The sequence below is a fragment of the Trachurus trachurus genome, assembly GCF_905171665.1.
Source record: "Trachurus trachurus genome assembly, chromosome: 6".
Taxonomy (NCBI): Eukaryota; Metazoa; Chordata; class Actinopteri; order Carangiformes; family Carangidae; genus Trachurus; species Trachurus trachurus.
In genome coordinates this window covers 28,621,983-28,745,571 of record NC_139897.1, presented here as the reverse complement: position 1 = coordinate 28,745,571, position 123,589 = coordinate 28,621,983, and the positions used below count along the sequence as shown (strand labels likewise).

General features: G+C 41.2%; 4 protein-coding genes across 8 annotated transcripts; 2 read left to right on the top strand and 2 right to left on the bottom strand.

Annotated features, from left to right (window-relative positions):
- The first annotated feature begins 25,301 nt into the window (after positions 1-25,301).
- On the top strand, positions 25,302-28,117 carry LOC310987592 (endonuclease domain-containing 1 protein-like). The gene is made up of 6 exons (XM_083973918.1): positions 25,302-25,480; positions 26,177-26,282; positions 26,366-26,457; positions 26,539-26,656; positions 26,768-26,930; positions 27,344-28,117. The coding sequence occupies exons 2-6, from the start codon at positions 26,187-26,189 to the stop codon at positions 27,847-27,849; spliced, it is 975 nt and encodes a 324-aa protein (XP_083830044.1). The 5' UTR covers positions 25,302-25,480; positions 26,177-26,186; the 3' UTR covers positions 27,850-28,117.
- A 4,208-nt stretch (positions 28,118-32,325) lies between these two features.
- On the bottom strand, positions 32,326-48,645 carry syt8 (synaptotagmin VIII). 3 transcript variants are annotated; one of them, XM_083973907.1, is made up of 10 exons: positions 48,589-48,645; positions 46,300-46,482; positions 36,840-36,995; positions 36,172-36,344; positions 35,972-36,067; positions 34,653-34,820; positions 34,261-34,428; positions 33,948-34,065; positions 33,140-33,273; positions 32,326-32,904 (listed from the first exon to the last, which is right to left on the bottom strand). In XM_083973907.1, the coding sequence occupies exons 3-10, from the start codon at positions 36,973-36,975 to the stop codon at positions 32,668-32,670; spliced, it is 1,230 nt and encodes a 409-aa protein (XP_083830033.1). In that variant the 5' UTR covers positions 36,976-36,995; positions 46,300-46,482; positions 48,589-48,645; the 3' UTR covers positions 32,326-32,667. The 3 variants fall into 3 exon arrangements, with proteins under 3 accessions (XP_083830033.1, XP_083830031.1, XP_083830032.1); XM_083973905.1 differs by having other exon boundaries at positions 46,300-46,550; positions 48,589-48,613; XM_083973906.1 differs by having other exon boundaries at positions 46,300-46,553; positions 48,589-48,612.
- A 1,359-nt stretch (positions 48,646-50,004) lies between these two features.
- dld (deltaD) lies at positions 50,005-61,435 on the bottom strand. The gene is made up of 14 exons (XM_083973896.1): positions 61,313-61,435; positions 59,665-59,740; positions 57,707-57,786; positions 57,510-57,578; positions 57,181-57,250; positions 56,193-56,293; positions 55,938-56,081; positions 54,043-54,144; positions 53,758-53,948; positions 53,474-53,644; positions 52,711-52,900; positions 51,645-51,782; positions 51,453-51,542; positions 50,005-50,397 (listed from the first exon to the last, which is right to left on the bottom strand). The coding sequence occupies exons 1-14, from the start codon at positions 61,349-61,351 to the stop codon at positions 50,332-50,334; spliced, it is 1,527 nt and encodes a 508-aa protein (XP_083830022.1). The 5' UTR covers positions 61,352-61,435; the 3' UTR covers positions 50,005-50,331.
- A 2,854-nt stretch (positions 61,436-64,289) lies between these two features.
- On the top strand, positions 64,290-82,531 carry tes (testis derived transcript (3 LIM domains)). Of its 3 annotated transcripts, none has more exons than XM_083973187.1 (8): positions 64,290-64,511; positions 70,413-70,498; positions 72,741-73,039; positions 73,088-73,629; positions 75,245-75,802; positions 78,948-79,163; positions 80,003-80,161; positions 81,607-82,531. In XM_083973187.1, the coding sequence occupies exons 1-8, from the start codon at positions 64,485-64,487 to the stop codon at positions 81,796-81,798; spliced, it is 2,079 nt and encodes a 692-aa protein (XP_083829313.1). In that variant the 5' UTR covers positions 64,290-64,484; the 3' UTR covers positions 81,799-82,531. The 3 variants fall into 3 exon arrangements, with proteins under 3 accessions (XP_083829313.1, XP_083829314.1, XP_083829315.1); XM_083973188.1 differs by having other exon boundaries at positions 72,741-73,447; positions 73,505-73,629; XM_083973189.1 differs by having other exon boundaries at positions 64,300-64,511; positions 72,741-73,629.
- The last annotated feature ends 41,058 nt before the right edge of the window (positions 82,532-123,589 follow it).

Here is a 123,589-nt window from a genome sequence, read left to right as displayed (position 1 = left end):
CTTCAAGTCACAACTACGACTTGGTAGCGTTCCAGGTAACCCGTAGCTCGTGTTTTTACCATCCTGTTGTCTGTGAAAGTTCCCTATAACGGCCACTCGTAACTTCCGACCCGTGAACTCGTACCAGATCGAACTGGTATGACTTCACAGGAAGGAAAAACACAAAGTACGAGTTTCTTTGAACGCACCATGAGTTAGCAGCCCCCGCCCTTGTCAGGCATCAATTGGTCCTCGTGCTACGTCACCACATTCACGCGCATCCCTTGGCTGCACACACAGCCCTTCATGCCGTTCTCTCTCCTCATTGGATAACACTTGTATCCCACAAGGAAAATTTTCTCCTCGGGTTACAGCAGAGCAGAGTGACGGAGAGACTCGTGTTTAGGCTGAAATACTTCATGTAAGTGATTGCTGACGGAAAATAGGACTATTTAGGACTTATATTAACAAAAACATTCCACTGATATCTGCTTTAACCAACAAAAAAAAGTCTGACTCAGTTGTTGTGACTCACCTCATTAATGCATAAACATGTGACATTAGAGCGAATTATGAAACAGCAGCAGGAGATAACAGTGCTAGGTCCACTTCTCTTCAGTCTGCACATGCAACTCCCAGAGCCAGACTGACATCACCCAAATACAGGCGCTTCCTGTCACCCTCTGACCTGGAAAGAGAAGAAAGACCTTGTTTAGTCCTTTAGTCATTAACTCTATTACTACACACACCTGCAACAGTTAAGCTGGTTCTGCCAGTTTTATCTTCACCCTGATGCGATAACCAAATGTATATTCTGTGAACCTAACGGCCTTCATCAGGGTCATCAAGACACTCATTGAACACATCACTAGTGTAAGTAGATAAAAAAAATAAACCACACAGCCAATCATATTCATCCACATACATGCCAGTGAGCTGAACACCTGTGGAGATGGGTTTGACAATGTGGTCATGTGGTTTTGGACCAATAGAAAGTGAGAGGAGATATGGATGATGCCGTATATGGTGGTGAGCTGAGGAGCTGCATCAGGAGGTGGATTCAGAAGTAACCGTTTAAATTATCATACATGGAGATTAATGATAAAGCAGAAAGGAATACATCAAACACAGCAGGGAAAGGGGGAATACAAACACTCTGTCCAGAGAAATAGGGAACAATAGCAAGATAGTGAAACACATTTGTTAATAGAGGAGGGAGGGAGACTATAAAAAGTCATAAATAGAAAAATCTTCATTCATGCCATGAGGAAAAAAACTTTTAAAATAAAAAACCCAGAATTCTTCCCTTTGTTTCTTTATAGAATTAAGATTCCCTCTTCTATGATTAGGTTTAATGGCTCGTAGAAGGAAAGAAGGTAGGATGTTTCATATCTCTAAAGTGTCTCACAATAGGGTTGGTAATATCAACCCTTTTGTGAGACACTTGGTAGCACTCCTGAGATGCGCTCTTTTAAGGAACGCAAAGTTTCTCCTACAAACAGTTTTCCACATGGACATTTGTTTACATGCACAACATTTCTGGTTTTGCGATTGCCTTAGAGTGAATTATTTTGCCTTTAGTGGGACGATTGAAATGTTTCATATTTTTAGTGTATTGGCAATTAATGCAGGTACCACACTTACTGTAAAGTTGGTTATTTGAGTATTTCTGATCAGTTTGTTTGTACAGTGACTTTTTTGACCCTGATGAAGGCCATGAACTGAAACGTGTCGGTCAAATAAAGACGTGCTTTTTACTTTCACCTTCTCTATTCTCAGAGCTGCAGAGTAGACGGTTCATAGAATATAAATGTTTATTGCACCAGGTTGAAGATAAAACTGGCACTGCTAACTGTCACAGGTGTGTGTAGTAATAAAGTAAAGGAAGGACTGAACCAGGTCTCTACTGGGGACAACTGACCACAAACTGCAGATCCACAGTCCAGCTCCAGTCTCTTTGTCACAGTCTCTCTCTTCTTGGTTCACGTTTGTCAGTGAGGTCAGCTGTGCCATGTATTCCTTATTGTTTTTATCATTAATCTCCATGTATGATAATTTAAACGGTTACTTCTGAATCCACCTCCTGATGCAGCTCCTCAGCTCATCATCCATATCTCCCCTCACTTTCTTTTCAGTTTCTATTGGTCCAAAACCACATGACCACATTGTCAAACCCATCTCCACAGGTGTTCAACTCACTGGCATCTATGTGGATGAATATGATTGGCTACGTGTTTTTTTTACCTACTTATATAAGTGACGTTTTTATTCTCCATATACCTCGTGAACTGGTGAGGTTGTGCCAGATCCCCCACTCTGCTGCAATAGAGAAGGTGAGGACAGGTGAGACAGATAAGAGAAAGTGGTGTGTGTATGTGTGTGCTTGTTCATACTTATACTCAATTGATGCATTTATTGTGTTGGACTGTTGCTGAGCATGAAGCTGCTGACCACCACCACCATGTGTTTTTCATCTGTATTATCAACTGCAGCCTCTGACCCTATAAGTGCATGTTGGTAACACTTTGTCACTTCCTCTTCCTCCATACAGCGGTAGATTGTCTCTTCACCGTGTTGAGAATCCTATTTTCTTCTTCTTTTACTGTTTTATTGGTGCAGACCAACGATCGTGATTCACAGTTTTCATCCAGGATGCAGAGCTTCACTGTGTTCTTCCTTCTTCCACTCATCTTCACCGTGCACGCAGAACGTGTGGACAAGTTTAATAAGGTTTGTGTTTTGTTTGTCAACGTTTAAAAACACATGATAAGTGGTAAACTGCAAATGTTCATATTGTCTGTTTCTTCTTTAAGAACAAATGTGGTCAGTTCTTCTACAAAGGATCGGAGCCACAGATGCAGGCCTCCAACAACTACGTCCGCATCTGCCAGACATTTGATGACAAGTAAGTCACAACTCTTTTAACTCAGTCAAATCTGAATTACAGTTAGATTTGAAAATGTCTCAGTTAATCTTTGCACTAACAGGCCCCGCTTTGCCACGCTGTACGACACTGCCAACCGTATTCCTGTCTACTCTGCTTATATCTTTGAGAAGAATGATGGCACATGTGAACGGGATGATAGTAACTGGCGTATTGAGCCTCAGGTACGTCACACATGCACAAACATGTTTGAAATGTGAAATAATGAAAACCAACCAATCATTTTCAGTAAATGAGATTACTGATTAAAATTGTCCCAATGACACTGAAACTTAATCTGAGATTTGTCTGATGTGAATTTTTCACTTTGTAGCTGGTAAATCAGAACTGGGACGAGAACATGATGAAGGAGGGAGAGTTGAAGAAGAAGTATCCTGACCAGAATGTCGTTATGGGAGATAAACAGGCGATAAATTCAGACTACACCGGAAATAAGGGTTATCATTGTGGTCACCTTAATCCCAACCAACACCATATAGGTAAGGAAGGCTGGAGCTCGATGTTACTGTTTGTTGCAAATTTGTGTATTTAACACTTATTAGGAATTGAAGGTCTTGTGTTTTCTTTTTTGTCTGTGTTTATTTATTTTATTTTTTTCATACAACCTCACCACTAGATGGGAGAAATTCCTACGCAATGTCCTTTTAAGTACCACAAACCATCTCAGTGTAGTTTTCCTCTCCTCTCTGAACCTCTCTTCTGATTGGCTGGCTGTTTTCATAGTGATTTAATAAAAATAGAGCAGATTTCAGAATAAAACACTCAGAGAAGCCAAATAATATGAACATCACCATTTACAAGGAAGAAAACCTTTGTAGATGTTTTAAGAGGAAGCAGAGGCAGACAGAGAGTTCTTTAGACCTCAGGGCTACCCACAATGCATTCTGATAAATAACAATGAAAATATCCACAACAAACAGAATGAGCCAATGAGCGCTTGGCACTCGTAGACTCTCAGGACTCATCACATCCATGAAAACTTCTTGTTTAATTTACTGTATCTCTCTGTTACTGTTTTACAGGTGATGGCTGCAGAGCCACCTTCACCCGGACCAACACGGTTCCACAGAACGACAAACTGAATGGTAAATCGTGGAAAGATTATGAGACAAGTCTCCGCAAGGACATTTTAAAAGACTGCAAGACAGCCTATGTTCTGGTCGGTGCGATTCCCTCTAAAGATAATTGGGTTGTTAAGGAGAACAAAAACCGTGTCAACATCCCTGACTACTTGTGGCACGCCTACTGCTGCGTGGAAAACAACGGTAACCTCAGGAGCGGTGCTGCAGCTGTGAAGAATGAAAATACTGACGTGGTGAAGTGCTCCCTTGACAGCCTTGAAGGATTCTTTGACAAACTCAAGTTACAAAACATTGAGCTTTTTGACAACTGCATACCACAAAAAATCAGTCGTTTAGGAGATTGTGCAAGTGTTGTCCCGTAACATAAACAGTCACCTGTAACTCACCTGCACCTGGCTGAGCTGTCAGTGTAGCTCTGCTGTTCCTCTCTCTCTCTGGTGTTTGTTTGGCTTCACTTTAAAAGAGTTCAAAATGTGAAGATCTAACCTCCATCTGAGCACTGATCACTTGAGCCAGAGCGCAGTGGATGTGGCACTGTACAGCTGTAGCAGCAGTGTATGTGTGTGTGTTTTATAACAGCAAAAAAAAAAAAAAAAAACATCATCAGAATCGCCACGAGCTTTTAGACACTCAATCCTTTACTCCTATCAGTTATTAAACAAAGACAACTATGGACCAGTTTTTATTTCATTTTAAATAGGCTATTTGTTTTATTTTTATGCTCAAAATACAGACAATCATGACATGAACACTGTGTTGCGGGGGTAGCCTATACTTTATGACCCAGCAGGAAATGAAAAAATAATTATTTTTATCGTTTTTTTTTTTATTCATAGCACTCTGTGTTCAGACATCCTCTTTTAAGGAGCGTGAGATTTCTCCTACATACAGTTTTCCACATGGCCATGTGTTTACATACATAAGGTAAGGCAAGGCAAGGTAATTTTATTTGTATAGCCCATTTTTAGAAACATTTTGTCTCAAAGGGCTTTACATGGCATCATAACAACATCCTCTGTCCTTAGTTCCTCACATGCACTGAGGAAAAACTCCATAGAAAACCCTTTAAACAGGGAAAAATTTGGAGAAACCTCAGGGTGAGCAACAGAGGAGGGATCCCTCACCCAGGATGGACAGACGTGCAAACAGATGTTGTATACAGACAAGAAAACAATTACAACATGAAAAATGAAAAATGGGGACAGGCTGGGCCATATACTGTACATGAGAGGCAGGGAGAGCAGACCAGCTTACAGTTCTTCCCAATTGTTAAAACACTCAGGAAATGAAAAAATAATAATTTTTTTTATCAAATATCTTCTTGTTCACTCTCTTGATGCCAAATTCATGACAAAAAACTTTCATCATAATTTTAGCCCGAGGCTCAAACTCAAACATGATCTCAGTCCACAAATGTTTTCACTGTTTTCATCAGGATGGACCTACCCACAATCCCCTGGGTGATGCCTGACCTACATTCAACCCTATTGGTTCTGTAGATGTCAACCAATATCCGTGAGGTTCCTCCTTTACATTCGCTTCTTGCTCCACATTATTGGAGTAAAGGATTTCAGGTCAACTGAAAAGTGAATCAACTGTAATCACTGTTTTCAATTGTATATTGTTTCTATCATATTAATCATTCTTGTTCTCATTACAAACATCTGCTCATCTGCCAATATTGTTAAATCTAGTGTGTTCTTTTAAGAAATGTATTTTTCTGTTGTTTATCACTGTATTGATTTCTGTATTTCTGAAGCTTTGCCAATGAGCATTCTTAATCTCAGTGTGTTTTCCAAGGATTTAAATCAATAAAAGATGATGATGATGATGATGATGATGATGATGATGATGATGGTTACAGAGTATTTTTCCATACATGATGGTCCAGTTCATATTCTCAGTGATGATCATGATGATGATCACCTGTAGTAGAAAGGAGAAACCCCTTGAATTGGTTTACTTTAATTGATTTGGACTTAATTTGCATGTAACATTGTTTTGGTTCAGTTATTGTTTTATGAGTGCATGTTGTATTTTTAGTTAATATTACTTTCCACTGGGTTTCTCAGGGTGTTTATGTTAGTTGGAGGTGGCACAGTCGACCACACTGATAAACATGAAGCAAGAAGAGAGAGACTGTGACAAAGAGACTGGAGGCAAGGCAAGGCATCTTTATTTATATAGCACATTTCATACCAAGGCAACTCAATGTGCTTTACATAAAGACAAAACATTAAAAAAAGAAGCATAAAACAGAATAAAAACAAACAAAACAATAAAAACAGAGTTAAAAGCAAGAGCAAATAAAAGTAAAATAAAATAGATAAAGTTTTAAGTTCTTAAAAGAGCTCAGCTATAAGCACGTGAAAAGCTGGACCACACTCCTCCTCCACCACCAGCTCCAAGTATTCACTGTTGCTGTTTTATCCTACACCAGCCCATCTTGTCATAACAAACAGACTGTGGATCTGCAGTGTGAACTCCCCAGTAGAGACCTGGTTCAGTCCTTCCTTTACTTTATTACTACACACACCTGTGACAGTTTGTTGGACCAGTTTTATTTCCACAGTGATGCGATAAACAAATTCATATTCTGTGAAGCTTCTACTATTACCCTGCCCGCTTTGCCTCATGGCCTTCATCGGGGTCATCAAGACACTCATTGTACAACCACCATCATATTCATCCACATAGATGCCAGTGAGCTGAACACCTGTGGAGATGGGTTTGACAATCTGGTCATGTGGTTTTGGACCAATAGAAACTGAAAAGAAGTGAGGGGAGATATGGATGATGAGCTGAGGAGCTGCATCAGGAGGTGGATTCAAAAGTAACCGTTTAAATTATCATGATAAAATCAGCAAGGAATGCATCAAACACAGCAGGGAAAGGGGGAATACAAACACTCTGTCCAGAGAACAATAGCAAGATAGGGAAACACATTTGTTAATAGAGGAGGGAGGGAGACTATAAAAAGTCATAAATAGAAAATTCTTCATTTATGCCATGAGGAAATAAACTTTTTAAATCAAAAACCCAGAATGCTTCCCCTTGTTTCTTTATAGAATTAAGATTCCCTCTTCTATGATTAGGTTTAATGGCTCGTATAGAAGGAAAGAAGGTAGGATGTTTCATATCTCTAAAGTGTCTCACAATAGGGTTGGTAATATCAACCCTTTTGTGAGACACTTGGTAGCACTCCTGAGATGCGCTCTTTTAAAGGGATAGTTCAACATTTTGGCAAATTGGCCCATTGCCATAATCCCTATAGTCATAGCAGTAGGTTCGTTACCTTTATTTGTCGGTGTAAGCTATTTTTAGAACGGAGGAGCGGAGCGGCAGGCTGCTCAGAGCTACACTAAAACAACTCCGTCTCGTAACGTTCCATTATTATCTCATAGCGTGGTGATTGTGCAGCTCACAACTTGTCCACGAAAGCGTTTTGGAGTTTTGGGATTTTGTATTTGATGAGTTTGATGAGGGAAACCAAGAAATTCCATTAGCCTCCATAGTGTAGCTCTGAGCAGCCTGCCGCTCCGCTCCTCCGTTCTAAAAATAGCTTACACCGACAAATAAAGGTAACAAACCTACTGCTATGACTATAGCGATTATGGCAATGGGCCAATTTGCCAAAATGTTGAACTATCCCTTTAAGGAACGCAAAGTTTCTCCTACAAACAGTTTTCCACATGGACATTTGTTTACATGCACAACATTTCTGGTTTTACGATTGCCTTAAAGTGAATTATTTTGCCTTTAGTGGGACGATTGAAATGTTTCATATTTTTAGTGTATTGGCAATTAATGCAGGTACCACACTTACTGTAAAGTTGGTTATTTTTGTTTGTATAGTGACTTTTTTGACCCTGATTAAGTCCATGAACTGAAACGTGTCGGTCAAATAAAGTTGTGCTTTTTACTCTCACCTTCTCTATTCCCAGAGCTGCAGAGTAGACGGTTCATAGAATATAAATGTTTATTGCACCAGGTTGAAGATAAAACTGGCATAACTAACTGTCACAGGTGTGTGTGGTAATAAAGTAAAGGAAGGACTGAACCAGGTCTCTACTGGGGACACTGACCACAAACTGCAGATCCACAGTCCAGCTCCAGTCTCTTTGTCACAGTCTCTCTCTTCTTGGTTCACGTTTGTCAGTGAGGTCAGCTGTACCATGTATTCCTTATTGTTTTTATCATTAATCTCCATGTATGATAATTTAAACGGTTACTTTTGAATCCACCTCCTGATGCAGCTCCTCAGCTCATCATCCATATCTCCCCTCACTTTCTTTTCAGTTTCTATTGGTCCAAAACCACATGACCACATTGTCAAACCCATCTCCACAGGTGTTCAGCTCACTGGCATCTATGTGGATGAATATGATTGGCTACGTGTTTTTTTTTACCTACTTATATAAGTGATGTTTGTATTCTCCATGTACCTTGTTAACTAGTGAGGTTGTGCCAGATTCATCCACTCTGCTGCAATAGAGAAGGTGAGGACAGGTGAGACAGATGAGAGAAAGTGGTGTGTGCGTGTGTGTGCTCGTTCATACTTATACTCAACTGATGCATTTATTGTGGTGGACTGTTGCTGAGCATGACGCTGCTGACCACCACCACCATGCGTTTTTTATCTGTATTATCAACTGCAGCATGACCATATAATGTGAATGTTGGTTAACACTTGTCACTTCCTCTTTAAGATTAAGATTAACTTTATTTTTTTTAACAGGAAATTTGTTTTGGGCACGGGTGCTGACACAGCTGCCTCCTAAAACCACATCATACATCATACATATTAACATTAACATTCACATTTAAAAAAGTCCAGTTTTTCTGAGTAATTTTTTTTGGGGTCTGTTTTTCAAGGTCATTTTTTCTGTTTTTCTGAGTATTTTTTTCCCCCTGTTTTTCTAACTAATCTTTTTTCCTGTTTTTCTGGCTATTTTTTCCCCCTGTTGTTTTTTTTGTATTTTTTTCTGTTTTTCATCTATTCCTAATTTATATACAGTCTATGGTCTACTCCTTCCCTGCTACATTGAGCAATAGGCTTACAATAGAAGGATAAAATCTAAAACATAACCAGAGTATCATACCCTGTGTGTAAGTAATCACATGCCTTAATTGGCTTTATGCACAGCTCCACTACTTCCTGATCTTAAGCCTGCTCCTTTATTTCCTGTCTTACATTATTGGACAAACTGATTAATCCAGGTGTGTCTGACCATTGTGAGGTCGCACCTCTCTTGGGTCGAAGATGATTTCTTTGGTTTTAACAGTGTTGAGAATGAGGTGGTGGGGCAAAGCAGGAGCAAAGAAAAATACATTTAGCTTGTTAACAAGCAAGTGAGGCTGAAGTGTGTTAAAAGCTGAGCTAAAGTGATCAATTTTCTGAGGGAGGGACCAATTTTAATTCCAAGATATGTTATCTCCTTAGGTGACCAGTGGAAAGGAAATCCACTAGGTGGGGCAGAGCCTGCCAGGGCTCCCATGGGCATGGCTTCAGTTTTAGTTAAATTCACTTTAAAGCCTGATACATGTCCAAACTGTTGCAGACACTCAAGTAGACTCGGAATTGTAGTGCCAATGTCGACCAGATGCATAATTTCATCGTCTGCATACAGAGAAATTTTATGTGTTTTACCATTGATCAAAAAGCCTTTGATTTCTGGTGTAGTCCAATGAAACTATCAGGTCCTGCATTTCTTCGTCACTGGCCATCTGCATTATATTTAAAAGCCTTCTTATGTTATTAGAGGAGGACCTCCCCTTAATGAAACCTGTTTGGTCAGGTCTAACCAAAGTCTTTTTGCATCCATGTTTAGTGATAGGGGCTTGTTGGATTGTATTGCTGTTTTGTATGTGGGCATAAGGTGGACAGTGGAGTGATCCGAGTATGACAGAGGGGGGAGGGACCTGGCTCTGTATGCATTTTTGATGATTTTCTTCTTCTATTGTTTTATTGGTGCAGACCAACGATCGTGATTCACAGTTTTCATCCAGGATGCAGAGCTTCACTGTGTTCTTCCTTCCTCTTCTCATCTTCACCGTGCACGCAGAAGTTGTTCAACATTTTGAGGTATTATTATTATTATTAATCTTTATTGCAGACACAACAAGCGGTCCATATCAACAACAACAGACATGTTAAAAACAGATTTAAGAAGGAGAGAGAGAAAAGAGACATACACAAAGACAGAGAATCAATTCTCCACATAATTCATAAGCAGGCTATCCCACCAGTGTTTTCTAAGCCTGGAGGAATACCTATAGCAGCTCCTATCAGGGCTTGTCAAAGCCCCAATAATGCTGTTCCCCGAGTCATCCAGGCGGCACATAAAACGATACATTAAATTTCTTAGAAGTGCTTCACAATTGGGTACATTTAAATTAACAAAGAGTTGGCTCGCACTGTGCCACCTGGGCACCTGAAGTATGTGTTTTGTTTGTCAACATTTAAAAATATATGATAAGTGGTAAAACAGTAAGTGTTCATATTGTCTGTTTCTTCTTTAAGAACACGTGTGATCAGTTCTTCTACGAAAGATCTGTGCCAGAGCTGGATGGCTCCAGTGACTATGTCCACATCTGCCAGAGACTTGGAGACGAGTAAGACACAACTCTTTAAACTCAGTCAAATATGAGTTAATGTTGAATTTGATAATGTCTCAGTTGATTTTTGCACAAACAGGTACCACTTTGCCACGCTGTACGACCGTGCCAACCATATTCCTGTCTACTCTGCTTATACATATGATCAGAATGATGGTACATGTGACCATGGCAATTTGTGGTATATTGAGCCTCAGGTACGTCACACATGCACAAATACACAGTTTGAAATGTGAAATAAAGAACAACCAGTCATTTTCAGTAAATTCAGTAGATTATTGATTAAATTTGACCCAATAACACAAACTGAACCAGAGATTTGTCTGATGTGAATCTTCCACCTTGTAGCTGGTAGATGAGCATTGGGAAGATAACAACATGATGACGAAAGAAGATTTGAATGAGCATCGTACCCTCCCAATGGGCAAAGACCAGGCAACATATTTAGACTACAGTGGTTTTAGAGATTACAGCCGTGGTCACCTTAATCCCAATCAACACCATACAGGTAAGGAAGGCTGGAGCTGGCTGTTACCATTAATCTGCATTGTGCACATGATTGCAAATTTGTGCATTTAACCCTTATTATGAATTGAAGGTCTCGTGTTTTATTCTAGAGTATTGATTCATAACAAGATATTGTGGTTTAAAGGTTCATGAGGCAAGATTTGTGAAGAAATGCACATGCGTTTTAAGTTTTTTACTGCTAATGAGCAATGAAGCGTTCAAAACCAAAATGAGCCCACTCGCGTATCTCTCTGTTGCCTTGAACAGGCTGTGTGCTGCATAATGCGCTGCAATTCTGGGTCCGAATTTCCCGCGCTGTCCGCGGATGTGACGTCAAATGACGCTGCGTGCGCGTCCTCGACAGCTTCGGCTTTCCACCGCTTGCAACCAGCGGTCGGCGGATGTCTTGCAGCCTGAACAGTTATGTGAGCAGCGAGTAGAGAAATAACGTCACTTTCTTAAATTTTAATATTTTTTCATGCGAGAAAGTGACAGTTTAGATTCCCAATCTGTTGTCAGTTTATCCAAATAACGTCTGTAAGTAGATTTGCTCCGACATTTTTCGGAGGAGAGCAGAGCCTCTGTGACGAGCGGCAGCAGCGGCTCGTCACAGAGGCTGCAGCCGGGGAGCTGAGCTCATCGGCCGGGCAAACTTTGTCCTCCTCCCAGGGAAGAAAACGAGCCGAGTAACTTACCCACAGGTTTTTAGGTTTTTAGGTTTTCTGCCGGCTGGTTGAATTGTTTTTAGGAGATAAATGCTGGTCTCATTGATGAAATCTAACAATTGTGGCAGTCGCATTAGTTCATTTGAATGAAAAGTGAAGCTTCAGGTGTGTGTGTGAGCAGCGCAGCCTTGGGGCTCTGTACGTACAAAAATCACAATATTTAGGCTACTTCAATAAATAAATAAATAAATAGTTTTACAATGAGCCGATTGATTCATCCGTGGTCAGTTTACCCAAACAACGCCTGTAAGGAAATTCTCCGACGTGTTCGGAGGAGCAGAGCCACTAGAGCAGCCGAGCGGCAGCAGCGGCTCACAGAGGCGGCGGCGGCGGCCGGTGTGCTGACCTGATGCCTGGCCGGTCAACCTCCCGGTGTCGCGGTAAATTGAGCACTGTACAATGAGCGCGGCATGGCGCATTTACTGTTTATTAACAGCCAAGCGCGACGTGTGTGTGTGTCGTGAGAGAGACAGCAGGTAGAGGGGCTGACTGGCAGAGATGAGAGATAGTGAAAAATGTTCTTTTTTTCTGTGAGAGACTGCTGCGGCGGACCCAAACGAAACTGTGGCGGCTGATTAATGGAAAACACTGGTATAGTAACGTTATGCCGTTTCCAATTCAGCCACAGTGTCACTGTCACAGCATCAGCTGCACTGCTGTGTCGAGTTGATGCGCGCTCCCGCACCAGCTTGGCTGATGGCTGCAGTAACCCTGACGGCCGCTACGGCCGTTGTATCGCTAATGAGTTTTATTCCTTGATCTTGCCTCAAGCTCCTTTAAAGAATCAAAAAACATCTCAGTGTAGTTTTCAGTCTCCTCTCTGAGCCTCTCTTCTGATTGGCTGACTGTTTTCTGAGTGATCCAATAAAAAATAGAGCGGATTTCAGAATAAAACACTCAGAGAAACCAAATGATATGAACATCACCATTTACACTGTATGCGGCTTTAAATGCACCTGGATGTGAACAGTGTTGATCTAGAGTGCTAAAAGAAATCTTTGGAGATGTTTTAAAAGGAAGGAGAGGCAGACAGATAATTTTTTAGACCTCAGGACTACCCACAATGCATTTTGATGAAAAACAATAATCAGGTTTTCATCCACCTATTCTTATTTATTCAAAATTTGCGAAAAACTGCCCTGTCCAAAAAAAAAAGCCCCAAAAAATATACTTTAAAAAAGAAACCCAAAAAACAATAACAAATGGAAATGGGCAGAAATGTGCATTTTCACAAAATTTGCTCAAAAATGTTGATACATTTAGATGGAAACCTGACTAATGAAAAAAAAACACAAAAAACAGGAAGAGCACTGGGTTCTCATAGACTCTTCAGGACTCACCACATCCACAAAATGTCTTGTCTAATTTACTTGTTACTGTTTTACAGGTCTTCGCTGCAAAGCCACCTACACTCTGACCAACGCAGTTCCACAGAACATTAAACTGAAGGATGGTTCGTGGGCCAAATATCAGACAAAACTCAAGACCATTTTCAAAAGTGCAGACAAGCCTATGTTCTGGCCGGTGCAATTCCCTCTAATACTGGTTGGCCTAAAAAGGATAATCAAATCCATGTCAACATTCCTGAATATTTGTGGCACGCCTATTGCTGTGTGGACGAAGAGGGTCGGGTCACGAACGGTGCTGCAGCTGTGAGGAATGAAGATACAACAGTCATAGAGTGTTCCGTTGACAGCCTCGAGGAATTCTTTGAAAAAGTGGGATCAAAAATAAGTACAACATTTTCAGATAACTGTGATGTACCACCAACCAGAAGTGGTAAAGGAGATTGCAAAAGTATTGTCCCCAAAAGGACATAAACAAATATTTTCCCAGCTTCAATCCTGTATCGTCGTCATCAAAAATCTTAATATCTTTAGTATTTTTACATCAAAATCATGTGTTTCCTCTTCCTGTAAAATTATGTTCCCACACAGAGCCTGTGTTAGCATAACTTTAGCTTGAGGCTCAAAGTCAAATCTCAGTCCACAAATGTTTTCACTATTTTCATCAGGATGTGCCACCTACCCACAATCCCCTGGGTGTGACCTGACCTACATCTACAACCCTATTGATTCTGTAGATGTCAGTCAATATCCACATTATTGGAAAAAAGGATTTCAGGTTACTCTCATTACAAACATCTGCTTATCTGCCAATATTGTTAAATCTATTGTGTTCTTTCAAGAAATGTATTTTCTGTTGTTTATCCCTGTATTGATTTCTGTATTTCTGAACCTTTTGAGCATTCTGAATTTCACCGTGTCTTCCAATAAAAGATGATGATGATGATGATGATGATGACGATGATGATTACAGAGTATTTTTTCCATGTACATGATGGTCCAGTTTGGCAGATATTATTCATATTATCAGTGATGATCATGATGATGATCAACTGAGTCTGGGTCGTGTAACCATGCTTCAATCTCTCATGTCTTAATGAAAAATGTTTTATTTCCATGTGCAAAACAAGAGATGTGAAAAGGAATGTGTGAAAAGGAAAATACCCAGGAAATGTAATGAAAGAAGGAAGGTAGGATGTTTCATATGTAATGTTTTGCCACCACACATATCTCTGAAGTGTCTCACAATAGGGTTGGTAATATCAACCCTTTTCATAGCACTCTGTGTTCAGACATCCTCTTTTAAGGAGCATGCGTTTTCTCCTACATACAGTTTTCCACATGGCCATGTGTTTACATACATAAGGTAAGGCAAGGCAAGGTCATTTTATTTGTATAGCTCATTTTTACAAACATTTTGTCTCAAAGGGCTTTACATGGCATCATAACAACATCCTCTGCCCTTAGACCCTCACATCGACTGAGGAAAAACTCCATAGAAAACCCTTTAAACAGGGACAAATTTGGAGAAACCTCAGGGTGAGAAACAGAGGAGGGATCCCTCACCCAGGATGGGCATACGTGCAAACAGATGTTGTATACAGACAAGAAAACAGTTTACAACATGGAATATATGAAAAATGGGGACAGGCTGGGTCATATATGGCAGGGAGAGCAGACCAGCTTACAGTTTTTCCCAATTGTTAAAACACATTTTTTGAAACTGTAGGAGAGTGACAGGGTCCAGGGTTCATGTCCCTGTTCGGGCGGCAATATGTGGGAGTTCGACCAACCATGACCCGTACTGGTACTGAAACAACAAGTAGGAAAACATCTGGGAGTGGGAGTGAAGTTACGTACACCACACCCCCACACACACACAGTGGGGAAAGTAAGTATTTGATCCCCTACTGATTTTGTAAGTTTGGGCCTCACAAAGAAATGGATGGTCTATCATTTTTATTGTAGGTTTAATTTACAGACTGAGATAAAATATCAACAGAAAATCAAGGAAAAAAACACATCATATACATGTTATAAATCAATTTGCATTTGATGGAGCGAAATAAGTATTTGATCCATAAGCAAAACACGACTTTGTGCTTGCCAACAAGAGTTCTTCCACCAAGTACTGAGGTCAGATGTTTCTTGTAGTTGATTACCAGGTTTGTTCACATATCCGAAGTGATTTTGGTTCACTCTTCTTTACAGATCCTCTTCCAATCCTGAAGGTTTCGGGGTTGTTGCTTAACAATTCAAAGTTTCAGCTCCCTCCCACATTTTTTCTATAGGATTAAGGTCTGGAGAGAATGACTCAGTCACTCCATGTCCTTATTTTGTTTCTTCTTGAGCCACTCCTTTGTTACTTTGGCTGCACGGTTTAGGTTATTGTCATTCACGACCCATCTTCAGGGTTCTGACGGAGGGAAGGAGGTTCTTGTCAGGGATTTTACGGTACATGCCCCCATCCAACGGTCCCTCAATGTGGTGAAGTCTTCCTGTACCCTTGGAAGAGAAACGTCCCTAAAGTATAATATTTCCACCTCCATGTTTGACAGTGAGACAGTGTTCTTTGGGTCCTAGTCAACATTTCTCTTCCTCCAAACATGGTGAGTCAAGTTGATGCCAAAGAGCTCACCAGTTAGTTGGACCAGTCCCAGCCTGTCAAATAAGTACATGAACTGATGAAGCCTCTTGGATGAGAGGTGAATCCAAATGTTATGATTCGGTATAAAATATAAAAATATAATTATCAATCTTTCATTTCAAGAAATCACTCAGATGAATAAATCTAAACGTGTCCATCAGAAGGGCCAGGGTGGAGTTGACCTGCTGGGCCGTCAGCAGGTTGTGCCTCGGGCCGCGGGTTGGACAACATGTCGGTCCAGTGCCTCCGCTGGTTCCCTGAGGCCCAGGAAGATCTTCACCCCTCCTCCAACTCCCTCCAACCGCTTTTATTCTACTCCCCTCATCATCAATACAATACAGAGTTGAAGGAGAAACCCCTAGAATTTGTTTCCTTTAAGATTTGGACTTAATTTGCATGTAATATTGTTTTGGTTCAGTTGTCGTTTTATGAGTGCATGTCGTGTCTTTAGTGAATATTAATTTCCAATTTAAGATTTTGCTCCTGAAATGCCTTGTAGCAGAGCCAGTGTCTCCCCAGTAGAGACCTGGTTCAGTCCTTCCTTTACTTTGTTACTACACACACCTGTGACAGTTTGTTGGACCAGTTTTATTTCCACAGTGATGCGATAAACAAATTCATATTCTGTGAAGCTTCTACTATTACCCTGCCCGCTTTGCCTCATGGCCTTCATCAGGGTCATCAAGACACTCATTGTACAACCACCATCATATTCATCCACATACAGTTCATGCCAGTGAGCTGAACACCTGTGGAGATGGGTTTCACAATGTGGTCATGTGGTTTTGGACCAATAGAAACTGAAAAGAAGTGAGGGGAGATGTGGATGATGCCGTACATGGTGTTGAGCTGAGGAGCTGCATCAGGAGGTGGATTCAAAAGAAACCGTTTAAATTATCATACACGGAGAAACCAGAAAGGAATACATCAAACACATAAGTAAAATCTACATAAATGAGGACTACACAGATGCTGTGAGGAGGAAGAGGAAAGAACTGATGCCAGATCTGAGAGCTGCGAGAGAGAGGGGCGACATTGCCTACCTACGGCACGACAAACTGATCATTCGTCCTCGCAGCAGTACTCCAAAATAGCCAAGAGCAACAAGCCTAGCAGGTATGGGTAACCCCACACACTTTTAATGATAACAAACACAAACCAAACACATTCTGGAAATAATAATGTTACACAAAGGATTACTGAATATGAGGATCTAGAGCTAAACCCTTTTCAATATACTGAGCATCATCCACAGGACATAGAAAATGACATTGATCCAGAAAACAACTTTTTCCCTAACATCAAGAACAACTGCTACTATTACACTGAAGAACAGTTCAACAACACTATAAAATCTGGAAACAAAATATCAATAATCCACTTTAACAGCAGGAGCCTGTATGCCAATTTTGAGAACATAAAATATTTCCTAAGCCAGATCACACAGCCTTTTAGCATCATTGCTGTATCAGAAACTTGGATGAACAGTGAACGGGCTATTGACTTTGAACTGGATGGATATGAATTGGTCTATGTAAACAGAAAAAACAAGAATGGTGGTGGTGTTGCTTTGTTTGTGGACAGGAAATTCAATTTCAAGGTTGATGAAAAGTTGTCAGTAGTAGTAGATAATCTTCTTGAATGTGTTACTATAGAAATTGTAATGGAGAGAAAGAAAAATATCATTGTGAGTTGTATATACAGAACACCAGGTTCAAACATAGACTTGTTCAGGGACTGGATGGAGGAAAATTTCTCAAGAATAAGTCAGAAAGTCATGTTTATCTGTGGTGACTTTAACATTGACTTACTAAACCAAAATAAACACAAAATGACAGAAGAATTTATCAACACTTTATACAGCTTAAGTCTATATCCTAAAATCACCAGACCCAGCCGCATTACTTCCCATAGTGCCTCACTTATTGATAATATCTTCACTAATCAAATAGATAATGACACAGTGAGCGGACTGTTAGTTTGTGATATCAGTGACCATTTGCCTGTTTTTACAACTTACAACAACAGCCACATGAATAACCAACAGGATATCAAACTACAATATAGAAGGGTTAGGACAGAAGAGTCTATGGTTAAATTAAGAAATGATTTGCTAGCTCAAGACTGGGAACGAATATATAAAGAAAATGACTGCAACAAAGCATATGATGAATTCTTAAAAATTGTTTGTGTATTCTATGATAAAAATTGTCCAATCAAACAATATAGAAAAAAACAAAATCATAAAGATAATCAGTGGATCACAAAGGGACTTCAAAACGCTTGTAAAAAGAAAAATACATTATATCGAGAATTTCTAAAACATCGAACAGCAGAAGCTGAAAACAAATATAAAAAATATAAAAATAAATTAACTAGCATTATGAGAATACGTAAAAAGGAATATTATAATGAAATATTAGAAAATAACAAAAACAATATTAAAGGTATTTGGAATATTTTGAACAGTATAATAAGAAATGGCTCTAGACAGACTAATTACCCCGAATATTTTATTGATAATGATTTAAATGTTGATAATATTGAGGAGGTGGTTAATAAGTTCAATAATTTCTTTGTAAGTGTTGGACCGAAATTGGCAGAAAAAATCCCCGATCCACCAATGACAGGAAGTACCAATGAGGAGGTCATAGAAAGGAATCCTTCTTCTATGTTTCTCAGAGCAATAGAAGAAAAAGAAATTATAGAAACTGTTAATAAATGTAAAAACAAGATGTCATCTGACTGTCATGACATAGACATGAAAACAGTAAAAAAGGTTATTGCTGGGATTTCTAAACCACTCACTCATATCTTCAATTTATCATTCCAAACCGGGCAATTTCCTCATAAAATGAAACTAGCAAAAGTAACACCGCTGTACAAAACTGGGGATCGTCACCACTTCACAAATTACAGGCCTGTTTCTCTTCTTCCTCAATTCTCAAAAATACTAGAAAAACTTTTTAATAACCGATTGGACAGTTTTATAGAAAAACACAACTTACTCAGTAACAGTCAATATGGTTTCAGATCAAACCATTCAACATCACTTGCTCTAACATAGGGTTTCTCAACGGGGGCGGTACCGCCCCCTGGGGGGCGTTCTGAACTTTGTGGGGGGCGCTGGGAGCTTGAGAGCTGAGAGGGGGGCGCTCAGGCAAAAATGGGGGGCGCCACAACTTGGTTCCTACAAAGTTCATTTGAGCTCTACTTTTTCAACTTTAATGGTTTCCCAACTTTTTAAGTGCAAATAACCGACATAAATAACCTACTTTTCAACTGATTTAACCCGCAAATATAACACTCATTATGCGGAAAATTCCCGCACACGTTTCAAACCAACCATAGTGCGCACTACAGGAGCGCTGCGTCAGACGGTCTGATTTAAATGACACACACGTCTTTGTAGTTTATCCATAGGCTACTGAATGAAGTTAGATGGATTTTTTATACTAAGTACAGCCAAACATTAGTGTAGGCTACAGGCTGAAGAAAGAGGAATAGCAGAGCTGACTGCTCGTCCCTGCGAGGAGCAGGTGACCCGAGCCGTCTTTTTTTTTTTTTTTTTTAGCGGCGCCGTCTTTACAGGTGAAGCACACGCACATGTCCGTCCGACTTTACCCGACAGGGTTTTCCTGCCGATCTAGGTGATTTTTGGCCGCCACCTTAAGTTACAGGGTGCATGTTGGGTCTTTAGATATAGCGTCTTGCACAAACACCCCGTTTGAAGAGAGAAGCCCGTAAATTACCAGCGGCGTAATGTCAATAGAAACCGAGGGGGCAGGTGCCCCCTCAGATTTGTGGGATGTTTTTTTTTTTTTTTTTAAGTTACTTTACCTTACTTATTATTTTACCATCTAGCTATGATCAGTGGTCATATTGAGTGAAATGTATTACAAATAATGTCATAGTCCATCTCAAAAATACATCATTGCCTTTTTCCAAAAATTACAACTCCCCTCCTTTCTGATGGATGTGGTCTCTTCCACCCTGACTCACACGTGCACCTTGCCTGCATCAGTCTGTGCTTGGGGTAAAAAAAAAAAAAAAAAGTCTGTGCTAGGGGAGGGGAGCTACCTTCAATGGAAATGTGAGAGCAGTGTAACATTAAACTAGGGATTTCAAATGTTTAATCAAAGAGGAACTATGCAAGTCAGCTGCTTTTCCGCTGTTTTGCTAGCAGTCCCTGGCCATGTGCATTTGTTTACAATGAAGCCGAAAAATCAATACATGGAGTGGTGAAATAAGTTTTTTGAAATACATCCACCTTATTCTTCCACATTGTTAGCCAAGATAATGTTTCTGAAATTCAGTTTACCAACTTTTTGGTCCCCAGTTAGTGCCCAAAATAAGTGATTTGAGGGCATCCTCAAAAAAAATTTGCACGCACAATAGGACATTCTAGCACCAAATCAACAATCTTTTTTTTTTTTTTTAACCGCAACATACGGTTCACATCATAATATTGTTTGTATTTTGAGCATTAAAACTTCCATAGTCCATAGTTTTCTTTGTTTGAGAGACTTTTGGTTAAGTAACCATGGAGAGCTCCTTCATCATTACCATCATTATGGGCAGTTTTTGTTCTAGAGACCTGTAAAAAATTAAATAATTTAGGTCAAATGCTGGAAATTTGAAGTCCGCTTTTTGAAAATGTTCAAATCCCTTGTGAAAACACACCTTCGTCATGAGGACAAACTGTTTTGGTGCTTGAAATATGTTTACCAGAGTCTTAGCTTCACGAAAGCAGTGAAATATGAATAAAGTAACAGATAAGTGTAGAAAACAAGTTTAAAAAGAAATTTTGTAACATCGTTTTTTTTTTTTTGGGGGGGGGGGGGGGGGGGCGGTCAGAGGATCATGGTATGGTCAGGGGGGGCGTTGGTTCAAAAAAGGTTGAGAACCACTGCTCTAACAGAACTTATAGAAACTATAACAGATTCCATAGATAAAAAGCAATATGCAGCAGGAGTATTCATTGATCTAAAAAAAAGCATTTGATACAATTAACCACAATAGATTGATTTATAAATTGGAGCAATATGGGATCAGGGGGGTTGCCTTGAATTGGGTGGGAAGTTATTTGAGAAACAGGCAGCAATATGTGAAGATGGGAGACTGTTCGTCAGAATGTCTGGATATTGCATGTGGTGTCCCCCAGGGGTCAGTGTTGGGACCCAAACTCTTTGTCCTATATATTAATGACATCTGTAATGTGTCTAGTCTAGTTAAATGTATTTTATTTGCAGATGACACAAACATTTTTTGTTCTGGTGAAAATTTGCAGCAACTTTTGGATGTCATCACTTCAGAGTTAAGTAAAATTAAAAAATGGTTTGACAAGAATAAATTATCACTAAATCTGAACAAAACAAAAATCATGTTATTTGGAAACTGTAAAATACACAATCAAATACAGGTACAAATAGATGGTGTAAATATTGAAAGAGTAAATGAAAATAAATTCCTGGGAGTGATAATAGATGACAAAATTTGCTGGAAACCTCACATAAAACATATCAAATCTAAACTGTCTCGCAGTATTTCAGTTTTGGTAAAAGCAAAGCATGTCCTAGATCATAAATCACTCTATATTCTGTACAACTCACTGATTCTTCCTTATTTAGAGTACTGTACAGAGACATGGGGAAACACATACAAAACTGCACTTCAGCCACTTTTCATACTACAAAAAAGAGCAATGAGAATTATTCACAGGGTTGATTATGGGGCACACACCAATGACTTATTTTGGAAATCTAAAACTCTAAAATTGTTTGATTTGGTGGAGCATAAAACAGTCCAAGTATTATATAAAGCAAGGAACTATCTGCTACCAAGAAATATTCAGAGAATGTTTCATGAAAGAGAGCAAGGTTATGATTTAAGAGAGAAATCAAATCTAAAGGTTGGTAGAGCTCGCACAACAAAGAAAAGTTTCTGTATCACCATTTGTGGAGTAAAACTGTGGAATAATATGAGTACTGAAATCAAAAACATTTCGAGTGTAATCATGTTTAAAAAGAGACATAAAGAAATGATTCTCCAGAGGTACATTGAATAATTCACACAAGGTGTTTGATTACTTACTAATTGGATTAAAATGTGTAATGTGTTAAATGTTTAATTAGAACATATAGTTAAAATTATAGGGGTAGGATTAGATAAGTTTATACTTCTTCCTACTCCTTTTCGCTCATGTAAACTGCGTTGCTTATGAGATGTTGTGTATACATTTTTCTGTTCACTTATTATATTATTATTTTATCTTATTTATTTTATTTTTTTTACACTGTAGTTTACATGATCGAAATAAAGATATCAATCAATCAATCAATCAATCAAAACACAGCAGGGAAAAGGGCGCTACACACACTCTGTCCAGAGAAATAGGGAACAATAGCAAACACATTTGTTAATGAAGGAGGGAGACTATAAAAAATTATTAATAGAAAAATCTTCATTCATGCCATGAGGAAATACATGTTTTTTTATTAAACATCCAGAATACTTCCCTTTGTTTCTTTATATAATTAGTGATTAGGTTTAATGGCTTCATTACCCAGGAAATGGGTAAAGTAAAGAAGGTAGGATGTTTTCATATCTCTGAACTGTCTCACAATAGGGTTGGTAATATCAACCCTTTTCATAGCTCTCTCTGTTCAGACATCCTCTTTTAAGGAGCATGAGGTTTCTCCTACATACAGTTTTCCACATGGCCATGTGTTTACATACATGAGGTAAGGCAAGGCAAGGCAATTTTATTTGTATAGCCCATTTTTAGAAACATTTTGTCTCAAAGGGCTTTACATGGCATCATAACAACATCCTCTGTCCTTAGTTCCTCACATGCACTGAGGAAAAACTCCATAGAAAACCCTTTAAACAGGGAAAAATTTGGAGAAACCTCAGGGTGAGCAACAGAGGAGGGATCCCTCACCCAGGACGGACAGACATGCAATAGATGTTGTATACAGACAAGAAAACAATTACAACATATGAAAAATGGGGACAGGCTGGGCCACATGAAGAGGCAGGGAGAGCAGACCAGCTTACAGTTTTTCCCAATTGTTAAAACACATTTTTTGAAACTGTAGGAGAGTGACAGGGTCCAGGGTTCATGTCCCTGTTCGGGCGGCAATATGTGGGAGTTCGACCAACCATGACCCGTACTGGTACTGAAACAACAAGTAGGAAAACATCTGGGAGTGGGAGTGAAGTTACGTACACCACACCCCCACACACACACAGTGGGGAAAGTAAGTATTTGATCCCCTACTGATTTTGTAAGTTTGGGCCTCACAAAGAAATGGATGGTCTATCATTTTTATTGTAGGTTTATTTTTACAGACTGAGATAAAATATCAACAGAAAATCAAGGAAAAAAACACATCATATAAAGGTTATAAATTAATTTGCATTTGATGGAGTGAAATAAGTATTTGATCCATAAGCACAACACAACTTTGTGCTTGCCAACAAGAGTTCTTCCACCAAGTACTGAGGTCAGATGTTTCTTGTAGTTGATTACCAGGTTTGTTCACATATCCGAAGTGATTTTGGTTCACTCTTCTTTACAGATCCTCTTCCAATCCTGAAGGTTTCGGGGTTGTTGCTTAACAATTCAAAGTTTCAGCTCCCTCCCACATTTTTTCTATAGGATTAAGGTCTGGAGAGAATGACTCAGTCACTCCATGTCCTTATTTTGTTTCTTCGTGAGCCACTCCTTTGTTACTTTGGCTGCACGGTTTAGGTTATTGTCATGCTGGAAGACCCATTCACGACCCATCTTCAGGGTTCAGACTGAGGGAAGGAGGTTCTTGTCAGGGATTTTACGGTACATGCCCCCATCCAACGGCCCCTCAATGTGGTGAAGTCTTCCTGTACCCTTGGAAGAGAAACATCCCCAAAGTATAATATTTCCACCTCCATGTTTGACAGTGTTCTTTGGGTCCTAGTCAACATTTCTCTTCCTCCAAACACGGTGAGTCAAGTTGATGCCAAAGAGCTCAATGGTCTCAACTGACCACATCATGTTGCCCATAGTGGTGGAGAAGTTTAAATGGAAGAGATGGATTCTGTGACAGGTGTCTTTTATCAACATAACACAAAGAGATTAGGAGTACTTTATAAGGTGACAGGGCTAATTTGAAGCACATAACCGGTGTGTGGAGGCTTCATGGTTTGTATTGGATCGAATTCACTCCAACAAATGCAAATTAATATAAAACCTTTAGACCATGTGTTTTTTCTTTTCTTTTTTTTCTTTTTACAAAATCAGCAGGGGATCAATTATTTCTTTTCCCCACTGTTGTGTTGAGTAATCAACATGGTCGAAGTTCAAGATAAGCAAAATTGAGAAATGTTTCCCCAACTTCATTGGGAGATTGCCAGATCCTGCTGGGAAAAGAAAGGAATTACAGTAAGAAGTCACTGTCACTGTCAACATTGTCACCAACATTTACTGTGAAAATACGTTTTAGCAGCTCCACATGGCAGTGGTACAGTAAAAAAGATGTGCATTTAAGTGCAAAAGAGTAAGTGGGCTCATGGATGGAGGGGGGGGGGGGGGGGGGGTATATTGCACTTGGTATTGTGTGTAGGTGTATATGTGGGAGCTCAGCATCAGTCCTTACGTGGGATGAGTAGGGGTGGGGTAATGGTTTTGGCAGCCTGGTGGAAAAAGCTGTTACTCAGTCTTGAAGTTCTGGATTTGAGAGAGCGGTACCTCTTTCCAGAGGGGAGACATCAGTGCTGATGTTCCTGGCCTTGTCGTGCAGTCGACCAGTGTAGATATCTCTGAGGGAAGGCAATGTGGTCCCGATGATCCTCTCTGCCGTCATGTTCACCCAAGCCTTATCTGAGTCAATCAAACTTCTGATGGGCCTGTACATGGGCCTTGAGTGTGGCACTGCACGATCCTGCCACAGTGAAGTGTGTTACCAGTTGTTTTCTTGGTAACTGTCATCCCAGCAGCCTTTAGATCATCCTTCTGTGTAGTTCTGGACTGATCATAAACCTTTCTCATGATTATTTTCAACCATGAGGTGAGATCTTGCATGGAGCTGTGGTCTCTGTCTCACCAACCTTCTTAACACATTAAGAGATTAGGAGTACTTTATAAGGTGACAGGGCTTATTTGAAGCACATAACCGGTGTGTGGAGGCTTCGTGGTTTGTATTGGATCAAATTCACTCCAACAAAAGCAAATTAATATAAAACCTTAAGACCATGTGTTTTTTTTTTTCTTACAAAATCAGCAGGGGATCAATTATTTCTTTTCCCCACTGTTGTGTTGAGTAATCAACATGGTCGAAGTTCAAGATAAGCAAAATTGAGAAATGTTTCCCCAACTTCATTGGGAGATTGCCAAGAAGTAAGGTAAACAGGATGAAGGCTAAACACCCACAGCCTGTCTTTAGTATAAAAAGGCATGTCCCTGACTACGTTGTTAGTAGGGCCGCTGTGAATAAAGAGATTCCCCATCTGACACCTGTGTCTCGACCAACTGATTGCTCTTTTAATCCACCTCTTGCCGCCACAACATAACTGGTGACGCCGACGTGATCGAGTTGGGGTCCTGGACTGAGAGTGAGGCCGGCACATCCCGCACAAAGCTGCAGCACAAGGTAGGTTAAAGATGAACCTACATCAGTGCACTCATCGTCATTAAATGGTTTTATTTCCTGCTAACAAACAGGTCCCACCAGATAAAGGTAAATGTCTCTCTCTCAGTAATTAAGCACTGCAGTACAGGAGTGTGAGCTCCTCTTTACCACCTGCACAAACGGCTGAAAAAAGCAGTCATCCAAACAATTACAGCATCAAATTTTTGGATGATACCATTATATTAAAGGGATAGTTCAACATTTTGGCAAATTGGCCCATTGTCATAATCCCTATAGCTTTAGCAGTAGGTTTGTTACCTTTAATTGTAGGTGCAAGCTATTTTTAGAATGGTGGAGCAGAGCCGCAAGCTGCTCAGAGGAGTTTTTTTTTTTTTTTTTCAAAGGAGGTTAAATCAAAAGCAACTGGACTTAGTTATTTGTCTAGGAAGACGTTTCACCTCTCATCCAAGAGGCTTCATCAGTTCATGTACTTATTTGACAGGCTGGGACTGGTCCAACTAACTGGTGTGGAGACTCACTATTTAACCTCTTGTGTGGGCGTTCACAATGGTGATGATGTCACTGGTTCCCTTTTGTGCTCCAAGTGCCAATGACAGTCGTTGGCACTTGGAGCACAAAAGGGAATTTTATACCACCGTGTTTTTTCTTTGCAGCACCAGCCTCACCCTGTTTGTTTAACACTGTTTTATACTGTAGGTGCAGAACAATGATCATGTTTTCATCCAGGATGCAGAGCTTCACTGTGTGCTTCCTTCTTCCACTCATCTTCACCGTGCACGCAGAACTTGTGACAAATTTTAAGGTTTGTATTTTGTTTGTCAGCGTTTAAAAACACATGATAAGTGGTAAACTGCAAATGTTCATATTATCTGTTTCTTCTTTAAGAGCACATGTAAGGAGTACTTCTACAGAAATTCAGAGCCACAGGTACAGGCCTCCAGTGCTGACGTCCACATCTGCCAGAGATATGACAACCAGTAAGACACAACTCTTAACTCAGTCAAATCTAAATTACAGTTAAATTTGAAAGTGACTCAGTTAATTTTTTGCACAAACAGCTACTACTTTGCCACACGGTACGACACAGCCAACCGTATTCCTCTCTACTCTGCTTATATATTTGAGAGGAATGATGGTAGATGTCAGCGGCAAGATCACTGGTTTATTGAGCCTAAGGTACGTCACACAGATATACAGTTTGAAATGTGAAATACTGAAAATCAACCAATCATTTATAATTGATTAAAATTCATTAAAATTGTCTGATGTGAATCTTCCACCTTGTAGCTGGTAAATCGGAACTGGGACGCGAACATGATGTGGGAGGGAGATTTGAGGCACAGATATAATTATAAAGGCTCTGTGGGAGATCAACAGGCGACAGATTCGGACTATATTGATGTTAAGGATTACAACCGTGGTCACCTTAATCCCAATCAGCACCATACAGGTAAGGAAGACTGGAGCTGGATGTTACTGTTCGTTTGTTTGTTTGTGTACTGTACATTTCTGCAAATTTGTGCATTTAACCCTTATTACGAATTGAAGGTCTCGTGTTTCCTTCTTTGTGTTTTATTCTAGAATATTGATTCATAACAAGACATTGTGATTTAAAGAACCAAAAATCATCTCAGTGTAGTTTTCCGTCTCCTCTTCTTTGGAGATGTTTTAAGAGGAAGGAGAGACAGACAGAGAGTTCTTTAGACCTCAGGACTACCCACAATGCATTCTGATGAATAACAATGAAAACAACCACAACAAACAGAATGAGCCAATGAGCGCTGGGCACTCGTAGACTCTCAGGACTCATCACATCCACAAAATGTATTGTCTAATTTACTGTATCTCTTTATTGTTTCACAGATCCTGGCTGCACTGCCACCTTCACCCTGACCAACATCGTTCCACAGAACATTCAACTGAACGGTGGGTCCTGGAACGCCTATGAGGAAAGACTCAGGAACATTTTGGGAGATGCGCGATGTGCAAAAGCCTATGTTCAGGTTGGTGCGATTCCCTCCAAAGATAATTGGATTAAAAAGGATAATAAAAAACGTGTCAACATCCCTGACTACTTGTGGCACGCCTACTGCTGTGTGGACAACAACGGTATGCCGGTTAAAAGCGGTGCTGCAGCTGTGAGGAATATAAATACCGATGTGGTGGAGTGTTCCCTTGACAGCCTAAAAAAATTCTTTACCAAAACCAAATCAAGAATGCATCAGCCTTTTTCAAATAACTGCAATGCACCAATCAGCATTGGTAATGGGAAATGTGAAAATGTTGTCCCAACTCTGTTTACCCAAGTATGGTCCCTTGTATCCACAGTTTTTTCCGGATTCATTCAACTGAATCCATTTAGCCTCTAGTGAATTACGTCCACACGTTTCCATCCACATGTTTTTCTTCGCATTAAGCAATACTGAATTAAAAATGACTTATGGAAACAATAAAATTCAATTAAATATCATGAATATCGATAAAAAGTTAATACGGTCGATCTCATTCTCTTTCCTCCTCCTGTAAAATTATGTTCCCACACCACAGAGCTTGCATTAGGCATTATAGCATTATTTTTACTGTTTTCATCAGGATGCACCTATCCACAATCCCCTGGGTGATGCCTTACCTACATTACCAACAAAATAAAATTGGCATTCCTCAAGGCTCAATCCTGGGGCCGTTGCTCTTTAGTCTTTACATTAACAACCTGCCTGAAAGCTGTCCACGGGCTGGATGTCAGCTTTATGCAGACGACACAGTCATATACGTTTCAGCTAAGACATCAAGTAAGGCAGCTGAGATATTGGGCCCTAGTTTCGTTGACCGAGCGAAGTCTAAGTGCAGCGCAGCTTCGCCACGCCAACGGGGCTGGACCAGGTCCATTTCGCAAGATTCGTGGGCCGCGCAGTCAGACTTAGACCAGCGTAAACCCTCCCCTCGTCCCTCCCACCGGCGCAAACGGCGAAGAGGGAGGAGAGAGGGCGGGAGGGAGACAGAAGGAGGAGAGAAAGGCGTGGAGTGGGTTTGACACAGCCGAGTCAGATCTTCACCAATCAAAGGAGCTCCTCTCCTCACCTTTAACTGCGCGGAGGGCGATGCGCGCTGCAAGTTTGTCATTTTATACTTGGACTGGACGGAGGAGACAGCGACGCCAGAGGCCGAACCTCTCCCCGGAGGAAACAGCTGTTTCCCCGGAGGTCCGAGCTCAGAGTGACCAATAATGAGTTTACTAATAATAATACAAATATCCTTAATCAGGTTTGATCTGATACACTGAGAACCCCTGCCCAATGAAAGAAACAACAACTAATAAACTATAAAGAAACTCACATTTATTCAAACCCTGTAAGCAAGATGAGAGGTATAATACAACATAAACAAACACCATGCGTAACGGATAAAATCAGCGTAAAGGACGCTCTCTCTCTCTCTCTCTCTCTGTCCTCCTCTCTCTCTCTCTCTCTCTCTCTGTCCGTCTCTTTTTTTCTCTTTTTCTTTCTGTGATAGAGATGCTGAGTATACGGCTATATACTGACTATCTGATACCGAGGCTGTGGTGGACTAAGAGAGATGAAGATTTGTGTTTTGTTTTTCATTACTGTACGGCTGCCTGATGCGCTAATGAATTAATAAGTAAATAAATAAATAAAGCGATCATCACAAGGGCAGAGTGGTATCTCAACACGGCAGCGACATGCAGTCATCCACCCTCAGTCCTGCTTGGGACATCCACAGCTGCTTTTCAGTGCCAGTTCGTCCCTGCTGTGTTAATTCAGGTGGAGTTTCCATTACGCGTGCCACAGCCTTTGATCTCTGCTTTGATCTGACGTCAGATGTGACGGGACAATCTATATAGATATAAATTCACGTGTTGATTCCATTAGTTGCATTAAATAGTGGTTATTGTGGATATTTATTGCATTGAAATGTGTCTGGAACTGTGGAAACCTGCCTGTGAGGTCTTGGTGACGTGTGTGCACTGCAGGTCAGTCAGCCAAACTTCCACTGCACCTGCTGCGCTTCGCCCTGCGCTGAGACTAGACCTGGTTGGAGGTGGCGAGCTTTCAGCGCAACTTCGGCGAGACATTTTCGCACAAAACTTCCACTGCACCAAGCTGAATCTGTGACGCCTCCCCCTGCTGCGCGGCCACGCCTATCTCAGCGCAGCGCGATCTACAAATCTCCCAATCTGACTTTGCGCTCGGCTGCGCTGGTCGAAACTTGCATTAGACCGGCTGCGCTACCTTGCGCCACCTGCGCTGCGCCACCAAACTAGGGCCCATTATCTTCATTTTTGAACAGGGTATGTCATTGGCTTTATGATAACAAGCTCACCCTAAATAAGAAAAAGACACGTTCCATGTGCTTCTCCATCAAAAGCAAACCACAATCAGAAAATTTTTGCATAACATTGCAGGGAGAGGAAATTGAGATGGTTAAGGATTTTAAATTTCTGGGTGGAGTTCTGGATTTCAGACTCAAATTTGACAAACATGTCAAAAAGATATTAAAAAAAACAGTTTAAATTGCTTCAAACTAATTAGACATTATATAGCAATCAAAGCAGTACATCTTTATATGCATGCCATGATTTTTTTCTCATATGTCGTATTGTGTTAGAGTGAGGAGTCAGGCCTCTCCGATGACAATGAAGTTAATTGCATCTCCAAACCTTAAAAATAATGGCCAAAAAATCAATGAGGTGGCATCACTGCAGTATAATTTGCTTAGTTTTGATAATTTCCTAAAATCTTCCTCTGTTAAATTGGTTTTTAAGCGTTTTTAGGAACAAGATGTGTTGTGCAGTCTTATTAGCAGACAAAATAGTGATAGGATCACCAAGGGTACAGCAAGTGGTAACTGTAAAATCTCTTGCCGTAAGACCTCCTTTGGGCAATCAGCCTTCTCTATAAAGGGCTCCCAGATGTGGAGCTCACTACCGACCAAAATCAAACTAACCCGAGATTTTTTGTAAAAATGTTAAAGTCTGGCTGAAACAAAATCAGAGCTGAATTTTTAATGGGTCATGGCCTGGTATGATTTTAGATGTATTGTACATTTTATTGTAATGGTATGTAATTTTGATGTCCTTTTTCTTACTTTTCTTTCTTTTACTAAAAGCCTGACTAGGGACAGGAGTTGGAAACTAGCATTAGCTATAATCTCTACGCAGAACACCAGTCACATTGACTTGTTTGTAACAAGTGGAAGTGTTACTATGTTAACCTGCATTGTCCCTATCAAATGAACGGAATTAAATTAAATTCAATGCTATTGGTTCTGTAGTTGTCAATCAATATCCATGAGGTCCCCCCCTTACATTAGCTTCTAGCTCCACATTATTGGAGTAAAGGATTTCAGGTTGACCTTTCATTTTATGTTGTTTCTATCATATGGATCATTCTTGCTGTCATTGCAAACATCTGCTCATCAGCCAAAATTGTTAAATCTAGTGTGTTCTTCAAAGACATGTATTTTTCTGTTGTTTATCAATGTATTGATTTCTGTATTTCTGAAGCTTTGCCAATGAGTATTCTCAATCGCAGAATGTTTTCCAAGGATTTAAATCAATAAAAGATGATGATGATGATGATGATTACAGAGTATTTTTTCCATTGAATTGAAAGTACTTTATTAATCCCAGAAAGTGCATGATGGTCCAGTTTGGCAGGTTTAACATTATTCATATTCTCAGTGATGATCATGATGATGAGTCTGGGTCCTGCAACCATGCTTCGATCGGACTGTCTCTTCTGTGTTAATGAATAAAGTTTTATTTCCATGTGCAAAACAAAACAAGAGATGTGAAAAGTCTCTGATGACTGAGTACACACTATTAATCATTAGTTAAGCATTGATAAATACTGAATTCTTCATTTATAACACATTAGTATGTCGTTTATAAATACATAAATACATTTTTAACTGTGTTAATAAACAACATACTAATGAGTATCCATGTGTTATATGATGAATTCAGTATTTAATGCTTAACTAATGCATAATAGTGTGTAGTGTTACCAAAGATTCTTTTGTTTGACTATTGATTTTCACCTCCTCATAAGGAGGAGGAGGAGACGCCTGTTGAGCTCAGCTTGATTAAACCTTCATATGTTGGGGGAGAGACTATTGAACGCACACGTCTTAAGGCTCCTCAGCAGTGAGCATGTGTTTCTATTTACTGTCTTATCAGATTGACCAGCATGCACCTGGGTAGGTCTGTGGGTTGTTTGTTTCTTTGTTGGGAAAATAAACGATATAGATGTCTTTATGTAAAGCACATTGAGTTGCCTTGGTATGAAATGCGCTATATAACTAAAGATGCCTAGATAGAGTATAAGCTACAACACTGTTTGGACCTTGTGTAAACCTCATACCCATGATGCATCAGTGGCCTTTTGGTTTATTTGAAAACAAGTCACGACAGACAGTTGATGATTCGACAGTTATTACTAATACTACTAATATTACACCAAAAGTTACGTTTAGTTAATTTGTTATGTTGATGGTGAACTCATCCGTTACCATGACGCCTCTGATGACTGAGGCAGGAGCTCCCTCTGCTGGCCGCCATGAAACAGTGCTGTGATGTAAAACTTTTTACAAGAGGTGAATCAACTATACAATAAACTTGTAAGGCTGTAGTTTCTGCTGCTGTTGAATTTCTGTGATTTTTTTTCTACACTAATCACACTGCCAGTTTATTTTTCTACAATATTTAGTTTGGGGTAAATTTCTCATTTTTATGAATATTTTCAAGGATCTCCATGATTTCATCTTTCCTCTGAAACATCTGGAGGTTTATTGAGAACCTGAGAGCTGGACACTTACAGTCCATGTGATCACATGATATTTAATACATTGTACAGAAAAGCCTTGACGGGATTAAATATTTCTTTGAGGTGCGATACAGTTCATTCAGGACAGAAGAAGTGCTCATGTTTCAAAGTAAACCTTATGATTCAGTAGTAAAATATAATCATTAATCTTTGATTTCTGTCGTTAAGTATTCAATAAGATGAATAAATCTAAAACCCAACATATGCCCAGATCATCAGGCAAAGTCTGACCCACGTACGTCCACATCTGGGCAGATTCCAGCTATTTGCACCAGAATTGATCCACATGTCGGACCAGATTCAGGCCAAAGAACCAAGCTGATGGGCCAGAGGACAACGTGTCCGTCAGAAGGGCATCTTGCTGTGGAGGGGGATCTTCTTCTTCAGGGGCAGGGTGGAGTTGACCTGCTGGGCCGTCAGCAGGTTGTGCCACTGGGCCACGGGTCGCCGCGGGTTGGACAACATGTCGGCCCAGTGCCTCAGCTGGTTCCCCGCGGCGTCGCAGCCCAGGAAGATCTTCCCCATGGCGTCGTTTCGCGTCATGGCGTCGTGGTCCCACACAGAGATGACCAGGTTAACCCTCTGAGGACGAGATGAACAATCACAGCAGATTTAAAATATTTCAGTCCAAAAATAAGTGTTGATATAGAAGATTTATTATAATATCTAAACACTAAAAATGTAAATTAAAAAAACATTAGTTTATTTTTACCCTGTAAAACATCCCACTTCCTACGCCATTATGTAATATTATTAACCATTTTTAATTCTCTTTAGGCCAATGCTAATAGCATATCGTGTATCTGTTTATTTTCACCTGGATTTGTTCAAACGTCACGTCAAAGGTGAAGGACTCGTTGTAATACGGGTTCAATGTCTTCTTCTTAATGGACGTCTTCCTTTTCTTCCACTTCCTCTTGTCCAGCGCCAACTGCACCTTCACATAAGGATCTACAAACAACAACGTGGAACAAAATCGTTACAAACATACCATAAATTATAAAGATAAAACATATTTATAATTTATTACAAGTTTATAATGATTTTGAAGATATGCATGTGAAATTTGTGCATAAAAAATTAATTTCTGTAGAAATTATGCAAAAAATGTATGATCAGGAAGATGCAATATAAAAACATAAAACATCTAAAGAAAAAATACCAATATTTTTTAAAATGATTATCAAAATCTTACATGGATAAAGAATGAACAATTCATTGGTCTTAAATTGATTTCAGACCCGAATCTGGTGTTTAAAATCTATTCTACATTTGAAAAAAAAAATACATGTAACAAGAAGAGAAAGGTTTTTTCAAAAAAACAAAAACATTGGTTAAAAATTAAAATAAACTAAATCTAAGGATCCCCCAATAAAAAAAATGCATGCAAATAAAAAATTAAAACTTGAGTATTCTCTGGTGTACATTAGAAATTACATGCAATTCTTTTGAATGGCAAGAAATAAAAACTGCAAAAACATGCCTTTTTTTATTGCTTAAAACTAAAAAAATGTAACCAAAGGATCCCCCAATGTCAATTAATTAAAAAAAATGCATGCAAATAAAAAAATTCAAACTTGAGTATCCTCTGGTGTCCATTAGAAAGTACATGCAAATTTTTAAACCTGAGGATCCTCCCATGTCCATGCTCTTCAGGTTTTTGGCCTCCAGGATCACCACCGTCAGTTTTCCGGCCGTGGGAACGTAACGGAGAGAGAAGCAGATCTCTCCCAGCTCCTCCTCCTGCACCCGACAGGCATGACAGGAAACGCATAATCAGACGAGTCCGGAAAAATATTTAGTTGACATTTCATTGGCAATAAAACAAAAAAACTCCTGCCTTTGCACCAACACATTCATACAATGTATTCTCTCTCAACTACTGGACTGATATGAAACTTGGCTTCTGGTTTTCCGGGGGAAGAACTGATCGTCTACCTCGAACTTGGCGGGCTCGGCGAGGTCCTGCCACTCCTCGATGACGTGGTTCCAGTCGACGTTGCAGAGCTGCACCCTCAGTTCGCCGATGATGTTGTGTTTGGAGAATCTGTTGAAGTCGAACACCTTCATCACCGCCGTCGACTTCAGGAGCGAGGACTTGGTTATCTGAGGAAAGAGCCTTCGGGGTTAGATGCATGAGATGATTCAACATAACGAAAGGTTGCTTTTGGGAAAACAAGAAACCAGAAAGACAAGACAGAGTGAACGGAGACAGATAAACTACACAAATCACAGAAGCACAGAGAAGGAAACATTCATTATACCAATTCTATTATTGGACATACTGTATCTCTCTGACTGTGAAGCTCTGACTCTATCTGCTACCCTACCTGGAAGTTGAACTGTTCGTTGAAGACGGGGTTCAGCGTACGTCTGAACACTTTGGTCTCGCAGGTTTTGGATTTGTCGGGGCAGATGTAGACTTTGACGTACGGGTCCGAGCCTCCTCCCAGATCCATGGCCTTGAGGTCGTCGGCCTGTTTGACCCCAACTATGAGCTGCAGAGACACAACACAACACAACACAACATGAACCTTTTAGAGTCTGTTTTCCAAAACTAAAAACGTGTATGCAACTAGACCAACCCAAATCTTATCCATGTATACATGCACTGTAAAAAATGAAATAAAATACAAATATTAAGGAACACAACTTATTATTTTACAGTAAATTTCACTTTCAGTTTAACCTTCGGATGATCCTTCAATTTGTACCACATCCATGACCCCTGGACAAAATTTAGACATCAGTTACTCCGAAAATAATTGTGATACATATAGGGCTAGGTCTTGACTAAACATGAAAATCACTTTTGACATGGGTTTCAACATTTTTAACCCCTTCCTGGCCACTTGTTTTTGCTGCAAAAACACAACATTTCTATGGGGCTCTATGGGCTTTAGGGCTGGTCTCATCTACAGAGTGATACAAAGAGATATCCAAAATCCCCTCGATGAAAACTTCTGACTCTAATATGTCAACAAAATAAAACAAGAATTTTGAAAGGGGCTTTATCCATTGTTCAGATATTGGCTCTGGAAATCAGCGCATATTTCATTAGATATTGCCTCATTTACATATTTAAACACAAAATTTGACAAAACTTGTAATACAAAAAATATTTGTCTTAATGTGAGTAATAAACTTGGGAAGTTTCATGGTCATATCTGTTAGTTAACATTACTTTAAAATACATTTTAAAAAAAACCCATAGGCGGAGGTGGACAATTTTGTCCACTAAGGGTCATGGGTGTTGTAAAAATGCATAACGGGTCCAAAAAATTGACTTTCATTCTGAAATTTGGGACATCCAGAGTTTACCCAAAGATACACCTCCTTGCCAAAAATCAGGCCCCAGTGACCTTTCATTTGACCGTGGGGAGTTGGGAAAGTGTGAGAGGTGGACAAAAATGACCAGGGGTCATAGTCTACAAAAGCCTGTAAATGTGAACCGTAATTTCTACATCATAAACTCTCAGAGCTCAGAGAGTAGCGGTAGCATTTCATCGTAACAACATTTACTGATGAGATAATCATCACATTTCTATAAAGATGGAGAACTGAGTGTAGACAGATTTCTACACAAAGTATACAAAAAACTCCAGATGTGGTCCTGTCACATCTGGGGGGGTTGTAAAGGCTGAATCACCTCAGACAGGGCAGCGTTGTACTCCAGAGAGTAGAGCAGCCTTCCTCGCTGCTTCTTGGTCGCACCGTAGTCCACATCTGCAACATCTGGCTGGACCTGTTGCAGCACAGGAAACACATCAGGTTGTTAGATGAATTACAAACTGCTGTTAATGAACAAGTAACTGCACATTTCATTGGAGTTGGTACCAAGAGACTCACCAGAGCTGTGGTGGTTTTCCCGTTGACGCCCTGCAGGTTGATGTTCTCATCCTTCTTCTGCTGCCGCTTCTTCTTCTTCCCTTTGCAGCAGCACTTGATGCAGATGCACAGACAGCAGAGCAGGATCAGCAGAGCCCCGCACGCAAAGATGGCATATATCGCCCATCGAGGCACTGCAGGAGATGAGGCGGGTGCATGGTTTGTTAAAAAGACACAACAAAGACAATGCTGCACTGAAGGCGAGGTTCACGGCTTCTCGTTGTGTGCACAGAAACAGGTCTGACTTGCTGTGATCATTAAAGCCCCGGTATGTAACTTATTTGGCTTTTTATTAGCAAAAATTAAATATGTCTTTCATAAATACGTATTTCACTGAAGTGTACAAGTACAAGTCGTTACAAATACATCAAGTGGGCGACGCACCGAACCGAGGCGGCCATGTTGCATCGCCATTTTTTACGTTGAGTGGCAGCGTGACCGTAGGTAACCACGGAAACTCCGATTTGACGTGAATGCAACATCAAGAATACGTTCCGATATGCAACCGCACCGCTAGATGGGGGGAATTCCTACACATTATAGGCTACCTTTAAAAGATCATGTCCTGATTGGTTTTATCGGAGGTGGCAGCAGAGCAGCTGGATGGAGGTGGAGGTTCGGGGACTTACGGGGGATCTTATCCAGCAGGTCTTCGAATAAGTTGGCAGCAGCAGATGCAGCGGCAGCAGCTGGGTCGTCGGTGGTGTTAGTAGGGGAGTAGGTGGTGGGGGTGGGGTTAGCTGTTGGTTGAGGGGCGGGAGACATGATGGGGAGGATGAGGAGCTCTGGAAACAAGAGAAGGGTCAAGCGGTCATTGGAGGTGTCATTGGTGTTATTGAACAACATGCAGATTTAACTCACCAAGACTCACCAAAACTGTTGGGAGTAACAGTGGATGAAACTTTGTCTTGGTCAAATCATATCAATAATATAGTGTCTAAAATGAGTTACAATATCTCTAATATTAGAAGAATCACCTTCCTGCTGAATGAATCAACTGTCAAACTATTAATTAATTCCTTAGTTCTGTCGCATCTGAATTACTGCCCAACAGTTTGGTCCAGTGCCTCAAAGAAAGACCTTTTTAAACTGCAGCTAACTCAAAACAGGGCAGCACGCCTTGCTCTGCGGTGCTCTATCAGAGAAAGTGTCATGAGTATGCACAAAAGTCTCACATGGATGCTGGTGGAAGAGAGACTGGCTTAGTCTTATAATGTTTTTGAGAAAGACTTATACTTTACATAAACCTGTTTCTTTGTTTTTACAACTTCAACCGACAAATGTGAAACATAGTTATAGCACTAGACAGGCCTCAGGAAGCAACTTCACCTTGCCTTTACCTAGAACCAATGCACTCAAAAGGTAAGTTATGTATAGAGCTGTAGCTCACTGGAACAGTCTCCCCTCACACTTGATCACAACCACGGGAATGTCCAGTTTTAAAATGAAACTGAGAGAAGCTGTGTTTCGTCATAATATTATATTGCAATAGATTACTACTATATTAGGCAATCATGTCAAGTTGAATTCAAGCATGTTATTACACCTGTGTTGTACATTTATTTATGCTTTAGGTTATCTCATATGTATACTCTTCTATAATCATGTAACTATTTTATAATCATGTAAAAATATATATATATATTGCTAGTAATGGACCACAGATTACGGTACCTATAGAAGCACCTCCCAGACTTGGTACACACTTGGACAGCTTCTCTCCCATCGACCTGTCAGACTTAACTTCTGCAATTACTTCTTCCAAGTCAGCCACATGTCTGCTGGATCCAGTCCCGACAAGACTACTTAAGGATGTCTTTCCCTTAATTAACATTTCTTTTCTGAACCAAATCAATCTTTCCTTAGCCACAGGCTACGTGCCACAGGCCTTCAAGGTGGCTGTCATTAACCCTTTACTTAAAAAACCTTCTCTTGACCCAGATGTCCTCGCCAACTATCGGCCTATATCCAACCTTCCTTACATCTCTAAGATCCTTGAGAAGATCGTCCTGGAGCAGCTACATGAACATCTGCACAGCAACGAGCTCTTTGAAGCTTTCCAATCTGGATTCAGAGAACACCATAGCACTGAAACAGCACTTGTCAAAGTCTCTAATGATCTTCTTATAGCTTCAGACAGAGGTCTCGTCTCTGTTCTTGTACTTTTGGACCTCAGTGCTGCATTCGACACCATCGACCACAGCATCCTGCTGCAGAGACTAGATCATGAAATAGGGATTAAAGGACCTGCCCTGAAATGGTTTAAGTCATACTTATCTGACAGGTTTCAATTTGTTAATGTTAATAACGACCATTCAGAGTATAGCAGAGTTACGCATGGTGTACCGCAGGGTTCAGTCTTAGGGCCAATCCTCTTCATTCTTTACATGCTCCCATTAGGTGACATCATCCGGAAGCATTCAATCAATTTTCACTGTTATGCGGATGATACGCAACTCTACTTGTCCATGGAGCCAGATGACAGAAGCCGGCTCATCAATCTGCAAGACTGTCTGAAAGACATTAGATCCTGGATGTCCTCTAACTTCTTGCTACTGAATTCAGATAAAACTGAGGTCATTGTATTTGGACCTAAACATCTCAGGGACACTCTCTCTAATCAGATCGCTACTCTAGATGGCATCACCCTGACCCCGAGTACAACCGCGCGGAACCTTGGAGTCATTTTTGACCAGGACCTTTCCTTCAGCTCCCACATAAAACATGTGACTAGGACCGCCTTCTTCCATCTGCGCAGTATCACTAAGATTAGGAATATTCTCTCCCAGAGTGATGCTGAGAAACTAGTGCATGCATTTATCACTTCTAGGCTAGACTACTGCAACTCTCTCCTGTCAGGATGTCCGAAAAACTCTCTAAAGAGTCTCCAGCTAGTCCAGAATGCCGCAGCGAGAGTTTTGACAGGAGTTAGGAAGAGAGAGCACATCTCTCCCACCTTAGCTTCTCTCCACTGGCTTCCTGTAGGATTTAGAATAGACTTCAAAATCCTTCTGCTGACTTATAAGGCTCTTAATGATAAAGCTCCATCCTATCTGAAAGAACTAATCATTCCTTACTGTCCTACCAGAGCACTCCGCTCCCAGAACGCAGGTCTGTTAGTGACTCCCAGTATCTCTAAAAACAGACTGGGAGGTAGAGCCTTCAGTTACCGGGCTCCTTTACTGTGGAACCAGCTCTCTCCATGGGTCAAAGAGGCAGACACTCTAACTACATTTAAGTCTAGACTTAAGACCTTCCTTTATGACAGGGCTTTTAGTTAGGGCTGGTTCAGGTAGCTCTGAACCATTTTATAGCTACGCTGCTATAGGCTTAGACTGCTGGGGACACATCTGGATACACAGAGCCCTCTCCTCTCCTCTCCCCTCCTCTCCTCTCCTCTCCTCTCCTCCTATCTCCTCCTCTCCTCTCCTCTCCTCTCCTCTCCTCTCCCCTCCCCTCCCCTCCCCTCCCCTCCCCTCCTCTCCTCTCCTCTCCTCAGTATATTTTTGAACTGTCATTTTCTGTTGTACTTTGTAGTTTGGCCTTGGTGTCTCGCACTCTCTCTGTGTTTCCGCAGATCCACCGGAGCTCCATCTCTCTGCACCAGCCGCGGCCTGCATCGCCCCCCTCCCACCCCTTCCCCTGCCGTTAGACCGGCCTCCCCTCCCTTCCCATGGACCAGTCTGCCACCCAGTCCTCCCATCGAGCTGACCGGCTCTCCCTGCCCCCCCCCTCCCCTCACCAGAGACTGCCCTCATCAACCCCTGCTAACATTTCCATATTCCGCACATTCTGTGACAAACTGTAAACTGTTTTCTTGTCTGTAACAACATCTATTGCACGTCTGTCCGTCCTGGGTGAGGGATCCCTCCTCTGTTGCTCACCCTGAGGTTTCTCCTGTTTTTCCCTGTTAAAAGGGTTTCCATGGAGTTTTTCCTCAGTCGATGTGAGGGTCTAAGGACAGAGGATGTTGTTACGATGCCATGTAAAGCCCTTTGAGACAAACTGTTTGTAAAAACGGGCTATACAAATAAAATTGCCTTGCCTTGCCTTGCCTTGCCTATATATATATTACTCCTCTTGATCATGTCATGTCTATAATCATGTAACTATTGGATAATCATGTAATCATCCTCTTGACCGTGTTAACTTATTCACATTGTAGGACTACTTAATATGCATTTTTATAATCTTGTTTAGGATAAATGATTTCATGTAATTTTTTTTTGTACAAACACTGTATTGTTGTGTTTGATTCAATGTGGACCCCAGGAAGAATAGTCTGCATCATTATGTAGACTAATGGGGATCCAAAGAAAACAATAAACAATGGAGCAGAAAAGGTGGAGAAGAAGAAGTAAACAACACTGGACCGTGATACTTCATCAGTGAACAGATAGAACAGGAAACAGCGCGAGAGAGGAACCACATGGTCACCAGGACTTTGCTCAAAGTGTTTGATCGTCATCGGAGGCAACTGAACTTCCTTTTGGCTCTTGAAGATGTTTCAATTCTGATCTGAAAACCCTCTTCAGTTCTAAAAAACTTGATAGCAAGGGGAGACAACAACTTTTTGATGAGTCATGCTGTACCTGGCCCCACCTGACCCTAACAACTCACATGAGGGGTAGTTTAACAACCCCCAGGACCACCATGGGTTGAATACCAGACCAGAAAGTCATTGTCTCCAACTGCTGTCCAGTTTTTTAGAGCCTATAAGGCTTTCAGAGTAACAAGTCCGGTTGCCTTAAATTTTTGGTACTTAACAAGAGTCATGGTCATGTTGTGATAGTCCAAAGTGAACAGCAGTGTTAGTTAATTAGTTTTAAACATCCGTCATTCCTACATACAAACTACAAACAAAAGAATTTTACAAATACCTCCAGGTCAGACATTATGGATACTCTCAATCTTCCAGATTACTTAAACTCCTTAGAAAATACTCTTTTAGATAGTCTTAAACAAGGTCACTTTGTCTCCAAATTTTATTCCAAATTGCAATATCTGAAAACAGACAGACTATCATTCCTATGGAAACTATGGGAGACCCAGTTGAAAACAACGGCAGACACTGAAATATGGGAGAAAATTTTACTTTTACCTTCGAAAATATCCATATGTAACAGATTCAGAGAAATGCAATATAATATCTTACAAAATGTTTATATTATCTCCATATATGTATAGTAAATATACAGCAGGGGCCTCTCCAAACTGCCCAGTATGTAAGACTATTTTAGGGACAAGATTTCACTGCCTCTGGGAATGCGAAAAGATTCAACGGTTTTGGCAAACTGTATGTGATGAGGTTAGTGTCTATTGGGATGTATCCCTGAATCACTAAGATCACATAAGAACACTGTACATTTTTTGCTCATGTTGAGCCGAAAGGCTGTTAATGACCAAATGTAAGACCTACAGTAACAAGGACTTTTGAGATCATTGCTGTGGATGTATCTTGGATTTGCTATATCTAATATAATCTGTATGCACTGTGCTGGACTGTTATCATTTTGAAAATGTTCAATAAAAAGAATGTTAAAAAAAAAAACATCCTTAATTTCTGACGTCCACCCAACTCTAGAGTTTTCAAGACCCTAAAAGTGAGACTTTTGGAAACACCGGCAGTGGTTTCCTGAAGAACAGTGTCACCATGAACCCGTCCACTGCCCTATAGCTGCTAAACTGGGGATTGGAGGTTCCCTAACAACAGTGATGTAAATAATCAAACAAACATCATGACCATTAAAATGTTACCGACGTGACTGAGTGAAATTCCACCCACACGTCTCCACCATGAACAAACAGCAGCAACACATTAACCCACAGCCTGATCCACACTCTGATAACAACACTGTTCAATTAACAGGGCTGGGAGCAAATACGCACATAAGTGTCTGTCTGCATGTTGACAATAGACAATGATCTTGACCACATAAGAGCTCACACAAAGCCGCATTCATCACAGTGTAGTTACAGGAAACCAGTCCAAATGCTGCTGCAGAGCGTCAAATAGCTAATTCCTACAGAATGGGCTGAAGCCCCGCCCACTGGTTCTGGGTTACTGCTCAAGACCATAAAACCAAGTCAAGTATGATGATCTAAACCCTCAACCAAAGTCAAAGTTGTGTGATAGATTAAAGCTCCATACTACAATAATGTTAAAGCTGAATCTTAAAACCAGCCGTCAGGACCTCCTGTCACTTTGTGATGTCACACCAGGACCCATCCAACACCTGCAGGATTTGGTTTCTCTCAGTGTTTTAAAGGAATAGTTCACCAAAAAATGAAATTCAGTCATTCTTGACTCACCTGCATGCTGATGAATACTCCGGAGTAGTTTTTTATCCCTCAAAGTGCATCTGGAGACCCGGGAGGCCGGTTCGTAGTCCAACGAAAACATTTTATGAGAGTAACAGCTAGGGTACAACACAAAAACGTCCATAAAACTACACAAAAAACATTTAATATTCCTCCACACCCCTCGTCCACTGCAATCCAAGTGTCCTGAAGGGATATAGTCCAGAGTTTACCCGAACCAACGTCATTTAGGCAAGTCCGGTCACGTCTGTGTGCATGGCGTGAACGCGAGCGCGCGCCCCAGGCAAATTCAATACAGGACTGTTTAGGCTGTAAAAATGTCCTAAATGACGTTGTTTCAAGTAAACTCTGGACTATCTCCCTTCAGGACACTTGGATTGCAGTGGACAAGCAGTGTGGAGGAATATTAAATGTTTTTTGTGTAGTTTTGTGGACGTTTTTGTGTCGGGCCCTATTACTCTCCTACTGTATATGGATTTCGTTGGACTACGAACCGGCCTCCCGGGTCTCCAGATGCACTTTGAGGAATAAAAAACTACTCCGGAGTATTCATCAGCATTAAGGTGAATTTCATTTTTTGGTGAACTATTCCTTTAACTTGAAATTTGCTCTTGGATCACCCAGAAACCAGAAGAGAGGCTCAAAGCCACCTTTGGCTGACACTGACCTGTTGTTACTAGAGCTCCAGAGAGAAGCTTTTTTCTACCATTATTAAGTTTCCCCTGACGGACTGCTCATGATTACAAAACATTTATTTAAATAAAACGTCATTGAAGCAGAGGACATTTTCTACGTCGGAAAACAAGGCTAACAATTGGTTAGTGTACTTCAATATAAGATACAAACCTGGCTCGTACTAGTCAAAAGGGACAGAATTCAAATATATTGGTAGTCAATACAGTCAGCTAATTTATAGCACGAAGCAAGCTCAGATCCTCCAGAAAATATAAAATTCATATAGATTTAACAGCTTTTGAGATAAAGAAGGTGGTTGGGGATTCAAGCTGTGACAGAAATGTTTTTACTCACTGATGACGAGTTTTAAAGAAAGGTCGACATCCCAGCTCCTTCGCTTGAGACAAAAGAGTTTCTGACCCGAGCCGCTCAGAAAGCAACGACGGACGAGAAAGGAAGTGATGTCAGAGAGAGAGAGGGAGAGAAAACTTTTCCTAAAAACAACCTAGAACTGATCAAAGAGAGGAAACGACTCCACCCTCAGTCTACACCCAGCTCTGTTTTCACTATAATCAGCAGGGAAACACATCGCCATCATCACCCTCACCGCCATCAGTGGAGGCCTCTCTCCAAACATCTATTTGTCTACTCAAACAACCAAAGTGGCCTGGCTGTGACAGAAACAAACCCACTTCCTGCTTCAGAAAACAAGAGTCACACAATCTTAACTTAAAGACACAAATGTAAACAAAGAAAAGCTGAAATTAAAACAGGACAAGCAATAGATAGATCCATCCAGGTCAGGAACTTCTCAGCGACCAGGACCAGCGAACCCAAGAACCTAATGCAGCCGTTGTGTAACATAGTGGTTACCTAACTGAAGTTCCTTGACTGCAACTTTGTAGGGGAGGAGTTCTTTGCATCTTCAAACTTGTAATAACATTTTTATTTGTTTAACAGGTGTTTGAAGCCTTCACCAGCTCAGGCCTTGGAGGTTGAATAGTTGTATTGGTTTAGTACCAATTCATAACAAATGTTACCTCAATGCATTTTAAGAGACAATATAAAAACTTCCTTTTAAATATTTAAGGGGGGTGGGTTACAATCTTTGCCTAGGATTGCCCAGGATTTTTTGAGGCAAAAAAGTGAGTAGTATGTGTCCCAGCTGGGGTTAAAATGTGCAAAATAATTAACTTTGATAGAAGGAAAAGGCTAATTTACCTCTTTATTTTGACATTCCCATATTAGTATCAGTATTAAAAGGTATTGCACTCATGAATTTTATTTTGTTGTTCATTATTCTGACAGGACTAATGTGGTTAACAATCAATTTATCATATCACCACTTGCAATCGTGTAGCTATTTCTTACCAGGTAGATGAATGACAGTTGGTGATTCGGCTAAAAAAAAAAAGTAAACAGCCTGTCTGCAGAGGCATAATGAACATAGCAGCACAACATGTCTAAAATAAAAACATGAATATATGAACCTGTGTATTATTTGAATATATCCAAAGCCTGTGTACAGTTTACGAATATGATACAAATACAGTTACTTTAGACTATATAATCCCAGAAGGGAAATTCACTTAATTTAATATTTAACATAATTTTATAGTCGGACGTCCCTGCTCCATCTCTCCATCAGTTTTGGGGTCCTTGGCCTGAAACACGTTTAAGACTCCTGATTCAGGAGGTTATTGGCTGGATTTGTTTTTTTGGGGGGTTATAACCTCCCATTAATTTACGCCCATGGGCGGCCATAAGACTTGTAGGCTATTGATTCATGTTTACTAATCTGTCGTCTTTGACATCAGCTACATTCCCTGTTTGTGTTTAAGTTTGTGCGTTTGAGTCTAAATGAGAATAGTTATTTATAAAACTAGCCCAGGATTAAAGATCCTTCAAATGCATTGAAACGAAAACAGGTCTGAGAGTCTTCAGGCTCATTAGCAGCACAAGCTAACAGGCTAGTAAATACAAGTGTTTACCATGTTGGTTTACAGGACTCTCAAGCTAACGTTGGTATATCGCTCAACTTGCTGCTGCATCAGGTTTAAAGGTTTTTAAAGTTCATCATTAGACTGAAAACATGTTTGTTTTAGTGACGTCCACAAACAGCTACTAGCTGTTTACACTTAACCTCAAGAGAAGAAAGAGAAGTACAAGTGTGAGGAGACACAAAGTAGTTTAGTGTTGTATGAGTCAGTGTGTTCAATCAATCAATAATCAGTTACTGAGGTATATTGACAATGTGAATGTTATGGAAAAGAAAATGAAAAGAAAGCTGGAGAAGGAAAAAATAAATGAAGCAGAGAGAAAGAAACATAAAAGGGGAAAGCTTTGAAGAAAGAAAGAAAGAAAGAAAGAAAGAAAGAAAGAAAGAAAGAAAGAAAGAAAGAAAGAAAGAGTAAGGGACTAAATAAAGTGAGGGATAAACCAAGGAAAGAAAGAAGAGAAAGGGAGGGAGTGAAAAAGACATGTAGCCTAATAGGCTACAACATGTAACAGGTGCTAGAAGAGAAAAAATAAAAAGAAAGAAAAACAGAAGAGAAACATTAATAAAGACAGGAGGAGGGACTGAATAAAGCAAAGTATAAAACAACGCAAGAAGAGGAAGAGAAAAATAAAATAATAAAAGAGTGGAAGATAAGAGGGGAAGGGAGGGAAGGAAGCTGAGAGAAAGAATGGAAAGAGGAGGAAGAGAAAGACAAAAAAAACAAGTAGGGAAAGTGACAAAAGGAAACTGGCGTTAGGTGAGAAGATCAAATTAAAGCAAACAAAAGGAAGAATGGAAAACGGGAGGAAGAAAATTAATGCAACAAAGAAAGAATAACGAGTGAAATAAAGAAAGAGAATAGATTAAAGGAGAAGGGTGGATATGAATAGGATAAGAAAGGAAGAAGAGCAAATTAAAGAATGGGAGAAAAGAAAAGGAAAGAAGGAAAGACAAATAGTGAGTGTTTTTTCTGGGATTAAACAGAGAAAGTCCAGAGAGAGTCAGACTGTAACACATGACAGACATGTTGTAGCTACATGTAACATGTGAGTGTGTGAGAGGAAGAAAAGATGATGACAGTGATGTGATCGTACCTGAGAGGAAAAGATGTCACTTCCTGTTTTATTCCTTTAATCTCATTTCTTCTCCTTTTGTTCGGCGGCTGTCGGACGTTTCTGTTCAACTCTGAGCTGCTCAGCTTCAGTCGGCCATCTTCAGTCTTCAGCTGTGTGAGTGTGTGTGTGTGTGTTCAGCAGGTGTGGTGGCTGCTACTGCTGCTGCAGGTTGTTGTACCACACACACACACACACACACACACAGTGTTCAAACAGAGGTGGAGTCTGTGCTGCTAAAACACACATTATTTAAATACAGTAGGAGTCACTGAACAACACCTGAGACACTGTTCCCTGACTCCTGTCGATAAAGTTTCTACAATCAGATCAACTTTTCTACTTTAACTATAAACTTCTAATTTATTGATTCTACCATTTGACCTGTGTATTGAATAATGATGTTTCTTGACCATTAGGCTACATCAACATTAAATCTAACGAGCCTCCAGCACCACCTACAGGTTGATATTCATCATTCCAATCATATCGCCATTTGTAATTTTTTTATTTTACAGTCAGATATTTCAGTTCCCCCGAGGATGAATATTACAATTTATTTCCATACAACAAATAAAAGTAAAGGAAAAATAAAACGGAAGGAACAATTATAGAAATACTTTGTGTTTTTGTTTTGTGTCGGTCCATCCGTATATCTGTAACTTAATTTAGTCTTAAAAAACACTTTTCAGTTTGTTTTAGTTTTACTCTCATCTGTTTTAATTTATTATTATCATTTTTTTTATTGTGACCAGTGTTGGGAACGTTACTTTTAAAAAGTAATTAGTTATAGTTACTAATTACTTCTCCCAAAAAGTAACTGAGTTAGTAACTCCACTACTTCACTATAATAGTAACTAGTTACCAGGGAAAGTAACTATTGCGTTACTTTTTCTTTCTTTTTTTTAAGTTTAAATATGTCGAAGAATTTGGATTTTTTTTCTCTCATTTTTAAATTGTATTTTATTGTTTTCATATATTTCACTGATCGCAATTATGGAATGCGCGTGTGTGTTTTATTGAAAGCGAGGCTGCCTATGAAAATAGGTTACAGTGGGTTTTTTTAACTGCTGTGGCTACAAGCAAATCTCATATTGTCTCTGTACAAAGACAACAAAGACCTTTTTAAATGTGAAAACAGCGGAGACCTATTCAAGATTTGCGTTTAATAACAGGCGAAACATCGAAATTAATTTATTCATGGCCACATTAAGTGAAATTATTAACTTTACCGATTATCCATCTGATTATCTGTCCTGCTGCGAGCGCACAACAGGGTATCTGCGGATCCTTAAAAAGTCTTAAATTCATGTAGCCTATCTAAAATTAAGGCCTTAAAAAGTATTAAATTTATTAGAAAATTCTAAGATGGTCTTAATACACAGCATCATAAAATATGTATGCACTTAAACTTTTATATGAAATAACAGGGTATGCGCGCGGGGTCTTAAAAAGTCTAAAATGTGAAAATCTAAATTTCAGGTCTTAAAATGTCTTAAATTTGTTGAATTATTGTGTTCAAGTCTTAAATAATTTTAGACAGGTCTTACATTTTCTTATGCCCACCATGGGCGAGCATTTCACTCGCATTTGCCCCTAAAAAAACAAACATGTGTGAACCGGAAAAATCACAAAAAGAAAGAGCACACGATTGGTCAAAAACTACAAATCCCACAATTATCTGGCCTCAACAATAACAGTAGTTATGTTGTTCGTTCACACCGTCACCGTTTATTCGTTACGTCCGCGGTGTAAAAGGCCGTGACGCAAAGACGCGAGTAGGCGCGAGACGCGATTAGGCGCGAGACGCGGTAGACGCGACTTTTTTTTTTTGCGACGCAATACACCCGATTCTTTTATGGCGACGGGACCTTCGCGTCTTCGTCCTTTTCATCGACGTCCTTTCAACGCTTTTTTTTCGCTCGAGTTTATACGCGCGACCAAACGCGAGATACGCGAGAAATGCGATTTATCGCTCGTTTTGACTTTGTGTAAATTCGCGTCTTCACGAGCCCGCCCATTTTCACTACAACAACAACATTTCTGCTCTCACCAACCATGGTTGAGGTCACAACGCTGCTGTAGCTGCTCTGGAAGAGTTCCAGCTGATGAGCTACAGAGACTTTAGAGTCTAAAGGAGCAGTGCGTCGCTGTGTCGGACTGTTTGGATTTAATGAAGAAGCTGCACAGAGTCAGGTGAGCAGAAGCTCAGGACAAACACTTCGCTCCGGGACATAATGTAGCTACACCTCACATGTTCTTGTCTTTTACCTCAGGGAGATTAAAGTAGTGTCTGTTTCCACTTTCCCTCCGATCTCGGCAGCTTCCCTCTGCTAGTTTGTGTGTGTGAGGCTAAACTGCGTGCGTGTGGTTTGTGTACAAACTGAACACTGCCTCTGATTGGCTTAGCATGAAACCTTACTCTGCCTCAACCAATCATCATCACTTATGCGGTTGTCTCGTCCCTCCCTCCTCCCCCCTCCCCTCACCAAAGGAGAGGAGGAAAAAAAACAACAGTTTAGCAGCTTCTGTGTCTGAGATGAGATGAGCCAAGTCGGAGGACAACGGCTTCAAAATAGTTTGTAACGCGCCTCATTTAATTGTCGGTAACGGTAACGGCGTTGTAACGGTGGAAATAGTAATTAGTTAGATTACTCGTTACTGAAAAAGATAACGCCGTTAGTAACGCCGTTATTCCCATCACTGATTGTGACACACTGAATGTTTCTCTATAATATGAACAATTGGTGTCAGTGACAAATAGGAACTGAATGAATGTGAATTTCTGACTCTACACTTCCTATTATTGATCACAAATAGACACAAACAAACTGAATCTAAAATGTACTAAACAACATATCCAACTGTGTCCTCCATGATAGTGTTTATAAGGAACATATTTTGTCCTATATATATACACATCTGTCATTACCAGTGTTATTTGAAACATATTTTATCACCACTCTGAGCTTTTTCAAGTTTCTCTTTAACTTTATTGCTCTCCCGGCCGTTTGAGGGCACGTTCCACTACATGTATTTACTTAACTGTCTGTGACACCTGTTAAATCACAGGTGCCAATAAAACTATTATACGGTCTAAAATATGAATTATTATCAGGTAAATCAGTGAGTTTGAGCAGTGAACACAGCTCCACCGTCACAACAACTAAAACAAAAGTGCGAGTGAAGGTAAAGTTTAAACACTTTTAGTTTTTATTTAATGTTTTAATCTGCATTCATTGGTTTATATGGTGAGATAAGCAACAATAGGCCAGAGCCGATCACAGTGGAACGACCAGAGCAGGAAACAGTTTCCAAAAGCAGCAGCGTCGACAGCATCGACTCCACACTAATGAACTCACTCTGACTTTAAACTTTAAAGGTTGTTTTTTTTCTCTTATCTTATTTTAGTCCATCTGTTTCCCACTTTTTTCACTGATTCAATAAAATAAACCATTGATCTAGGTGATCATCCTCTTGCAGCACACTTCCGCTGCTTTTACGTTTTAGAAAGTCGAAAGGTGTGTGGATCGTTGAGCAGCGTCAGTTTCCCGCTCTGATCACCCGTTAGGTTTGTCGTGTTTCTTTTGTTTTACACTGTAAAAAATAAAAACAGAAAAAACAAAAACACCTCCTCCTCCTCCTCCTCCTCTCTTCCTTTAACAGTAGCCAAAAAAATAATAATATGTCGCCGTCTACGTTCTGTAAATAAGTGCATCACATGTTCGCCTGGGATCTTTGAACAATGTGTCAGCGGAAAAACAAAAAGACTGATCTGAAGTCAGTGTTTATTTAAGCGCCCAAACCCCCTTCATCCATTTATTTATTTATTTATTTATTTATCTTTTTACTGAGAACATTTAAATAACATAGGAACTAGATGTGGTACAGTGCTGATGTACACGGAGGGGGAGGTGAAGGTTCGGACGCTGACGCACGACTTCCTGTTTCTCCTCCTCCTCCTCCTCCTCCTCTTCTGTTATGTACAACGAAGGTGCGACAGCGGCTGGCGGATCAGAAGTTGATGGCTTTGCCGAAGGAGGCGGCGAGGTTCGCTTCTCTGAAGGCCTCCGACACCGTCTGAGGAGGAGGAAGAGGAGGAGGAGGGAGAGGAGGACGGGGTGGAGGAGGAGGACGGGGTGGAGGAGGAGGAGAGAGAAGAAGGAGGGGGTGGGGGAGGAGGAAAGTAAGAGGAAGTAGTCAAGGAGGAGGAGGAAGAAGATGAGGAGGAGAGAATTGGAGCAGGAAAAGGAAGAGGAGGAGAAAGGAGAGAGAAGGAGGAGGGGGTGGGGGAGGGGAAGCGAAGGAGGAGGAAAAAAAGGGGAGAGAAGAGGAGGAGAGAGAAGAAGGAGGAGGGAGGGGAAGCGAAGTAAGAGGAAGAGGAGTGAGAGGCAGAGAGGAGAAGGAGGAAGAGGAGGGAGGAGAACGTGGAGGATGAGGGAGAGGAGGAGGGCGGTGGAGGAGGAAGAAGAGGAAGAGAGAGAGAGGAGGAAGAAGACGAGGAGGAGAAGAGGAGCAGGAAAAGGAAGAGGAGAGAGGGGGAGTGGAGAGAGAGAAGGAGGAGGGGGCAGAGGGAGGAGGGGAGAATGAGGAGGATGAGGGAGAGGAGGAGGTGGAGGAGGAAAGTAAGAGGAAATACAGGTGGAGGAGGAAGAAAAGGAGGAGAGAAGAGGAGCAGGAAAAGGAAGAGGAGATGAGAAAAGAGGAGGAGAAGTGGAAACGAGGAAGAAGAAGAGTGGAAGAAAGAACGAGGAAGAGGATGAGGAGAGAGAAGGAAGTGCGGGAGAGAAAAGGAGAAAAGAGGAGGAAGATGAAGAAAAAGAAGAGAAGGAGTAGAGAGAAGGAGAAGCAGCATAGTTGTCCATCATTAGACACTTAAAATGATCCCTTATTAATAATTATGTTGAAAACAAACATGTGGAGAATCTGTGATCCGACAGCTGTGAGTCATCGGTGTGAATGCGTGTGGTGCGTTCAAGGCCGTGGGGCGTCACAGCGCTTCAGATTTCACATCAAGATTATTCATTGTTTCATAACTTGTACAGTAAGTGCAAATGTGTGTGTGTGTGCGTATCCTGCAGATATGATTGTGTGTCATATACTGATTAGTGTGTGTTATATCGTGCATTACGTACGGGGTGGGCGTGGCAGACTCTGGCGACGTCCTCACAGGAAGCTCCGTACTCCATGGCCAAAGCAGCTTCATTGATCATCTCTCCTGCTCCCTACACACACACACACACACACAGAGAGAAAAACATAGGTTTCAGTTCATCACGTCCGAGGTCGACATCTCGTCTTCTCTCTCCGATTGTTTCTGCTCTTACAGATCCGAGGATGTGCGCTCCCATCATCCTGTCCGTCTCCTTGTGGCTCAGGATCTTCACCAGGCCGTCGGTGTCGGCGTTGGTCTTTGCTCGGCTGTTGGCGGCGAAGGGGAACTTTCCGACTTTGTACGGGACTCCCTGAGGAGAGAGAGGAGCAGACGCTGTAAATCACTGGAAACACCTGGACGATTTGGTTTTGTTATTTTTTTATGCTCAATGTGAGGAAACGCTGCCATCATGTGGCCGAAGATGTGAAACGCAACCACAAGCAATGAGCATCCTGATTGAAAGCTGGTTCAGTTCTTTAAAGGGATAGTTCAACATTTCGGTAAATTGGCCCATTGCCATAATCCCTATAGTCATAGCAGTAAGTTTGTTACCTTTAATTGTCGGTGCAAGCAATTTTTTAGAACGGCGGAGCAGAGCCGTGAGCTGCTCAGAGCTACACTACGGAGGCTCATGGGATTTCTTGGTTTCCCTCATCAAACTCATCAAATACACAATCCAACAACTCCACAACGCTCTGGTGGACAAGTTGTGACCTGCACATTCACCACGCTATGAGATAATAACAGAACGTTACCAGACAGAGTTGTTTTAGAGGGAAATTCATGCAAAACCGTTGATGCGCGTTCCCGTTCTCGGGAAAGTTTTTCGGCAAAAAGTCTCTGAATTTACCTCTAAAACAACTCTGTGTGGTAACGTTGTGTTATTATCTCATAGCGTGGTGAATGTGCAGGTCACAACTTGTCCACCAGAGCGTTGTGGAGTTGTTGGATTGTGTATTTGATGAGTTTGATGAGGGAAACCAAGAAATCTCATGAGCCTCCGTAGCGTAGCTCTGAGCAGCTCACGGCTCTGCTCCGCCGTTCTAAAAACAGCTTGCACCGACAATTAAAGGTAACAAACCTACTGCTATGACTATAGGGATTACGGCAATGGGGTAATTTGCCAAAATGTTTAACTATCCCTTTAAAGGATCAGTAAAAGAGCTTCAGTTCTTCCTGTATTTCTCCTTCAGCAAAGGAAAACACTGGACCTAAACTCCTCCTCCTCCTCCTCTCACCTCCTCCTTCAGCTGCTCCTCTGTCTTGCCCACCCAGGCCACCTCAGGGTGTGTGTAGATGACAGAGGGAACACAGTTGTAGTCGATGTGCACGGCGCCTCCGGCCATTCCCTCCACACAGATGATGCCCTCATCCTCGGCCTTGTGGGCCAACATCGGCCCGGCAACCACGTCACCGATTGCAAAAATACTGAGAGTGGAGGGAATAAAAAAAAACAGTGTTTGAGAAATAAATCCTTTAACTATACATATCTACATACAGTATAAAAGGTAGATGTTTGTGTTAAAGCTCCTTCAAAATAAAGGTAGATGTTTGTGTTAAAGCTCCATACAGTATAAAGGTAGATGTTTGTGTTAAAGCTCCATACAGTATAAAGGTAGATGTCCATGTGTAGTGCGATTATAAAGCAGCTCTAGGTTCTATATTAATACTGTGAAAGTATCAAAGCCTCAGTCCACAGAGAAATGCACACAGCCTGTATTCAGAAACTGAGCCTTAAAACCAGCCGTCAGGACTTCCTGTCACTTTGTGATGTCACAACAAAGCCCCGCCCCCTCACCACCTAGACCCACCATCCATCCAACAACTTGCAGGATTTGGTTTCTCTCAGTGTTTTATTCTGAAATCTGCTCAGTTTTTTTTGGGATCACTCAGAAAACAAGTCAGCCAATCAGAAGAGAGGCTCAGAGCTTCCTCCTCTCTTCTGATTGGCTGACACCGATCTGTTGTTACTAGAGCTGCAGAGAGAGGCTGTGTTGTTACCTGGGAACTTTGGTCTGGAAGCGGTTGTTGACGGGGATACGTCCCCTGTTGTCCAGCTCGATACCGACCGAGTCCAGGCCGAGGTTCTGGGTGAAAGGTCGTCTGCCGATGCAAACCAGCAGCACGTCGCACGTCAGCGTCTCGTTCTTCCCTCCGGCCGCCGCCTCGACTCTGCAACAACAATCAATCAAACAACGTCAACAAACACCACACTCTGGTCAGTCAGTCAGTCCTGTAACCACTTTTTTGAGTCGACATCTCCAGAGCTTCGGCGTTTCACTCACGCCACGTCGATCTTGCCGTCGGGCCTCTTGGTGGCTCCCATGACTTTGGTGCCGAGCTTGAACTTGAGTCCCTGCTTCTGAAGGATGCGCTGGAAGTTCTTGGAGATCTCCATGTCGATGCCCATGCCGCCCACGTGGCCCAGGAACTCCACGGCTGTGACCTTGGAGCCCAGACGCTGCCACACTGACCCCTGGAGGACGGGAGGTGAAACACTGGTCAGGATTTAAAACATAGTATATGAATTTTTATTGGTGAAAAAAAAAAGGGTTCAAGGTGATGCCGACCAGCTCCACTCCGATGACTCCAGCTCCGATCACAATCAGCTCATCTGGCACTTTCTTCAGGGACAGCGCTCCTGTCGATGACACAACGCTCTCCTCATCGATCTATGAGAACACAGAAACAAAAAAACAGTAAGTAATGACGTACAGGAGAATTAAAATGAGCCTCTTTGGTGAATAAAGGAAGGAAGTTTGGCGCTGATCTCATCACATTTCTTCAGGGATTTACAACAGTTATGAACAGCTCCTTTGTTATTCCACAGATTATGAAACAAATATTTGTAAAAAGGAAATAAATCCCAATCTTAAAGGGATAGTTCAACATTTTGGCAAATTGGTTGCCATAATCTCTATAGTTTTAGCAGTAGGTTCGTTACCTTTAATTGTCGGTGCATTGTAGGCATTTTTAGAACGGCGGAGCAGAGCCGTGAGCTGCTCAGAGCTACGCTACCGAGGCTCATGGGATTTCTTGGTTTCCCTCATCAAACTCATCAAATACACAATCCAACAACTCCAAAACGCTCTGGTGGACAAGTTGTGACCTGCACATTCACCACGCTATGAGGTAATAACAGAACGTTACCAGACAGAGTTGTTTTTGAGGTAAATTCAGAGACTGCTTGCTGAAAAACTGTCCCTGAAGGCAACGCGCATCAGCGGTTTTGCATGAATTTACCTCTAAAACAACTCTGTCTCGTATCGTAGCGTAGCTCTGAGCAGCTTGCGGCTCTGCTCCGCCGTTCTAAAAATAGCATGCACTGACAATTAAAGGTAACAAATAGGCCTGGGACGATAATCAATAAATCAATTAATCGCACGATAAATGAAAATGAACTCGGTCATTTTTCCGGCCTCGATAAATCGCCGTACATGCGCACGTATTTGTTTTCCTGGTCTCTCCCTCCAACCAGGCTGGATGACAAGAGGCTTCACTCTGTGCATCGGTCTCAGCACCTGGGCGTTTGTTTTGCAGAATGAAAGGAGTGAACCCTCTTCTCAGTCATCCAGGATCTTTGTTTCCCAGAATGCATTTGGCAGCAACCGGTAGCGCTAGCTGTAAAGCTAAGCAGCTAAAAGCTATTTTACCGTAATTCTTGCTGCCGCGCTGTTAACACGTCACTTTTTAAAGTTTTAATATTTTTTCATGCCAGAAAGTCACAGTTTAGATCCCCAGTCTGTGGTCAGTTTATCCACAACGCCTGTTGGGAGATTTTCTCCGACGTTTTTGGAGCTAATGTGGTAGCAGCGAGCAGGAGGAGCGGGGCTTCCCACAGTCTGCAGCCGCCTGCAGCAGCTCACGGGCCGGTCAACCTCCGTCATTGGGGGAGAAAACGACTAAGAAAACTTATCAGCAGGTTTTTAGAGGTTTACCACCAGCTGGTTTAATACTTTTTAGGAGATAAATGCTAGTCTCATTGATGATATCTTACATCTGTGGAAGTCACATTAGTTTGTTTGAATGAAAAGTGGAGCTTCAGGTGTGTAACGTTATTGGACAGAAGAGCTGCACTGCACTGTTTATTATGTTTTGTTTATTTTATTTATTTAGGATAGTAGCTATATAAGTTCTTGTCATTCCAATTACAATGGTTAAAAAGAAATACTCAAGAGAAATAAAAGTGTATCGCATTTAAAAGGGTCTACTTGCATTATTATGAAATACTATTATTATATTAGTGGTTCATTTGTTCTAAAAAAAAATGTGTCAATAATATCGTTTATCGTCAATAATTTATGGGACAATATATCGTCCAGCAAAATTTATTATCGTCCCAGGCCTAGTAACAAACCTACTGCTATGACTATAGGGATTATGGCAATGGGCCAATTTGCCAAAATGTTGAACTATCCCTTTAATCTGCCTGTGACGGTCTGTGACGATGCAGACTGAGCCGTACCTGGATCCCGGGGAAGGGCGTGACCTCGGAGCCGGTGGCGATGAGGATGTTCTTGGTGTTGATGACCTGCTCGCCTCCGTCTGCTGTTGTGGCCGTCACCTGGTTCTTACCCGTCACCCTGCCGAACCCGCTGACGTGGGTCACCTGAGGGAGTTTAATAAATGAAAAAAAAAGAGGGAATGAGACAAGGATGGTTATGTCATGATTTGGACTTTGAAAGAAAGAAGAGAGGGAAAGAAAAGAGAGAAGTCTGACTTTGTTCTGTTTGAATAGATGTGCGATTCCTCCGGTCAGAGCTTTGACTGCTCCGCTCTTCTGAGCCATCATCTTCTCCAGGTTCAACGACACGCCTGAAACTGAAACACACAAACACAAACACACTAAAACCTAGATTCTTATCACCCAGTGTTTCCTCTACATAAATCCTAGCCGCGGCTCCTTCAAATTTCTCTCTTCATTTTTTAATCTTTTTTTTATTGTTGCAAATACTACACCACCGCCGCATGTCTCCACCTTCACAGCAGAGTCCTGCACTGGGTCGGATACTGTCGAGTAACGTAAACTACAGATAACTATCTTGCTCAGTATCTACTCTTTGCACCTCGATGACAGACCACAGCGTGTTTTAACTCAGGTGACAGAATAACAACAGTCTCAGTAGGCTACAGATCAGTGGTCGCTGTTGCCGGTGTGTTTTTAAAATTAGCGGGTTTGATTCTCGTGTCGGACGTCGCGCTCGAGTGCTAGTGGAAAAACAAAAATAAAGACGACGACGAAACAGCAGAACGATCCTGTGTAGGAGCTCAGCTGTCCATGGTTAGGCCTACTAACTAACTAACTAACTAAGTCTATTGAAGTAGGCTAGGCTATCAAACAAAGACAACTATGGACTGTGGAAGTTTGAATACGGTGGTTAAATACAGAAGTTATCATGACGTGAACCATATGTTGCGGTAAAAATAAAAAAGGAAGAAAAATAGATGTTGATTCGGTGGAAATGGGGGGGGGGGGGGGGGGGGGGGCTCCGCCACTCCTTAAAAAAATTCTAGAGGAAACACTGTCACCTATTATTTCGATCATATTAACTGTTTGCCATCATTTTAAAGTAGAAGATTAGGGTTAGCATTTTTCTCTAAGAACTTTTTCACAAAAAAGTGACATTTAGCCACTTTAGCATCTCATTGACCCCAGCGAGCTTCTCTATTCTCTAAAATGTCCCTGTAGTGTAGGTGGAGCCTCTTACCTTCAATGCCTCTGCTTTCAAAGTCCTTGCCATGAGCCAGGTGGTACAGGTAGGAGTTGTTCAGCAGAGCCTGAAAACACAAAATATCCATCAATAATCAACCGTAGGAATTCTGTTTATAAACTATACATTAAAGATTTTGCTCTACAAGAGGTGATGCTCAGTGTATTGGAAGTACTCCTCCACTTCTCTGCAGTTTCTGAGCATCCTGTTGGTGTGCACAAACATCATCACTCTATCATAAGTATATAAGAATAAAATCTGCATTTTTATATCTGTAATGATAATATGGGATGCACAGAGTCACTGAAATAACGTATGTTCTTTACCTTTGAAGGGATGCAGCCGACATTGAGACAGGTTCCACCAAGCGTGATATTTTTCTCAACACACACTGTCTGTAGGAGGAAATGCATCGTCAGCATTAATGTTTGAACACTTTTCTGACCTGGGATCAGTAGACGAGACGTGTTTACATAATGAAACAGTAAATTATCAAATCAGACAGAGATAAGCGAGTCGTCACCTTGAAGCCGAGCTGAGCGGCTTTGATGGCAGCGACGTAGCCGCCCGGGCCGGAGCCCACCACTGTGACGTCAGCATCGACTACGGAGAAACAACAGCAACTTTTAACACACAATTAATCACAAAGAGATAAGACAGGAAATAGGGTAAGGATACAGGAAATTAACTCTCCACAATAAAAGTCTGACTTTGTTGTCAAAATCAGGGCTGGACCAGGAGAGGTTAGTCTACTTTATTGTGACACGGCCACAGAAGTGTAGTTGGTACAGTAGTAGAGTTATGTTAAATATAATATTATAGATATTTTGAGCTTTTTTTTTTAAAACATTGGACAATTGACATTTAATTAAAATGATAAGTAGCAATTTTAACTCATTGAGTGCCATTGACGTATATATACGTCAATCAAAATCCAACGCTTGAGTGCCATTGACGTATATATACGTCAAATGCAGTTTTCTGCGGCTGGTAAATGGGGACGCTGTTGCGCACACTGTGAGTAATTTTGGGGCTTCTGGGATGTGTAGAACGAAGAAGACTGTAGATCAGAGCAAGAAGTGAAGAAGAAGGAGAAGACGAGTGCGATCGGTACAGAGATAAAAAAAGTTGGGAAAAGTTTCTATTTCTAGAGGAAAACGACGGGCAGAGCCTGGAACAAGTGTAACGTGGAGCTGGAGGAAAGCTTAGCCACGGTGCTATTAGCATAGCTCCAGCATGAAGTGATCGGAGGAGGCAGGAAAGGTAAACTGATCTAGATGATCAGCACCGAAATGCCGAAGCGAAAGCGGATCGCGGAGTCAGTTTCACCAGTTGCTGTAAACCGACGTCGTGACGACGAACCGAGAGATCAGCGCGGTGCGTCGCTGCCGCGGCCGCGTCCAGCAGAGAGGCTGAAGACGCCATGACGTCTCCCTCCCTACTTCAGAGACGAGGGGAAGCAGCAGGAGGAGAAGTAGGAGAGGGGAGGGGCAGAGAGGGGGTGAGGGGAGGGTGAGGGGGCAGCAACTGCAGGAGGAGTAGGAGAGCAGGCATCACTCTGCATAGTAGGACTCCTACTTGTTGTATTTTAGTTTTTTTTTTTTTTTTTGTACAATGAAAAAACATGTGAAATGAAATTTTCAGATGTCTTACATGTTTCTGAAGCCAAAATTAAAACGGATAAATCACTGTTTGTCTTGAGAGACTCTCTTTCACAAAAATGCATTTTTCTCAGCTTTCTAGAAAAAAAGTGGTCTTTTTGGTGCAACCAGGCTCTATTCAACTTAAGATAAATTAAGAATGGAACAAGGTACAAACAAATGGTTTTTCCCTAGTTAAATAGAGAGTCTCCTCTTTCCTTTGAGCTATTTTGTGTTTTCAGAGTCATAATACAAAATATTCTCTTGGTCTTAAAATATTACTCAAAATGCCCCGAAACGCTGGCACATGGCACTGACCATTTTATAAAAGGGCTGGCACTCAATGAGTTAATGATAGTAATCACCTCAAATCAAGAAATCATAGCGTAATAGTAAAATAAAACAAGATAACTTTTATCCATTTATCCTCATGAATCCAGTTTGAGTATTTTTTTCTGTGTTGATTTGTTTTCTCTTATAATATTTGCTTATAATTTATTTATTCACTGTGAAGATGGTTTTATACAAAACATTAATTTGCCTTATTGTTGCAATGTACAGCTGAGGAGGCTTGGTTCACTCTCTCCTAATTTCCTGTCACTTCTGCTGCTGATTATCTTTTAAGTGAATAAAATACCCCCAAAATAATTAAAAACAAAAGGCAATATGAAAAATGAAAACTTTGTGTGACCTTTCCTGCTAAAGAACAAACCTATCGTTACAAGTGAGTCCAGTATCTTTAGTTTAAGGGGCAACAACAACTATCAAACTTGTGGCTAAAGTTCATCAGCGAACGTCTCATTAATGCAGAAACAGGTGATAAGTTTTACAGTCGTCTTACTTGCTGCTTTGTCAGCGTAGGTTCGAACCGACACAGCTGTCGCTCCGTGCAGTTTGCAGGGGAGGTGGTGGCTCCGCTGTGACACAAACAGGACAACACAAGTCAGGAAAAACAGGGAAATAATTCATTAAAAAATAAAAGACAGTGACAGAACAAGATTTTACAGCGTTGAAAATCAAACAAATGGTTATGAAGTAGTCGAGTCGAGGTAATCAAACCAGTTTCCACTTTAATATAAAGGGATTGTTGTTCCTTCTTACTCGCTCTTTGAAAACAAGTGTCTATTTAAAGTACCGGTATTTCACATGTGGGCTCTTTTGTTTTTTGTTCTGCATTTCCTTCACTAAAACTTCCTCCTCCAAACAAAACTACAGTGAAAAGACAAGAAAAGAGATGTTGGGAAGATGTTCAGTGACTGACAACATACCTAAAAGGACACATTAATCACTTATTATTAAAAATAAAGGGAAACCCCAAGTTAAAGAATCATAATTTGGCAAAAACAAGCAGCTTTTTCATGTTTCCTTGGCTTTAGGAGTGCACATGACAGAATTACTATGAAGAAACACTGTAATAACATTTCAACAAAGTCTAAGGAATTGATCATTTCAAAAACAAATAAAATATGTATTTTTCCCTTCCAGCTGCAAAAAAATGTTTATTGTTTTATTTATTAGTATCCCCTTTAGCCATTATTTCATTATAAGAGCAATGGTTATTCTCCCTGGGGTCCCACATATACAAAAAGCCAGACTACAATTATCGAGATAATGAAATAAATAGTTAAACAGTATAAAGCTTTGCAAATACACAACACAATATTTAAGCTTATGGAAAAAACTAAGCAAAACATGTGAGCTGTCAGTGTCAAGTAGGAACCGAACCGACAACTGTTTAGCCTTGCTGGATGATAGCTAGTTAGCAAGTAAACATATTTAAGCATGAAGAAACGTGATGTAGAAAGGTTGATACTGAACGTAGAGTTAAATGTGGAGGGGTAATTAGACAGGAGGAAGGTGTTGACGTCGTCCCAAAAAGTGGCTGAGCCTCTGACATAACTTTAAATTAAGTGTTGGGTAACCAGGGCTAACTAGCTTAGCCTAGCCCGCTAACATCCCTGTTGGGAGAGAAAAATAACAACTAACACTTACTTACACTTTAATGTTAATAAAAAACATTTTAATCTAGCACAGAATTGTGACTTATTTCAATATGTAGACGATTTGTTTACATTACGAACTAAGCTAACGCTGGCTCTCTTCTTAACGGATCTTCCACAATAAAAGTCGGTATTTTGTTAAAACATGGGACTTGTGTTAATTTTACTCACGCCGACCTAAAGATGAAAACATATGAAGTTGGACGTCACATCCATAAGACATTGAGTAATATATTTAGTTCACAATAACCGCGACAAGTCTGGGTTGTGTGTTTTCCTGGTGCAGTCTGGTGCTGCGTCCTCTCCGGACCGGACGGGGCTGTTAGCTGAGCCGCTAACCGGGGCCTGAGCGGCGGCGTCTGGGCTGAAAACCACCGGGAACCACCGGGAACCAGGGGCTCCGGCAGCGGATGAAACCAGTCGGAACCGGACCGGGACCGGGACAACGCGGACAGGTGTGTGGGTTTGTTAAAAAAAGTGGGTGCTTACCGTGGCCAGAGAGCGGTATAACTGTGTCCAGCTCTGCATGTTGTCTGTGTCCCCTCTCAGGATCAGTCACCTACAGCAGGCCGAGTAGCCAAGGACTCCTGTCACTGCGCATGCGCAGTACCACACCACAAAAACACGCCTGTGCGTCGCCTCTCAATGACGTCAGCAGCTGGGAAAGGTGCAAAAATTAAAAAAATATGATTTTTATCCTAAAAAAAAAAGCAACAATAATGATTTTTATCCTATTTTTGTATTCGATTTTGTTATTTTTTCATTTGTTTTATTTCATTAATTTATTGTTTGACTTTTCATTGTTTGCTTATGCTTGTTACATTTTGTATTTTATAAGAATATGTAGCTATGTTGTAACTGTTGATTATTACCATTTTATTTCTATCTATTTATGTATTTATGTATTTATTTACAAAAGGCCAAGGTAACCTGGCCAGAGTGTAATAATGTGTGGCAATGTGTTGTAATCTGTGTGTGTTTGTATGTGTCTGGTGAAACGAAATGTAAATGGTCATGTGAAAAAGAATTTCCCTTAGAGGGACAATACATGTCTAAAGTCTAAAGTCTTTTCTTACTTACTGGTACTTACCTACTTATTTGATGCAATGATCGATTAATTTGAGGGAGGGTTTTTTTTTTTTTTTTTTTTAAGATTTCATACATGTTCTGTCCCCAAACACTTTAAACAAAAGAAAAGGTCATAAAAACAAAATCCTAACTATTCCAGAAATCTTTGGAAGGAAAACACTTAGGCTATTTCATCCCAGGCTTGTAAAACAAAAAAAAGACAAAAAAACTTTCACTTAAAATGTTGTTATTGGTTTCCAGGTCCCAGGTACTGAAGTACTTTCAAATATGAAATCATTCATTGCATTTTCTCAAGCTGTTGCAGCTACAAATTTTGGCTCAGAGCAGGTGAATGTACAGTTTTGCGCTGACTTGATCCAACATAGGAGAGGAAAATCGTTTAATATTTCTATTTTTCATGTCTTGTTTTACCCTCCACCATAGAGGGAGATGAAATATTGAAATGGCAGATTTAGGATAGGGTGACCAAGTCTGTCATAAAACAATATAAATGCTTATAGGCCTACATACAGTTAAAATACGTTTTTTCTTACCATAATTTACGTAGAAAGCACTTCCTGCAAGTCCTGTATTCATTAGGAGGAATAACAGAGAAAACTGTACCATATTTACAGGAAGGTCTGAGTGTTGTTTGAAGATATTTTCAGTGCACTCAAGCTGTTGCAGCCACACCCTCTGGGTTAATTTTTGTTGTTAATTATAGCATGGTCTAATCTAAAATCACTTTTTGAGTCATATATTTTCTATAGGTAACAGTGAAGCTCATCTGCAGTTTTTCATATGGTTCCCAGCGCATGATGAGACTTTATTATGATTCTAATGCAGATGAAATGACGACATCTTTGGAAATGAGGGGGAAACATCTGTCAGAGTTTATAGAGACTCAAACACCAAAGGAACTTTAGTAGCCTACTACAGATGTTCATACCAGAGAGAATAGATCAGACATCAGTGTTACTGAAAAACAGCAAACTCACTTATCGAACCCTTGTGTCTTACAGATAACATAACATCTGACCTGTCAGGGTGTGTGTGAGAGTGTGTGATACTTCCTCTACAAAGGTCATCACCCGGTCACACAGGAAGCTGGTAACTCTCTCTTGTTTCCTGTTACCAAGGCAACTCAGCAACTGTTTCACAAAACACACAAAACAAACCAGCTGTGGTGTGTGTGTGGTTTGTGCAGGAAGATTATCCAAGTGTGCAGTATCATAAAAATAAAAATAAAATATCTGAATGTTTTTAATACAGACAGTTAAAATTGAACAAAATGTCTTTAAACAATAAAAACTGATGATAAAGATATCAGATGATAAAGTCTAGATTAAAGCTGGGCCTGTATAAACCAGCTCCGCCCCTGGTCTGCAGCACCACAGCAGGTTGAATCTGTCAGAGTAATATCACATCCTTTGTTACCACGTGGCCACGCCCCTGCTGCTCTCTGATTGGTCAGCCTGTGTTGGAGTGCCCACTTTCTCTCTTCCTATTGGCTGAGTTGCAGCTCCATCAAAGCAGGAGCTCCCCTTGAACCTTCAATGAAAAGAAAACTGTGGACGGCCAGAGTAGAAAGCGTCAAGTTGGAGAAGCTGCGTAAAGACTCTGCCGGAAGTTAGGGATACTTGGTTTCAAAGTAAAAGACAGCACGTGCCTGTTTCTCACTGTGGTAGCACAATATTAACGATTTAATTATTATTGTTTATTGTAAACATGCCAAATGTTGCTCCTGGCTGTTTTACAGAGTGATTAAATGTATGCTATACATAGCTTTGGAAAAAAAATTAAGAGACAACTCCAAAATGTTCTTTAAAAATGTGCGATTCCAGTGTCTATTGAATTTCAACAGAAGAACAACTCACTCTGCTTAATGGGGCACTGATTAGGTGATCACCTGAACCAATTCATATTTAATGAAGATTATTAGAAAACCACTGCTGTGATTAAAAATTGGGGTTATTTCAAACCAATGTTGATTTCTGGACCCTCAAGTTAGAGAAAAAAACAGTGTTGTGTTGTTTAAATTTAAATTTGTTTTCTTTGCATTATTCCAGGCCATGCTTGTAAAAGAGATTTTTTTTTTTATCTCAAGCAATTTGCCTGGTAAAATAAAGGTAGAAAAAAAAAATGGTCTGAAAACACTGGAATTTTTTGGGGTATTTCGACCAGTTGTCATTTTCTGCAAATAAATAAATGCTCCAAATGACAATATTCTTTGTTTTAAATTTGCGAGAAATTGTGTTCATTTTAATCAAACACATACCTATAAACAATAAAACCAGAGAAACTGATCATTTTGAAGTGGTCTACTGCGTTTTATTTTTAAGTTCTGACCGGAAACGACTTCGTTGAAAGTTCCGATCTTGACCGAGTGCGGTTCGGGACCTCCGAGGAGAAAGCGGAGCGAGAAGCGGCGGCCGGGTGGTTTGTTGTATCATCTCTCTCTCCGCTCCGTTTCCTGTCGTCGCTTCTGCTGGTTTTGACAGTTTCAGTTTATCTCTCGGGCGGAAACTTCGCTGGTCGCTTCGTCTGGACTCTGAGAAACTTGTCGCCGCCTGACGTTAAAAACAGAAAAACCATGGAGATAGAGAAGGAAGTGAAGAAGGTAGGTCCCCCTCTCTCTCTCCCTCCCTCCCTCCCTCTCTCCGTCCGCCTGCACCGCGGTGTGAGCAACGCCCTGAGAAGGTGTGCAGAGTCCGGGGCAGGTGGGGGTGGTTGTGGTGGTCAGCGAAGTTACTGTAACACAGACGAACTTTATCGATTAATACTTTCATTTCGAAAGTGTCTCAGTTTGTGCGTTTCCTAGCAAAGTTACTTCCGTTATAACAGCGTGTCTCCATCTGTTAAAACTCAATGACAAACTGTGTCAGAAATTATGGTGTAACCGTGTATATACAAAACACATTAGTTTTGTAACATATTAGGGATTTCTATTTAAACAATGTATGACTTTATAAACTTCGGCTTGCATATTGTTTCTGAACTAGCTCTCGTTTTTATATTTTGTTATCAGTGCGTGTTGCTCTGAATGAATCACGCCTCTGTCCTTAAATGACCGTCGTTTTGAAGCGTCAACCACGTTTTAAAAGTTAATATACTCAATAGTGAATGTGATAGTTTTAATTATATAGGCTACATGCCGAATTGTAAAGCCACTCACATAGATGTTAATTATAAGAAATACCAAGTTTTAAAGCAGGAAGATCCAAAATGAAGGGAGTTGTTAATGGAGTTTGGTCACACAACAAGGGAGGGACCAAAGTTATCAAGCATGGGAGGTGACACAATCAACGTGTGGGTGTAATTGTCCAAGGCAGGGATTATATGATGTCAATACTGAGTTTATTCAATTAATTGATTAGATATGTTGCATTCTTTGGATTTACACTGAAAAAAATAGCAGAAGACCAAGTGCATTTTGTATCTGGCTTGATCCCAACCTGCTATAACAGTATATAAGTCAGTGGCTGGTGTGTGTTTTTCTGGCTCTGTTATTATTTTTCCTTACATGGTATTATTAACACACCTGATCCATATCATCTCCAGTTTGCTGGTTCCTGTGTAGACCTGCAGGAAGCTGGGAGGCAGTTCAGTTTGTTGTGGTGCAGAATTGCTGCAGGGCTAAAAAGTTGTTGATATGATGGGATGTGACATGTGGAGCCGCTGCTGCTGCTGCATCAATCACTCTGCAGAGCTGCAACATTTAATATGTCACCACCCTGACTTCAGTTACATACACATACTACACACACACACAAAGTTTACGGTGCAGTTAAAGTGTATCAGTCGGCGTGTTTCCGGTGTACTGACAGTTTTCCCTGCATTCCCGACATGCCGGGACAAAGCGTCACAGCTGAAGCGTTGAAATTCATTGGCTGCTGTGTCATTTTTACAACATCATATTTGGCTCTCTTTGTTGTATTTTGTTATTATTAGTAGGGGATAGTTTGTGGTCTGCAAAAGGGAAGGAATTTACTGGGGTTTTTTTACAGACTATTTTCAGATGCGGTTGCCAGTTTCTGGTCAGTGAGATCTGCCCGGGGGCAAGATAACAAAGCCAGCTCCACTTTTAAAAAGCACAGGAAGCCCGTCTGTATACACACTTAAGCTGCTGCTGCTGCTGGAGGAGGAAAGTGGGTCTGAGCAGCTGGGTGACCCAGACTGCCCCGGTCTGACATCTGCTTTTAATCCCAGGAGGAGATAAGTGCGGCCGCCGGACGGAGGCCTCGGGTCTCTCTGCTGAGACTGAGAGCTCCTCCGTCAGCGAGAGGTGCTGTAATTACCATCGCACAAGGAAACCGTGTGTTGGGGTAATATTACACTCAATTAAGCTCATTTAATCATTAAAAAAAGGAAAAAAAAAGACATGAGAGGTAATGGGAAGCGACTGAGAGCGCGCTCTGTGCCGGCCGGGAAATCACCATCACTGCCACTCTGTTGAATTGAAGTTATTTCTGGATGTGTGTGTGTGTGTGTGTGTGTGTGTGTGTGTGTGTGTGTGTGTGTGTGTGTGTGTGTGTGTGTGTGTGTGTGTGTGTGTGTGTGTGTGTGTGTGTATGTGTGTGTGTGAGGGTCTGACCTAACTGGGAGGTATTTTCCTCTCTAAACACCTAAGTGGTTGTTGAAGCTGCTGCATGGGAGGAAAAACTGACTAATCTGGTTAACGTCAAGATTTCTGCCCAACAAACTGGAAAATAGAAGAAGCAGTGAAGACGAAGCAAATATTAAAAAATGTGAAAAGTGCCTTTTTTTTTAAATATATATATATATTTCCTCATCTTTCCACCACCGGCTCCACACAAGAAGGAAGTTTCATTCAGAGGAGTGTGTGGTCGTAGTTGTTGTGTAACTAAACGCAGTAAAAAGCAGAAACATGCTTCTTAAAAATAGTCGGGTTGTTTCTGCACCACATGAGAGGAAAGTACAGTAGACGTACTGTAGAGGAAAGACGACTCACACAGTCATTATATTTTATTTTGAGAAGTTTTGGCTTCTTTCTTCTTCTCCTTCTTTTCTTTTTTTTGGATGTTGCACAAACAAGATGTCGTGGTCAGAGAGCAGGTGGCCAAGCTGGAGTCAAAATGGCTCCTTCAGCCGGTGACTCATGATGACTGTGACTCATCTGAGCTGTAAACCTGAGCTCTATTGTCACCAGCAGTGTTCGGCCTCTGCAGGGCGCCGTCACCGTCCACTGACTGACTGACTGACTGAGTGACTGACTGACTGACTGAGTGAGTGAGTGAGTGACCTCAGCCAGAAATGACCAGTCATCCTTAATTACCAACACTTAACTCTTGATGTTCGGCCGATGCTCTGTTCTTGTTGCCTTAGAAGGAAAACAGGAAATACTCCAAATATCTAGTTCAAAACAGCCTTGTTAAACTGTGTCGTTAGGCAAGATTATTTGTATTTAAACTCTCAAGAAAACTCTTAACAGGGAAAAAGTTGGAGAAACGTCAGGGTGAGCAGCAGAGGAGGGATCCCCCAGCACATAGAGGATTGAAAGTCAATCAGATCATTGGTTGATGATTTACATCAAAAAATCAACCAGTTTTAGACTCAAACTTTATTCCAGCAACATTTTTGTGCAGCTTACGGTTAAAATGTATGAAGTTTGGCTCCTTAAAGGTGTTAGCTACAAGTTTCAAGTGCAACCTTCAATTGTAGGCCTACTGGTTGCCAGGTACGCCTATAGGGAGCAGAGCTAAGCTAATGACGCTAACTGTATTTAATGAGCAGCAGCTCTGGTGTTGACAGCGGACTGGAAACACATCTGAATCATTTCACACTAACTCACCTGCAGACGAACCTGACAAACCCGCAGCATCACACCTGCACCGGAAACGTTACAGTAGACGGCTGAATGTTAGTTAGCATTAGCATTAGCACCATGCCATTTCTCCACAGAGCTATCACGACCTGGCCCCTGAGCTGCTCCTCACCTGACATCAACACACTAACGCTGTTGGCACAGAGATCATTTCATGCCGATGTTGCCAACCTAACCAGATGTAAATATTTACATATTTTGGACCCCTTAAAATTTATAAAACAATAATTTATATAAGCTACTATAAAAAATAATTCTGTAAAATTAATACTTTTATTCTGCAACCCTCTAGACGTTCCATTTAATCGTTTTGATTAAGAAGTTGTAGCTATAACCTTTAAGTTAGAGTTAAACGTTGCTTTGGAGTGGATACTGAATATTTGGTATTGTATTGGAGAAAAAAAATCAATTGACACCGAGTCCTACCATGAAAAAAGAGCAAGAAACTGGAATTTCCATAAGAGACAGGAGTAGAAAAGCAGGAAAGATCAATAACTCAAGGACAGCTCAATATCGTTTAGCTGAGCACTAAGGCCAGGAATATTTGTACAGTGCATACGTAAGTGCTTCATCTAAAAATTGTAGTTTTGGACGATGGTGTCAGCTGGATGAGGTGCTTTTTACAGCACAGTTTCACAGTATTAAAATAAACTGATGTGATCATTTATTCCTGCAGAGGTGAAAGTGAGATTTACGCGTGTGTTCGCTGTTTAAATTATCACCACAAATCATGTTGTTTAACATCGTCTCGTGCTCCTGAACGACTCCCAGGTGGAGTAACAAAAAGTTTCTCTCTCTTTCTCTTTCTCTCTCTTTTCTCTGGGCTAAAACACTGGCATCAGGACCTCCGTCTGCATTCCTCCCCAGTTCGTCTCTTTTGGGTCAGAAACATCTCTCTGACAGCGGCTTTCAGCATCATTGAATAACCGACCATATATGGTCGTAAACAGCAGTAATGGCTGAAGGTGGACGCGAGATTTGTTTGACACTGAAGACGGAGAAAAGGCCAAAGCCTCAGAGAGAAAAGAGCAACAGACTCTGCAGACAGAAAGAAAAACGTCCTGGTCTTTAGAAGAGGCAGCTGGAGGTTTATTCTGTTGAAGAATAAAGTTCTGCTGAAGTCGCTCTACAAAGGCAAGAAGGAGAAAAAAAATCTGTGTTTATTCACATTAGTTTTCTCCCAAACCAAGACTTCATTTGTTAGTGGCCACAGTCATACTCAGTTTATTTGTCCTGTCAGAGTCAAAAAGAAAATGTGATATACTTAAATTTCAATCATTGCCACAGGTTAGTCATTTACTCATGGCAGTGGGTGGTACCAGTGTTCATACAGAGACTTAGAGAGTGTAAACAAGGTCATTTTCTCTAATTGCAGTTTACCAGTGTTCCCTAAATGCCTCGTATCTGTTGGTGGATGATGTCATAGTGGCTGCACATACAAACACACACACACGCTGCTAACCTAGGTGAGAGTAGAACAAGGTGTTGTGAGGTTTCCTTATCCTGTGTTATCTTGTGCTTCTATAAATGGGAAAGAGTAAACAGCAGAAAACTGGGAAATTAAGTCCCCTCCCGTCCTGTAAACTGAGATAAATTTTCAACTTATGTCCGATTTTATGACTTTTGGTGTTTCCAGATTACGATATGATACAATTTGATACAATACAATACGATTCGATTCAGTCCAATAAAAATTGATCTGATACAATATGAGTTGAACCAGTATGATACAAAACGATTTGATACGATTCGATTTGATAGATATGATATGATACGATAAAATTTGATTCAATCCGATAAAATTTGATGTGATACGATACGAGTTGAACCAGAATGATACGAAATGATTTGATACGACATGATTTGATCCAATATCATACAATACGATAATATTTGTACAATATTATACGATACAATTTGATCTGATATGTTACAATATGATACGAAAATATTTGATCTCATATGTTACGATTCAATTTGATTCAATATGATACGAAACGATTTGATTCATTCCGATAAAATTAGATCTGCTATGATACGAGTATCACCAGTATGATATGAAATGATTTGATACGACATTATTTGAAATTATTTGATACAATATGGTACAATACGGTAAGATTTGTACAATATTATACGATACAATTTGATTCAATATACAAAGTGATTTGATTCAATCCGATAAAATTTGATCTGATACGATACAATTTGATTCAATATAATTGGTTTTGATACGAAACAATACAAAATACTTAGAATAAGTTAGTAAAGACTAGTTTATAAGTGGTTATTTCACATCAGCATCAACAAGTTGATGGACACTAGCATCACAATCATTAGTACAACCACCTGTCATGTCCAAACCATCCAACACAGTATTTGATTATTCTTTCTTTTTGTACCGTTCTTTATGTGTTACCCTGCTCAGTTTCTTTGTTGACCATGTCTCTGTGTATTTATATGTAAGTACCGAGCACTAATATAGAACCACAGCCAAATTCCTTGTACGTGACCGATAAAACACTCTGACTTCTGATTCATCCAACTGTTTTGAATTTTGAATGTAGTTTTGCAGCCTTCATCTCGTCCTGAGGAAACACGGTATTTCTCTGGACATGAATGAAATAATCAAAACTAAAGTATGAAATCACATGTGTTCATGTGCTCTGTCGACAGATGACCCTGGGCCACGAGTTTGGCGCCGGAGCGGCCTGTTTGAAATGCAAGGACAAGTGCGAAGGATTCGAGCTGCATTTCTGGAGGTTGGTTCAAGTTTTTTTTTTTTTCACCGTCACAGAAACACAGTTAACAATAAGATATCAGGATTAAAACCTCTGACTTCCTGTGTCCACACCGGGGGCGTGTACACAGTGGGTTTATGGGGAACCAGCCCGATATTTCAGTCAGGAGTTACGGACCAGGACAGTCGTGCTTCGTCCTTCAAACAATAAAAAGCAGTAACTCTGGTCAATAACATCACTTTGCTGAATTAAAAACCCTCTGATCATCATCCTAATGGGCCCACGCTGCTGCGCTCCAACGCCCCGTCGGCCCATTGTTAACGAAATACCAGAGCAGTGTGAGTCTGGACTGGACGGGACTTTAGGTCTGATTGAGGAGGGGGTGGGGGGTGGTGGGGCAGGAACATTAGATGATGGTGCAGAGACTGTGTAGTGTTTTTCTTTCCAATGTGGGGCAGTGTACTTCCACCCCGGACCACCCAGGGCTCCCCCGTCTGTGGCGCTGTGTGCACGGGGGCAGTAATTGGGCTGTTCTGTCTGGACCTTTGTTATCCTCACATGGCTGGGTTTTTCCTGAAGGCAGCTCCAGGTGCCCCGATGCCACCACGGCCCCGGCACAAAGGCCCAGACCAGACCTGTCTGAGGTCAAACCGGGAGGGAGACAGACAGGGAGACAGGGAGACAGACAGAGGGCGCTGGCCATATTGGATCTGTAGGGATCAGGACAGGCTGCTTTATGACTCCAAATCTTAAAGGGGACATATTATGGAAATATCACTTTTTGAAGGCTCTTTAAAGATCCCAATTATACTCTTTTTACTCAATTTCACTCAGCTGTCAGACATCCAATTAAACTGTATTCGAAATGTATTGCCCCAAACTGATCCGTGGTCCTGAATGTCGGCTGTCTAAAAGTCGCTCAAATGAGCTCTACTGAGAACAAGCTGTTTCTGTGCCTGTACCTTTAAAGCAGAAGTGAGTGATATATTTGTGTTAATATAAGTCTTAAATAGTTATATCTTCCGACAGCAATCACTTACATAGAGTGTTTGGTCTGAAACACGGGTCTCTCAGTCCCTCTGCTCTGCTCTGAGCCGAAGAGAAAACATTTATCGTATCCTACAGTTTTTATCCAATGAGGAGAGAGAACGGCATGCAGGGCTGTGTGTGCAGCCAAGGAACGCCGTGAATGTGGTGACGTAGCGACGAGGACTGTTATGGTGCGTTCAAGGAAACTCGTATTTTTCCGACCGTGAAGTCGTACCAGTTCGATCTGGTACGAGTTCACCGGTCGGAAGTTACGAGTGGCCGTTATAGTGACTTTCACCGGTAAAACAGGTCGGAAAAACACGAGTGGGTTGCCTGGAACGCTACAAAGTCGTAAATTGTGACTTGAAGCTGTAATTTACGATTTCAAAAGCCTGCCTGGAACGCAGCATTAGCCAAAACGACCGGACCACTCACTTCTGCTTTAAGTAACATGGTTACTGTACACGGCAAAGATTATTACCACTTTATGACTTAAAATTGGTCGGTATTTCATTAATTTAGCTCAGGAGTTTCTTGCTGTGCACTGCAGCCATAGAAATAGACGTGGTAGGCGTTTTATCGCGCTGAGGGGCCGGCCTCACTCCCGTCGTGACATCACCACAGGAGCTGAGTCTGAACAGCCTGTATGAGCACCGTTTTACCAGTCGGTGGGCTGCAGAGTCGATGCAGGACCCGTTTGCTTTCCTCATTCTAGGAGTTGGTAGGCTCAGGGAGGATCAGTTTATGTATGTAGAGACCAGAAAAAAACTGTTTTTCATAATATGGGACCTTTAAAGGGATACGCCAACATTTTTTTTTGTTTTATGTGTCTTGCCTCACAATCATATCGCACATTTTTTTTTATCACATACAGTATCTAGAAAATGAATTCTGCCTCCTCTGCTGCTTGTTGTCACCTTTACAAGTGAAACAAGTGTTTACAGAGCTCGACAACGCATCTGAAACTGAAGCCTGTGTTGCTGCTCATGCTGACACATGCTCAGCAGCCTGAAATTATGTCACTGTTACTCTGGAAATATGAAGTAGGTTGTGTTGAGGCTTGTGAGAAACACTGAGCTCCTTGTTTTGGATCATTGTTGTAAAATACAATACAGTGAAGAGCAGGAGGGGTTACAGACTTTTACAGCAGCATAATTAAGAAAATAAAGACTTAAAAAACATAAAACTTAACATTAGAAATATCCAAATATAAATGTTTTTCTCTTCTCTGCAGAAAAATCTGCCGAAACTGCAAATGCGGCCTGACGGAGCACGACGTGTCCATGAACTCGGAGGAGAACAAGAAGGTGGGGAAACTGTTCGAGGACACCAAATACACCGGCCTCATCGCCAAGCTCAAGACCGACGGCATCCCCAGCTACAAGGGCAACATGATCACCGTCACGCTGCCCGCCTCCTCCACCGCCTACATCCTCCCGCCCAGCGCCTCCTCCACCGTCATACCGCCGTCCGCCAGAGCCGGAGCCGGGTCTGTGCAACCTGCCGGAGCTGGATCGGTACAGGCTGGTTTTGGTGCTGGTGCTGGTTCTGTACATCCAGCCGGTGCCGGGGCAGGTTTAGGTGCTGGTGCTGGAGCTAGAGCCGGTGCAGGAGCTGGTTTTGGTGCTGGTGCTGGAGCTAGAGCTGGTTCTGTACATCCAGTTGGTGCCGGTGCAGGTGCAGGTGCAGGAGCCAGAGCTGGTGCTGGTTTTGGTCCAGGTGCTGGTTCTGGAGCTGGTTTTGGTCCCGGTGCTGGTTCTGGAGCTGGTTTTGGTCCTGGTGCTGGTTCTGGAGCTGGTGCTGGAGCTGGTTTTGGTCCCGGTGCTGGTTCTGGAGCTGGTTTTGGTCCTGGTGCTGGTTCTGGAGCTGGTTCTGGAGCTGGTTCTGGAGCTGGTTTTGGTCCGGGTTCTGGTGCTGGTGCTGGTTCTAGAGCTGGTGCTGGTTCTGTGCATCCAGCTGGAGCCTGGACAGGTGCTCAGGTTCAGCCCGTACCAGCAGGTTCTGCACCGGTGAGCGGCGGCAAGGTGGCGATGCCGGTCGGCGCCACGTCAGCCAGCGTGACACCAGCACCAATGAAGTCCGTCACATACGAGTGGGCTCCTCCAGTCGCCAACAAGTATCTGGTAAGACTTAACAAAGAGAGAACATTAGTGATCATAGAAAAGTGGTCAAAGTTTGTTTAAATACATAATTTAAAACAACAAGGTGTACAAGCTTAAAGGGATAGTTCAACATTTTGGCAAATTGGCCCATTGCCATAATCCCTATAGTCATAGCAGTAGGTTCGTTACCTTTAATTGTCGCTGCAAGCTATTTTTAGAATGGCGGAGCAGAGCCGTGAGCTGCTCAGAGCTACGCTACGGAGGCTCATTATGGGATTTCTTGGTTTCCCTAATCAAACTCATCAAATACACAATCCAACAACTCCAAAACGCTCTGGTGGACAAGTTGTGACCAGCACATTCACCACGCTATGAGATAATAACACAACGTTACCAGACAGAGTTGTTTTAGAGGTAAATGCAGAGACTGCTTGATGAAAAACTGCCCCTGAAGGCAACGCGCATCAGCGGTTTTGCATGAATTTCCCTCTGAGGAAAACCTAGAAATCCCATGAGCCTCCGTAGCGTAGCTCTGAGCAGCTCGCCGCTCTGCTCCGCCGTTCTAAAAATAGCTTGCACTGACAATTAAAGGTAACGAACCTACTGCTATGACTATAGGGATTATGGCAATGGGCCAATTTGCCAAAATGTTGAACTATCCCTTTAAGATTCAATACATGAACAAATATGAGATAAAATCAGATTACACACAACACAGTAAGTGCCACAAATATACAAAAAAAATGAATGGAGATGTCAAGCTGACCTTGGATTCAAAGCCAGTGCAAACAGGTGGGTCCTCTTCAGTCATGATTACAAACACTAATAGGAAAAAGCAAACTGCTCCACAAATAAGCAAAGGCTTATTATTATATCACCGCTCCTCCGTTCTAAAAATAGCTTACACCGACAAATAAAGGTAATGAACCTACTGCTATGACTATAGCGATTATGGCAATGGGCCAATTTGCCAAAATGTTGAACTATCCCTTTAAGGCTTGTCTCAAATTTTGCTGCAAAAGAAAAATAAATGGTTTCTCTTGTGTTCAGCCAAATCCTTACTGGACCAAACAAATGTTGTTAAGTAGAAAAATACACATAAAGCAGCATTAAAAAAAAAAGGCCATAATTTAACCACAAGGGTGAATTTAGTGTGTGAAGTTTAGTATTGAGTTTACTGTCTGTTTAATGAAGAATAGGATTGTGTGAGAAGGAAAATGCAACTATAACCCAAGTCTTTATGTGGATTCATTTTAATCACCTTAAAATATTGATCAAGTTTATGAACATTTATGAACCAGGAAGTTTTGGGGGGGTCGATGTAAAGTCGACTTTGGCCACTAGAGGTCCCAGTGGTATCAATATTAGTCCTCATGTCTTTGAAAAAGTTGTTGTAATCCCTCATGTTAGTGATGACTGAAGCAGCAGCCAGTGTGTGTGTGTGTGTGTGTGTGTGTGTGTGTCTTTGTTTAGTCTGGGTCTGTATCTGTGGGACTGAAGCTTCCCACCACAGCACAGGACAGTTTCCCTTCACCTTGTCTCTGATTGGTCCTCGGTGTCTCTCTGTCCTTCACACACTTTATTTCTGTTCTCTATTAAACATTTTCCTCCTCGTCCTCCCTCGTCATCCTTCCAGGCGGTGCGTTACATCGAGCTGCTCCCTCCAGAGAAGCGCCCGGTGGCCGGTTCAGAGGGCGCGGCGTACCGCCGGCAGCAGATGGCCCGGCAGCTCCCCGAGCACGACCAGGACCCGGCCCTGTGCCACGAGCTGAGCCCCGCCGAGGTCAAACTGATGCAGCAGTTCGTCCGCAAGTACAAGGACGAGGCGCTGGGGGTCGGAGACGTCATGCTGCCCGAGGAGATGGCCGCCGCCGTGCAGGCAGGAGGAGGCCAGGGAGCAGGAGGAGCCGGAGGAGCTGGAGCTGGAGGAGTCAGGGCCGGAGCCGGAGGGGCCGGGTTTGGACCGGGGGCTGCAGGTGCTGGTGTTGGGTCGATGGGGGGTCCTGGGGTAGGAGCTGGACCTGGAGGTGCTGGAGGTTTTGGAGGTGCTGGAGGTGCTGGAGGTGCTGGACCACTTCCAGGGGCTGGACCAGCTGGCGGTCTGGGTCCAGCAGGAGGCGCCATGGGAACCGCAGCCACAGCCGGAGCGATGGGCGTCCCTGGAGCTCAGCACGCTGGACTCCCTCAGAACTTTGTAAGATGTTTTTATTCATCTACTGTCTGTTTATCAGGTTGTCTCCATGTCATACACAGAGCCTTGCAGAAGTATTCCTACCTCTTGACCTTTTCCACATTTTGACACAACTACAAACTTAAATGCTTTTTATAGGGGTTTTATGTGATAGACAAAGACAAAGTAGCGCACAATTGTGAAGTGGAAGAAAAATGATATATGTTAGTAATACATATGCACGCCACACATTTCAGATGTATCAGATGTGCGCTACTTTGTGTTTGTCTATCATTAAAGAGACCCAGAGGAGTTTGCTTTTGGTTTCTGGCCATTGTGACTACTCAGACACACCTGAATTAATCAGTTTGTCCAATAATGTAAGACAGGAAATAAAGGAGCTGGCTTAAGCTCAGGAAGTAGTGGAGCTGTGCATAAAGCCCATAATGCCGCCGGATCGCTAGTTGGCATAGTTTATGGTCTGAACTACGACGGTATCTGATCGTCTTCAAACCTCCGACTTTCATTCTTGATTCATAAAAACATTCTTGGCATATATTTTCGCTTCCATCCGTCTTGCGCCGGTCCAAGAATTTCACCGTGCGCGCAGAGGCTCATGGGAAATGTAGTGTGAAAACACTTAACTTTCCAAAACTCCTCGTTGTCCCTTTAAAACCCCAATGAAATACATTTAATGTGAAAATGTGGAAAAGTTCAAGGGGTGTGAATACTTTTGCGAGGCGCTGTATAAACTTCAGGGCTCCAAACTAACTTTTTTTTTACAAGGAGCGCCTAACTTCTCTAACTTCCCTAACTTAAAATTTTAGGAGCACAAGCAGAAGATTGAGGGGTGCACACTGTAAATTGACTTGCAAAGCAAATATTCACATTTCCTTTTCACACGTGATCCCCCCCACACACCTGTAATGACAGATTCAAGATTCTTTGAGTTGCCCCTGTCAAGTTTCACGAGTATTAAAAAAAAAAAAAATGCGTCCAACTTACTGATTGCACATGTGCACATAATGAAAAATGTACCTGCACTGTCTAAAACTTTAGGGGCAAAATGCCTCCGTTTAGGGGCAGAGTGGAGCCCTTTAAACATATAAATACAGTTGTACTGGTACTGGGCATGGATGTATTATATTATCTTATAATAGATCCATGGTGCTAGTTCATTATAACTGGTGGTACTAATTACAAAGACCTGTTGTTGCTGATTTAGACACTAGATGGCGCCATCAGACCAACTCCGTCTGGAGTGGACCTCCCCTCAGGATGAAGGAGTTTTAGTGATTTACTGATGATCCACTCTGGGTCATAAATCAGACGTTTTATAATATTTATCACCATGTGCAGTGATTAAATCCTTGTCTGGGGTCTAATGATTTATTCCTGCTTCACTTCTACTGTGACTCATTAGGAAAGATTTTATATTGGGCTGAGAGGAGGAGGAGGAGGAGGAGGTTGTGTAAGAGCAGCAGAGCTGAAGAGACACAAGACTTTTCCTGTTTTGTCCTCCATGATGTTGTTGTTGTCATCCTCCTTCTCCTCTTTTTCTGTTGTTTTTTATTTTCTTATCTTTCTATTGTATAATCTCCCTACATTCCCTCCAGTATCTATGACTTTACAGTGTCTGTTCAGTTCAATTTGATATTATTTCTGTACCACGATAGTGTGCATCTATCTCTATATGTTTTTTTTTTTGTCTCATTTTTTCAGATTTCCAATGTGCAGATATTTTCAAAGTCATTATGGCTGTTTGCAGATGAAAACACAGATTTATACACATCTTTTTTTATTTAACAGAGGAAAACAAAGTCCCTCCTCCTTCAGAATAAACCTGTTAACTCTTATTGTGATGACAAAGCTACAGACATCACATCACTGCTGCTTTACAAGCATTATAAATACTGTAGCAGTGATGTTGTCTACTTGAAAAACTTCAAAGTATGTTGAAGTTTGTCTTTGGCTGATTGACGTCACTGCAGCAGCCAAACACGTCAGCATACATCACGTTCACACCTGCAGCTGATGAAAACAGACTTTTACGGTTACAATCGGCCGATACCGATAGAATAAACTCAGGGTGTTTATTTACTTCACCGGGTTTGATTAAAGCAGATATCAGTGGAATGTTTTTGTTAATATAAGTCCTAAATAGTCCTATTTTCCGTCAGCAATCACTTACATGAAGTATTTCAGCCTAAACACGAGTCTCTCCGTCACTCTGCTCTGCTGTAACCCGAGGAGAAAATTTTCCTTGTGGGATACAAGTGTTATCCAATGAGGAGAGAGAACGGCATGAAGGGCTGTGTGTGCAGCCAAGGGATGCGCGTGAATGTGGTGACGTAGCACGAGGACCAATTGATGCCTGACAAGGGCGGGGGCTGCTAACTCATGGTGCGTTCAAAGAAACTCGTACTTTGTGTTTTTCCTTCCTGTGAAGTCATACCAGTTCGATCTGGTACGAGTTCACGGGTCGGAAGTTACGAGTGGCCGTTATAGGGAACTTTCACAGACAACAGGATGGTAAAAACACGAGCTACGGGTTACCTGGAACGCTACCAAGTCGTAGTTGTGACTTGAAGCTGTAACTTACGGTTTCAAAAGCCTGCCTTGAACGCAGCATTAGCCGAAACGGCCGTGAAGCTGATATCTGCTTTAAAAAGGAGAGAGATGATGGAGAAGAGACAGAAATATCACCTTCCTCTCTCCTGGCAGAAACGACTAAACAACTTTCTGTTCACTTCATCTCATCACCTCATTACCGGAGAGAGACACCAGGCTCCTGTTACAGCGGCATCTGTTATAACACAGATTTCTGCCCATTTGTCGCCCCGAGATCTGAGACAAACACACTTCAAATGTTCCTTTTATACAGTAAAAAATTGCCTCTTTCTTTGTCAGGCGATCAAACGAGCTCCGGCTCCACTCTGAACCCACCTCGGTGACGGCTGGGGATGTTGGCCTTTGTGTAAACCCACTCAGAAGTGCATAATAATTCTTTGTTATTACCGAAGGAGATGAAAAGAATCTGTTTGGGACAGGATGCGACCGACTTCTCACCCGAGTCGGTCGAGCTCAGACTGAAGCAGTTTAGAATAAAACAAATGAAACGATAAAAAATGGACGATAATAAAAACCAATTCTCTTTTCTCTCTGGTAGACGTGCCATCAGTGCCAGCAGCCGATGCGCCTGGGCGAGCCGGCCGTCTACGCCGAGCGCGCCGGCTACGACAAGCTGTGGCACCCGGCGTGCTTTGTGTGCTGCACCTGCAACGAGCTGCTGGTGGACATGATCTACTTCTTTAAGAAGGGGAAGCTGTACTGCGGGCGTCACTACGGAGACAGTGAGAAGCCTCGCTGTGGAGGCTGCGACGAGGTGAGTCAGACCCACCGCTGTTAGTTAGTTAGTTTCAGTTTATTTCGGACATGTTAAAAGAAATAATAAATAATACAGTAATGGATAGACATAGCAAATAAATACTTTACAAAGACAACACATGAAAACATAAAAATAATTGAAAATGAAAATAATTATTATTTTTTTTTTTTTTCATATCCGAAAAGGAGTGGGAAGAAGTAAAACTTATTTACTCCCACCCCCTATCCATAAATTAGCTATCAAGCTTCCTTGTCATTATAATCTATTCGTATACAATAAGTTAATTTATAAGTTTATTTAGCTGGATTTATTCTAATATATTATCACTAATCTTTATCTCTCTAATATATAGGCATTTACATACAGTATATGGATGTATTCTAATCTCTAATACATACTGTAGGCATATACATAGGCCTATATGGATTTATTCTAATATATTATCACTAATCTTTATCTCTCTAATATATAGGCATATATAAACACATATACAAAGACAAACTGAAGGTAACACCAACAGAGCAAGAAATAAAACTAAGTGGGTAAATACCCAAATAAATAAGCACCTTGTGGTTGTCAAACATCCTCATTCCTGTACATATTGAAAATAATTTCTTTGTACTTCTTTTTGAACTGGATTATGTTTGGACATTCCCCACATTTTAACCCCACATCCAAACTGTTCCATAGTTTAATTCCACAGATAGGAACACAAAAGCTCCTTCTTGTTGTGCTTATATTCTGGATTTTGAACGGTCATTTTTTTACAGTGCCTGCATCATCATCATCACTGGACAGTTTGACGTGTGTCTGTTTGTCCGTTGGTCCGTCCACAGCTGATCTTCAGTAACGAGTACACCCAGGCCGAGGGGCAGAACTGGCATCTGAAGCACTTCTGCTGCTTCGAGTGCGACTGCATCCTGGCCGGAGAGACGTACGTCATGGAGAACGAGAAGCCCGTGTGCAAACCCTGCTACATGACGAGCTACGCTGTGGTGAGAGGAGACACACACACACACTCTCTCTCTCTCTCTTTCTCTGGCTTTCTGTTTGTTTAAATACTTCAGATTGTTGATTTTTTATTTATAGGACCGCTGCCATGTTAACCACGCATTCCCAGTCTGAGTGTGGCACTTAATGACAAAACCCTAAAACCATGAGCCTGTTCTGCTCCGACTGACTGACAGGAGCTATTGTCACAAAATGCTGCTGTCATGTGGTGAATTTGGAAATGACGCACTTTGACATCTCCTGTTGAAAATATAAAAGACGGTTCACGCTACCGAAAAGCACATAATTGTATAATATAAGGACTCGAATTGTAAAGTTTGACAGAGGTCAACACAGGTCATCAGTTCACTGCTGCTGTGACTGAACGTCGACCACCCAAAACCAAGAATGTGAAGCACGCGGCGTGTGTTTACATGATTTATCCGACGTAATCCCCCACAAAGCCGCACCGTCATACTCTCCTTCATTTCTGACTGAGTCATTGTAAACGTTAAGGAGCCGGGATTCTACCGTGCAACCGAGCATTTAGAACAGATTATCATATTTCTAAACAGTGTTTTCTTCTTCTTCTGTATTTTATTTGATGTTTTGCTCCTTAAGAAGATACATTTGTAGTTTTAAGAACTAAAAAACACCTCGGTGTAGTTTTCCATCTCCTCTGGAGCTCTAGTAACAACAGGTCGGTGTCAGCCAATCAGAAGAGAGGAGGATCTGAGCCGCTCTTCTGATTGGCTGACTGTTTTCTGATTGATCCAATAAAAAATAGAGCAGATTTCAGAATAAAACATTCAGAGAAACCAAATCCTGCAAGTTGTTGGATGGTGGGTCCAGGTGGTGAGGGGGCAGGGCTTTGTTGTGACATCACAAAGTGACAGGAAGTCCTGACGGCTGGTTTTAAGGCTCAGTTTCTGAATACAGGCTGTGTGCATTTCTCTGTGGACTGAGGCTTTGATACTTTCACAGTATTAATATAGAACCTAGAGCTGCTTTATAATCACACTACACATGGACATCTACCTTTATACTGTATGGAGCTTTAATACAAACATCTACCTTTATACTGTATGGAGCTTTAATACAAACATCTACCTTTATACTGTATGGAGCTTTAATACAAACATCTACCTTTATACTGTATGGAGCTTTAATACAAACATCTACCTTTATACTGTATGGAGCTTTAACACAAACATCTACCTTTATACTGTATGGAGCTTTAACACAAACATCTACCTTTATACTGTATGGAGCTTTAACACAAACATCTACCTTTATACTGTATGGAGCTTTAATACAAACATCTACCTTTATACTGTATGGAGCTTTAACACAAACATCTACCTTTATACTGTATGGAGCTTTAACACAAACATCTAATATAATGTCCGACTGTGTGTCTTCACCATCATTATCTCCTCCTCCCTCTCAGAAATGCGCGGCCTGCCAGAACCCAGTGGAGCCTGAGGCTCAGCGGGTTTCCTACGGCGACCACCACTGGCACGCCGAGCCCGACTGCTTCAAGTGCTCCGGCTGCTCCAAGTGCCTGATGGGCCAGCGCTTCATGGCCGTGCAGGGTTTCCTCTTCTGCTCCGTGGAGTGCAAGAAGAAAACCATGGCGTAGAAGACGCTGCTTAAAGCAACTGCAAGAACAAACAACTCCATCTGCTGCACAACCACCAGAGAGAAAACCAGGACCAGATTCCAGCTCAAAACCAGAACCAGAACCAGAGCAGGGAAAACAAACACTGGTGCAGCTGCATAGGTCGTGTGGTTGTGTTAGCATAAAGTAGAGTGCCTCAAACCTCTAACATAGAGATATACAACAACAATAATAAGTCCATTCCTTCCTTTTTGTCCATGAAAGACCAGTATTGACAAATCAGTCTCAACATCTTCTGTTTGTTTGTTTTTTTTCCAAGCTTTTCTTGCACTATATTTTCATACTAATGAGATTAATTTTGTACTGATCAGAGGTGGCAGTTTATAACAAGTTTATTCATGTTAAACCTGTGTCTGAACTTTGTGCTTTACAGCCTCTACTACTGAAGCTCAGCAACATGACGAGCAAAAAGAGACCAGAGCAAAGTGAAAAATTTGATTGTAATAATTAACAACCTCCTTATCCTCAATCCAATCGTTGTGTTTGGCTCAGAGCGATCAACTTGCCGTAGCTGTAGTGTTCAGGTAATGTTCAGTGAAATCTAAAAAAAAAAGTATTTTCATGTGTTTGTACGGAAACAAAACAATGTGAAAAAAAAACCCTTCCCCAACAGTTTAGCAGTTTATACCTTTGTGTGTGTGTGCACCTGTGCAAACTGAACTACTGCAATGCAAACAACAGCTCTGCAATTACATGGAATATCGACAGGTGTTCGTCCAAAGTGGGTATATGCAAAGTGAACAAAGATTTAGATCGTTAGAAAAACATCAGTCTGCATTAGTATTTAAGTAATTATCTGGTATATAAATATAACGCCTCATAATGCAACATGATCTTTATCTAATTCTCTATTTATTCTTTATAGGTGCAAAGTGAATCTACATTTATTAATTAAAGTAATACTGATCATTTGCAGAAATAAGAAAGATATAAGTAAAAAACAAAATAAAAAAGATGAATAAAGTCTTTTTTGTTAATTTCTACTTGTCTGACCCACTGGCCCCATGATGGATAGAAACACTGTAAAGCTGATGTGTTTGTCATGGTACAAAAAGACTTGATGAATTGAGGAAAACCACTAGAAATGTGTTGAACATGAAATTTTTTACTTTTCTGTCACTTTTTTTTTTTACTGTTGTTGTTTTTGTGTCAAACAAGTGCTTTTCCTTTTTCATGCAATAAACTGCACTTTAAATTGTTGAGCAGTCGAGTTTACCACTTCCAAGACTAATTAAAGCTCCGTCCACCCACACAGCAGTTTCCACTGGAGCTTCATTAGATCTCAGGATGGTGATGAGGAGATGAGGGGCTTTTAAGAAGACAAACAGGCTGCATCTTCAGAAGGAAAAAAATCACACAACTAAATAATAGGGAATAACATTTCAAGATAACAATATTACACTGTTATAAACCCTAACAATATCATATAACTTTTTACTCTTTTATTCTTACCAGCAATAAAAAAACAAGTGATTAGTTTTTATGTTTTCTCACAAGTCTTAATAAATCTGCTAAGCATTTATTTCAATAAGTTATATGTAACATTACACAATTTTTCATGCAGTAAGAAAAGAATACCCTTAAAAATAAATAGCAAGAAGTACTATTTACAATTAGATATATTTTTTATGAATATAAAAAGTTATAAGTACTACTCTGTATCCACTACTCACAAAAAGTTAGAGACATTTAACAAGAATATCCCTATAAAAAGTTCATGCTACAGTGATATTCTATCATCTGTCTATCTATATTCTGTCAAACAGTGGTGGCTATAGCACAACAACAATCCCAATGTCTCAATAACTTGATCAATTTGATCAAAGTGTTGTCTTGGTCTCATGATGTTAAAATTTGAACATTGTGGAGAGGAGAGGGAGAGAAGAGGACTGTATAGCCTACAAATTGTCATTGAACCAGAACATAGTGGTTCAATGACAACTGAACCACTAAATGAAACATTGAACAATTGGACATGTGCATTCAAAAGTTTAGAGAAGGTTAAATTAACTTCACCTGTAAAGGTTATTGTGCATTTTAGGTGCATTCTGAAATTTTATCTAAAAGCCAAACATCCCTGACTTTCTGTGAGTAGTGTATGTGACATCTATAACAAATTAAAATGCTTGGAAATGAGTGGAAAACTTTGTGATTATAGTGACTTTAACTGTGGATAGACCTTTATCAAACCCTAAAATGAACCTGTACCAAGAGATACTGATATATCACTCCGATGAACAGCCGTGGCTCAGGTGATGTCCATATAGGTTTATCAGACTGGATGGCACCCTGTTGATGTTTTCACCCATCGTTAATGTTATTAATTACACCTGCAGTGTGGCGGTCTCATGTGGTCTCGTCAGTCTAACAGGAAACACCTGTGGATCAACAGGCCCCTTTGATCCTGATAATTAAGGCTAATTACGATGTAAACAGTGTCCTGTGTGTACCGGTTGCTATGGTACACAGACAAACACCTCTGTCTCTAATGTCAGTGCTAATCACAAAGGCAAAGAGTCACACAGTTCATGTTATGTAAGTGTTAATTCTCAGTAGCTCCCACTGTGACCCCTCGTTGACCCATGCGATGTGACAGAGGCCCTGACGTCGTATCAGCCGTTGCCCTCCGATGGGAACTCTCTTCACACGTCGGCCATGATGGAAAAACCACCCGCCCCTCTCGGCCGCTCGTGTTTTCATTCACCAACTGGAAACTTGTGCACAATTCAAGGAAGCTCCATCTCTGAGGAGCCCCATTGTTTTAAATGGCAGTTAGCCCGACGCTGCGCTGCTATTTCCCCTCTTTCAACCACAACTCCACCAGACCTGAAGTGACCGAATCGCCCGGCCATCTCTGGGATCACCCAGTAGTAACCCCCCTCTCTCCAACATCCTCCTGCATCCTTACTTTAATTTTTCCTCCTTTCAGAAATTCCTTCCGTTCCTCCGTCACAGGAAGTCGGAGCATTTTTTTGGGCCTCAGACCTGCAGCACTGAGAGCTTTTGTTTTCTGAACATACATGCAGCAAGTGATCCCCGCTTGTCGTACCTCAGAAAGGCGTTCAGGGGTGGAGTCGACTTCCTGTCGTATTGTCCGCCCGTTGGAATTTGCATGTGATTTGTTTTCGAGCTTGAATTTGCTTTGTGCTGCAGTTCAACACAGGAATTTGCATTGTATTTTTGTTTCTCTCTGGAATTTGCATCATGCTAACTTTGGCTAACTTTGATCCTGCTATGGCATGTAGCACCTCCTCATGCTTTTTTTTTTTAGCATGCTAACACCTTAGCCTAGCTCATTCGTTTCCAATAGCGAAGACTGCAAGCTTCCAAACTATACACGTTACGCATTAGTTAACATTTAATTAATCATTTTAGAAGAATGCTTTAAAGTATGATTTATGTGTTAGAAATGTTGAATTTTCGATTGGCTACCTCATCAATGATGTTTCTTTTTTACGTAGTAGGCTACACTAACAAGTAGTAACTGCTCTGAATGAATTGCCATGTTCTGCTGCAGAATAGCTCTTACACAAGCCACTGCATTGATTGTATTGGACCTAGAAACTCCACAGAGAACATGGAAAAACAAATGTGGAAAGCCACTTAAGGTCTATCATCAAGATGTGGTAAGGCTTACGCACCTTGCACTGTGGGAGTTTATGGCAAAACCCGATTGTAGCAACAACTGCTTCTGCTGATTTTGTCTTTCATTTGTTTTGTCTGTCAGTGACACGTTTCAGGAAAACTTGGAAAGCATAACCTTGAGCCAAAGAGGTAAAGAGTCAGCTTTTTGGTTGCTGGGAGCTGAGTTTGTGGAAGATCTGGGCCTCGTAAATCAATGCTCTTGAGTTTGGACTCGGAGAATCCACGTCATAAATCACAGCCACGAAGGCAGAAGTGTAGTAAAGCAGCATCTACGCAATCTGTATCCAGAGTGTAAGCTGCGAGTCAGAGCGATTAAATCAAGATGAGATTTTGTTTGTCATTTGGAATCTTTTCTGTCTCAACAGCCGAGACAGAGCTGCTTCATGGTTTAAAGCATTTGTAGCTACACCTAAATGGAGAGAGGCTGCAGAGTGAATATGACGTGAAATCATATCTGAAGCTTATCACAAATGATCCAATGCACTTATTGTGCTTTGATCTCAAAATTGTCCTGAACAGACGTTGAAGAATTCAGATTAAAACTTATTATGGGATCAAGTGAAGACTAAACAAATGTTAATGGAGAATAGATAATCAGTCTAAATTCATCTTTTGGACTCCAACATGAATCTCAATGGATATTTAATGATGATCTGTGTCTTCTTGTTGGTTACGTAGGTTAGTTTGTTTGGTAAAATGTTTGTAATATCAACTTTATGAGGTTCTAATGTATCTAAAAACCTGATGCACTGAGTGGCAGAAGGTGTAGGACGTTTCTTCTTCAATGGGAAAGAACTGGGACTGTGTCATCCTCTGCACTAAGAATCAGCCCCAGGCGGTTTCCATTGCAGCGTGTGGTCGATTTCAACAGATGTGAGGGGCGAGAGCCAGATGAGCACTTGCAAAACTCAAAACAATTAAGATAAGGCATAAATCTCTACATGTCCAAATATGTTTTCTAGCATGGTGTCTCTTCTTTGCCTCAAAGCATGATGTGCTGCCTCCTGTAGTTGTAGGGAGGAAATCAATCCCTGGTTCTAGAAAAGTGATATAAAAGTGAGATTCGTGCATTTTCTCAAACAATATTCTTGGTGGTTAGTTTGTCTACAAGTGCCCCACCTTCGAATGAAGAGCACCAACTGAGGCTTTTCTGGAAAAACCCAGTACTGTCTCCCCATGCATTAGATGAGCTGGTCCCAGCTTTGTTCTTGAGTTCATCAGTTGAGTGCAAAATGAAAACCAGTCATTATACTTAACTTGAGAATGTGCTTCAGCTGCTTGAAGGAACAAACTGTACAGATAGAAAGAGTCCAAACACCTTGATACTGGAAACATAAAGTTAAGGAACAGTTCATGCAGCACATGGAAAGCTTTGTTTTTTAATGACTGTGATAAGAGTAGTAGATCATAGACGTTTAGAACGATGTGGAATCAGAGACTCAAAAGAAAAGTTTCTAAGAATAAAAAGAAAACATTAACAGTTTTTTCAGTTCACACATGGATACTTTCAAGCGCTGTCATCTCACTCAGATCTACTTAGATGAGCAGAAGACGCTGCAGACTTCCCGACACAGCTGGTACAAATGCCAGCTCTCTGAAACTCCCGATAACTCACCACCCACATTCCTGCAGGGAGGGAGGGAGGGAGGGAGGGAGGGAGGGAGGAGGCAGCGAGTGGCAGAGATTCATTTTTATGGAATGCTATCATAGAGGAGGTCTGGTATTACAGGCTGTGATCCAACAGAACAGGAGCAATCATGTTTAGTGATACAGTCAAAGACTCCAAGTCTTCTTCATCTCACATGTTCATTGCACTTAAAGTAGTTCTTCAGTAATTCAGCATTGGCACTATATCTAAAGTGCCTATCTAATATCTAATAAATCTAAAACGATGCATCAGAAGAACCAGAGATATCCTATTATTTATTTAACATGTGGCATCTACATTAGCAGTTCCTTCAATGGCCAGGACGTAGCCTCTGTGACGTCATCCACAAGCAGTGTTGAAGCTTGTTGCTCTACTGTCGACATCTTGGCAGCACCGAACTCCCAGCACACCCAAAACTGGGTAAACAGGTGGGTGGAGCCAAGACTTAAATACCAGATTATACCACACCTATAAATATGCATTATTTATAATTACATCAAAGTAGTCATTAAGAAATTAGCTGTAGATGTTTATTTTTGCTGTAAAGTTGTACTTTTCTAACATGGAGACTGACTCCCTGTTGGAGACTCACTCTAGTGGTCAAGGTTGGGGATTGCAGGTTGTAACACCTACTGTACGTGTTATTAGCCATTTGAATTTATGTTTTTCTCCATATGGAGATATTTAATACCTCCTAATGACAGGCTAAAGAGAGTTTGGGGGCAGAAAGCTTTACCCCATTGAATCCAAGACTTTCTTTTTTCAAATGAACTGCAAGGCCCAACATTTAACTAAGTAAGAACCAGTCAGGTGAACCTCCCTCTCTTAATCTACATCAGCGAGTTGAAGGAGGTGATTTTGCAGCACAGCATTGTTCAACTGCGGTTTTGGAAGCGTCTATGATGATTACTGTAATGCTGCATTAATTCATTCATTCCATACAGGTTTCACAGAGGCGTCAGCTGAGGTAACTGGAACCGAGTCTGTTGATCTTTAATTTTGGGTAAAATTTTCTTCTTCTTGTTTAAAGGGACAACGAGGAGTTTCTATTTGGTTATAAAAAAAAGTATCACGTTAATGTGGATGAATCTCCGCTACCCACACTTGTTAATGGACCCATTTTCGATAAATATATCGTTGTGTCTCTATCGTTATTTCGTTATTATTAGTGGTGGCGGAGATGCTGGTCGAGCCGACCAACGTTTCCTTACTTTGGGTTTCGTGGCGAGTCATGAGAATAACGCCGCAGAATCGCCGTTTATGGTCGGAACTACGACGGTATGTGATCGTCTTCGAACCTCTGACTTTAATTATTGATGAATGAAAACATGAGTCTGTCTTGCGCCGGTCAAAGAATTTCACGGTACGCGGAGGCTCATAAATGTAGTGTGAAAACTCCTCATTGTCCCTTTAAGTTTTCATTTTTCTCTCATTCTTTAGTCTCAGTTTGTCTCGTTATCTCTGTCTCCTGTCACTGTCTTTGGTCAGTCCTTGTCCAAACTCTGTATCTGCTTTAGTCTCTTCATCATCTCCATCCTCCATCCTCCTCCTCCTCCCTTCATCCTCCTCCGACAAGCATCCTCCTCCATGTTGATCCTTTATTTGTTCTCCTCTCTCTCTGGGATCCTCCATCATCCTCCCCTCTGCACTTTGTTCTTATCCTCCCTTTGCTCAAAACAGTTTTTCACCTTTCAGTGCCGCTCCCTCCTTTTCTGAATTCATCCTCTATTTCTCTTTGTATACAACTTGCAACATGGACGATGTAGTTTGCAGATTGGATCAGATGGCACCAAGATTTTGACTTTCATCCTCGTGCTGAATTCATCCTGAGTGGAGGCCAGCAAAATGTAAATCCCAGGTTTAACGTCATGAACTCTCTCTCTCATACTCCCCCTTTATCAAGCTGGACATGTTATATTATATATTATATACAAGTTATATAAAGGCAGTTCCTACAGCGGTGAGGCGACGGAAATGGCTGTTGAAGGAAATGGTTACTGTACAACATGTTCTCATCAGTTTGGATTGAGAGTTATTATTTCCATGTTCTTATGTATGCAGTGATGCAAGTACTATGATGTAAAATCCCTCTAGTTCTCCCTAAGTCACTCTAACCCATGAAGACACAATTCAAGAAGGAAAAAAGTCAAGAAAGGAAATGACAGATGAAATTAAATACATCCCAGACTTTACAATAATACTAAATCCTAAAATCACATATCTCCTCCAATGTTAGAAAACACTTAACACAGGGGTTTTCTTTGGAGTCCACCACATGAAAACAAAAGGGGAGTTTTTGATGTGTCCAGTAGGAGTCACTCTCCCCTGTGGACTTTGTGGTTCATAAGCGAGGGCTTTGGTGTTGGACTAAATGGGCTTTTAATGTCTGTAGGAAGGCTGTGAGGGTTTCAAAGCTTCTGCCAAACCATGTGGAAGCACCTGTTGAGCAAATGTCTAACAGAGCTCTGACCACGATCTTGCGTTTTCAGCCAAACTATTTTTTTTTTCCCTCCACAGACTGAGGGGTTTTGTTCCTTTTATAATCTGAGAATGAGGAAAAATATGTTGATAGCTCACATCTAGAAAAAAAAATCCACTTGGCAGCAGCATTTAAAAACTTACAGACTGAACACGCTGGATAACAACCTCTTTTCATACCCTCGTGTCCTACTGCATATTAATGTAGTCACTCAACTGGAAACCTGCAGTAATGACATCAACCGTAGGAAAAACTGGTCAGTTTTTTTCTTGCTAGCAGTCATCAATTAGTCAGCACCCGTGATTGAGGAATCCCAACGCTGCCGGTTGCCAGGAAGCTGCCGTTGCCATAGCAGCCCAAACAGGCCGAGACATCTTGATTGTATTTACTCCTGCGAGGGCAGATCTGTGGTTAGAGAACATTCAGTAACCGAAGGCTCTTAGTTTTCTAATGTCAAGTCAAGTCACGTTAATTTGTCTTTAACCCCGATATTAAACACAATCAACCTTTCAGCAGCGGTTACAACGCAGCTTGAAGCTGTTTGCAGAACACAGACGGAAGGAGAAGAAGTTTCAGTTCGTGACGACAAAACTACTGACTTACTGACTTCCCACCAACCCCAGCGTTTTATTAGCATGTTTCATTCTAGCTAACATGCTAACATGCCTGATATCATCAACTACACAGAACAAATAGCTACCAAAAACCATGTTGTATAGGCAAATCCTGTCTAATTACTGTGCTATACTCCCATGGCTGGATGGGGCCAGTGCAGCTGTCCACAGATGGATGGATGGATGGATGGATGGATGGATGGATGGATGGATGGATAGATGGATAGATGGATAGATGGATAGATGGATAGATAGATAGATAGCCTTTATTGTCATTGAAAGAATTCCAAGAAATTTACGTTGCTGCCCCTCTGTGGTACAATACAACATATCATATAAGACGATAAGTATAAAACATAAAAACATATCACATGAGACAACATAAAGCACATTGAAGGATATTGCACATTGATGGCAAGGGGAAGGTGCAACCCATTGTTGCCTATCTGTCCTTTAGGCTGCTGTTCATCTCTTTGATGGCAACAGGAGTAAAAAATGTTCTGGAGTCTTGATGTGCGGCTCTTCAGGAATATTTAGAGCTTTTCAGGCGGCAAAAGTGTGAAGTCGTGGTTTCCTGGCTGTGATGAGTCTTTTATTATGTTGTTTGCCCGGGACCTATAGATGTCTTCGAGGGCGTGGAGGTGTGTGTTGGTGAAGAACTGTGCCGTCTTTATTACCCTCTGTAGTGCCTTCCTCTCAGCTTTGGTGCAGCTCCCGAACCACACAAGGATGCCATGGCAGAGGATAGGAGAGAGAGGTGGATTTTCCTTAGAGTCCTCAGGAAATAAAGCCGCTGCTGAGCCTTCTTCACGAGGCCAGTGGTGTTGGTGAGGTACAGAGGTGCTGGTTCCACCCTCCTCCTCCTCCTCCTGAAGTCCACAATCATTTCTTGTGTTTTGTTGGAGTCTAGTGCCAAGTTGTTGTTAGTGCACCAAACTATCAGACTGTGGACCTCGTCCCTGTATGCTGATGGATGGATGGATGGATGGATGGATGGATGGATGGATGGATGGATGGATGGATGGATGGATGGATGGATGGATGGATGGATATATAGAAAGATTTGGATGGAGAAGGAACAGATTAGCCAATAAAAACTTACAAGGACCCTGACTGTGTGGTGATTTAGGAGGACCTTGCCATTGATGAATTTTGATAGATAGATAGCTAGATAGATAGATAGACAGACAGATAGATAGATAGATAGATAGATAGATAGATAGATAGATAGATAGATAGATAGAACCAGTAATCGAGGGCCCAAGAATCAACTTTTGCTCAGGGCCCTATGGAGGCTGATTACAGTACTTAATGTGCGAGCCCTAAACTATCAGGTCCATTTACATTGTTGATACAACTGCCAAGCTTCTCATTACAAGTTTCCCTTTCCTGCCATTGTCAGCCACACTCCTCTTCCTCTTCAATGCTGCAGGCTGGAAAAAGGCCGAGCTGAATTCTCACAGAGGTAATCACAGCTCGTCTCAAGGTCACGGCACAAGACGAAGCTGACACGATGATGGTGGAGTTGTAACTGGATCAGAGGGCACTCATGAAAATGACAATTTATAAACTGTTCTAATTGTAGAGCGGTGTATTATTCTCCATGTGTCCGTGAGGGCTCGACTTTTCGTGCACGCACTCATTTTGTCAGAGTAAATACTAAATGTCATAGTGGAATTTTTTAATTCACCCTTGGATAACAACAGCAGCATTTCTGAGAACAAAGGGGTAGTATCCGCTCCTGAATGCATCATTACTTTATGTGCATGACTCATTCCAACCATTTACACATTCTTTTTCTTTTTTTTTTATTTCCCCTCTCAGATTTTGTCTCAGTTTGCTCAAAGCGAGCAGCAGCAGAAGAAATCTTCTAACCAACAAACCACTGAAAGGGACAAAATGTTAAACCATCAGACTGAGAGCTGATCAGATTACCCATTCAAGCATGCACAAAATGTGATTCTGTTCGCTCTGATGCAACAGTGACTCTGTGTGAGGAAGACATTTCACTCCTGCTCAGACTTGAGTAATTGAAGCAGCACAAGTTGAGTTCAGAACCTCGGCTTTTTCCAACTCTGCTGTTTGGCAAACCCATAATGACCTAAGCTGCATATCCTGGGTACATCGGGGTTGGATGGTTCAGTTCTGTCTCCATGTGTTTACACTTCTGACTGTGTGAGAGGAAAAACTACTAAATCCCCACAGGGAAAAAAAAAAAAGTCTAATTCATCAGATCATCCAGTTGAACTCCTGTTAGAAGTTCATTAATTTCCCATAGAGCTACAGAGATGACCCTGGCGGAGGGCTTGGTCCGATTTCTGTACCCCAAACAATGTGGGTTTCTCTTTCTTGAACAATAGTTTAATTCCGGTCATGAATTTATTGCGACTATAAAAACACCAGGGTGAGTTGGGTTGTGGTTTCAGTGTTTGGAATAAATGTAGTCTGAACGGTCAGGCTCCTCAACAACAGTATGTCATAGTATTGTGTATGTATTGCATGCTTATTCGTCTTATCTTATTGTATTGTATCGTATTTTATCTTACCGTATCATATCGCATCGCATCGTATCTTATCGTATCTTATCTTATCGTATCGTATCTTATCTTATTTTATCGTATCTTACCGTATCGTATCTTATCTTATCGTATCGTATCTTATTTTATCGTATCTTATCGTATCGTATCGTATCTTATTTTATCGTATCTTATCTTATCTTATCGTATCGCATCGCATCGTATCTTATCTTATCGTATCGTATCTTATTTTATCGTATCTTATCGTATTGTATCTTACCATATCATATCGTATCTTATCTTATTTTATCGTATCATATCGTATCTTATTTTATCGCATCGCATCGTATCTTATCTTATCTTATCGTATCTTATCTTACCATATCATATCGTATCTTATCTTATTTTATCTTATCATATCTTATCTTATTGTATCATATCGTATCGTATCTTATCGTATCTTACCGTATCGTATCTTATCTTATCTTATCATATTGTATCGCATTGTATCGTATCGAATCGCATCATATCATATCTTATCGTATCTTACCATATTGTATCGTATCTTATCTTATCTTCTCAATAGGTTTTGTCGTAATCTTATTGTTATATAGTGCATGCATAGGCCTCTATGATGATGGACTCCTTGTCACTGGGTTACAACAACTATAGGTCGTACTTACCCATTGTGCGAATGACCTATGAGCTCATTTCTTTCTGCAGGAGGACAGTCTCATTTCTGTGGCCTCACATCACCATCTCCACAGTAGGCTTTTAAGTGGAAACCTCTCATTCCAGACTTACACTCCCATGCATCCATTTGACCTAACTTTCTCTCCACCCTTATTTACTTCCATTAACCTTGTACGAACACTTACTCCCTCCGCCACTCGTGCTCCCACAACTCCCTCCATATAGTAAAAAAATAAATGTCTCCTGCTCTGTTAGCGAGATAAGAATTCTCCCCCAGATTTTTTTGGCAAGCACCGGGACCAGAGTTTAAGAGCCTGTAAATGTCCGAGGCAGGAAGGCGAGGTAGCCTTGTATGGTCATAAAAACCAACTGCTGTTTCTTTTTTTATACTCACCCGTGTCTTTTTTTCTCTTCTCCCCTGTGAGGATTAAAGCTGGTTTTGATACACTTTCACAGAAAGGAAAAGAAAAGGGTTGAGGTACCAGGAAGAGGAGGTGGAGAAGATAAATAGGAGGGGGTTCCCTGACCACTGTCGTCAGGGTTTAGAGGCTTGATGGATGAAGAAGATGCGTCAGATGATCATCTTAATGCTTCTTATCTTTTTTCGTGTGAGAAATCTGATTTGGTGATAGCTGAGGGATCGCATTCCTTTTTCTTGACACAGTTTGGCAAACCTCTAGCTGACGGATTTATTCCAAAACGCATTTTTGATAAAGTCAAAATGTCTCTGAACGAAGCCAAAACAAGGCAGAGCTTTCACACTTATTAGTGGTTTGCCCAGAGCAGACAGTCTAAAGGGGAAGACGCTATTGGCTCTGGAACTGAGACAAGTCAATGAGTTGTCTCAGTTCAATTTGCCTTTCTGTTCTTACTGTAACTAAAATTTAAAAAGAAAAGCCTTAAGAGTAAACAAATAAAAGGATAAAATAAAATTTAAAAGTTAAAGAGAAATAAAATCACAGAGAATTTTTTTTTTAAATGTAAGAAACAGAAATAGAAAGTCAAAGAGTTCATGATAGATAGAAACTGAAACAGAATTAAAAGCACTAAAATCCTAAAATTATAGAACACTAGATAAAAGCCAGATTGAAAATGCAAGTTTCCATTTAAAAGTTTGGAGGGCTTTTATAGCAGCAGCTGTTTAGCCAAAGAAACTACAAATACTCACACATGTTGCCCTGTGTCAGACTTTGCAAATACGTGTATCAGTTATTTCTCTCTGTGACTTTGTGGTAAAACAAGTCATGAAGAGATTAGCTACTTCTTGGCTAAAAATCGGGTCCATAGTGTGTTGATATTAGCTGTTATCAGAAAACAATGCAAACAACAATAGCAAACACATTTTCTGGCTGGTTACCAACTCATGCCCAATTCTGAAAGGTTAACCATCATCATTAAGGTAAAGGTCAAGGGTCATATAATGATAGGGTGATAAAGTGAAAGGTCTCCATAAGGCTAGAAAGACAGCTGTGTGAGTGTATATATACTGTATATGAATGCGTGTGTGGTGCATGGAGCAGATAATGTAAAGACAAGCAGAGGAGGTTACAGAGTTACAGAGCAATGATCTGGGACATATCTGTAAACATTACATCCTTACTAGCCGGCCTGCTGCACGCAACCACACACACACACACACACACACACACACACACACACACACACACACAGGCTACACATACGGGGGTTAAAAGGCTCGGTGTCAGAGCAGAAGCAGCTACTTATCTGTGGGAGGCTTGATGAGGCATGTGGTGGTGTATTTACAGAGAGGGCACAGACCTGTGTGTGTATATATACAGCTACATGTGATGTATAGAGTATCTCACCTTAATTTGTTTGTTTGAGTCCAACCCAGAGGTTGACTCCCTCCCTCCCTCCCTCCCTCCTCTACGGCCTGTGGTCTCATTCACACATGTTTATTACTGTTTCCATTAGCGGACCCTCTTCCACTGCCCTCACTGGGGAAACACTGTGTGTGTGATTTAAACACTGAATATAGCAGGTCACTGAAGAGGAAGATAAGCATCCTATCTGAAATACCACTGACATCGTTTTGTTTCAGCTAATAGCTGCTCGGAAACTACTCAACCTTGATTATTGAACGTACATTCAGTGATACAAATTAGATTTATCAAAGCAAATATTAAATGAACTTTTCCTTCCTGTGACTGATCTATACTGAAAAAGATAATTTGCTATGTGTTGAGTGACAGCGACAGCAAACAAAGGTAACATGAGCAATTTATTTTACCATTATGGCTTTGTTATTTGTGTTCGTTTGCACTATTTGCACCATAAAGTGCTGGTTTTAATTTTGAGTTTTGAGATCTGCTTTCTGCACAATAAATGCTCTAAAAATGACATGATTGCTTTTCATTTTTTATTTTTATCAATTTAGATTTGCTAACGGACTACAATTATAAATTTATACCGCGATATCTACCATTACCGTGAAGGGAATCGGTTTATACCGTGATATGAATTTTAGGTCATACCGCCCAGCCCTAGATTCTTTTATACAGTAGCTACAGTAAGGAACTGTTGATGAGTTAGAAAACCTATTGGTGGGTAAAAATGTCACCAAGACAAGACGTGATTTAGTTCAATATGCTATATTTTTGGTACTGTATTATGTAAAATTCTTTGTTTTAATGTTATTTTTTCTGCTGCTATCTGCAAAAAATGTGTTAAACTAACAACGTGAGGCTTTGCTGTGATTGAGTCATCCCAGAACAAGAGTGAAAGATGAAAGACAAAACTTTCTTCCACATCTTTCCACACACTCTCTCAAAAAAAAAAAAAAATAGAGGCTTTGGCGTCAGCGCTGGCCCCGCTCTCACCTTGTGACCTTTGACCCTTGAACACACCTCACAGTTCGGTGCCAAAATCCACACTTCTCTTGTTCTAGTGAGTGAACATTTCCACAGACAGTCCAACACACACACACACACACTGAGTCAAAGACAACAAAAGCACAATAATTGATCCATCCATCAGCGGTTCGTTGGCAGATGGAGAGAAATGTCGACACAGATAAATTAAAGTCAACTCTTGAAGGAAACTGAAATGACTTCATACATCCCTGTGGGATATTCTCACTCCCTGGCACTGGCACGCTGTATGAATTAATGTGTGTGTGTCTGAGATTTGTTTTTCATAATTACATAACTGCTGTCGATCGACTTGTTTCAACAATGCCGATCCTCGTGACCTCCCACCGATAACGGCGTCTAGGTCGGACTTGTTGAAAAAGAACATGTTGGTCTCTAGGAAACAACAGGAAAACAAAGATGTCAATGACATGATAGATTTTGTACAGGAGCCACAGGTAAATAAATAATAAATACTAATAAAAGTTTGAGCTGTGTGATTGAAAATATTTTTTAAAAAGTTTAAAAATTAAGTCAATAAGAAAAAAAATCCCCTTCAAATCTTAAAAGTAAATACCAAAGTATTTAGTAGATCGACTAGAGCCAGTTACTGTAACAGTGATGTAACCTCCCATTCCCAGCATGCCTCCTGCTCTCAGGGTGTCTTATATTTCCATGTGATGAGGTCCGACTGTCGTTGGATGTCGATGAACCTGCTCTGCATCATCTGTCAGCGCCGGGATGCCAAACACAGACTTCCTCCTACATAGCTGTCATACTCCACAGATGAGGGTGAAACTGGGCGTGACAGCTCACTGGGATTTGACCTTTGACCTCTCTTGGGAAGAAAAAAGAAAAGAAAAACGGAAAAAAGTGCAAAATAAATGACAGTTCTGGCTGAATCTCAGAGAAATGAAAGGGTTAAATCCCCGTGACCCGGACCAGCTCTGATCCTGCTGTCAGCGGATGGAGAGTTGTTATTTTTGTGATACAGGTGAGACGAATCAAACGCTCCCGTCGGCTCGTTCTTTGTGAGTTAGGTAATCGTCGGGACGCATTCAGGCCTGATGGGCAGAACTGAGCTTGTCTCCTCTTTTCAGTTTTCTCTGCCGCATAACTTCCTCAAGGCATCGAGAGTACTACACACACACACACACACACACACACACACACACACACACACACACACACACACACACACACACACACACACACACACACACACACACACACACACACAGACTCAAACACAGCTGTAAGTATTCATCTAGGACCAGTGCTGCTGTGAAGACAAGGGAAACAGATGATACTCAAAACTTAAAGCTCCATACAGTATAAAGATAGATGTTTGTGTTAAAGCTCCATACAGTATAAAGGTAGATGTTTGTGTTAAAGCTCCATACAGTATAAAGGTAGATGTTTGTGTTAAAGCTCCATACAGTATAAAGGTAGATGTTTGTGTTAAAGCTCCATACAGTATAAAGGTAGATGTTTGTATTAAAGCTCCATACAGTATAAAGGTAGATGTTTGTGTTAAAGCTCCATACAGTATAAAGGTAGATGTTTGCATAAAAGCTCCATACAGTATAAAGGTAGATGTCCATGTGTAGTGTGATTATAAAGCAGCTCTAGGTTCTATATTAACACTGTGAAAGTATCAAAGCCTCAGTCCACAGAGAAATGCACACAGCCTGTATTCAGAAACTGAGCCTTAAAACCAGCCGTCAGGACTTCCTGTCACTTTGTGATGTCACAACTAAGCAGTCACACAAAGCCCCGCCCCCTCACCACCTGGACCCACCACCATGTAACACTTGCACCCAATGTTTTATTCTGAAATTTGCTCTATATTTTATGAGATCAGTCAGAAAACAGCCAGCCAATCAGAAGAGAGGATCAGAGCCTCCTCTCTTCTGATTGGCCGACACCAACCTGTTTTGGAGATGGTTTTTGGTTCTTAAAATTACAAATTATATCTTCTTATAGATGAAAACACAGAAGAAGAAGCAGATACCTGTTTCATGATTATTAAGGACAAATTTTGCTACCATATCTTTATTTGTGGATTTATTTAAGGAATATCCAGATGTTATTTTACTACTTGGGTCTAATTATACAAGTTTTATCCAGTTATCAGTTATTATTTTACTTTACAACAAGGTTATCTGCCAGGAGGAGGAAACCAGCTTGGCCCCACTCGGCCTGGCACCAAACCCAAGAAGAACATGTTATATAGTGGGAATATAACGGGATTGCTTTCACTGCAATGTGGTTTCACTGTGGATAAACTGTGGGTTATAACAGGCAAGTGTGTGTGTGTGTGTGTGTGCACTCTGTGTTTTCACTTCCAAATTAGTTTTGAAGATAATTGCCCTCAAATGGAAATTTAAGTAGATATGAAATAAGAATACACAAATAAGGTTGGTTGGGGGGAAAAAAACCCTGAACTTTCCTTAATGTGTTTGCTCTCCTTTGTATTTATGGCCTTAATTGCTCAAACACTTTGCAAAAAAAAAAAAAAAAAAGTTTCCTCTTTCTAAATAGATCTCACTCAACTTGACAAATTGCCTCCCATGTTGATCTGGAGCCCAGATCAGCGCTGAGGAGACCCAGGCAGACTCCTGCTCTGACTGGGTCAGTGTGTGTGTGTGTGTGTGTGTGTGTCCCAACCAGACAGACAGACAGCGCTTTGACGCTCCGTAGTATAAAAACCCCCCGGAGTCCCAGAAAACACAGGCGTCTATTGAGGCGGCCAACACACTTTCCACAATGTCATGGACTAATTCATGTCAAAGTGGGGCTCTCCCTCCCCTGATTGGTCTCAATTACAGTCGCTATGAGGCGTGAAAGCAAAGCACAGCCCCCGGGTGCATGGAAATCACACATGTGTGTATACCCGAAGTGGTGCGTTATGTATGTGTGTGTGTGTATATAAGCACAAACAGTCATTGTAATTTTCACCTTTTTGCAGCATTTTGGCTTCGTCCTCTTGAGAAATTGTTTGGAAAAAACTCTTCTGTGATGGTAAAAACCCACACTGTGTGATTTAGAGCCAACTATAGCGTTTTGTGCTGGAACAGGAAAAATAAATTCCTCTGTAATCCCTCAGACTTTTTAAGAAAAGGTATTTCCCCGACCTCGCAGAAAGTAATCCAAACACATACAGAGTAACTCCTGCCCCCTCCCTCCCTCCCTGTCTCCCTGTCTCCCTGTCTCCAGGTGGTACTGTGTGGTGTGTTCAAGGCCCATCAGGAATGTACCAACACATCAGTGTCAGTAGGTGTCCGACAGCTGTGGTGGTGATGACGAGACGCAGCTGTTGTGTTGAGTGTGTTTGGGAGGAGTTCTCAGTGAAATACAGTAACAAAACACATCGGATTTATGTGTTGATAATATCATTTATCATATTTCTTTTGTTTTCCTTCATATAAACCATTTACTAACTGTGTTTCTTGGTCGAAACCTCTTTAAACTTGGACTTTACCCATTTTTCCAGCAACATTGGATCACTATGATCCGTGCCGTCCAAGCCTCCATGGGGCCCTTCTATCTATCTATCTATCTATCTATCTATCTATCTATCTATCTATCTATCTATCTATCTATCTATCTATCTATCTATCTATCTATCTATCTATCTATCTATCTATCTATCTATCTATCTATTGATCTACACAGAAATTTGAGAATGTCGTTGCACTGCAAAAACTAAAAATCTTACCAAGAATATTTGTCTTATTTCTAGTCAAAACAATCTCATTATGCTTGCTTAAAATAAGTCTCATCACATAAAAAATAGCTTGTTTTTAGACACTTCTTACTTCTTTCAAGCATATTTTCACTTGAAATAATCTGATAGTTTTTCTTTCTTATTACAAGCACAAAAAGCCTTGCTCTCACTGGAAGATTTGTTCTACTTATTTCAAGTAAAAATCTGTTTAAAACAAGTAAAAATGATCTAAAAACAAGTTAATTTTTAGGTGATGAGTATTATTTTAAGTGGAAAAAGACTTGTTTTGACTAGAAATTAGACATTTTGACAATATTCTTGGAAAGATTTTTGAGTTTTTGCAGTGTGGGGGCATTGTTACAGTAAGTTATAATCTCTGTAAACATGGGGATCGAACCCCTGACCTTAAAGGAGTTGGACAATATAGTAGAATAGGACTGACCAGGAGTCACCAGGACTCATCCTTTAAGTACAGTTTGATCTCAAACACAAACCTGAACCTATAGTTGTGTTTCAGTTTCATGCTTCTTCACCCTGTGGTTTTCCCACAATGTAAACGTGTATGTGAGAGAAAAAGGGGGAAAGAGAAAGGTGGGATTCTTGTGAGTTGAACTGTAAAGTCAGAAGAACCATTTCTCTTCCACACAGACACATGAACAGGGGCCCCAGTGTCTCTCTGTGGCTCTTGGCGAAAACACTGTCGGCCCCTCACGCCGTCATAAATCCTCTCCGCTCACAATGTGCAGCACCAAGGAGCCGGGGAAGGAATTAACGATGAACAATCTGTGTGTGGAGCTGCTGAATAGTGTGTTTGTGTCTTTGCTCTGGTTTATGTTTGTCCTGACTGTGTGTAAATATGTGTTTATGCCTGTAAATGTGTGTGTGTGTGTGTGTGTGTGTGCGTGTGGAAATGTTTCACACTGTCTGTCTCAGGTACATGAGCTCATCTAAGGAAGGCGGAAGGTTTTTAACCAGTGTTGTGTTGGTTCACACGTAAAATACAGTGTAATGAAGTGCAGAAGAACTAAATTCACTCCAGACTAAATGAACTATTGTTGTAATAAATCACAGACATTAGCTACATTTGAAACTCACAAAAAATGTTGAGATTGAGAGTTTATTTTACCCTTTAATCTGTCATTTTGTGCTGACAGTGAAAAAATAAACAGCAGTTAAACTACAGGTTTCTCAGTATGGATAAAAACATGTTTTTTTCCATCTAAATCTTCACTTAATAAAACTGCTTCAAACGCTCAAACAAACAGTTTTGCAGGTGTTTAGTTGATGCATCTGCACCACTAGCAGCAGCCATATTGGGCCGTATCCATGGAGACGTCATGCGGCGTGCAGTAAAAGTGTCGGGGTGGGCGGAGTTCACGTTCACAGTCATGTCAAACTGATTCATTCAGTCCAGGGCCATCGGCGGAAATCCTGAGGGTCAAAGGTCAAAGTCACTGTGATGTCACAAAACATTTTTTATTTTTTTTATTTAATGAGGACAGTGCACATTAATGAACATAATAAAATGTAAAGGTGCCAGTGTTAGCCAACGGCTAGTTTCAGACTGTAGTCCTCCTGGCAAGGTGTTAAAAGCCATTAAAATGAACAACAAGGACATAACAACATAATTCATAAAGACAGGAAAAACACAAGAAACACAGAAAATCGGTACACAAATTGGAACGTATCCAAACAGAAACCAACAGATAATAAAACGACAAAGAGAGACAGTTAACATGACACTACTATAAAAAACAAACAAAGAAACAAAAATCTTTTTATTTTCTTTTTTTTTTTACCTTAATTCATGATCTCATTCAGTAATTATTACACATTTTGACTCAAATGTCCACGGCGATAAAAAGAAATGATGACATTTTATATCAAAGGTTGCGACTTCACTGTAAAAAAAAAAAACCCACTTGGCTCAAGCTGCAGCAGAAATGTGAACATTAATTTCCACAAGTCATTGTCAATACAGCACTTTACTAATGTCTAATGCTCAATTTAACTTGTGTTTTAATTTGCAACTGCGACTGTGTTTATTTATTCATGGTACCTATTCACCGTATTATCCACTGTATTTGTATCATTGCATTTATTGTATTCAGTATATTCTATTCTATTCTAAAGCCTGACCGGGGACAAAGACTGCAAATTAGCTGAAGCTACAATATGCATCACATTTTCCGATTTTCTGTGGCAATGTTGCAGGCTATGTATTGTCCCTGTTAAATAAACATTGAAATAAAATAAATAAAACCTTTGTCCAGTATCCAGTGCTGTAACTCAGGAAAGAGCCTGTCACTGTGTTTCCTGCTCCTTTGCTGATTGGAGGCGGAAACAGTCACATGACACAGTGACAGTGATAACAGATGAAGTAGGAAACTGGTCTTTTATTGAAAACAAAACCAAAACAAAACAGAAAAGGCAACTAGGAAAGGCCACGCTCTCTCTAAAGAGAAAAACAAAGCGACATAAAACCAGATGTAGCTGGTAAAACAGTTTATTTAGTCGTTATTAAATGAACAAGTGTAAAAACAACTAAAGGAGGAGAACAGATGCTGTTTGAATCAAAAACTAAATAAAATCACAATAAAAGACTTTTAGACTACAATAACATCTTCCACAAGAATATATTATCACTCGTACCGAATTGAGCCACAAAAAGATTTCAAATTCTAAAATAAACATATTTTCCACTATAAAAAGTCATAAAACTGTTCTCAGACACAGTAAAACATTGAACCTTTGTGTGTAGTTTGTTAACGTCAAGTTGGAAAAAAAACTTCGCAAATCAGTTTGAGGAAGCGTTCGGTCATGACCGTGTTCTCTCAGAAAACCTTAAAGCTTTTCATTTCCTACATTAACCTGCGCTCACGCTGCAGAAAGGAGATGACGTTACCGCGGCAACAGAAACCTACAAATTAACTCCAGAGGTCTGATCGTTAGCAGCAGCAGCAGCAGCAGCAGCAGCAGCACAGGAACATTCTGGTTAATGAGCAGGTCAAACGGGGACAGAAGGCCGCCGCCACACGATTCATCCCAGAGCCAGAACTAGATTTAACCCGGTGAGGAGATTAATTAGAAACCAGCGCTGATGTGGGCAAGAGACACAGAGAGAGACACAGAGAGAGACAGAGAGAGAGAGACCTGGACCATATGTGAGCTCACCCACATCTGATGTTGATGCAAAACTTTGAGATTTCCCAGAGCAAAGCTTGTAGCCACAACTTTTTTTCCACAGACAACATCAGATGGCTTCAAACATGCACCGAGGGGTTTGTTTACTTCAAGAAAACCGACATGTTTGTAAACGGAGCTGTAATACAAAGTCTCGCGAAGTCTCGCGTGAACTCGCAAATTAAGTCTCAAATGAGAGTCAAGTTGCCAGCTAACTTCATTTCATTTCGATTTATTTCATTCATGGTATACATTCTCACATAGTTGCACATATACATAGTGTACACATTTTCACCATGAATGAAAAGGAGCAGGATGAAGAAAACTAGTACCTGCCCCTCTCTGTTGTTACAATTACATTGGCTTACTTCAACACCAGTATTATTCTCTGTTTCAAAATATTAAGAATGATGAAACATAGTAATGACAAGAAAACAAACAAAATAGCAGTAGACACCACTCGTCTATCTATCTTTTCTTTTTTTATGTTTACAGGCAGAATAAACAATATCCAGATTTACTTTTATTGCTACAAAAAACGTTGTGGCTCTGAGTTGATTCCTTTTTTAATAAAACAAACGGGAGCTTCAGACGAGCTGTAAACATACTGAGACTTCACGAGACTTTGTATTACAGCTCAGTTCATAAACATGTCAGCTTGCTTGAAGTAAAGAAACCCCTCGGTGTGTGTTTGAAGCCATCTGACGTTGTCTGTGGAAAAAAATTGCGGCTTTGAGAGATGTAAACAACCTAAACAGCCTAAGATCTGTCTGCTCCCATTATACGCTGCCGTGGCGATGCTGGGACAGACACAACTACTGCAAAACAGGAGACATTAAAAAGAAGATCTTCAGATTCATTCTTTTAGACCTAAAATGTTAAGGTGTGTTCACACTGGACCTTTTACGAGTTTACATATTAAGTCATTGCAAACGGGCGAGAAATGCGCTGATTGGCTGCCGTAATCCCGGTGGTGCCGGTGCAGAGAGATGACAGGGCAGTGGACATGACGGAAACTATAGCTCCAGGTTGAATTTGCCCTGAATTGTCCTTTAAGATGAAGAATTAAGCTGCACAAAAGCTGCAAAATTGGAATTGGAAAAACAACAATTGTTATGTAAATTTGTTCTATATGTCTCTTTCACTGTGACACACACACACACACACACACACACACACACACACACACACACACACACACACACACACACACACACACACACACACACACACACACACACACACACTCACACACTCACACCTACACCTCTGCTGTCAGGGTGCATAGTTAAAGCTGTGTTTCAGCTTTAAATCTAAAGAACAGTTCAGAGGAAACTCTGCAGGGCTTCAGCTGTGTCATTAGGAAACAGATTGTTCTGCAATGCCTGTTTTCTTACACACACACACACACACACACACAGACAATCCCATATTTTCTTAGTAATCCATGACACAGTTTCCTCCGTCAGCTCAGAGGAAAAACCTACAAAGTGTAAGTTCACGTCCTCGTTTCCTTCACTGTTTTCTGATATTTTCCCTCTTACATAAATTGTAGAGGAGAATCCATCAGTGTGTGTGTGGATGGGGAGTCCTTGGAAACACATCTACTTTACACACACACACACACACACACACACACACACACACATAGAGCCATAGTGACAATACATGGAAGCGGCCAGCTGAGGCCTATTTGTGTAACAGGAGACGTTTCCCTCGGGGATCATTTTCACGTCCACGGCTCCACGACGCGGCGTCACATCCTCCTGTTCCTGCTGCAACAACAACACAAAGACGCACCGGACAATGTGAGGAGGGCGCCAGCTTGCAGCACACACACACACACACTCACACACATACACACACACAACCCCATTAGCAGCAGCTTTCCACTAACACACCGAGGAAACCCCTGCTTTGCAAAAAAAAAAAAATCCCACATGTCGTCCTTCTCCCCCCTGACATCTGCTGTCTGACATGTGGGTCGGTCCGGCTGAACTCCATCATGTGTACGTGGATGTGTGTGTGTGTGTGTGGGAGATGCATATGTGTGTGTGTGTGTGTGTGTGGGGTGAGCGGCTTTGGAAGGAATGTGGTGGGATGATAGGGTTTCCCTGTCAGGATTTCAACAAACTCCTACGGAATTCCCTCCACACCGTCGCTGGGCTTTCCCGCCTCTCGCCCCCCTCCCCCCCCTTTTTTTTTCCCTGTCTGTCTAAATTCTTTCCTTCACAGGATGCGACCGACCGACTGGAAATATTTGCTGTCACATATTTCACAGTAACACTGATCTAGATTCTTAGTTCTTCGTTGAAGGGGATTACAAACATGTTCTGTTGCAGTGAGTCTCAGGACTACGGTGGCCCTGAGAGGTCAATTCACTGCAGCTTAAAGAGGACCTATGCAAGATTTATTTTACCTTCAAGGGATAGTTCAGTCAAATGGCCACTAAGTATAATATCTGCAGTAGAAAAGTCTCTGCTCCCCCTGACTTAAAAACATCACACTGCACCTAGACACAGGAAGTAAACTGAGGGACGATTAATCAGCGTATTTTCGCCGCCTATGAGAAGTCTCATCTCAAAATAATTCATCAGTTCAAGAGAATGATATAAAGTAAAAAATATACAATGCATCAGCTGGTCGGAAAAAAAGTTATAGTTTATCTAGAACTAACCAACTCACTCAGTATTCCAGGCTTCACGACACATTGGATCAATTCACCTATCAGCTGTTTGGGTGTGATTCAGCGGTGAGAAGAGTGTAACAAAATATCACGTTTAAATCGTTTTTATTCTTGCAAAATAGGAGTGACAGATAAACACAGTCATTAAATGTTCTCTAGTCTTCTATTTGCGATTGCAAGAGGAATACGATGGAAGCTGTTTCTGTTCCTGCATCCTGGAAAACAACACACACGGACCGGATCATCTTCTAAATATTTAGAAAAGTTGAGCTACCCCCCGGGATAGCAGCCACAGTTATGACACCAAACAGCTGATATGCGAATTGATCCGGCGCAGAGCGAGGTGGTTAGTTCCAGATAAACTGAAGCATTGTACATTTTGACTTTAATCTTACTCTTGAACAACAAACACTGTTCTAATGCTAGTCTTAGCAGGCATGTCCCTTACTTTTTTCTCTGGAAAGACTTCCTTTGTGTTATTGTTTGAGTTTTTGCAGTGCGTTGAGCCCTCAGAGCCACCGTAGAGGAGTTTTTGAAGCCTCTGTCTTCTAGCTAAATGTTGCATTTCTTGTAATCTTGACTTGAAACTAAAGGCCACAGCCTCATTTAACCAGGATCAGTATGTTTTGCTTCTGTTGATTATGGTCTGTCAGGAACAAAGTGAAATAACTGAGACTTCTGGATCTGTCTTTAACCGAGCGATTGACTGACTGAAGACTGAGAGGCATCCAGCATCAACACACACATACTGGTCCACATTCAAGTTGGATCAGCTGCTAATTTGTGTGAGTCATTACACGGAGGATTTGGTTTAAATTTAAAAAGCACTTGAAGCACTCAGGGTCTTAGTCTTAATCAAAACAATAGCAAAGGATTGTGATGATGTTGTGACAGAGCGTGGGAATATGGGAGCTGATAATCGATCTGACTAGAAAAACAATGTTCAGGGATGAGGTCATGTACTTTCATTCACTGATTCATTCAAAGCATATTACATCATGACACACACACACTGGATTTATCTAGATTTGGCATAATGTAAGGACACAGTTAGAGAATATATAACATGGGTATGTTCATTTTCAGACATCTTAATTTGGAAAAGTTTCATAATATAAGTTTAAAATTCATCATACAAACCACAGCAGTGCAGCCGTGAGTCTCTGATTGTTTTGGCAACCCTTCAGTTTACAGGCCATTTATGGATTTAATTGTTATTTCTGGGCTATTTTCTTGACATTATCAAGAAAATAGCCAAGAAATAACAATTAATTGCGTAGTAATGTCAAGAAATAGCCTAGAAATAGCGGTCAATTTCATAGTAATGTCATGTTTTTCATAAAGGCAAAAGATTACACATGCTTTTCATGCTTTGAATGTCTTTAGGAAAGGCCAGAATCTTTCTCCACTAAGTCCTTGCATTGACCGATATGTCCGGGCAATTTCTACGCAATCAATTGTTATTTCTTGGCTATTTCTAGACATTAGACATTATGACATAATTAACAGCCTGTAAATTAAAGGGTTATCAAAGTTTTATTGTTAAAGGGATAGTTCAACATTTTGGCAAATTGGCCCAATGCCATAATCCCTATAGTCATAGCAGTAGGTTCGTTACCTAGTTGTTTTAGTTGCCTTCAGGTATGAGTTTTTCAGCAAACAGTCTCTGTATTTACCTCTAAAACAACTCTGTCTGGTAACGTTCTGTTATTATCTCATAGTGTGGTGAATGTGCAGGTCACAACTTGTTCACCAGAGCGTTTTGGAGTTGTTGGATTGTGTATTTGATGAGTTTGATGAGGGAAACCAAGAAATTCTATTAGCCTCTGTAGCGTAGCTCTGAGCAGCTCACGGCTCTGCTCCGCCGTTCTAAAAATAGCTTGCACCGACAATTAAAGGTTACAGGATTTCCTTGCAAGTAAAACTATTATTTATTTTGCTTTAATAAACTCCATCAGGAACTCTCTCTCTCTCTCTCTCTCTCTCTCTCTGCACCACAGTTTCTTTCCTGGATTACAACTGTAGGAGGCCTACAAACCACTTTTCAGACAAACATATTTCTCTTTTTTGGGATCCAAACCGGGTCCAATGTGAAACAGAGCCCAGCCTGTCGTTTACTCTAGTCGGCCATGTTGTCCCTGAGCCCATCGTCTCTACAGAGTCCAAACCCACAGAACCAGCAGGGAGGGAGGGAGGGGGGGAGGGAGAGGAGCCAGTCATCCCTTAGTTATGTAACCTCCTCCTTCCCATCGCTGTCATGGCAACCCGATGTTGTCATAGCAACCCGCTGCCAACAAGTTACAACCAGAGGGGGGAAAAAAAAAAGTGTGGGGGGAGACACCAGTGTTGACAGAGAAGGAGCTCGGAGGGAGGGGGGAGGGAGGGGGGAGTCGGTGGCAGGACGTACGTCATCTACAGAGTATTCTGGCTCAGAGCAGTGTGGTTTTACAATAGTGTGTGTGTGTCTGTGTGTGTCTGTGTGTGAGTTACTCAATGAATGATTCTCTGTATTTTTTTGAGGCATCAGCAAACTTTTTGTTTGTGTCTGTTTTGTCTGTAGTTTTAGTTTAATACATATAAACACATGCAGACTTCTTCTTACACTCTGTTTGTCTTTGTGTGTCCACATGTGTCCTTGTGTGTGCGTGTGTGAGTCAGTGAAGGTCGACTGGTTTCCTGTACTACGATGTGGTGAGTGATGAAGAACATAAGACACAGGCTAGGTATCGTCCTATCAACCAGGATCCCACAATCCTTCTCGTCCTCATTGCTCAGTGTAAAACTTTGTGTTTTTAAGGACCTGTTTCTAAGTTTTGCTGTTGCTACCTAGCTACCGTTAGCATTAGCATTACAGTCCAGAGGAAAGATTCATTCGTTCACTTCAGAGCTGTTTCGAGCTGTGTAAAGATGTTACATAGACCCGAGGGATGTGGCTGAACAACAAAACATCAGATTGTTTTTGTTTTTTTAAAGAGACAATGAGGAGTTTTGGAAAGCGAAGTGTTTTCACACTACATTTCCCATGAGCCTCTGTGAGCACGGTGAAATTCTTGGAATGGCAAAAGACGGACGAAAGCGAAAACATTTGCCAAGAATGTTTTGATCAAGAACTAAAGTCGGAGCTTCGAAGACGATCAGATACCGTCGTAGTTCTGACTAAACAGCGATCCGGTGGCGTTATTCCCATGACCCGCCGGGCAGCTGGGCAATAATAATAACAACAACAACAAAAACAAAACGATATATTTATCGAAAATGGACCCATTAACAAGTGGTAACGTAGATTCATCCACATTAATATGAGACTCTTTTATAACCAAATACAAACTCCTCGTTGTCCCTTCAACACCACTTGATTTAGGCTATGATTTTTAGAATACATTTTCTTCCATTAAAACGAAACACCAACCACCAAAAAACAAAGGAATAACTGGACGCTCGATAGCTCATATCTTGGAGGGTTAATTGTCTAGCATCTGTATTTCTATATGACTGATTTAAAAAAAAAAACGATGCTGCTAATGTTAGCTCCCTGTTAGCAGCAGCCGGGGAGCATACGTCAGTCCGACCGCCAAAAAGTCCGACCTCCCATTTCTCCAACTACGATTAATCCGGGTTAAGGTTAGGGTTAGGGTTGGGGGGGTTCATATAGAAATGTATGGTCGGAGAAATGGGAAGTTGAACTTTTAGGTAGTCTGAGAAATAGGAAGTCAGACTAATGGGCGCAAAAATAAAGAAATGTATGGTCGGAGAAATAAGAAGTCGGACAGATGCCATGCGCCCGCAGCAGCCACCGTCTTCAGCAGCTCACACTGTTTGAGATGCAGAGTAATTGAGTCGTGTTGCTCTGTGACAGATCGGAGACTGAAAATAAAAATTAACCGTGAGAATAAAAAACAAATCAGATGATAAAAACTTGACAAACCACCAACGCCATGTTGATGCTTCGTTTTCACCTCTGTTTGAAGAGAACTCTGCGTTGCTACAGAAGCAGCTGCAGATAACACAACGATTGATACATACCTTACGTAGCGTCTTTGGTGTATTGAATGTGTATTTGTTGTGTTAACATGATGCTGAATCTACTATAATTGGGAATAATAACAGCGTGTGTGTGTGTGTTTGTGTGTGTCATGTGAACATCACGCGCTCACGGCAAAAATAAAATTAAGTTGAGCAGCAGAGAAAAACTCACAATCGTCCTCTTTGAACCAAACACAGATACAGTAAATAAATCCTGATTGGAAAATACTAATCGGTTTCTTCAGGAGAAGCAGAAACTCATTGTGTCTCTGGATGATTCGGTGTTTCTCTGACTGTGTGCACAGACTTGTAGCCTATCAGGCTGCACATTTCTTTCATATTAAACAGTCTTTAGTCTTGTCGGAGCTCATCTGTTGTGGTTGTTACGATCAAACCAGCAGCGTTTCCTAATAATCCGAGCTCAGACTCAGGCATGTGTGTGTGTGCAAGTGTGTAAGTGTGTGTGTGTGCATGTGTGTGAGGATGTAAAAGGAAAATCGGCATCAGGAGCGTGTAGTTGAGTCAGACACCGGACACAGGAACAAACACAGATGCAGAAATATGAGTGATAGTCAGTTATTGTTGTTAGAGACGTCTCTCTGTCACACTGCCCTTTGTTCAGGAGCATCTGGTGTTAGCGTGGACACACACACACACACACACACACACACACTCACTAAGAAAACACATGTGCTGCGTTGGCCGGACACACACACACACACACACACAGAGGAAGAAGAAGAGAGGGAACTCTGTTATTCAAAAGGCAAAACTGAGTCACCAGAGCAGAAACCTCAGGGTTTTGTAACTGTGAGCACAGTGACACAAAGAGAAGAATAGTTCACAAAGAGGAACAGATGAAATGAAAAGAAAGGAAAAATAAAACAAGAAGAAATTAAAAATCTCATGAAGTTATTATCATTTTTAAATAAATGTTTTTTCTCTTTCTCTCTGTCGTTTGATGACTCATCCTGTTCCTACTATTTTGCGTCCAATTGAAATTGTTTCTTGAATTTTCATGTTCCTCCCCGGAAATATAATAATGGTGCGTTCAAGTTGCACTCGTAAGTCTGAACTTCTATAGTAAATTATCATTTTAAAGTTGTAGTTCAACATTTTGGCAAATTGGCCCATTGCCATAATCCCTCTATAGTCATAGCAGTAGGTTTGTTACCTTTAATTGTCGGTGCAAGCTGTTTTTAGAGCGGCAGAGCAGAGCCGTGAGCTGCTCAGAGCTACGCTACGGAGGCTCATGGGATTTCTTGGTTTCCCTCATCAAACTCATCAAATACACAATCCAACAACTCCAAAACGCTCTGGTGGACAAGTTGTGACCTGCACATTCACCACACTATGAGATAATAACAGAACGTTACCAGACAGAGTTGTTTTAGAGGGAAATACATGCAAAACCGCTGATGCGCGTTGCCTTCAGGGACAGTTTTTCAGCAAGCAGTCTCTGCATTTACCTCTAAAACAACTCTGTTTTAGAACTGCTCCGCCGTTCTAAAAACACCTTGCACCGACAATTATGTAAAGGTAACGAACCTACTGCTATGACTTATGGCAATGGGCCAATTTGCCAAAATGGTGAACTATCCCTTTAATTGATTGGTTGTGGTGTCTGTGTTGGGAACTTCCACCTATTTCTTTATTTTTTCCTGCTCGACTGTGTGTGTGTGTGTGTGTGTGTGTGTGTGTGTGTGTGTGTGTGTGTGTGTGTGTGTGTGTGTGTGTGTGTGTGTGTGTGTGTGTGTGTGTGTGTGTGTGTGTGTGTGAAGAAAAACACACACACAAAAAAAAGAAGAAGAGGAGCGACCTCTCGTTTCCCACAGTGTCCTGATGACAGAGACGTCCACAGGGCTGATTACAAAGGCAGGCGACGTGTATGTGTGTGTGTGTGTGTGTGTGTGTGTGTGTGTGTGTGTGTGTGTGTGTGTGTGTGTGTGTGTGTGTGAGTGTGTGTGTATGTGTGTGTTTTATTATTGTATCCAAGGCGAAGCAGCCATCTCTAACTTTCCATCCTCCTCCTCCTTCTTTGGAGCGGCAATTTCCTGAACCCGAGCCAGGAAACTCTGCGTCGGTCGGTCGGTCGGTTGAGCTGAGCTGAGCTGAGCTGAGAGAGCAGAGAGGATTGTGGGAAGAAAAGTGGAAGGGGGTGGGGAAGAGGTGTGTGGATGGGTGGAGGAGTGGAGGGATGGAGTGGTGGAGGGGTGGGGAGAGGCTTTATATAGACACTTGTGTGCAGCTACACCTCGCTGTGCTGATGTTTAATGGGCAGAGCTCTAAAAGGGCATGTGAAGACAGAGGGGGAGAAAAGGAAAGAGAAGAGAAGAAAAGAAGAGAAGAGAAGAGGGAGAGGAGTAAAGAGATGGTGTGAAAGTGTGACGGAGGGATAGATGACAGGGTGAGCGACGAGGCGTAAAAACAACGACAAGAGGAACTAACGAGTTTGGAGACAGACGGATCCACGAGACTGAAGCTGCACAAAGAGACAAAGAGTTAGAGAGCGATGAATATAATAAATAAAATAAAGTGCCAGTTGTAAAGGTAATGAGATAATAAGTACTTTAACATCCATTGGTGTGGTGGCGAGTGGGTGTGTAACGTACAGTAACACTTAAAGCTGCAGACAGTGAAGACGTCGACCTGCTCCACAGCTGTATCTGACCTCTGACCTGAGTTGTCCTTTCCTCAGAGGGTTAAAGGAGAATTTCCGGGGTTTTTTTACAATCTGGACCTTATTTCTAGCATAAAATACGATCACTTACTCACCCAGATAACTTTGGTGTCATTACAAGTCGTTCAGAGGAAATTAGATCCAGCCGAGAGTTGCGTATATCCGTATAATGTGAGTCTACAGGGCAGCAGAATGCAGCCTCTAAATAACACATTATCTGCCACGAAACTCGTTCATTTCACCAATATTTTGTTCTGATAGGCTAGTGCTATTCTCCTCTGAGTCCGGGGTTAGCTGTTAGCTGTTATCTGACCTACTAACCTCTGACCTGGATGATGGCATCTACTACCACTGCCCGGCTCATTCTGATAATAATCATTCTGCTTCGGCTTTCGGGTCCATTTTTAGCTCAACTAACCAGAGCTTTAGTGAGCAGGGTCGTTGTATAGGGGAGAAAGGTGATGATAACTCTAGGGGCCCAGCGCCCAGTAGGGCCCACAAAAAACCCCAGTAGTCTAATCTTTGTATGACTGAATCATTCTGCATAAGACCCTGACTAATACTCATACTGTAGTAATGCTGCATTAGTATCAAAACAAAGTAGGCTAAATAAAAAATGATAATACATACGTAGTCTAAGAAAAAAAGTGGAAAAGTCAGGGGCCCATTTTCTTTCAGGGGGCCCAGAATTCCTAGCAACGGCCCTGTTAGTGAGTCCAGGTTGCGGAGAGGAAGCCTGAACTTCGTCCAGCTGCTCATTTTGTTCTGACAAGTCGTAGCATTAGCGGTAGCAACAAGCCGCATCACTTTACTTTCCTTTACTTTATTTGTTTATTTGGATGGGACAGTGCACATTAATGGACAAAAAACATGTAAATGTGCTGGATTATAGCAAGATGCTAATTTCCGTCCGGAGTCCCATAAACATAAAAACAGTGCAATAACAGTACACATTACACATAATAATGTAGACAAGACAAAAAGGCAACTATGACAATGAAGAACATATTGACAAACACATTCCACAGGTAGCGAGAGTTTTGTTCTCAGAGATAAAGTGCACCAAGATGATGTCATCCAGGTGGGTGAGTAAATGATCGTATTTTATGCTAGAAATAAGGTCCAGATTGTAAAAAACGGCAATTCTCCTTTAATTAATTAAGATATTTGCACTTTACATCACGTCAGAGCCAACATGGCGTCCAGGGGCTTCAGTGGCCCCCGGGGGCCGGAGACAAAGCCTCTAATTTCATGTTTAGCTGCACAAAAGAAAACAAATCTGGCAACTTCCTGGTTGTTATTAATTAGCCTCCTAGCTCAGAGCTGCTGGTCCAAGATTTTATGGCGGATGTGCATGCACACACACACATGCACACACACTTGGCTACACACACACACACACACACACACACACACACACACACACACACACACACACACACACACACACATGTACACACTACACACACTCCCCTCCTTTCCCACTTGCTCGTTATCTGCCTTACACCACTTCCTGAGTGGAATGTTGTGGAAGCCTTGTCTCACTCTGGCACGATGTTGACGTCGCTGGCACGGTGCAGTGTGTGTGTGTGTGTGTGTGTGTGTGTGTGTGTGTGTGTGTGTGTGTGTGTGTGTGTGTGTGTGTATTGAAAGAGAAGAGGTGAGATTCCTGAGCAGTGAGCTCATCCAAACCTCAGTGTTTCGAACTGAACACGCTACAGCAACTGAACTTTGTCAAGAGCCGATCATCAACACACACACACACACTCTGATTTATAACACACACACACACACACACACACACACACACTGTAGATAATAACAATGCACCTCAGAAGAATCCATGACCTTTGTGTTGCCAGGCAACAGCTGGCAGCTAATTGTGAAGGAGTTCACACAGCTGGACCATGCAGAGCCGTGTCCGGTGTCCTGGTTTTTTTGTGCCACCGACCTGAACCTTCACTGTATTTATGATCAATACTTTATTGATTACAGTAATAAGTCGACTGTTAGAATTTAAGTTTTAAACGACACTTCTGAGATGTTTTTATCTTAAAGAACGCAACATGGAGACATGGATTATATCTCGTTGTCATCATGGTTTATGTCTCTGTTTAGTTCCTGTTTTATTTTGAAAGTCCTGTCTCGTCCTTCCTGTGATGACCTCATGTGTCTCACCTGGGTTTGATGGCTCCACCTGTGTCTCGTTTGTCCCCTGTGGATTTTACCTCATCGCTCTTCGTTAGATCATCTGAGTTCATGCTTAGCTGTTTGTTAGGATCCAAAAATCTCATATTAGACTGAACTTCATAAACTTGACCAAGCCGACGCTCACTGATGCTAATTTAAAGTGACTCCACTTCTATTTCTCTAGTTAGCAAAGAGATGAGCTGCAGGTCAGGGGAGGAGGAGCGTGAGTCAGTTACGATTAAAGAGGAACTATGCAGGATTTTCACTTTAAAGGAATAGTTCACCAAAAAATGAAATTCAAAAAAAGTGCATCTGGAGACCCGGAGGCCGGTTCGTAGTCCAATGAAAACTTTATATGAGATTAATAGCGCCCGACAACAAAACGTCCATAAAACTACACAAAAAACCTCTAATATTCCTCCACACTGCTCGTGAACGCCGGGCAAATTACATTTTTTGTGAACTATTCCTTTAAGGCAAGGCAAGGCAAGGCAAGGCAATTTTATTTGTATAGCCCGTTTTTACAAACAGTTTGTCTCAAAGGGCTTTACATGGCATCATAACAACATCCTCTGTCCTTAGACCCTCACATCGACTGAGGAAAAACTCCATGGAAAACCCTTTTAACAGGGGAAAATCGGAGAAACCTCAGGCTGAGCAACAGAGGAGGGATCCCTCACCCAGTTTACAGTTTATGTCACAGAATGTGCGAAATATGGAAATGTTAACTATGCTACATTTTTACCTTTATTAATAACCAGCTCCAGAGTCCTAGTGCTGGTGAAATCAATGACTTGTAACTAGTTCCAGGGAGAATGGAGGCTCTCTGCCTTCCACCTAGCGTCTCTTGGCTGAAAACCAACCTTGTAAGATCAGAGCGCGACACAAACGCGCCCCGAAACCCGTCATCTCTTGTTTATGATGGATAAGATGACACAAATATTCACATAGTAACACATATGATAAATAACATCATGATTTATTGATTTCTCGGCGGCTTTGTTGAAAACAAATGCACATGGCCGGGAGGAGGGTTAGCAAAATAGAGTTAAAGAGACCGGACTTTCATAGTTCCCCTTTAAAACTGCATTGTTAATAACATTTCTGTTTAACACACAAAAGTCCCCGTACAGCTTACTATATATCTGAAACAGGACGTGATCCTGGTCGGTCTCAGATTTGAATAATAAAGAATAGGTTACTCATTAACATACAAAAAAGCGCCACCATATATATTTCCATGCTTTTTCAGCTCCATATCAGGAAGTAGCAGTGATGTCATCGTCACAAATATCCCATGAATCCCTGCTCTTTGCCAGATGACCTGTGAAGAGGGGAGGTCGCAGCAAAACATCCAGAGCTGACGTGTGATAATATTTACACCAAAACAAGAGATAAAGATTTAAATAAATAAATAAATCAGTACAGTAACACTCAGTACATCGTCACAGGTGTTCGTCCTTTGAGCTGAAACGTCTCATTTGTGCAGAAAACTCATCAGTTTACATGAAAAAGAAAAAAAAAACGCAGCTTGGACCGTTTCCTGAATCCACTCAGAGTCTTTCTGGACGGGAACCAGAACGTCGGCCCAGAAAATGACAGATTGCGTTTCTTCTCCCATGGAGAGACAGAGGCCCCGGAGTCTTTTTTTTTTCTTCTTTTTGACCTTTTCGGGGTTAAAAGTGAAATTTAATTTGAGACATTTGTGCAACATTTGGTCTAAAAATAGCTGCTCCTTTTTTTCGTGTTTCTTTTTTTTTCTTTAACTCAAAATAAGCGCTCCCTCAGTCCCTCAGTTTAAAAAGCGGACCATGTGCAACGTGTCGGCCGGAGTTCATTTCTCATCATGTGACGAAGGCTTGAAGAACGTCGGCTATAAAAGGAGCTGTGTGTTTGAGCTGAGCAGAAACCAATCATCTCCTCTGATTTATGAAGCAACAAACTGCTGCTAAACACTGGACATCAGGATGGTTGGTGTTCATGCAGATATGACATCATTTAACAGGAAGTTTTTCTTCCTTATTTGGGAAACATGATTAGATTTTTTACATTTTTATGATGTTTGAGATGTTTTGAATCACACAATGGTGTTAAACTGGATGAACAGATTCACTTCATCTCTTTAATTCCTTCACACACACACACAGATTTACAGTCGTTCATTTGGCGTCTGTCCAGAGTAACATACAAGACAAGGTCGTCATCGTCGTCGCCTGAACCACGACTGATCAAACTAACAGCAGATATAAATAGACAGATCACAGACCGGTCCAACTGAATCTGAAAGACCTAGAGCTGCTGAAGTGACGCCAAAGTTGTGTACAGAAGCCCAAAGAGGACTAAATAAGGTTTTCCTGAGGTAACAGGATAATAATGTTGAGAAAATATTGATCAGTGCATCATTCAATCAAGGTCTGATACAGGATGAAACAGCTTTATGTCTTGTTATAGGCAATAGAAGTGAAAAAAAAGCACGCACATCCTTGTAGACCAATGCTGGGTGGGTGCTGGACCAAAAAACATGAAATGATGGTGAAAAAAGTCTCCAGCAACAAAAAGAGCTCCAATGCAAAAATAGATTTATTTACATGACGTTTCGAGCACACAGACTCTTGCCTGTGCGCTCGAAACGTCATGTAAATAAATCTATTTTTGCTTTGGAGCTCTTTTTCGTGTTGCAGACTTTTTTTCACCTTCATTTGTTATAGGCCATATTAGTGATATGATGGTAGTGTATGATGAGTAAGAGATGCTGATCGGCACCTAGTGAGTGATAGAAATCTCAGGTACAGCTCTTATTAATTACGTCGCCATCTCAGTGAAAAGAAATCCCATGTACGCTGAGTAAATAAATATGTCCTCTTAGGGCTTCCGTAGTTGTAAATCAATACATGTGGAGTGGACATGCTGAGTGTATGTGTCGGACGAAAATAATCAAGTTTGCAAATTTGTGCATAAAGTTATGAGGTGACATAAAGACAGAAATTGCTTCTGTGAACATCTGTGCCGGACACTGACGAGCCAATCACAACGCTCGGATGTGACCGGTGTGGTCCAATGGGATTTTGACTGACGTTTTATTATTGCAACTGAACTCCACTTCAAGATAAGATAAAACTGCACATATACACACACACACACACACACACACACACACTGTTCCTCTGCTCATCTTTCCAACAGGTGTCTCTCCACCTTTTCTCCACTAGAGGCGCTGTGACCGCTGACAGAGACTCACACCAACCTGGAGAGAAGCCTCCAGCCACTGAAACATGTACTTATTGTGTGTTTTTTTGTGTGTGTGTGTGTGTGTTTGTGTGTGTGTGTGGTGGTGTGAGGTTTTCCAGCATGTATGCAGAGCGTGACCACACAGAGTTTCCATAGTGGTGATAATGATGATGATGTCATCCCTAGGAGGCATATTTTTTCTTTTAGTGCGTAAGTTTAGTGTTAAGTGATATGTTGTGGTACAGTTGTGTAGTTTTCAACAAGAATTGTATTAATTGTGTTGAATTTGTTGTGTTTTCTTGATCAAAATTTTATTAAAAAAAATGCAAATTTAACATCAGATTTTTGGGAGTTTGACCTTTTAGATCACAGTGACTTTTAATAACAAATCCACCACCATGTTAATTAATAATAATAATCTCTAATTTATAAAACCAACAGCTTGTTTCAGTATATTTCAAGTTAGTAAAAAAAAGTGTTGAAATAAACCTGTTATTTCCACTGGGCCCTGAACGCCACACCCACGTTTCATCTCACCTCCTTCAGTTTGGTTTGTCTTTGTGTTTGTCAGCACCGTCCCGAAGCACTAATTGTCCGTGTTGCTTCTCAGACGACTTTTCTTTTCCACTTAGGAGACTCAACCACTGTGTCGCTGCCTCATTCAAAACCTATGAAACGTGCCGGAACAACAAAGTGGCGTTTACCGCAGTTTATATGGAGGCTCCAGAGAGGAAAGAACAGATCCTCCTCTCCTCCTGATGAGACTTTTATCCTCCGACCTGCATGAACCAGTGGTTGTATTGGTGTTCAGTTGCCAGGGTCCACTATGGAAAAGTATTTGGGCCAATCATGAAAAAAAAGAAAAATGAGACTTTGAGAATAAAGTCGAAATGAAGGGAAGTCAAGATTTCCTCTCTGTTCCATCAAAGTAGGAGTGGAGTGCGACCTAACCCTAATTGCACACATCCTTTGAGCATAACGATAAGAGTAGGTTTCTGAAGTTATGAAATTGCATACTAAATTGATTTAATATCAAATGTTTTCAAATCTATAAGTATTTTTAACCTGCAACGTGCACATTTCAACTTTTTCCTCAACATTTCGACTTTATTCTTGAAGTGTATAGTGAAAAGAATGATTCCTCCTCTCAGTTTGTTTGTTTCCATTAGTGACTTCTGATTGTTGTTACTTTTTATTATGTTTTGTGAAATGTAAAATGAGCTCTAAATATTCACCAAACTATAATAATAGAGTTCATAAAGAGCAAACAATGAGGTGATGTATGTGCAGTGACTTCAGCTCCAGAAAGAATACACAATGATTTACATTTGATATAAAGGGAATTAACTTTAAAATGATTTAAGAGAACAACATCTCTCTCTTTATTATCTACTGCAAATGACTTTAATGGAAGCAGATAAAATATAAAAAGTAATTTAAAAAACAAGAACAACCTAAATCTACAGAATGTAACATGTAACAAGAAGGAGGGGTGTTTCATAGGTGAAAATACAAAAAATATACAGTATGTGTAAAATAGCGTCTAAATATAACAAAATTCTAAATAAAGAAGAGTTGAAGTCAAGTCAAAATGTTGGCTTTTGACAGTCAAATATAATTTTTCCAATTCATTATTTCTTTTTATTATCATGATAATTTTTTTTGTTCGGTTGTTTTTCTGGCAGGATTGGGCTTCAGTACACTGTGACCTCACGCCTATGTCCTTGCTGATGTGTCTCTTTCTTATCTCTGTCTCAGGACGACACCTCACACACCCCAGACCGGCTGCTCTCCTCCTCCTCCTCCTCCACCTCCTCCTCCTCCTCTTCGATCTCTCTATCTCCTCCATGTTTTCCCTCTGTGCTGCTCCACCAGGTGCGCCCTCTGAACTCCGGGCCCAGTCCGTCCTCCCACCAGCGCTGCAGGTCGCATTCCTATAACAGAGGAAATGTGTGGTCCGATATCAGCGGCTCGCTCGCTCGGCTTCGCTCCTACACTCCTCTTTTTCCAGGAATGTTCCTCGGCTACATGTTTGAAACAATGAGACCCAGACGAGTTGAGCGGCCCTGCCCTCAAAAACACAAAGACTGGATGACAGCGAGCTGGAACAGCGGCTCAGTGCTAAATAGTTTCACCCATAAACCTTTGACTTAGGTCAAAACTGTGTGAGCAGATTTAGAAGGGACGAAATGAGGCCATGGAAACAGCAGTGGTTACAGAGATCAATTAGTTAAAGCTCCATACGGTATAAAGGTAGATGTTTGTATTAAAGCTCCATACAGTATAAAGGTAGATGTTTGTGTTAAAGCTCCATACAGTATAAAGGTAGATGTTTGTGTTAAAGCTCCATACAGTATAAAGGTAGATGTTTGTATTAAAGCTCCATACAGTATAAAGGTAGATGTTTGTATTAAAGCTCCATACAGTATAAGGGGCCGTGTCCACCAGACGCGCTTTCAGCTCTGACAGCGCTCTCAGCGCTGCTTTCCCAGCGCTTAGCGCTCTCTCTCTCCCTCGTCAGAATGCCGCTGTTGCTAGGTTACAAAACGAGTCCTCTGACACTTCCGTGTTCCTGCCTTGTTTAATGTAAACACTACAACGAGTGTCAGAAATACACAATAGCATTAGCGGCAGCTTTTGACATGGACCCTGAGGTCGGCCTACCTTCAATACAAGTGTGGGTCATGATATGAACCGAGCCACGTCTCCGGTTGTGTTGCTGTCGGTAACGTATGTCCCGCCCCTTCTTGATTCTGATTGGTCAGTGCGGGGAAAAGTGACATTGACGAGCGCGGCGCTGTTCTAAAAGTTGAACAGATTTCAACTTGAAGCGCTCTGAGCGCCGCGACAAAAAGAAGCAAGCGCCCAGGGCATTTTACCGCCGAGGGCGCTGAGCGCTGTGAGCGCCCAACTCAATAGGGTTTGAATGTAAAATAGACGCCCAGAGCGCTGAAAACGCGTCTGGTGGACACGGCCCCTAAAGGTAGATGTTTGTGTTAAAGCTCCATACAGTAGTATAAAGGTAGATGTTTGTGTTAAAGCTCCATACAGTATAAAGCTAGATGTCCATGTGTAGTGGCTGACATCGATCTGTTGTTACTGGAGCTCTAGAGAGATGCTGTGTTGTTACCTGGGAACTTTGGTCTGGAAGCGGTTGTTGACGGGGATACGTCCCCTGTTGTCCAGCTCGATGACACTGCCTTCCTGAAAGAGGAGATCAGAAAACCACACTGAGATGGTTTATGGTTTTTAAAACTATAAATATACTGTATCTTCTTATTTATCAACGCTTCAGATGAAACACAGAAGAAGGAGAAAAAATGGGTTAAAAATGGTTAAAAATGTAAAAATAAAAGTTTCCCAGCAAATCATTTTTGATTGAAATCATGACTTAGCTGCCTGATCTTCCATCTATCAACTCTATTGAAGAGTTATTGCAGGTTTGACCTTCATCTTTATCGTCTGTTTGATGAAGACAGCGGAACAAACAGCTGGCCGTTTGACCGTTTGGCCGAGGGGGGGTTTAACTCTGCATGCCAGATGAGCCCGTAATGAGTGAGCGAATTGAGTTTTTTCTTCCTCCAGAAGTGGAGTGGAGTGGAGTGGTTGTTTGTGGAACAAGGTGGAAAGAAAATGGGTGGTGGTGAGGTGAGGGGAGGGCAGTCGGTCGGTCGACCCCCTAAAAATATCATCCAGGAGCTGTTTTGTCAAACCAATTCCTCCCTCCAACGGTGTGTTTGTGTGGCGGGAACGGAGGGAAAAAGGGAGTGAGGAGGCAACAGAGTGGGCAGTGTCTGGACCGGGATGGTGTGGTCCGAGAGAGAGAGAGAGAGAGAGAGAGAGAGAGAGAGAGAGAGAGAGAGGAGAGAGGAGGAGGAGGAACTGAAAGTAAGTGAGTGAGAAATCAGGCGTAATTACAGACTTAACTGCAAGTCAGGACGGTTTTAGCGGAGGGAACTCCATGGACTGCAGGGAGGGAGGGAGGGAGGGAGGCAGCCGATGACTCAGAGAAGGGATGTTTGTTTGACTGAGCCCTGCGGTTGCTTCCCAACATGGCAACCGCCTGTTCGCAGCATAGCAACCACTCCTTCCCACTTCTCCCGCCACAGGGAGATTCCTCGGCGCATATAAACGTATCATTTGGATCGAAATGGAAACCAGATACTGTACTTTGTCTTTATAATCATCAGCGTTGCTCCGGACAACACAACCATGCAGGGCTTCCCGGGTGTTTTTTTTTTTGTTTTTTTCCAGTCAATTGCACCGAAAACCTAGAAAGGTGCGTGTCAAGTGGCCCTCGGCTTCCCCAACTTTGGAAAATAGGACTGGAATTCACTCAATGACCAAAGTCAGCTTTCGTTCTTTTCTTTCTTTTATTTTGAAAGTCGTAAAGGCCAAGAACAGGTGAAAAACCTTAAACACAGACACAAAAAGGAAAAGAAATTCAAGGAAAATGTAACCCAAAAAAAACATAATTAATGAAAATAACCCAAGATTAAACTTCATTTTAAACTACTAGAAATCAATCTTGAAAATGAATAGAAAACTCCCCATATTTACAGCACCCAAAGTAAATGAAAGACATTTGAAAGCATTGTTTGATGACGATTTTAACCTTAACTCTAGCAGCTTTTAACTCCTGTAAATACACTTTCCAACATCTTGTTTCAGCAACTTTTACAACTTTCACCAATTTTTTTATATTTGTTCTTTATTTTTAGGCGTCGCTGCTGCATCCACACCTCCCCAACCTCAGTGCCGGTGTTTTCCTCAGGATGTGAGGTGTTGATATTGGGATGAGAGGCTCTGAATAAAGTTTACGTTTAATGAAAAGCATCAAGGCCGTGCATTCACTCTGTTATGTATGAGACCTTGTTGTGTTGCGTTGAGTCGTGTTTGTCCCACCGGCATCAACGACAAGAAAAAAAAACCTGCACAACAACAACAACTCAACTGTCATATCAGAGGGTTGTCCTGAGATGACACCATCGGGACTCGGAGTGATGCAATCTGGAAACTTTATGAAACCGTCAAGAGTTTTTCAAGGTCGATGAGATCTGAAGCTCCTCGGATCAAAGTCATGGATGAATATCAAACAGCAGAACAGAGGCTGAGTGTGTGGAGACAATGCGGTGCTGTATCTGTGGAGGTTGTGGACCGGGCCGCATGTTCTGTCTTAAGGGAGGAGGGGGGTGGAAACCCTGCTGTAAAGTAGCATCATTAAAACCGGAGATCCCCCCCCTCCTCCACCACCAGCGCTGTGTTAAAAAGAAAGCTTTGTGCTTGTCGTTCTGAACGCCGTCCAGCAGCGGTGGCCATTTATTTTGTGAAGAAAGCATCATTCACGTCCCCCCAGGGTCAGATGTCTGCGCATGGAAAACTACCGGAGGGGGGGTTGGGTTGGGTTGGGTTTGGTTTGGGAGTCGACTTTTGCCTCCTATTGGCTCGTGGCCTCTTCAGCCCGCCACACCCTCCAGATGTGTGTCAGGTGTTGAAGCGCCTCAGGAATGAGAATAACTCGGTGCAATGAAGAATGCATCACTCTAAAGGATTCTCTACAGTCGTAT

Coding starts and splice junctions, on each gene's coding strand:
- tes (XM_083973189.1), top strand. CDS start 64,485: ATGGAGATAGAGAAGGAAGTGAAGAAG. Junction 75,803..78,947: donor CTGGACTCCCTCAGAACTTT/GTAAGATGTTTT, acceptor TCTCTCTGGTAG/ACGTGCCATCAGTGCCAGCA. Junction 80,162..81,606: donor ACATGACGAGCTACGCTGTG/GTGAGAGGAGAC, acceptor CCTCCCTCTCAG/AAATGCGCGGCCTGCCAGAA.
- LOC310987592 (XM_083973918.1), top strand. CDS start 26,187: ATGATCATGTTTTCATCCAGGATGCAGAGCTTCACTGTGTGCTTCCTT. Junction 26,283..26,365: donor AACTTGTGACAAATTTTAAG/GTTTGTATTTTG, acceptor TTCTTCTTTAAG/AGCACATGTAAGGAGTACTT. Junction 26,458..26,538: donor TGCCAGAGATATGACAACCA/GTAAGACACAAC, acceptor TTGCACAAACAG/CTACTACTTTGCCACACGGT.
- syt8 (XM_083973907.1), bottom strand. CDS start 36,975: ATGTCTCCCGCCCCTCAACCAACAGCTAACCCCACCCCCACCACCTAC. Junction 34,821..35,971: donor ACAACGCTGCCCTGTCTGAG/GTGATTCAGCCT, acceptor GTGTCTCTGCAG/CTCATAGTTGGGGTCAAACA. Junction 34,066..34,260: donor CCGAGCCCGCCAAGTTCGAG/GTAGACGATCAG, acceptor TGTCGGGTGCAG/GAGGAGGAGCTGGGAGAGAT.
- dld (XM_083973896.1), bottom strand. CDS start 61,351: ATGCAGAGCTGGACACAGTTATACCGCTCTCTGGCCACG. Junction 57,787..59,664: donor CTACGCTGACAAAGCAGCAA/GTAAGACGACTG, acceptor GTTTCTCCGTAG/TCGATGCTGACGTCACAGTG. Junction 56,082..56,192: donor ATCTATTCAAACAGAACAAA/GTCAGACTTCTC, acceptor AAACTCCCTCAG/GTGACCCACGTCAGCGGGTT.